Source organism: Epinephelus fuscoguttatus, linkage group LG21 (assembly GCF_011397635.1).
Source record: "Epinephelus fuscoguttatus linkage group LG21, E.fuscoguttatus.final_Chr_v1".
In the NCBI taxonomy this organism is placed as follows: Eukaryota; Metazoa; Chordata; class Actinopteri; order Perciformes; family Serranidae; genus Epinephelus; species Epinephelus fuscoguttatus.
In genome coordinates, this window is record NC_064772.1 from 29,939,724 (window position 1) to 30,079,389 (window position 139,666).

The 139,666-nt window shown below is 39.9% G+C and overlaps 6 protein-coding genes and 2 long non-coding RNA genes across 27 annotated transcripts; 3 read left to right on the forward strand and 5 right to left on the reverse strand.

Annotated features, from left to right (window-relative positions):
• Positions 1–4,950: 4,950 nt before the first annotated feature.
• Positions 4,951–10,804, reverse strand: pigm (phosphatidylinositol glycan anchor biosynthesis, class M). Its single transcript, XM_049565016.1, has 8 exons — positions 10,413–10,804; positions 8,531–8,704; positions 8,223–8,343; positions 7,890–8,133; positions 7,405–7,508; positions 6,988–7,142; positions 6,646–6,747; positions 4,951–5,191 (listed from the first exon to the last, which is right to left on the reverse strand). The coding sequence occupies exons 1-8, from the start codon at positions 10,581–10,583 to the stop codon at positions 5,024–5,026; spliced, it is 1,239 nt and encodes a 412-aa protein (XP_049420973.1). The 5' UTR covers positions 10,584–10,804; the 3' UTR covers positions 4,951–5,023.
• Positions 10,805–12,383: 1,579 nt separating this feature from the next.
• Positions 12,384–34,066, reverse strand: LOC125882048 (leukocyte elastase inhibitor-like). 4 transcript variants are annotated; one of them, XM_049565663.1, is made up of 10 exons: positions 33,921–34,066; positions 32,588–32,769; positions 28,845–28,952; positions 16,498–16,638; positions 16,097–16,214; positions 15,835–15,977; positions 14,097–14,174; positions 13,829–13,918; positions 13,545–13,725; positions 12,384–13,402 (listed from the first exon to the last, which is right to left on the reverse strand). In XM_049565663.1, exons 2-10 carry the CDS (start codon positions 32,762–32,764, stop codon positions 13,176–13,178), a joined length of 1,263 nt encoding a protein of 420 aa, XP_049421620.1. In that variant the 5' UTR covers positions 32,765–32,769; positions 33,921–34,066; the 3' UTR covers positions 12,384–13,175. The 4 variants fall into 4 exon arrangements, with proteins under 4 accessions (XP_049421620.1, XP_049421622.1, XP_049421619.1 ...); XM_049565662.1 differs by lacking the exons at positions 12,384–13,402; positions 13,545–13,725; positions 13,829–13,918; ... (2 more) ...; positions 16,097–16,214; positions 16,498–16,638 and adding exons at positions 22,240–23,261; positions 23,404–23,584; positions 23,678–23,767; ... (2 more) ...; positions 25,949–26,066; positions 26,338–26,478; XM_049565665.1 differs by lacking the exon at positions 28,845–28,952.
• LOC125882049 (uncharacterized) lies at positions 12,610–22,737 on the forward strand. The gene is made up of 2 exons (XR_007448295.1): positions 12,610–12,750; positions 22,606–22,737. It is a non-coding gene; the product is annotated as an uncharacterized LOC125882049 (long non-coding RNA).
• LOC125882050 (uncharacterized) lies at positions 29,652–32,581 on the reverse strand. The gene is made up of 2 exons (XR_007448296.1): positions 29,877–32,581; positions 29,652–29,782 (listed from the first exon to the last, which is right to left on the reverse strand). It is a non-coding gene; the product is annotated as an uncharacterized LOC125882050 (long non-coding RNA).
• A 1,775-nt stretch (positions 34,067–35,841) lies between the features above and the next one.
• On the reverse strand, positions 35,842–56,718 carry LOC125882051 (NACHT, LRR and PYD domains-containing protein 3-like). Of its 11 annotated transcripts, none has more exons than XM_049565668.1 (15): positions 56,599–56,718; positions 54,142–54,380; positions 52,061–53,966; positions 50,589–50,762; positions 48,677–48,850; positions 46,868–47,041; positions 43,184–43,357; positions 43,017–43,063; positions 42,466–42,581; positions 41,969–42,021; positions 40,706–40,923; positions 39,720–39,991; positions 39,349–39,462; positions 39,099–39,240; positions 35,842–36,797 (listed from the first exon to the last, which is right to left on the reverse strand). In XM_049565668.1, the coding sequence occupies exons 2-15, from the start codon at positions 54,365–54,367 to the stop codon at positions 36,481–36,483; spliced, it is 4,107 nt and encodes a 1,368-aa protein (XP_049421625.1). In that variant the 5' UTR covers positions 54,368–54,380; positions 56,599–56,718; the 3' UTR covers positions 35,842–36,480. The 11 variants fall into 11 exon arrangements, with proteins under 11 accessions (XP_049421625.1, XP_049421626.1, XP_049421624.1 ...); XM_049565669.1 differs by lacking the exon at positions 56,599–56,718 and adding an exon at positions 56,124–56,273; XM_049565667.1 differs by lacking the exon at positions 56,599–56,718 and having other exon boundaries at positions 42,466–42,578; positions 54,142–54,412.
• A 3,000-nt stretch (positions 56,719–59,718) lies between these two features.
• LOC125882053 (leukocyte elastase inhibitor-like) lies at positions 59,719–69,078 on the reverse strand. 2 transcript variants are annotated; one of them, XM_049565679.1, is made up of 10 exons: positions 68,956–69,078; positions 68,338–68,525; positions 65,678–65,764; positions 64,646–64,786; positions 63,121–63,238; positions 62,477–62,619; positions 61,235–61,312; positions 60,891–60,980; positions 60,629–60,809; positions 59,719–60,419 (listed from the first exon to the last, which is right to left on the reverse strand). In XM_049565679.1, exons 2-10 carry the CDS (start codon positions 68,518–68,520, stop codon positions 60,199–60,201), a joined length of 1,242 nt encoding a protein of 413 aa, XP_049421636.1. In that variant the 5' UTR covers positions 68,521–68,525; positions 68,956–69,078; the 3' UTR covers positions 59,719–60,198. The 2 variants fall into 2 exon arrangements, with proteins under 2 accessions (XP_049421636.1, XP_049421634.1); XM_049565677.1 differs by having other exon boundaries at positions 65,615–65,764.
• Positions 69,079–71,871: 2,793 nt separating this feature from the next.
• snx16 (sorting nexin 16) lies at positions 71,872–88,664 on the forward strand. Of its 5 annotated transcripts, none has more exons than XM_049565681.1 (9): positions 71,872–72,031; positions 73,428–73,936; positions 74,277–74,363; positions 78,837–78,985; positions 79,439–79,508; positions 81,065–81,201; positions 81,462–81,584; positions 84,491–84,531; positions 87,979–88,664. In XM_049565681.1, exons 2-8 carry the CDS (start codon positions 73,556–73,558, stop codon positions 84,507–84,509), a joined length of 966 nt encoding a protein of 321 aa, XP_049421638.1. In that variant the 5' UTR covers positions 71,872–72,031; positions 73,428–73,555; the 3' UTR covers positions 84,510–84,531; positions 87,979–88,664. The 5 variants fall into 5 exon arrangements, with proteins under 5 accessions (XP_049421638.1, XP_049421639.1, XP_049421640.1 ...); XM_049565682.1 differs by having other exon boundaries at positions 84,491–84,526; XM_049565683.1 differs by having other exon boundaries at positions 84,494–84,531.
• Positions 88,665–116,512: 27,848 nt separating this feature from the next.
• Positions 116,513–121,630, forward strand: LOC125881803 (agouti-related protein-like). 2 transcript variants are annotated; one of them, XM_049565156.1, is made up of 3 exons: positions 116,513–116,906; positions 119,602–119,681; positions 120,589–121,630. In XM_049565156.1, exons 1-3 carry the CDS (start codon positions 116,738–116,740, stop codon positions 120,778–120,780), a joined length of 441 nt encoding a protein of 146 aa, XP_049421113.1. In that variant the 5' UTR covers positions 116,513–116,737; the 3' UTR covers positions 120,781–121,630. The 2 variants fall into 2 exon arrangements, with proteins under 2 accessions (XP_049421113.1, XP_049421114.1); XM_049565157.1 differs by having other exon boundaries at positions 119,605–119,681.
• Positions 121,631–139,666: the final 18,036 nt, after the last annotated feature.

Genomic DNA, 139,666 nt, shown 5'->3' on the forward strand with positions numbered 1-139,666 from the left:
TTTTATCTTATTTATAAGGACAATGCACATTAATCAACATTTCCGTAAATGTGTCAGTGTTAGCTAACTGGCTAATTTTCAACTGCAGTCCTTTGGCATGGTGTTTGGAAACCAATGAAATGATGAAAAATCACAGAGCAATTCACATGACAAAGACAGCATTAACTACAGCAATTAGAAATTGTCATGATAGAACAGAAGCCATGCAAAGCAACAAGCAACAGCAGACCACCAGTAGAATACAACAACACAACAACAAACAGCATGTCAGCACAAACAGACATGCAAGCAACACGAAGCACCAACACACAGATTAGCATTACATTTAGACATGCAAAGCAGCAATAGAAAGTAAAAAAAGATAAAACACAATAGTCATTACATATGGTCAAATGCACGCACAAGCCATGCGACAGACAGTTAGCTATAGTGTTACTTAAATAGATATTTCATATATACCCATGCAGAGTTGGCTGCCTTGCAGAGGGCAAGGACATAAAGCAAGTTAGCAGCAGGTTAGTCAGAAATAAAAATAACAGTGTTACGGTAAACAGTGTACTGTGTTGATTAGAAGTGTTCACATGTCTGATTGTCCAAAGACCAGGTCTTGAGCCTTTGTTTGAAGGTGTGATAGCTTTTACAGTTTCCTGTCTCAGATGGGAGATCATTCCATAGTTTAGAGGCTCTGACAGAAAAGCACGACTGGCATGAATTATTACTAACTCAGTCAAGATTTTTTTTTTCGGAAGTTTTTTTTATTTTTTTTTAGGCATGAAAAGTTTTCAACTGAAGAAATATATGTATATCTTGTACATAGTCAAGTTTATTGTACAGATGATTGTGATTTCCTCCCAACATACAATCAATACTTGGAAAATATAACACCTGTATTGCTCCATGGATGTTACTTGATGTTACCAGATTTTATTTACCTGCCAGGGTCCCGTAATATAGAAGGATTAGCAAGATATTCTTCAGCTGTGCATCTTTTGCATCCCGTCGGCCATCTTGGTTTTGAGAGATTTGTGTTGTATTGAAAACACCTGGCCAGTGGGTGGCAGTGTATGGCATGATGCACTAGGGTCCACTGTAGTAACTTAAATGCACCTATAGCATCAAATTCCCGAGCACAAACAAGATACTACTGAGCATTAAGTGGAGGGATGTCAGGGTGAGGGAGCTGCCTTGGACAGGTGCCCTGGGACGTTGGAGGGTTCAGTGCCTCGTTCAGGGGCATCTCAGCAATGCCCAGGGGGTGAGCTGACACCTCTCCAGCAGCCAGTCCACACTCCATGCTTGGTCTGTACAGGGACTTGAGCCAGCGACCCTTTGATTCCCAACCCAAGTCCCTATGGACTGAGCTACTCCTGTTCCCAGAGGATGCATTACTATTAGTTGTTATTTTTTTATTATTATTATTATTTTTTTTTACTTTTTAGCAATTCACCATACAACACAGAACACAGAACACACAGCTTATCCATACAACTGACATCTTTTAATGTCTATATTCAACTAAATTAAATACATCTGCAGTGGTGATATTGCTTTTCAAAATACACCTACTCGATCGGCACATAACCTGTACTTTATCATTTGCAATCTACTAAAAAAAGCACAAGAAATATACATATATATGTATAACAAAATAGTTCCATTGGAAAAATATGTGTTCTGGGTCTGCCCCTGACCAGTGGGACGTGCCCGAAACACCCTGGGGCATCCTGATCAGATGTCCATACCACCTCAACTGACCACTTTCAATGCGAAGAAGCAGCGACTCTACTCCGAGCCCCCTCCAGATGTCTGAGCTCCTTATTTTATCTCTTAGGCTGAACCCAGCCACCCCACGGAGGAAACTCAGTTTGGCCACTTGTATCCGCGACCTCATTCTTTCGGTCACTACCCAGAGCTCATGACCATAGGTGAGGGTTGGGACGTAGATGGACCAGTAAATCAAATCATCCCTCTTCACCACGATGGTCTGCATCACTGTAAACGCTGCGCCAAACCAGCCATCCAGTCCTTGTATAACCTAGGTGAGTGGTGTCCACATAGTTGGCACAAAGTCAAGCATGCTCTCAGTGGCTGTTGGCCTCGGCCAGTGTTGTCCCTTGTCTCCGACCCTGTTTGTGATATTCATGGAAAGGATCTCAAGGTGCAGCCGGGGGGAGGAAGAGGTTCAGTTTGGTGACCTCAGAATTGCATCTCTGCTTTTTGCAGATGATGTGGTTCCGTTAGCTTCATCACACCGTGACCTCCAGCATGCACCGGGGCGGTTTGTAGCCAACTGTGAAGCGGGCAGGGTGAAAGTCAGCACCTCAAAGTTTGAGGCCATGGTTCTCTGTCGGAAACTGGTGGATTGCCCCCTCCAGGATGGGAATGAGTTACTGCCCCAAGCAACTGGGTTCTCGGGGTATCTCGGTGTCTTGATCATGAGTGAGGGTAGAATGGAGTGTGAGAATTTTAAGTTTGATCTTGCTAAATAGGTTGAGCTACAATTTAAGTACTGAATGCATACGGAGATATAGCCACCTCCTGGGGTACAAGTATCCCTGGTAGTGGATGAGTGCTCTAAAAAATAAGATGAAAGGAGGAAGCACTTGAAGAGGAAACAACATTCATATTTTCAGTCATGGAGATTTAAAAATAGACTGCTAAATGTGATGGTATTCAGTGGGATGCAGTGTTAAAATGAAATGGTCTATGTATGTGCCCAGGGGCGACTAGCCAGTTGAAAGGTTACTGAGTGCAACCTGGTGATTCATAAACTTGACATGCAGGCCGCAGCTGACCGTGAGTCATACACACATGCACGCACATACACAACACACAAGCAAGCAAGCCTTTTCTCTCACACAGTGCTCTACAGGAAAACCATTGATTCAACATTTTACTGTGTATCTTACATGCATCCGCAAATACGTGCTATTATTATTTTGCATTCCCGCAATCAATCCCATGGGGCAGGGCCAGCAAACATGATCTGAACCTACAGGACTAGTGAATGCTCTAATAATTTCCATGTGGGATTAGGGGGAGAGTACAGTGAGATTATGGAGCCACTGCCAGCACTGTCTGTTTTGGGCAGTGTTCATGCTCCAGTTGACTGATTAATCTGTGAGGGTTACACGGGGATAGATGCTCGAGCTGTCTCTTCTGCTGGCGAATGGTTCTACCTGCTGGTCACAACTGCTCACTGCAGCTGAGGAAGAGTCAGGTCTTTTTAAATCACATCTTAAGACATGACCTTTGATGCCATGTCTAAATTTAACATAGAAAAATAAAAGCGGCTGTTATTACAGCTTCACTCTGTATCTGTACTTACTTAATTTAGACGATAGACAGTATGCTGGTCTGTAATCTTAAGGATTGATCAAAGTCTAGTAAGTTCCACAATGTAACAAAATACAGTACATTATATTTAATAGAGTTGTTCTCCATTTGCAGGAATGCTTTTAGTTTTCATTTCATTGTTCTCATTATTGGACCAGAGTGATCAGTTTTAAAAATAAAAAACAGAAAACCGTTAAATCCAAACTCTAGCTGTTACCCACAACCATCCCTTTACCCAACTGCCAGCATTTTCTTTCCTTTACTCATCACTTGAATCTGAAATGTGTCTTTAATATGTGTCTGTGTGACACAGATGATGATAAAAACTGTAAAGGTCACAAACATAAAGTATTTTTTTCTGTTCAAATGTTTCTTTGTACAAACATTTGACATTATTGGTTCCATGTTTGACAAACTAACATTCAACATCTTGGATAAAAATGTTGAATTATCTTTCCTATCATAAATACAGCAACGTTTGCAAAGAGCATTTAGGTGTATCAGTTAGTGCTGAATTCAAATGATATTTCTTCACAATGATTCATGAACATAATGTAACTGATCTGCCACAGCAAACAGCACAATACTGTACTTTTCTCCAAACTGAGACAACATTCCCAGTGAATTTGACTATTGTACAGGCCAGGTTCTGTTCACCCCGGCCAGGTAACAAACATGATAGCCTGTCACAGGTTAGAGTGTGATGGTAAGAGGAGAAATGGCAGAGCATATATATATATATATATATATATATATATATATATATATATATATATATATATATATAGATCACAGAGGACATTTTTTTTGCATTTGGGAGCTGTTTAAATGTGTGATTTTTGGTAATTTTATTTTGTTGTATTATTAATATTGTAACAGAATCTGAATCTCTCTGAGTTACTGTTGTTATTTTGTTTCAGTGACATGTTCTTAAACTAATAAGAAAATATTTTGATTAAGTAATTAAGTATTTCACAAAAATATCCTGAAATATTGTAAAATTCTTTTAATGTCATATCGCCCACCCTAACATTTAGATTAGATTACTTCCTCCTTGGATTGTGTAATATGGAATCTGAATGGTGCATCCAAATCACTTCTTTAAAGGAGACAAGTGAGCATCAGCATGGATGTGAGTTGCTTAGACTATTTCTCTCCCACTGGCATGAGAAAATGCTTCCCATCCTCAAGCAGTGACAATGCCAGCCAGAAAACTCAAAAGGGTGTGTACATATTTTGGTCCAGAGCTGTTTAACATCATGAGTCTTTCACTGTGGAGGGGCTGTGGGTGATGTCTGATCTACAGCTGGTATTTTGCTTTTGAGAGGAAATGGCAAACATCCGCTTTTTTATGTGGCATGGCCACAGGTGGAATGGACTTCAAAGCTTCAACCTAGAGAAAGCAGTACAACAACAGATTTCTGCCCTGTGTGAGTCACTGTGGATTTAAGTGTATTTGAGTACAGTGGCAAACATTTAATTCATGGGTTTACCCCAGAATGACTGAAAATTGAACAGTGGAGTTCGTCACTCAGGAAATGCCACTGTATGAATCTGTTCTGTGTTAAAATTGTTTAGGTTATAAAGTAATTGATTACTCAAAGGGACTACGCATTAACAAAATACACACTTTATTTTTTAACATGCATCCATACAGTAGTCCATCTTCAGTTAAATTACTGGAATGTCATTCAACCTTCAGTCTCTGTGGAGTTTGCGTTGGTTTGTAATGGGCAACGATCTGAATCAAGATTGAAGAGTTGATTATCAAGAAGAGCAGGCCAGCAAGCCAGATCAACAGGAAGGTGTTGTAGCCTTCAAACTCCAGGAAGTAGGCTGGGCCCAACCAGATACCCTGAAAGTGGAGAGAAAATAGAATGTTTTCCTCATACCAAGGTGAATTTTATTTGCTTCATTTAAAACATGGCAAAAGAAGCCCAGTTAGGCCCTGATCACACAGAAAGCATTTTAGCAGCTGGAGGTGGCTTTTTGTAATTGTTTTTAATGAGAATGAAGCTTTTTGCTCGCTGTTGCTATGCGCCTTGAGTTTCTGCGCTCTAAGTGCCTGGCATTTTTGCCAGAGCATTCTGAACTCCTTGAGTTGAAAAAACTTCAACTCAGAGCTGAAAAGTGCCCCATATCATCACCGCTGTTTTCCCATTGTCCAACTGTATGATTTGAGAGGCAGGCCTTCTGTGGTGGTCATGACAACAAGTTTACAGTTGGTAAACTATGGAAGAGAAACTGGTGGGAGTGGTTGGGGGATACCCAGAGCTATACAGCCTGACAACAGACACCAGGTTGTCAAACTGCCTCTGAGTCATGCCTGGAAACGGCGAAGCTCCTGGGCTGACTGGTGGTACTCCCTGTGATCCACCTCCTTCTTTAGGGTCTCATATACCCACACTGATCTCCGTTTCCCTGTGCCTAAAAAACTATTTGCTGACAGCTTCTCACCCTCAACCAGAGCTAGCAAGTTTTTTTTACAAGTGGCATTCAATTAAAATTTGCAACCTGCAAAATGCTTTCTTTGTGATTGGGGCCTAAGTTTTCTGTAAAGGAGAACAACAGAATACTGAGTGATGCCAAAAAGCAACCGTGACTTTAAGTTATCAGTGCAGCTACCACTTAAAATGCACAATTTTAAAGCCAGTATAAATAATGCTACTTTATTATGATAGGAAGACCTTGTTAGAGGGATACTTCACCCACAAAATGTTTATTAGTGCATCAACCAGCAGGTTAAGCATGTTTTCACAGTGAGCGAAGAACCAAAAATGGAGAAAATTCTTGATGAATTTTAGTAAAAGGGGGCCATCTTCAACAGTAAACCTATATCAAAACATCTGTTTAGAAACTCTCACACAATTCGTGCAATATAATCCAAGTCTCATTTATGCAGTCGTATGCTCAGTACCTCCTAAACACATGCATTTCAGCTTAAATATTCCTATTTAAAAAACTTCTGCATAAACAGTATCAGGCACAGACAAGAAGTGTGCTTGGGCAAGCACTATCTGGGTGTGGAAGTGTTTCAAATAGTAATGTTTTAGCAAAAATACATGCGTTTAGGATGTACTGAGCATACGACTCAATGAATGAGACTTGGTTTATACTGCTCGGGTTGTGTAAGAGTTTGTTAACTGATGGTTGATATCGTTTTGCAGTTGTTAAACATCATGAAGAATTTAATGTAACATAGGCTGAGTTACTGATGAATGATCATTTTGTGGGTGAAGCATTCCTTTAACAAAGTGCAAATCTGATGTTGTATTTAACTGTAATCCAAAACACGATATATTGAATTACCTGTCCAGCAAACCAGAGGAGCAGCAGTCCCACTCCCTGTTTTAGTGACAGACTCAGGTGAGGAATCACCAGAGGGAGTAGACAAAGGTACCACAGGAAGTACTATAAAAGGATAACAAACAACATTGTTAAAGGCTCTGTGAATGGTGTAAGCTACGGCTAGATAATAAGATTATATACATGATATTTTACACTATAATAATATCTATATAGTATATAATAATCCTGTGCTTTAAAGATAGGCCTTATACTATCTTGTGTATAACTTTGTCTGACAATGACTGCAAGACAATTCATCATCTGATCTCTACTTAGCTACTTGCTTAGTGGTGGTTTATGTACCTGTGAAGTGCAGACTTTGTTGAAAGACACAAAGATGGCAGTGTGCAGGAAACAGCAGAAGGCCAGGTCAGAGTGAAAGGCCCATGATGCTACCAACAGCAGGACAAGCTGTGGCAGGAATGCCGCCAAGCCGAGCCACTGGCTCCACCTGCTGTCTGCATCAACAAAAGACAAAAGAATTTGACCAGGCTTAGAACGCTGCATCATCTCCTGTAAGTTTACATTCCTTATCAACACAGGGGCACCAGGAAAATACCTAATAAACAAACTTCAAACTTTATAACTGATTTAACAAACAAGGACTATCACTATTGACCATGCACCTCTGCACATGAGCTTGAACTTTATGCTGCTCTTTGTTCTGTCTGCAGCAAGGTACCACATTAGGAGGCTATAAATGTCTCTAGTAGTGAATACCTGATGTCAGATAGAGCATGTAGAAGTAGGGAGAGAAGTTGTGTCTGATGTCTCGTCTGGTCAGATGGTACAAGTAGGTCTCATGAAGGAACTCCCATCCATACCTGAAAATACAGGAGAGGAGTCACATGATTTGAGCATTTCCATACAAAGTTATTAAAGTATATATTTTTTATATATTACATCAGATAAGTGATGACTTTACAGTGAATTTCAATATATCTAGCCAGACTGACAAAGTACTTAAGTTTAGAACCAGATTAAAATGTTCCAAAAATGACGGTCAATCATTTTAATATGACATTTGGACATTTGTTTTTTTCCCAGCAATTTATATCAGTGATGAATATCCACAACTTGTGTTACCAGCTAAATAAAAAATAAGTTCCCTGAACTTTTCTACTTGCACAACAGAACCAAAATCACAGCCATAGTGAAGACATGTTACTGTGTGTGCTTGTGTGTCATTTCTTCGTTGATCTCACGTGTAATAGAAGAGCGCTGTGAGCATACAGAAAACTCCTCCGGCCACACTTGCAAAGAGGAACAGCTCACGGTTAAAGAAGCTTCTTATAAACCCAGTGAACCTCCTCCACCTCTTTTTGCCCTCCTCTGATGTGGTCTCTGAGGTGCGCAGGGTCAAAGCAATGGGCAGCGCATATGTAACAGGGTAGATCTTCATATGGACTGACAGACCGTAGAGTATGGCTGCCCACATCAGATGCCGGGCTAGAAGAAAAAAGATAAAAAATGCTACATTATTCACACACACACACACACACACACACACACACACACACACACACACACCCCCTTACCTTCCATACAGAGTATTGTCCCCAGCACCAGGGCTGCCAGGATTGACTCAGCATTCCCTCGGCTGGACACTCCCATGGGCAGCGGGTTGAGGAGCCACAGAGAACAAACACGACGTGCAGTCTGAACATAAATCCCCCACAAAAACACAACTTAATCTGCACTGTGCATTTTCAAGAAGCCACTAAACTGTTGTTTTACTGGACAAAATGAATGAGGTATTTACAATTGCAGTCAGCAATTTTAAATAAACTATCCAAAGATTTCTACTCAATGAGAAACAGATTGATAAAAAAGTTTGAAAACATACCTCAGGGCTCAGACCCCTCAGGCGGAGGATTCTGTAAATGAGCAGTCCTGACAGCACATCACACACTATGAAGAGGATCTTGCCAAATACCATGCTGAGGTAAATGTTAGGGGTGAGCAGCCAGGCGAGGAGAGGAGTGTAGCGGTAGGTTGATCGGTTGTATGGGGACTTCCCCTGTGGAGAAGTTTCCCACATTGAAATGATGTAGTAAAGAACACAAGTATTAGCAACATACTTAAAGTACAATAAATACTCATGTAGAGTGGCCCCAGCCAGTGGTAAATTATCCCTTTATTGGATCATTATTATTGGTGCATTGCCGTGCAATAAGCACTACTTTAATGTTGTAGCTGGTCGAGCTGGCGCTAATTTTAACTGCCGGTAATGTTAGTTAAGTAAAAGTTACGTAGTTTAAAGGGATAATGCGGAATTTATGAATTGGGGTTTTATGAGGTACTTGTCCATAGTCAGTGTGTTACATACAGTAGATGACAGTCGGCACACACCCAGTTTGGAGAAGCAGGCTAAAGTCTGACACAGAAGCTAAGAAATGTACTGCTCTGGATGGGGGTCAGCAACTAGAATGTATTTTAGCCATCTACAAAAAAGTCCCACCTAAAAAGAAAATCAGTTTAAGTGTATGCTATACTGAAAGTATTTCCACTGCTTTACCTTTTTTCGTCAGACAGCCTGTTCTGACGGGGAAGTGGTTAATTGCTTCAGTTCCTCATCTACGTTCTCGTCAAAGTTACCAGATTCCACTGACAAAAACAGCAATTTTAGCTTGCTGAACACAGGAGCTGCTGCTCTACCGCTGTTTCAATCAGTTATTTAGTATCTGGTGTGACTTAAGTGAATTCAAACTCACCCTTGTAACGCCAAAGTCACACAATGACACTAACAAAATAATTGCTGAAGGCAGTGAAAGACTGGTATCTCCTGTGTTTAACAATGTTAAATCACAGATAATGAGGAAAAAATAGGGACTGCTGCATCAGGTTAAGATTGTGTAGTTAGTTGTAAAAACATCAGGTGCTCTTCAATGATTGAGAGTCAGATATACTAAAATATACTTTTATACATAGGGGTGATCCTTTGTAAGCCCTATGAAGTTTTCCTGCCTTTTACTAGTTAGGTTTAACTTTATCCCTACTGTCAAATCCTTCTGTTAGTTATCATGGGTTTTACACATTATAAATGTTTCAATTTTATACACATTATGAGTTTGTTGTCTGTTCACACATATTGTTTTTTTGTCCTTGTCATACATATCTTATATTTTTAAGTTTCTGCCACTTTATGTGCAGGTTTGTTATGGTATATTAAAATTCTTATTTTATTTCACTGTTGTTTCCTTTGTAATAATTTGGAATTGAACCTCTTTTTCTGTTACTAAATGTGGTAGTTATTTATAGTTTACATTTTTGTCAATTTTCATTTTCAATTTCTGTCTATGTGGGTTTTTTTGTCTAGTAGGGCTTTACCAATATATCATGTGACCTGTGGCACAAGACCCTCACATGAGTTCTTAAATTGCACACCTGTTTCCAGTGCATTTTACACCCTGATGAAGAATTTTTAGTGGAAACGCGTTGGACTATTTTTAGGTGGCTGACACCCATTTTAGTCACTGACCCCTTCACAGCAGTGGACCGCTTTGCTTCCATGTCAGACTCTTGCCTGCTTCTCCAAACTGGGGTCATGCTGACTGATATCTACTCAAATACTGTCTTTGGATAAGTTCCTCATACAAGCCACCTCATAAGATTATAACTATCCCTTTAATATTAGCCAGTGTTACATCAGGACACATATTCAGGCATCAAACAACTTTTATCTGGCTGCTTTACTCCTGTCACAGAAGTTATGACACTGCTATTACCTCAGTTATGAATCTCGCAGCATCTGTGAAGACGTGGTAGTCGATGTCAGTGTACTTCACCACCATAGTCCTATCCTGGTAGTCTCCATAAGCGACCAAAGCCAGTCTTATAGCAAAGGAAGCCGAGAAAAGGACATGCTTTTCCGTGAGCTTCGTTATTAGCCTCTCCATCACAAACCAATGAGGTATAACCAGATTAGCAGGCAGCACTGGGAGCTAAGTTTGTTAGCGTTAGCTTGTTGTCTTTGTGCTGAAATGCGTAGTCAAAATGTCGATTTCTCTCATCTTAGCTCGATTTAAAAAGATTTATGGTAACACTGTCGGCATGTTTTCTTAATAAGGTATTCGTTTTTGAAACTTGACAACTAGGAAGTAATCCGGAAGTGCATTTCCTAACATTTTTTTCGTTCCGGACTTCCGGCACTAAAACATAGCGACGCATTAGCGCCACCTACTGTGCTGGAGCATGATGCGTTTACTGACATACAGTACATGTATCTATTGACAACAAATAACTCCCCTCCCTCTGTGTTATTTTTAACACACCATACAAATCTCACTGCTCTGTTATGCAACATTTATTTCTAATGATCTGTTATGTAGAATTTAAACCTGACTGGACTGTCCAAAACAGCTAGCTTACACGTTTCTTCCCCAGTTTCTACATGAAAAATATTCTGCACACAGATTCTTCACTGGTCAGACAAGTCACTTGCAGGCACATTTAATCACCTTAATAATAATAAAATATTTTTAAACCTTCATGCTTAAATAAACAGTGTAACAAACCACCGTTTTTAAAAGAATGTAGGCTACTTGTTTAGTTATTATTTTGTTATAACAACAATAGTTGTCTGACAATTATTGTCTTGAATGACTGCCTTTATTGTCATTACGTTTCTCATAAGAGAAAAACTCCTCAGTTCACTCAACACACACTCATATACCCACACATTAAAATAGGATAAGGCTAAAATAAGATAGATATAAGATAGATATGATAAATAAGGTGCTATAAAAACAACAACATTAAGTGCATATACAGTTATTGTACATCTGTCCATGGTAGTGCAATTTAAAATGGTTGTGGTGGTGGTGGGGGAGAGAGGGAGGGGGATTTGGGAGAGAGTGTTCAGTTTGTGCATGGCTGTGGGGTAAAAACTATTACTCAGTCTGGGGGTGCAGCATTTCAGGGCCCTATAGCATCTTCCGTATGGCAGCAGTGCGAACAGGTGGTAAAAAGCGTGAGTGCTGCTGCCATACGGAAGCAGCAGCAGCACTCACGCTTAGTGCGAACGGGTGGTAAAAAGCGTGAGTGCTGTCTTGAATAGTCCTGCAGGCCCTCACCCCAGGTGCTCCCTGTAGAGGTTGGGTGGAGAGGATTTGTAGCTACATCATCAACCAGTCTTCTGACGAGCATGGGGGTTTGAGGACAGGCTTTCCGACATGCCATCAAGTCACTGTCAGACGCTGCTGAGCAAAGCAGCAATTGGCTTTGGATGAAAAGGAAGGACCACAACTGGTCTGCAAAATAACCTACATGAGAGGTAAAAGCGGAGGGGGGCACACCTGGAATGCCAGGTGTTGCTGCTGAACACTCTTGAGATGTCGTGGGCCTACCAACAAAACACCAACTAAGGAGGGTGGCCACCTGAAGACCCTTGTGAAGTGATTACCCCTGTCCTACTCAAGACACAAGACACCAGGCAGTTGCTGAATACTCTTAGTGATTGTAACAAGTGCTATAAGCTCAACTTACTCTTCTCATATAGCATTGATCAAAGCATTACTGTACTGTAGTTCAGGTTAAACATTAATAGTGAGTAATATGTTAAAGACTTCTCATCTCAGACAGCCAGTGTAATATTAACGCTTTCACAGTGAATGATCAGACTTCAGGTTATCTATCCTATCACACGTGGCTGAACCAGATCTGAGTAAATGTCAATAAAACAAATAAGTGACAAATAATGTTTTTGAGCCACACACTTTTATTCCACATGTTAAAGCATAAAGATAAGAATAAAAATGATCTGGACTCAATGCCAGTTCCAACTTTCATGTAAGTTCTTGTTCTTTATAGTCTATACTTTAGTCTGCAGTCTATACAAATAACTGCACTTTGCTTGAAGACATCTATCTGACAATGCGATTTCATCACGTCATTCTCTTTGGTTAACTGAATCTATAAAATGCTAAAATTGCATGTTCTGTATATAAAGTGCAGAGAATCTTGCAACTGTCATATCTTCATATGGTATAAACGTTCATGTCTGCTGGCAGCTGAAAAAAGAGGCATGATAGAAATTGCGATTAAGGCAATTTTTTTTTTTAAAGGGTGTTAAGTTTAAGACAAGTTTAACATAATGGTAATGGCACAGATTAACTAGGGTGTGTGAGGGTGCAGCAAATAGGGCAATGCATGTATTACAGACATAAAGTGAACCAGATTCTAAGGATGAGATTGGGTGCAAAAGATAAACAGTGCAAGAATTTAATGATCAGGATAAACACAGAATCACTCAAGAAGTAAGAAGTGTGGCAGACAAGAAGCCACAGTTCAGAAAAAAACAACACCACAGCTATTAATCATTATACCGGTGTTGAAAATATAGGACGGGAACTCAGGATGTGATTAGCTACAGGAAACCCCAGAGTGGTGATTCTCAACATTCTTCCAGTATTATCTAAGAAAATGTTATACTATTGCATTAATGGATGTATTGTAAGCCCCCCTTCCAGTTGAGAAACACCTCTCTGTGCTCACTCAGGAGAGCAGTATTGACCAGCAAAGAGGACGCTCATAGAGGGGTTGTGTCGGATGAAGAAGAGGAAGGGGTGGTCTGCGATGAAGGTGGCTGGCCTAATGAGACAGCACTGATTGATGATAGCAGCAGTGGCAGCAGCTGCCTCAGTTCCCTCCTCGTTGACCTCCACAAAAGCCTTGTGGACGACTTTTGACAGCACCAGGTCATTGGCGGGAGACATGCCTGTCAAAGAACAAAGGAAATAAATTATTTAAAGAAAATACACAATGCCAACCCTGCCCTTCATGACACTTATGTTGAGCACATTGACAGGAACAAGTTCAGATTATGAATATATGCGATATGATCTAGGCACAAGTCCTACCAGAGAAATCACTCATTGCCATGTCAAAGGCATCCACCATGCCCATGCTGACCAGGACATTCTTCAGGTCATAATTCTCCTCCATCTTGAACCGGGGCAGCTCAACCATGACCTCATCTTCATCCATCATATCTGGACGAGACCACTTCACAAAGTTCTCATATGTCAGCTCCTTCTCCAGCTGGTGATGGACACAAAAAAGGTTTTTCTTTGTCTTGTGGGGTTCCTTATGTATGCATGTGTGTGTGTGTGTGTGTGTGTGTGTGTGTGTGTGTGTGTCCTACCTTCTCCAGACCTGTTGAACTGTCCTCCATCACATTGGGTAAAAAGATGAGCATGCTGAGCTCCTTTCCTTTGTAAGGCATCTCTAAGACCTGTACAACAGATGGTTTCAAACATCATATGAAAAATATATGTACTGCCTAACCTCATCAACAAAGGTTGTACATGATTGGTTTGATTGCTGCCTTATCAGTAAACATCTGGTTGAGGGACTGACAGATGTATTGACTGAAATGCTGTATTGATTGATTAAGTGAATTGCTTCATTACCTGGCAGTTGGCTTCAGGGATGTAGGTCAAAGGGAACTTGGATTTCTGGTGCATCATCTTCACTGGCTTGGTGTCATTCTGAAAACAGCAAACGGAAAAATATGTGAGCTTAAAGACCTGACATCTTGTACACATCACCTTATTACAGTGATGCAGATGTGTATGGCAGGGTGTGGTCAGTGCACAGTGGCATTAGCTGTCAGGTGTGGCCAGAGGTGCAACATACTTGAAACTTCTAACCAGAGGGGGCAGCAAAACACTGCTCTTCAGCCTGGTATTAAGTTAAACTGTGTCTCAAATCAGATACTCCTGTACTACTTACACTTGCTATTTTAAATGCTTGAGTGCATTTACACTGAGAAGTATGGCAAAATACAGTGCACTATGGGTACACAATGGCGCACTCATAACAGTCAAAAAGTTGAGTAGGGAACGTAATACTTCACACCCTCAATGGTGGTCATGTTGCCAACGTGGCAGAAGGGGCGGGACCATACACACATTTCAAACCTGTTTTCTTTCACCACCACTACACTGTTGTCAGGTGGAAGCCATTAGTTTTATTAGGTTAATTCTGTTGTAATTCTGTACTGCAAACAATAGCATAAATGTTGCCGTTAGCTTGCTAGCTTGCTAAGGGTGGCACATTTTATCATCGGGCATTGTTTTTACATGTTTTGGTGTAAGCTATACGATCTATGGCCATATGTTCTGTTTGGTGTTTCTGTATGTTTGGCTGCAATTCACTGAGTAGAAGAAGAATCATCACCCCCGGAAAGTGGCTATGTTTGATTTGAGGCAACACTACCCTATCAAAGTGCAAGTGTACAAGTGTACTATCTGCAAGTGAACAACAAAAGTATCCAATTAAAGACAATGTTAAGACCTTTGCACACCAAGCCCCCGTTTTTCCCCCATATGCATTCTTTTAATCTGTCTTTCAGAGAAAAAAAAGAAAAAGAAAACAAAAGTTACACACAGAAACCTTGCACACTGAGTCTGACGCATTTGATTGTTGTATTTTTTGCAAAAAATTGCAATACGAGACAAAATGGAAAAATACTTCTGCTGCCTTGCTTCTCTCCTCTGGAGGTATCTCCCACCTGTCGCCACTCTCACCCTGCTGCATTTGGCACCACAGCTACCTGAAAGGGCTGAGCTGTCCTCCCTCTCTGTCTCGCAACTGTCACTCATTGTTTGTGTGGAGTCCGCATCTTCCTCCTCATCACCATCATCAACCTGAATATCACTATCTGACTTGTTGAAAGCAGGCTATCGGAGTTATGAAATTATATTATGCACCCTGTCCTCCACTCGTGTTGCAGGTGTATGTGTCCCACAGGTCATGCCACATTTTCTCCAGTGCTTCTTGGTCAAACAACTCTCCAAAAAATGCGTCATTCCTTTTCACTGGAAAACACTCAGATGTTTAAAAGAGCCATTGGGAAACACTCTCTACTAGTCCTCACTAGTATGCAATACAGAAGTGTTCGACAAATGAACTTTTATTACGTAATCAGATTTCCTGCTCTTTGACCCTGGTTTTCACCATTTGATATGATCACATTTCCTGTCATGGCCCTGATGTCAAAATCTTTTCATTCACTCTTTTACCACACTTTCAGTGACAGTCAGTCAGAATTAGTGTACATGGCCTAAATGTACAGTTTAACAAAAGTCAGCTACAGTCAGAAAGTCTGGGTTTTTAACTCAGTGTTATTCATTTGAGCAGTGTTACCTTGTTGAGTCTAAACTGAGTGTCCCGTGTGAAGTCCACCTTAAACTGTTTGTTCCAGTGGCCTTTGAAGTAGATGGCATTGACCAGCACCAGCCTGGTCATGTTGTCCACCACACCCTTGGCCAGCACGTCCTTAATTTTACCTGTTAGACAAAATTGACCCATAAGTGAATTATCACACAACTGAAAGCATGTCTGAGAAATGGCAAGCTCAGTTGTCATATGTCCATGTTTGATGTGTGTATGTTTGTGTGTGATTTACCTTGTGTCTTCTCGAGCACCCAGCTGTTGATGTTCACCCTGGCTGCCTCTGGGCTGCTTATGAAGTCCACAGACTCCAGTTCTGCGCTGTAGTGCTTCCTGGTTTTTTCCAAGAAATCCTGGAACCATCAACATCACATTTACAGTTTGTGATCATCCAAACAACAAAATCTTTGCTGAACTTTAGTTTGCGGAATTAAAAGTCATTACAGCCACAAAAGTATTCTCACAGTCACGGCTTAACTTGCTTGTATGCTGGCCTGCTGTCCACCCCCTCATTCATCATTCCCTCTAACAAAACCTAAAAAGATTCTTATCTGTGCCTCCAGCCTAATAATATGTAAACAAAACTACACCTACCAACTAAGACATATATACACATTTACATGATGAAACACGCACCTCAACAAACTTGTAGGACTGCTCCCCGTACAGCCTGTTGGCAACACTGAGGGCATACGGAGCATCAGCCTTGTTGACTGCACTCAGCAGTTGGGCAAAGCCAGCATGGACATCATCCTGACAATCCTTGGTTTTCAGGCACTGTGGACAAAGTAGACAAGTGTTACAGAGATGCAGTGAGCATGTGACAGACCAATCTATTATAAAGTGTATATTAGACTGGTCATCTTGCCTATTAAGTGATGAGACTAGTCAAAATAATCAAGGTTGCCTTATAGATTGTTGGGTTTAGTGCTCCATGCTGCACAATTGTATACGTTATGTTAAACGACGATGGGTAACTGAGTACATACTGAGTAGATTTGGGTGTTAAGCTTTCTCTTGTAAAGCCATTCCTTTTTTTTTCATCAGGTATGTAACATTTGGATGTGCACATAGAATCAGCATAGAACAATGTATATCAGACATAGACTGTTCTATAATGTAATACTGTGAGGAAACGGATGGACTTTCTCATCACTTAATGGGTAAGGTGGTATATTAGATACATTTTTTGCAGTGAGCTCCATACAGTATATTGTATCTGAGAACACCCATATCATTGACATGTCAATGTTTCTGCACGACATCCCAAGCACAGAGCACAGAGCAGCAAGCAGTAGCTGCCTGAAATCTCTACAATCCTATACATTTCCTCCATCAAAATCGCATCACTTGAGGTTAGTGTGGCCTTATACTACACAAGAGTGGAATTTGCAGCTGAAAGCAAAATTTTTGGGAAATAAACTGGAATCAAGGACCCTGTGACAGCTACCACCAGGCCCAGCAGCAGCTAACACCAGGCCCTGTATTAGCAACCACCAGGCCCAGCAGCAGCTACCACAAGGCCCTGTAGCAGCTACCACTGAACTCAAAATGCCACCAAAGAAAGCTAATTCTGGAGTTGAGGAGGAGTTGGAGGAGATCAAGAAATCTCTCAATTTCATGTCGGGTGAGCTCAGCAAAGTGGCAAAACAACAAGGTATGCTACATGACTTAATGGGAGAGATAACAATTGAAAAACCTGGTAAAAGATAAAGATAAGAAAATAGCTTGGAACGGCGAATCGAGGACATTGAACAATACACAAGAATGGATGATTTAATCATAAGCGGACTGGAGACGTCACATCAAACCTATGCTAGAGCCAGGGCAGGTAGAAGTAAAGATGGTGAGGACGCCCCAGCAGAGGAGCTACAAACGCTTGAACAACAAGTCATGAAATTCCTCCTAACTAAAAACGTGAGTATTCAGAGTCATAACATCGCAACCTGTCACACGCTCCCCAGAAAAGACAGCAAAACAAAGCCGGCAATCATTGTTCGGTTTGTGAGCCGTAAGACCAAGATTGAGCTACTGAAACAGGCAAAGAAATTAAGGGGGACTGGTGTCTATTTAAATGAGCATTTAATATTCAATAGTAGAAGCCTTTATAAAAAATATAAAAATTTCTCTAAAATTGAAGAATACTTGGGTAAACTTAATAAGTTCAACATAATTGCAATTTCAGAAACATGGATTGATAATGAGAAAGTCAATGATATGGGACTAGAAGGATATGAATTATTACTATTACACTTTATTACTATTCTATACACAATAGATGATGTATTGGAATGTTTAACTATTGAAATTCATATTAAAAAAACTAATAATATAATCATAAGTTGTATTTATAGAACAGCAGGATCATGCCTTGACACATTCAATGAAAAACTAGCTGCCATATTTAGCAATACAAATGATAAAAAAGTGCAAATAATTTGTGATGATTTTAATATAGATTTTTTAGACCCAAATGGACACCAAAAAACAACAGAATTTATACATACAATGTATAGTCACTGCCTTTTTCCGGTAATTATATAATCAAGCAGAATAACAATAGACACAGCTACACTAATAGATAATATATTCACAAATAAAATTGACAATGAAATAGTAGGTGGACTTCTCATAAATGACATAAGTGATCATCTTCCTGTTTTTGCAATTTTTCAAAATTATTTTGGGTCAAAAACTAAACAAAAGACCTATAGATTTGAAATGATAAGACATAGAACATCAAGAGCCATCGCTGCCCTAAAGGTGGATATAGGGGAACAAAACTGGAACGAGGTTTATGTAAATGAAGATCCTAATAATGCATACAATGCATTTTTGTCAACTTTAATCTCATTATATGAGAAACATTGTCCTTTAATGGAAGTAACCAGGAAGCACCAGTGTTTAAATAAGCCATGGATCACAAACGGGATACAGGATGCATGTAAAAAGAAAAATATTTTATATAAGAGATTTACAAAACAGAGGACAAAAGAGGCTGAAGTAAAATATAAGTCATATAAAAATAAATTAGTAAATATTATAAGAACAAGTAAGAAAGATTATTATCATTATTATTATTGAAGTAAAACAGGAGCAATACACAAGAGATATGGAGAGTATTAAATAGTATAATTAAAAAAGGCTCTAAAAAAATTGATTATCCAGAATACTTTATAAAAGATGAAAATATTATCATTGATATAATTAAAGAAATAGCAAATGAATTCAATGCTTTCTTTGTACAGGTAGGTTATAACCTAGCAAAAGAAATTCCTGTGCCAAGAATTAACAATGAAATAGATAAACATATTATTAAAAACTCCTCTTCTATGTTTATTAATGCTGTAAATGATAGAGAAATACTTGATATTGTGAAAACACTTAAGAATAAAAAGTCCACTGATTGTTTTGATATTGACATGGTATTAGTAAAACATATTATAGAATATATAGTGCAACCATTTACATACATCTGTAACCTGTCCTTTCAAACTGGTACGTTTCCTTCAAAAATGAAAACAGCAAAAGTCATTCCTATCTATAAAAGCGGAGAAAAACACCAATTTACAAACTACAGACCAATATCCTTACTTCCACAATTCTCAAAAATTTTAGAAAAATTATTCATCCATAGACTTGATACATTTATTGAGAAACACAATGTTTTAAGTGACAGCCAATATGGCTTTACAGAAAAAAGGTCCACCTCTAAGGCAGTGATGGAACTTGTGGAAAGGATATCAACTGCAATAGATAACAAGGAATATACTGTTGGTGTTTTTATATGTGTGTTTATATGTATATGTTTGATACTACTGATCATGATATATTAATGAATAAATTAGAGAAATATGGTATAAGAGGGTTAGCATACACGTGGATGAAAAGTTACTTGGAGGACAGATATCAATATGTGCACTTAAACAATGTTAAATCAGATCAATTGAAGGTCACTTGTGGGGTCCCTCAAGGGTCTGTGTTAGGTCCTAAATTATTCATATTATATATCAATGATATTTGCAATGTTTTCAAACTGTTAAAATGTGTTTTATTTGCTGATGACACCACTCTCTATTGCTCTGGTAAAAATCTAGAACAGCTTCTGAGTACAGCTGAAAAGGAATTTAATGTACTGAAAAACTGGTTTGACATTAATAAGTTATCACTGAACCTAAACAAAACAAAGTTTATAAATTTTGGCACCAGACAAATTAAAAACCAGGTTAAAATCAAGGTAAATTGCAGTGAAATTGAAAGAGTGTATGAAAATAAATTTCTTGGTGTGATAATTGATGATAAACTTTGTTGGAAGCCACATATAAATAATGTGAAAACTAAAATGTCAAAAACCGTCGCTATACTTTATAAAACAAAGGATGTCCTTAACAAAAAGTCATTATACACGCTTTACTGTTCTCTGTTACTTCCATCTATGACTTACTGTGTGGAAATATGGGGTAACGCATACAAAACTAACACTCATCCTATTTTTAAGTTACAAAGAAGAGCTATACAAATTATAAATCGATCTAACTACATTGAAACAACTAACAAATTGTTTATTGATTTAAAAACCCTTAAATGTTATGATTTAGTTGAATTTAAAATGGCACAGATAATGTACAAAGTACATAATAATTTACTTTGCTGCAGTACTCAGAGGCTGTTTGAAATCAGAGAGTCGCTATAATCTCAGGGGAACAGGGTTTTTCAAAAAAAATCAAGATAAGAACATGTATAAAGCAGAGATGTGTTTCTGTCAGAGGTGTCAACTTGTGGAATAGCTGTGAAGATGAATTAAAAATGTGTAGTTCACTTTCCACATTTAAAAATATGTTTAAAACTAAAGTCCTAAAAAAATATAAAAAATCAGTTATGAAGAAGAGTATGAAAATACTGAAACTCTTGGTTGTATTTGCTTGGATTTTTGTTATGGAACTTATTTATTTCTGTTGGATGTTGAAAGCTTGTTTGTTCTGGAGCTTTATAGTCTAACTCAGATTATGAAGTTAAAGAGTTGCCTTGCTGAAGTTTTTTTTTTTTTTTTTTTTTTTTTAAAAAAAAGGGTAGGCATAATAAGCATGAGCTTCAGCCTACACATTTTTGACTAGCTTCATCCCGTTGTATTATGTTTGTGGTTGAGGTAAATCTTCTATGTATCTTGTGGAGGGTGTTTTTCTGAATGCTACTCGAAATAAACTAAACTAAACTAAACATGGACTAAAATATGGGGGAAAAAAAATACAATAAAAGCCTGACATGGAAAAGGTAAAGGGAACGCTTCAGTATTTTTCAACCTGAACCATATTTTCCCATGGTTTTCTGTCTTGAATGAACACCTTTATTGTCATTACATGTTCACATGCAACGAAATTTGCTGTCTCTCATAAGAGAAAAACTCCTCAATTCACTCAACACACACTAACATACCCACATATTAAAATAGGATACGGCTAAAATAAGAAAGATATGATAAATAAGGTGCTATAAAAACAACAACATTAAGTGCATATACAGTTATTGTACATCTGTCCATGGTAGTGCAATTTAAAATTGTTGTGGTGGTGGTGGGGGAGAGAGGGAGTGGGATTTGGGGGAGAGTGTTCAGTTTGTGCATGGCTGTGGGGTAAAAACTGTTACTCAGTCTGGTGGTGCGGCATTTCAGGGCCTTATAGCATCTTCCGTATGGCAGCAGTGTGAACAGGTGGTGAAAAGGGTGAGTGCTGTCTTGAACAGTCCTGCAGGCCCTCACCGCAGGTGCTCCCTGTAGAGGTTGAGAGGAGAGGATTTGTAGCTACATCATCAACCAGTCTTCTGACGAGTATGGGGGTTTGAGGACAGGCTTTCCGACATGCCATCAAGTCACTGTCAGACGCTGCTGAGCCAAGCAGCAATTGGCTTTGGATGAAAAGGAAGGACCACAACTGGTCTGCAAAATAACCTACATGAGAGGTAAAAGCGGAGGGGGCACACCTGGAATGCCAGGTGTTGCTGCTGAACACTCTTGAGATGTTGTGGGCCTACCAACAAAACACCAACTAAGGAGGGTGGCCACCTGAAGACCCTAGTGAAGTGATTACCCCTGTCCTACTCAAGACACAAGACACCAGGCAGTTGCTGAATACTCTTAGTGATTGTAACAAGTGCTATAAGCTCAACTTACTCTTCTCATATAGCATTGATCAAAGCATTACTGTACTGTAGTTCAGGTTAAACATTAATAGTGAGTAATATGTTAAAGACTTCTCATCTCAGACAGCCAGTATAGTATTAACGCTTTCACAGTGAATGATCAGACTTCAGGTTATCTATCCTATCACACGTGGCTGAACCAGATCTGAGTAAATGTCAATAAAACAAATAAGTGACAAATAATGTTTTTGAGCCACACACTTTTATTCCACATGTTAAAGCATAAAGATAAGAATAAAAATGATCTGGACTCAATGCCAGTTCCAACTTTCATGTAAGTTCTTGTTCTTTATAGTCTATACTTTAGTCTGCAGTCTATACAAATAACTGCACTTTGCTTGAAGACATCTATCTGACAATGCGATTTCATCACGTCATTCTCTTTGGTTAACTGAATCTATAAAATGCTAAAATTGCATGTTCTGTATATAAAGTGCAGAGAATCTTGCAACTGTCATATCTTCATATGGTATAAACGTTCATGTCTGCTGGCAGCTGAAAAAAGAGGCATGATAGAAATTGCGATTAAGGCAATTTTTTTTTTTAAAGGGTGTTAAGTTTAAGACAAGTTTAACATAATGGTAATGGCACAGATTAACTAGGGTGGGGTGTGAGGGTGCAGCAAATAGGGCAATGCATGTATTACAGACATAAAGTGAACCAGATTCTAAGGATGAGATTGGGTGCAAAAGATAAACAGTGCAAGAATTTAATGATCAGGATAAACACAGAATCACTCAAGAAGTAAGAAGTGTGGCAGACAAGAAGCCACAGTTCAGAAAAAAACAACACCACAGCTATTAATCATTATACCGGTGTTGAAAATATAGGACGGGAACTCAGGATGTGATTAGCTACAGGAAACCCCAGAGTGGTGATTCTCAACATTCTTCCAGTATTATCTAAGAAAATGTTATACTATTGCATTAATGGATGTATTGTAAGCCCCCCTTCCAGTTGAGAAACACCTCTCTGTGCTCACTCAGGAGAGCAGTATCGACCAGCAAAGAGGACGCTCATGGAGGGGTTGTGTCGGATGAAGAAGAGGAAGGGGTGGTCTGCGATGAAGGTGGCTGGCATTATGGCACAGCGCAGCATCATGATAGCAGCAGTGGCAGCAGCTGCCTCAGTTCCCTCCTCGTTGACCTCCACAAAAGCCTTGTGGACGACTTTTGACAGCACCAAGTCATTGGCGGGTGACATGCCTATCAAAGAACAAAGGAAATAGATTTTTTAAAGAAAATACATAATGCCAACCCTGCCCTTCATGACACTAATGTTGAGCACATTGACAGGAACAAGTTCAGATTATGAATATATGCGATATGATCCAGGCACAAGTCCTACCAGAGAAATCACTCATTGCCACGTCAAAGGCATCCACCATGCCCATGTTGACCAGGACATTCTTCAGGTCATAATTCTCCTCCATCTTGAACCGGGGCAGCTCAACCGTGACCTCAATTTCATCCATCATATCTGGACGAGACCACTTCACAAAGTTCTCATATGTCAGCTCCTTCTCCAGCTGGTGGTGGACACAAAAAAGGTTTTTCTTTGTCTTGTGGGGTTCCTTATGTATGCATATGCAAGTGTGTGTGTGTGTGTGTGTGTGTCCTACCTTCTCCAGACCTGTTGAACTGTCCTCCATCACATTGGGTAAAAAGATGAGCATGCTGAGCTCCTTTCCTTTGTAAGGCATCTCTAAGACCTGTACAACAGATGGTTTCAAACATTATATGAAAAATATATGTACTGCCTAACCTCATCAACAAAGGTTATACATGATTGGTTTAATTGCTGCCTTATCAGTAAACATCTGGTTGAGGGACTGACAGATGTATTAACTGAAATGCTGTATTGATTGATTAAGTGAATTGCTTCATTACCTGGCAGTTGGCTTCAGGGATGTAGGTCAAAGGGAACTTGGATTTCTGGCGCATCATCTTCACTGGCTTGGTGTCATTCTGAAAACAGCAAACGGAAAAATATTTGAGCTTAAAGACCTGACGTCTTGTAAACATCACCTTATTACAGTGATGCAGATGTGTATGGCAGGGTGTGGTCAGTGCACAGTAGCATTAGCTGTCAGGTGTGGCCAGAGGTGCAACATACTTGAAACTTCTAACCAGAGGGGGCAGCAAAACACTGCTCTTCAGCCTGGTATTAAGTTAAACTGTGTCTCAAATCAGATACTCCTGTACTACTTACACTTGCTATTTTAAATGCTTGAGTGCATTTACACTGAGAAGTATGGCAAAATACAGTGCACTATGGGTACACAATGGCGCACTCATAACAGTCAAAAAGTTGAGTAGGGAACGTTTAACACTTCACACCCTCAATGGTGGTCATGTTGCCAACGTGGCAGAAGGGGCGGGACCATACACACATTTCAAACCTGTTTTCTTTCACCACCACTACACTGTTGTCAGGTAGAAGCCATTAGTTTTATTAGGTTAATTCTGTTGTAATTCTGTACCGCGACCAATAGCATAAATGTTGCCGTTAGCTTGCTAGCTTGCTAAGGGTGGCACATTTTATCATCAGGCATTGTTTTTGCATGTTTTGGTGTAAACTATACGATCTATGGCCAAATGTTCTGTTTGGTGTTTCTGTATGTTTGGCTGCAATTCACTGAGTAGAAGAAGAATCATCACCTCTGGAAAGTGGCTATGTTTGATTTGAGGCAACACTACCCTATCAAAGTGCAAGTGTACAAGTGTACTATCTGCAAGTGAACAACAAAAGTATCCAATTAAAGACAATGTTAAGACCTTTGCACACCAAGCCCCCGTTTTTCCCCCATATGCATTCTTTTAATCTGTCTTTCAGAGAAAAAAAAGGAAAAGAAAACAAAAAGTTACACACAGAAACCTTGCACACTGAGTCTGATGCATTTGATTGTTCTATTTTTTGCAAAAATTTGCAATACGAGACAAAATGGAAAAATACTTTTGCTGCCTTGCTTCTCTCCACTGGAGGTATCTCCCACCTGTCGCCACTCTCACCCTGCTGCATTTGGCACCACGGCTACCTGAAAAGGCTGAGCTGTCCTCCCTCTCTGTCTTGACACTGTCACTCATTGTTTGTGTGGAGTCCGCATCTTCCTCCTCGTCACCATCATCAACCTGAATATCACTATCTGACCTGTTGAAAGCAGGCTATTGGAGTTACGAAATTATATTATGCACCCTGTCCCCCACTTGTGTTGCAGGTGTATGTGTCCCGCAGGTCACGCCACATTTTCTCCAGTGCTTCTTGGTCAAACAACTCTCCAAAAAATGTGTCATTCCTTTTCACTGGAAAACACTCAGATGTTTAAAAAAGCCATTGGGAAACACTCCCTACTAGTCCTAACTAGCATGGAATACAGAAGTGTTCGACAAATGAACTTTTATTACGTAATCAGATTTCCCGCTCTTTGACCCTGGTTTTCACCATTTGATATGATCACATTTCCTGTCATGGCCCTGATGTCAAAATCTTTTCATTCACTCTTTTACCACACTTTCAGTGACAGTCAGTCAGAATTAGTGTACATGGCCTAAATGTACAGTTTAACAAAAGTCAGCTACAGTCAGAAAGTCTGGGTTTTTAACTCAGTGTTATTCATTTGAGCAGTGTTACCTTGTTGAGTCTAAACTGAGCGTCCCGTGTGGAGTCCACCTTAAACTGTTTGTTCCAGTGGCCTTTGAAGTAGATGGCATTGACCAGCACCAGCCTGGTCATGTTGTCCACCACACCCTTGGCCAGCACGTCCTTAATTTTACCTGTTAGACAAAATTGACCCATAAGTGAAGTATCACACAAATGAAAGCATGTCTGAGAAATGGAAAGCTCAGTTGTCATATGTCCATGTTTGATGTGTGTATGGTAGTGTGTGATCTACCTTGTGTCTTCTCGAGCACCCAGCTGTTGATGTTCACCCTGGCTGCCTCTGGGCTGCTTATGAAGTCCACAGACTCCAGTTCTGCGCTGTAGTGCTTCCTGGTTTTTTCCAGGAAATCCTGGAACCATCAACATCACATTTACAGTTTGTGATCATCCAAATAACAAAATTTTTGCTGAACTTTAGTTTGTCATTACAGCCACAAAAGTATTCTCACAGTCACGGCTTAACTTGCTTGTATGCTGGCCTGCCGTCCACCCCCTCATTCATCATTCCCTCTAACAAAACCTAAAAAGATTCTTATCTGTGCCTCCAGCCTAATAATATGTAAACAAAACTACACCTACCCACAAAGACATATATACACATTTACATGATGAAATACGCACCTCAACAAACTTGTAGGACTGCTCCCCGTACAGCCTGTTGGCAACACTGAGGGCATACGGAGCATCAGCCTTGTTGACTGCACTCAGCAGTTGGGCAAAGCCAGCATGGACATCATCCTGACAATCCTTGGTTTTCAGGCACTGTGGACAAAGTAGACAAGTGTTACAGAGATGCAGTGAGCATGTGACAGACCAGTCTGTTATAAAGTGTATATTAGACTGGTCATCTTGCCTATTAAGTGATGAGACTAGTCAAAATAATCAAGGTTGCCTTATAGATTGTTGGGTTTAGTGCTCCATGCTGCACAATTGTATACATTATGTTAAACGACGATGGGTAACTGAGTACATACTAAGTAGATTTGGGTGTTAAGCTTTCTCTTGTAAAGCCATTCCTCTTTTTTTCATCAGGTATGTAACATTTGGATGTGCACATAGAATCAGCATAGAACAATGTATATCAGACATAGACTGTTCTATAATGTAATACTGGGAGGAAATGGATGGACTTTCTCATCACTTAATGGGTAAGGTGGTAAGGTGATAAAAATTTTTTGCAGTGTGCTCCATACAGTATATTGTATCTGAGAACACCCATATCATTGACATGTCAATGTTTCTGCACGACATCCCAACATGGACTAAAATATGGGGAAAAAATACAATAAAAGTCTGACATGGAAAAGGTAAAGGGATCACTTCAGTATTTTTCAACCTGAACCATATTTTCCCATGGTTTTTTGTCTAAGTTACTAATGGGAAACACATTGTTTTATAGCTGGTGCAGTATTGAGCAAGAGGGCTGCAGCCAGCGAAACAGGCTGCAATGTAAACACTTGGGGCGGGGACAACATAATGTAAAGGATCCATACAAAGAAAGACTTTTGTTTTGTTAAAGAGTAAGATCCTTTTTGTTTATCCAGAAACAGCCGCAGAAATCGCCATTGCCACACCCTCCAGACTCAGTCTAAACCAGTAGTTCCTAGCTGGTGGGTCATTCATTCTGAATGGACCAAAGGTGACTCCCAAATGTGTCACGATTGTTAAAAAAACAAACAAACAAACAAAAAAAAAACCCAACCCAAAGGAAAAAAAACCCACTTTATTTTTAAGTACAATGAATTTCCAGCACAGAGCTTTTATTTTAAAGTGCTGTTTTCTGCTGTAGAGTGAGTGACTAATGGACAGCTACTTGACAAAGACAGGAAACTAGCTTGACGACATGGCCAAACACAAGTATGATGCTGGATATATCAAAGTGTTTGGACCTTGAACTAATGATGAAGGAGAAATCTGGACCCCCTGGCTGGCTAATTTTATCATTGTAAAACTCTTCATTCAAAGTTAACAGTAAGAAAATAAAACTCACTAAAACCATCTTGCTAACCATGCTGGCTCGACACATGCGAAACTCACCGATTATTTAAATCCAGTCTGGAGGTTTTGGCAATAGCAATTTCAGGGCTGTTTATGGTTAAACAAAAAAGTTGTCTATCTCTGTGAAGATTCTTTCCATAATGTTGTCAGACACTTACAATAATCTGAGCCTGTCAGTGGTAAAAACAAGCACTTCTAGTGGACCTAGACTGACAGTGCACGAATGCCCCTAGTGGTTCCATTGCAGCCTGTTTTGCCGCTGCCGGCTGTAATCCTCTCGTTCAATACTGAACAGATTTCAAATGCAGTTGTTACAGTTAGTTACTTAGACGAAAAAGGCGGGACAATAAGGCTACGGTTGAAAATTGCCAAAGTTACCCTTCAACACTGCCTTTAAAGATCCCATAGAAAATGTCTGCCCAAGCTTTGACAAGCCTTTACAGAAACACTCATGTGAAGACACGCCATCCCGCCACCATGTTTTTATTTATATGCCACCATGTTTTTATTTATATTGTTAGCTTAAAAAACAAATACCAGTGTTTTTATTTAGCTGAATTCAGGATGGTATGTTTAGCTGGTGTGCGTCCATCAGCAAGACAGAAACTGTCATTTCAGTAGGAAGTCATGTTGACTAAATTTGGTGTTAACCACATAAGAGCATTATCAGAGTAAGACACTGGGATGAGAGATAAAAGAAAACAGCTCTATTTTCAAAATGCGTTTTGCTGTCATCATTTCTTTAAGCGAGGGTCCAGTCTAATCACACTCTGGTTTCCAGCAGCTGCTTATAAGAGATAAAAAGCACACCAGGAAAAAAAACATAAATAGAAAAGCCAGGACTACATTCCTGCGTATTATGTAATACTATGGGGCTTCTAGCTGTTGGACACACACACTTAACCTTCAGCAAACAGCATACCACGAGGGCCGCTCCTCTGCATTACTGTTTTTTTCTCCTCCCAATTCAGTTCAAGACATCAGCAAGCAAAGCAGAGTGAAAGCATGAAATTCTCTCTGGAGCCCCCATCTCTTTGTCTCCAAGGATCCCCTCACCAGATGACACCACACCGTTAGTAAAATCCCCCTCAGTTAGTTCATCATCCCTCTGCTGCTGACTTTGTTACCACCTTCAGCAGATGCAGTGGCACTTTGGTCTGGACCTGCTGCTGCTGCAGCATTTGCATCTGCTGTGCTCCTGCGTGCTGTGGCTTCTCTGCCTCAGTGAAGCAAAGGACCTAGGGGTGCAACCGGAACTGTAAAGTTAGATGCCATGTGTCTCTGGTTGCGTATAGGAAGTTATATTTTTCCAGCAGTGATCTGTGGGTTAAGTCATATCCCTCAGGCCTTGCACAGTACATTAGCCTTAAATTGGGAAGATGGATTAGAAATGAATCATTTCTGATCCATCGTTTGGATTTTAACGATTCCGATTCTCAATTTCGATTCCTGTTCTTAACGATTCTCGATTCCGATTCTTTGAGGTGCAGGTCAACAGGTCACAAATATTTCACAAGAGAATTTTTTCATCTGAAAAAGCCTTTGCACAGGCCATTTTTATTTATTCATATTGCCAGTTGACTTGATACAGTTTCATTTGGTTGCTGTACTGTAACTAGGGTATTCAATTACAAGGGAGGGTCCCTAACTGTAACTGTAAAACTGAAACTTGCTGAAATAACACTACAAGTTGGCAGCAGTCTAAAAAACAAAGAGCTGCAGCCCAGGTGGATGTATATGAAACAAAATAAAACAAACTCAAACCCTGGAGCAGTCGTGTGACAAATCAAAAACAGTTCTTGTTGAGGAAGATTATCATGTCTGCCTTCTCAGACATCTGAAAGGGGATGCAGCCTTTTCACCACATAGGCTGTTACTTTTCTGTGGCACTCTGCTATTTGCTCAGCTGACAGCTTCCCCCTTGCTGCCACAGTGAATGGGGTGTCACGTTGTTTCTTTGCTGGTTGAAGAAACGACTCTGCTGGCTGGGGTCGCTGGCTGGTTAACGTAGCAGCAGCAGCAGGCTCAGACTGGCTAACGTTAGCTTCACTCTGAGAACGTTCAACAACTATGAACAGATTTGACACAGTTTTAGCAATTGTAGTCTATAACTTTAGCTAGTCTGTTAACTTAAGAATAAGACAAACATAATTTTCATGTACCTGATTCCGTTTGCAACGAGGAGTTGCTGGCTGATGGTTGACTGTCCGAAGAAGTGGAGGAAGCGACGGGAGCAGGAGAGCAACTCAACGAGTTAAACACAGTACACTCGTTAATTATTATACCATGCATGTGAAGGTGTTTAGTCATGTTTGTTGTGCAACCTCCTTTGGCAGTAGTAAGTTTTTCACAGGTGTTGCACTGTCCCAATCCGTCCTTTTTCAAATTAAAATGAAGCCATACTTTTGAGCGGCGTTTTAAGTGAGTACAAAACACTTCGATGCCGTTATTAACCTCTCTCCCACAAAAAGAAATAAGGAGATGACAATTGTGGCTATCTATTTAATCAAAATACACATTGTTCACAGTGCAAAGACCATCTTCAAACCTGTGAATGTACATAACTTTCCTACACACATCTGTTGAGTTATCTTGACTGCAAGTGGTAGTAGAATGCATGAAAACTGGACCAAAGTGAACCAATCATTGACTGCTTAATCCACTTGTATATCATTACTACTGTTAAATACATTAGTTTAAAACTGATTTAAATGAACACATTTGGAACATGATGGGTGGTGTTGATGAAGGGGTACTTTGGTGCCACAGACAGGGCAGCGGGGCATAAACAGAAAGAAAAAGTAGAAACCACTCGTTTAGAACAATTCAACAAGACATCTCGGTTGTAGAGCTGAAGTTATGCTTCCAGAAATATTTTTAGATAACCATTTGTTAAAGTACGTTTTTATCATATTTAATAAAATTATGCTTACTATCATTATATCCAGGCAGTAGTAGTGGAGTGACTTCAGTTAAACAGTGCACTAAAATATGTTTCCGAAAACATCTGAAGTGAGAAATAGGCAATGCAGTAACAAAATCTTGATTCATATTTGACTAGCACTGCCTAGTTTGACAGTTTGACCGCAGTTCATGAGCAGTGATTGACATGATTGACAGCTGCGTCAGAGACTCCTCGGCTCTGATTGTTTGTTTTTGCTCAGCCGCAGAGCAGGAGAAGCAGGAGGAGGAGGAGGGGGAGGATTTTTTTTCACTTAACCGTCCCATGTACTGTCAAGACATAGTGATAGTTTCAGCAGATATGACAAAAAGCTATCTTTATAAAAGTTACCAAATGTAGCTTTAAGTATGACAGGTTTATTTAGCTTACCAATATGTTTTATTGATTCTCATGTTCTTGTTATGTGCAGCAATTATAGTAGGGCAACATGTTCAAGCCAACTGACTGAAAAAAGTTGCTAGTGTGGGTGTGGGTTAGGGTGTGTATTCCTCTCAACGGACTGCAGCATCTGTGGAGAAAATGTTGGCCAGCTGGCTAATATCCAAGTTACTACTTTACACAACAGGACTTTCTGGTAACTGGCTGCTAAAAAACCCAAGCAACCACATGTTGCAGTCACCTCTGCTCCCTTTCATGCATATGCAATCACACACCCACTCTCTCTCTCACTGACCTAGTCTTTCAGTGCAGACACAGTTTTATCACCTCAACTCATGACCCTCCCCTGCCTTCATTCTTGGTGCAGCTCCGATATGTTGTAATCACTTACTTATGTAACATTCTTCTGTAATTTCTGGAAGAAACATGGCGCATTTTGGGTGGAACTCTGCCCCTCCCACACACTCACCCTTCCACCAGCCCGGAGTAACCTGGGTGTGACTTTGCTTTAGAAATCCTTTAGAAAAATGTCACCAACTGTTCATGTTTTACGTCATGTTAACTTCCACCTAAACTTTCAAACTACCTTTACTCAATATCTCACTGTACTGGTTATTGCCAAGGCCCTTCTGCTGTTTCTATTGGTGCACAAACCGCCACTATGTGATGGGTTTTATTCTCCTCAAGATGTAAGAGTATAAATCAGTCATTATCCTACTGAACAAAGTATATTACTGTACATGCATGATTATCTCCATATCCCAAAACCACAGAACAGACACAGATTAAGCTCTGACAATTCTTTTTCCAGAGGAACCACAAATTTAGGAATTTATTCTACACTTGCTGTATCTGCATTGTGCACAGGAGCACAGTAAAACTGAAAGCTGTGATTGTAATTTTAATAATAGTCATTACTATTTATTGTCTAGTCTGGATTAACTGAGTTGCATTAAAGAGGACTGCAACTTGTCTTCTACGTGGCAGCAACTCAACTTTAAAAACTGCTCTTTTATGACACCCAGGCTGCAACATAAAGGGAACTGATAAGGTGTACAGACTACTTCACCTATATCTTTACAGCCCTTACACTTCCATATTATGTTTCACGTTTCTATAGTAACACAACAGAGCGCCACCCCCCCATAAAATCTAGTCAGAGCCTGAACAGAAGAGATATTTGTTATCTTTTGTAGCTGACGCTGAAAGAAAAAGCTGGTGATTCATGCTAAATGAGAGCATGCACGCCTACCACTGCCCTTTATTCCTATGAAATGTATCCCACTATCTTCAGTGTTGCTTGTAACTGTCTTAGAGAAGTGCTGGGTTAATGTTATGTGAGAAGACAGAGTTTGTGGTGGTGTTTTAATAGTTTGAAATCTGCATCACTTTGTCCAGCAGGTAGAAAAAGCAATAATAACATTGATTATAAGCCTCACGAAATCACACAGGATGAGGAGCACTACCCTGCAATGCCATTAATGCTAGTCTGTTCACAAACACATTTAGTGAATGCGTGTGTGTGTGATGTACCTCTGACATCTGTGCGGCTGTGTTGCCCCCAGACCCCAGCATCACCATAGCCAGGGCTGAGGAGATGCTGAAAGGGGAGAAGAAGATATTCTTGGTGTTGTCGTCATCGCCCAGCTTTTTGAGCAAAGCCAGGGAGAAGGTGGTGTTGGCTTTGGATAGGGGGGTTTCTGATGCCATTGTTTCTACAAAAACAGGAAGGCAGAGCATGAATCATTACATTGCAAACTTAAAATAATGCTTTCATATCTTTATCTGTATCTCACTCTCTTGTTGGACGATATATTAAGGCCATTTCCAAACCAGTAAGACTCAGTCTTTAGTTCAGCAAACATTTAACAGACTAGAAAGATTTAATTAAATTCGTTTTTTAACAGTTGGTTCAACTACCCTAACCTCTACCCACCTAAATATATTAGTTATATCAATGCAAAGCAGTGGTTGTTATCATTAGTAATCAGAGTTGGGAAGTAACTAATTACAGAATAATTGTAAGTGTAATCAGTGACAATTGCTAAGAAAAAAAATAGAGTTACTAATAAAAATATTGGTGATTACAAGGGGGGTACATCTGAGTATATTTTTTATGTAGAATGTCACATTAATCTTATCTTTTTTTCGCATAGCCTAACTTATTATGAAATCAGTGAAAGATATCAGCAAAAAATCCAATATGGTGCATGCCTAAAATTTAAAATTAAAAGCTTAACCAGTTACCCTCATATCCATTTACATTACCAATGTTTAGACTGATGGAATAAATGTCTTGGGAAGATATAGTAGTTGGCATTATGTTAGTTTAGGCTTTTTGGTTAGTCTTAGGAGTTCTGTAGGTTATAAAAGTTACTGTATATTACATGCACTTTCTTTTCTTAAGTCAAAAAACACATTTTAAAATACAATTTGCTTCATGTCTGGGCTCCTCTTCTCAAGCTTTCAATATCTTATTAGGGTGTTCCATTTCACATCTCCATTATTTCTCATGTGCAGACCAAATGTATTTACAAAATGTCACACATTCAAGACAATAATAAACTTCCAGATTTAGTAAAAAAAAAAAAAAAAAGCGGAAATGGTCAATATTAGTTTTAGTACAAGGAAACTAACTTTCATATGATGTTGCGTAATGTAGATATATTATATTATACTTACAATTACCTATACTAGTATTTAGATATACTCTGTCTTTGCCCCTCTAACACAAAGCCAGCTATCCCGCTTAACCTGTCAGGTAAAACAGATTGTAAGAATCTATGTGCCTACAGACTGAATCAACTTTATTCTGTAGCACCAACTGTCCACAAACCACATAATAAAACTCAGCCATGAGACTCACCCTCTGCTTACTGACAGACAACTTCCAGATGGTTCTCGAGTAGTCAGGAGTCTCTCCGTCACAGGAAGACTTCTGTTGGAAGCATCACTTTTATTATTTTGTTACAAGCTGGCACGCCCAGCTGTCAAAGGAGCTTCCGCATTCTCACGTCATTGTACGGAAGCCGAAGGGATCAAAATTATCTTTACTCGCTTTTGGAATGGGAAAGCAGACAGTTTTTGACCGTGTTGTGGAAGCACGTTGAGAAGTAAAACTGAATTGCTGAATATAATAATAATAATAATAATAATAATAATAATAATAATAATAATAACATATGGACAATGCTGTCGCCCTTCTGTGTTATGGTGGGCGTGTATATATTGTATTGAGAATAAATGGATCGCCAATTCCAAAGAAGTTCACTTGTTCGCCCCTCAGTGGCTTGTTTAGACATTTTGTGTTGTTAAAAAGTTACTACACTTGCAGAGAGAGCAGCACGATTGTAACCCAGTCTACTAATGTAAGTACTTTTCCATTTAATCTGTGTTGTTTTAAGTTTGTTTTACTGGTCAGCCATGTAATAACTTGTGAATTTAATTATGCATGATGCCATCACAAGTCAGAGCTATTCCTAAAGTTTCTTTGAGTGTGGTGACCCATTTATTTTCACGTGCTCACCCCACACAAGTAAAACATTGTCTGTCCATAATTAATCTCAGGTAGGTTTCCACCAAACAGTTTCAGAGCAGTTAAGTGTCCTGGTTTCCATTCATCAGTTTTACTTTCCACGCTATAGACTCCTCGTGCTGCCACACTTCAAGGCCCGTCACACACCTGCTAGTCATCACCTGTACCTGACCGCTATTACCTGCGTTTTCCTGCTCTAGGCGCCACCCCGTGTTCAAACAACAAGGCTGCATCTATTATAAAATTTTAAAACAAATACAAAAAATATTATTGTTGTATAAATTATTTTTTTTCAAGTTCATCAATACCTGGGCTAACATAATGAAAAAAAAAACCTAACTTATACAACTAACTAACTTTATTTGGGCTCCGTGAGGTTGAGTTCCCAAATAATTATATAATTTGGCCAGCTAGATCCTGGTAAATTATTGATATGCCCTCCTGTACACGTTATCTGCCCTTCAGTGGTCACAGTACGCAACTACACCGCTCAACCGCTACAGGTTTTATTTTGATAGTGTTGACCGGAAGTAGGGCTGTAGAATTGTGTCTAACTTGATAGTAGAGTGCTGTTGCAGTTACTCATTGTGACCACAAGAGGGCATAAACACTCATGATTTGCATGACAGGTCGTTAAACTAACAGCCAGTTTGCAAATCAGTGATTTTTAAAGTAATTTCTAACCACCATATTCCTCCATATTTATAACATAGAAAGAAAATGATTCTTACTGGTTTAATGAGTGACATGTGCAATTTGTTTAATTATTAGGTGAGAGAATTGCTATAGACAGTTCCACTGCAGTGTATGGAAGTTCCTTCTTAGATGCAGCTTAAGGTTGTAAGTCCCCTCTTGACAAAAAATAAATAAATAAATAAAATAAAATTAAAACACATTTGCAGTAGTATTATTGAAAAAGATCTCAAAAGTAAATTTTCTTTTCCATTCCACTGAGGTCCACACTTGGTCAGGTTCACACGACAGTCTCCTGTTGGTAATGTTGGAGTTACTGGAATTATAAATATAATATAAAATAGATATAGTGGAGTAAAATCCTTGGTGGTGCCTCTGAAATGATATATAGTAGTGATAAAGCTTTTATTCAAACAGCCAAGAGGGAAGGTGAGTGATTTGACGGGAGACAGCCATCATGGTCAGCCGTCCCACATGACTCACTTTAGAGAAAGATTTTCAGTGAAAAAAGGTCAAGCATAGAAATAAAATGCACAAAAACAATGCACATTGTGTTTTTCTTTTAATGTATGAAGTCACTGTCATTCAGAGGACACACATCTTTGTCAGTTCGTTACACTCAACTCCATGAAACAATCAACTGTCCAATCACAACTTGGGAGCTGAACCATTGGTGGAGCATTACCTTAGCTATATAGCTAACATTAATGTCAAGATGTTGTTGTCATTAAAACAAAAGTGCTGGGAGCGCTTGTTTTTATGAAATGCTGCGATGAAGCACTACCCAGCACCAAGAAAAACACTCTGTAAATACAGGCCCTTAGATGAAAATTTAAGGGACACCTTTGCCCTAAGTAGTTTTATGGAACCAGGTTCAGGTTTGTGATCTTCACTCTGAAATCTTTCTCGATGTTTTTTGAAATGATTATTTTCACGACCACCTGATGCTCCAGCTGCAGCTTCTTTGTCCGTGAAGTTCTGCCTCCATCAAATGGCTAAACGAAAGAACAACACTTTGGCGTTTTGTCCTGTGTTCTTCTCCTGTTCTCCCTTTTAACTAAATCACTTTCAGAGTGAAAGTCCACTTATTAAAAACAGCTGTTAAAACATTTCATTCAAAGATGACAATACGTAATGTGTAAGATCCAGGTCTTATAGAGATTCATCATCACACACTCCTTAGTTTCTTGTTTTTGCTTCAGCTTAATTTCAGCAGTCTTGAAAGATGTGGATCCACCTCACAGAGAGCAGCGATCAGAACCGAACTGGCTTCAGTTCCCTTGTTCCGCACCGTGTCAATCACATGTCTTGCTTTGTCTGCTCTGATTTTTGTTCTGGCTGACTGCATTTCATCATCATTTATAACCTGACACTCGAGGAGTTTATCCAGAAGCCAGTTCAGATTAGGATCAGACACTCTGCTTACAAACTCTGCTCGAACTGAGAACAGCCTCTTCTCTGCTGGGACGTTGTCCTCTGCTGGGACACTCCTCTGTGAAATTTGTTCTCTTGAACCTGTAAGATACCCGCAGAAAGGCATTGATTTAATATATATTTTATGGAAAGTATCTATTTTATTTGACTGTGATTAATTTTCACATGAGCCTACTGTAATTGTGTATTTTGTGTTTGTATTTTATGCTTTGGCAATAATGTTTTTTTGAAAACTTTCATGTCAATAAAGCTTTTGAATTTGAATTTAATAACCAATAATCAATTTGAAACAGATCACTTAGAAATTACAAATGTATCTGAAACTGCAGGTCATGTTTTTGTCTGCTACAGCCACATATCTGGGCAGAGCAGCTACACATCACAGCCACAGACTCACAACAACTTCCACATTATCTTTTATATTAGTATGTGAATGGACCTGCGGTTGCTCTCTACTGAGATGTTTTTTTTCATGATCCTGGGTTTTGGTTTCATTTTCTGTTATCTTGAGGACTTTGTTTCTGAGTTTTTCTGTTTGTGTTCCTTGTTTCATGTTGTTCAGCTCATATTCAATCTGCTCCCTGTTTTATTTTGTGGATTCTCTCCGCATGTGTCATGTCTCGTTTTACTTCCTGTCTTTGTGTGTTTTCCCGCCTGTTTTCTGTCACACCTGTCTCGTTAAGTCTTCCCTGTTCCCAGAGTCTTCCCTTCACACCTGTTTTGTATTTAGTCTTGTCTGCTCCACCCTTGTTGTCAGCCAATCCCTGTTTCACTGTGTCTCGTCCTTGTGATTAGTCTTCTGTGTATATATACACCTGTGCCTCCCTTTGTCCTTTGTCAGTCTGTCTGCATATCCCTGCATCCATCCCCAGTCTCATTTCTGTTCCTGGCTGTTTTTTTAGTTTGGATTTTGTCTCTACTCTCAGGTGTTTTTGTTTTTTTTTAAGTTGCCTGCCTTTTGAAAACCGTGAACAGCTACGTTAAAGCTTGCTTTCTGTTAAACTGCAAACCTGCCTGTTGATCTGCATTTGGGTCCACCTCTCCTGAACTGAAACGTAACAGTATTCAGTGTTGGCGGAAGTCTTTAAGCAGGACAATGAATTCAATTATTTTTTCTCAGTCTATAGCCGCTAATGCTGTAAATCCATAAAGCTGAAAATTAAAAAATAAATAAATCCTGTCATCTTATAGTTAGAGTTGACTGATGTATGTAAACTTGCCACTGTAGGAACAGCGGGTACACAACCTTCAGAATGAGCCACAACTAAACTATACATGTATAGCACTTAAACAAATGGCTCTATACCCCTGTTTCACTGATTATTAACGTTGCTCACTTTACACTTTGCTAATCTTAAGTCACCTACATTTTAAGAATGGCATCATGTGGCATCATGTGGCATTAAGGGGCTGTCCACACCAACGCGGGTATTTATAAAACCGTGACTCTTTGCTCACGGTTTGGCCTTTCATCCACACGTAACTGCAGTTTTGGGCCCCTGTAACTGGAGTTAACCGGAGTCCAGGGTGAACTTTTTGGAAAAGTCCTGTGTCAGCAGTCATGTGTGGACAGGATAACAGTTATTTTGTCTCGTCTCCATTTTATGACGTCACAGTGTGCGCCGTAAACAGAAAACAGCTGTGTTATTAACCGATCCAGTGTGTGTGAGAGACGATTTGAGGATGGACCTAAACAAAATACTGCTGCTATTTAGCAGCATATCAGCACTTTGTGGCTGTATTATACAACTAACGCTACTCAACCACATCCAGCAACAGAGGCGCAAGAGTGTGCTATTACGGAGACTGCTCCTGCTGCATAATAGTACGTTTGTTGTTGTTTTTCCGGTAATGATGTTTTACTGCCAATGCCCTTACAGTTAAAAGTTATATCGCCACCTACTGCTTTGGCATGTGTTTTACATTGCTTGATAGTGGAATTTGCGGTGTCATGCGGACGGAGGTGTTTTTATTACACCGCTCGTATGGACGCAGATTTTTTAAAAACTGGAGGCCAAAAAAGTTCGGTTTTAAAAATACCCGTGCTCGTGTGGACTAGGCCTTAGTGTACAGACTTGATCTCAAGGTTTATAACCAAGAAGCAAGAACACACGTATTGGATCCAAAAAGAAATATTTCACGGGGCCTCCACAGATAGTTCTCTTTAGAAATACATACGAAGTCCTTCTTTTAACTATTTTCATTGGGAAATATGTCGTATTGTGTTCTTCTTGCATGTTTCAGTATAAAGTCTTCATCATGACCGATTGATCAGGGCTCATTTCCACTTCATACTAAAGTGATCTGTGTTAGCTTTACTTTTTTCTTTTCTCTTGTATTTGTATCAGATGGAATGGTGCAGCAGGTGGACGAAGACTTTACCAGTCAGATCAATGTCATGCTCCCAGACTTTTGTCTGTCTTTCGTCTTGGACTGTTAAAGTCACTTCTTGTGTGTTTGTAGGCAGGCGGATCTCAAATGTTGGGTGATAATTTGGTCCAAACTCCAGGTCAAACTCTGCTTTCTGAAAGCCAAAGTGTGAGTATCTCCACAGTATCCATAGTTTGAAAGTTTGCTAAATCGTACCAGCATGCTACGACACTAACAAAGACTTTAATTAAAAAATACTCACCTTAGGCTGTATTTTAATGGCCTGAGGACAGTGAGCAGTGTAACTTTGATTTTCGATTAGTTTACATGTGGAAGGAACCTCAATGTTCCTATAACGTTGCCTTTGTGCGCACACCTACAGAGACATCAGAACATTTTTACATTTGAATTAGTCATGTACCATTTTAATTGTCATATAATACAAAGGAAAGCAGCTTCTTCTGTCTGAGATGTTACAGCCAGAGAAAATTTGACATTTTTACTTTGAGTTTTAGTATAAAACTGTTTCAGGGTTCATATGAACATCTGACTCTTGTTTTTAGACAGAGTTGAAAAACTGTGAACATGTCCTTTAAAGAAAAATCAACTGACAGCTGTAATATGAAGCTTTACCTCTGTCAAAGGGATGTTTCTTGGCAGGAGAAGCACATTGAGTTTTTGCCTTTGTGTTTCTTGGATTGGTGGTCCGAGGAACAGCAGAACTTGGCCACTAACTAGTTTTACGTTGTTCAAAAACCTCTTAACGATATCCAAGACCAGGCCAAGGGCAGAGAGGTGAGGAACATTGACAACCACATGAGTGTCTGTAATCTCCAGCGGCTTAAGGATGCTCATTCCATCGTCAGCGATGTGGACAACAGACAACAGGCCATCAGGGAGTGGAGCTGTGAAAACACAGAGTTGTTAAACTTTTGTTTAGCTGATAGCAACCTCAGTACAATGTTAATCCTATTTTTTATGTATTTTGTAAGTCTAGTCATTGTGGAAGAAAGCTGTTGCCCAGGTTGAGCAATTTATCAAACACAACTGTCAGTGTTGGTGGAAGGGAGCCCGCAAAGGAGGCTAACAGAGGGGGCAAGAGAAAGATCAGCATTCCTTCATGTTCACTAAGCAGCTCCTTGGCCAGAAGAGGACTGGCCACCATCTATGATCACCTCAGGTGCACCTACAGCAACACCAGCAGAGACCAACCGCCAGGTCCATGTAATGTTCTGATGACACCACCAGAGCCAACAGTAAACTTCAATCTGAATGATCCCTGTCTGAGTAAAGTGGATGAAATGGTGAAGAGGGTGAGCTCTAACTCAGCACCAGGTCCAAGTGGAGTTGCCTACAAGGTCCATAAACTGCCTAAGGCTACTCCATTTTCTTTAGAGGGCCTGAAGGTGATCTGGAGGAAAGGGAGGATTGTCCAGGCATGAAGATATGACCATCACATGTTCAGCTCCACTGCTGTTCAGAGTGTCAGAACAGATGAATCATCAGGATGTTGTTTGTTCACACTGCAGCTGTAATGAACTCTGTAGCCTGTAGGAGGCCCTAACAGGACTTAAGAGATTCATCATTGCTGTAACAAAACTCTCAAATTCATCTTTTACCATCCATAATTTCACAGTGTGGAAGGTGGAGCTGACAGACAGCAGCATCTTGTGAACAGCTGATTTTGAACAGTGGCCCCGCAGCCATCTTGCCAGCTGACTGGAGGACAATCTCATCCCATTGAACAGTGTTGTACAGCAGCTCCGCCTCCTGAGCCATAACAAACACCAGTCCAGTCAAAGCACACTGGAACACACCTGGACCAGGACACTTGAACCTGTAGGACACAGAAGGAGGGATTACAACAAGTTTTCAGTCTGTTGGCCAGTGATGTGTTGAGTTGAGCTGTGCAGACGCTCTGTGTTTTTGTTCATATTGTACGTGGTGTTTAACATGATTTAATCTTCCTTTCTGTGAGGTCACAACCTGCGATCCATTTGATTGTCCTACAGACAGATCATTGATTCTTTAGGTGATTGATCAGGTGTCCTGACCACAACCTGAACCTGAACTAAACTGGGACCAAAGTTGGGGTTAGTGCACACAGCATCTGCCAGGCGACACAAACACAAAATCCATCCAGCTTTTGTCCTGATAAGAATTCATAAAAACTAGAAATGTGATTGTTGTGTTGCATAAAAAGTTGGGGACCAAACTGACTTTCATGCTCAACAGAGTGCAGCAGTGGCTGTGAGCATGAAGCGTACGAGTATTAAAAGTGGACACTGAAAGGAGTTGAACTTACAGTTGAAGTGTGTATGGAGGGGTTATACCTGGCCTAAATAAACAACACTACTGTAAAACTAAAACTAAACTAAAACTAGCAAACACACTCTAAAAACTAACTAAAAGGATATTAAGAGTCAAAACTGAAAAAAAAATTAAAATGAACTGAAAACAAAAATTAATAAAACTTAGCCTTTGAGCATAAAATAAGCTAAACTGTACTGAAAAGGTTGAAAAAGGCACTGAATGGAGGAGAAGTGGGGGTTAAAGTGTAAATGCTAAAAGAAAGTGAAGTGGCGGTTAAAATGTAAGTGCTGAAAGAAGATGGAGTGTAGATTAAATTGTAAATGCTGAAAGGAGGTGAAGTGGAGGTTAAAGTTTAAGTGCTGAAAGGAGATGAAGTGGAGGTTAAAGTATAAGTGCTGAAAGGAGGTGAAGTGGAGGTTAAAGTATAAGTGCTGAAAGGAGGTGAAGTGGAGGTTAAAGTATAAGTGCTGAAAGGAGGTGAAGTGTGGATTAAAGTGTAAGTGCTGAAGGAGCTGATGAAGCTGAAGGTTGAAGTTTTTGAAGTATTGTGCATATTCTTATTTGGTTACCTGTATGTCTTTCCAGACTCTGTCAGCAGTTCAGGTGTGAAACTTAACGTATCCTAGAGTTTAAAAAGGAACACACAGAGTTCATTTGAACACACTGAGACGGGAGAAGAAACTAGCCACCTAATTCTTCCAGCTATGTACAGGTGACAGGATCCTCACTGCTTCACTGTCTACTTTACGTTTACTCTTTACTATGTATTCATCAGTTCACTGCTCTGTGTCAAAATGACTCCATTATTGTTATTCAGTGAAATGATCCTGCACAAGTGAAGCCTGCAGGGCTCTGTTGGACAGCAGCTGGTGGTTTCATAGATAAGGAAATAGAATTTAGTTTGAAGGAGTTTCTGATGGAAGAGGAAGGAGCAGAGAGTGAGAAAAAGGTGAATGAAGAAGAGATGGAATAATAAACCCTGGAGGGGGTAAAACTAAGAAACCCCAGTCTAATCACTGACAAATTAATCAAAATGTTAAAGTGAGGTCAGATCCTCTTTACACACAAGCTGCTGCTTCAAACTCTCTGGATCATCAGGACACAGCTGATCCTCTTCATCTGCACTGTCCTCTCTTCTGTCCTCAGACACATAGAGTTTTGTCTTTGATGTGGACGGGTCTGCTGGGTGATTAGAACCATCAGATGGACAGAAGAAGACACACAGCACATGTCAAACTTACTTTTTAACATCCTGGTGACCAAACATTCATAAACCTGTAACAGCAACATGTCTTTGTCCCCATGTTTCCTGTTGTTATCTTCTGACAAAGCCTCCAAAACATTTAAAATGTAAAAAAAACCATAAATAATAAAATCATGTTTAAGTCAAGACAAAGTCTAAAGGGGGTTGATACCAAGTTAAGGCAAAGATTCAAGACAGTGGTGCAACAAGACATCATGTTTCCCAACATGCAAACCAGAACAGAAAAAAGACAAAGACCTGCTGTGGTTACTGGGATTAACCAGCACCATAAAGCACACAGCAGACAATCTTCCAGTTATCCTCCTGCTTTAACAACACTTTTTTTTAAGGTATTCCAGTGGGCTTTTACTCACCTCCGTCATGTCTGACTGGTGTAGCCCTGTATTCTCTGTCATCCACCCTGAAGGAATAAACACAAATACAGCAGTTATCTTATGAGCAGAGTTCAAATCTCTTCAAAATACCACCTGAGACAAACAAATACGCTAATCAGCACAGACTGACTGCAACATCTGCTGACCTCAGAGTCTTCAGTCTACAGTGTGGACTCTCCAGAAAACAACACAGCGGCTTCACTCCTGAATCCTGCAGGTTGTTTCCACACAGCTCCAGCTCTGTCAGATGGGAGGGGTTGGACATCAGAGCTGAGGCAAGTGAAACACAGCTGATGTCTGACAACCTGCAGCCCCTCAATCTGAATAAGGAATAAAAGATGTAACTTCAGAAGACTGCGTTCCTGCTTGAAATCAATCAGTGTTTAATGTTTTCAGAGCTGAAGAGGGTTTAGAATGTAGAAGTTTAGAAAATGGAAACTCAAAACAGCTGAACTCAACAGGATGCTGGTTAATTAGAGGATTTAACAAGAGGTCAGTCCTCACTTGATTCAGTGATACTTTTCATTTCTTACAAACAGAGGACAAACAGTTAAAGTTAATCAGACATATTCAACTTCCACTGTTACTAACTCAGGAGCAACCCAGGGTAGTGTGAGCTCCTTTCTACGCTTAATGCTTCAGACAGATGATTGTAAAACTTATAATCCAAATACATTTATTCTGAAGTTTTCAGATGATACTACACTGTTGTCTTTGTTGGGCATCGAATATGATCCTTGTATTCATCAGTACTGTACGGACAGACTCGTGTTGTGTGAGGAATTCACTTATTATTACTCCAAAGGAGACACAAGAGATCATTTTTGGTCTTCCAGTGAACTCATGTCCTCCAACAGTTACTGTCCACAACACACAGACTTAACAAGTTTCCTCCGATAAATATTTGGGCATCTATGAGGACGGTGCTCTGGCCTGGGGCCTGTTTCAGGTGGCAGTTTTAAAAACTCTTGAGTGTAACCTTGAACTCTGAGTTGATGAACCCTGAGATGGAAAACTCTGAGCTGATCGAGTCAGTTCAATTAACTCTGAGTATGTTCTCTCTGAGAAAAGTTTGTGTGCGGTGAATGAGAAAAGCCATCATCCATGGAGCTCCGATACTACAATTCACCATGGTAACAGGTCAATAAAAGGCAGAGCCTCCATTTATATCCAGTGGACGTAGAGATACTAATGCATAACTATGGAGACTGTGGACATTTATCTTTAAAAAAACAGAGCCTGAGTCAGAGCAGAGGAAAAGTGTCCCTAAGCTAACACAATAAAACTTTATTCATGTTGTCAGTAAATCATCATCAGGCCATAGTCTACATTTCAATTTAAATCTATTTGTTCAGCTTTAATCTGACAGGGACAAAACACAGTGGCAGCAACTGAAGATGAAAAATATAGTTGAAGATTTAAAAAAATATATTTATATCAAAGACAGGTTAAAAGGAGGTTTAAATATAGTAGATTTAAATTTTTTTTAATCTATTTGAATCTTTCAACAGCATTCAGTAGCTTTATTTCAGCTGCTTCAACAAATGTAGTAAAATTTAAACACAGTCACTGAAATTCAGACTGTACAAAGCCTCTATATTCATTCATTCGTTCATTCATTCATTCATTTTCTTTAACCGCTTATCCTGTTAGGGGTCATAGGGGGGCTGAAGCCTAGCTGACACTGGGTGAGAGGCAGGGTACACCCTGGACAGGTCGCCAGACAGGTCACAGGGCTGACACATAGAGACAGACAACCATTCACGCTCACATTCACACCTATGGACAAACAGATCCTATTTTAGTTTTTCAAAATCATAATACACAGTGTGATGCAGTATGGAATCAGTGCATGGAACAGCTGTCTCTCTGTTCAGCTGAAAGTTAGACCGGCTCGACTGCTGTGTGTCTGCTCAAAGATTGTGGGTCAAATGCTTGAATCAAGTTTCCAAACTGCGTATACTAAAAGAATGTTGTCTCTGGCTGGTAATAACTCTTCCGAACCTCACACGTTATTTGAAGAATATCAACTTTTGCAATCTAACCGAAGATTTAGAGTCCCACAGGCTCGATTGAACAGGTTGAGGAACTAATTTGTTCCTTAGTCTGTCAACCCATTAAATCACAGTATGGCTTCTAAGTAGCCTGGATCAAGCACTAAATGTCATAGGTTATGAGTAACATGTTGCTCTGTATCCACGTTTTGTAATGTCTGTTGTGATATCTAGCATTTGTTGTATAATTTTGTTGTTTGGTTAAATGTTGTTTTGTATTTATGTGAAACAATTGATGTCTGGAGATGCAGGACAAATTTCAGAATTTTATTCTGACAATAAAATTAAAGGTGCTATATGTAAGAAATCTAAAGCAAATAGTCATAAAATCCTCCTAATATGTCACAGAGACTAAGGAATAATGTTCATATCACATACTGATCTCACGGACAACAATAGTGCAGCCAGAATATTCGCATTTAAAAACATTTTTGCGGTCTGCAAATCATGTTTATGTTTTGAATTTGTGTTTTGGCCTGTTGCGCCACCCACCACCATCTACCAGTCACGCAGTCAGTAGAGTCTTAGCATCAGTTACAGTTACGACTGAGCTACAGCAGCATGGCAAGCAGCAGTAGCAGTGTCCCAGTACATAGCATGAGCATAGACTGTATAAGAGCATGAGCAGCCGGCTTCTGAGCTTCTCCTCAGCTGTATCCCGGCAGCAGCATTTGCAGCAGAGAAGCCGGACTTGCTCGAACGGTCCGCTGGAAAACCGAAGATCAAGGACGCGGCGACGTGGCCCTGCCACGGCAGCCGCCCGTGGGTAAACAAATCAGTCTCCAGCGTGCTGCTGTCCAGCAACCTCAAATCTGTAGGGGAGGGGGAGTGGACATGACTCGCGGCAATATTTTGAATTTGAGTGCAGTAACCATTTTGGCCACATTCTTACATACAGTGCCTTTAAATGAAATCAAATCAAATATTGGTCCTCACAGAGACTAAACTCCTAAACATGAGGACCAAATGGGAGCAAGAGCTGGTTCAGCATTATCCAGAGAATCTATTTGACACCACAAAGACTCCATAGGATCAATGAATCCATTTCACGTGTTTGCCCTCCATGTAAAACAGAGACAGGTTATTCACATCTTCTGGATATGTCATAAATCAAGACTTTATTGGGGATCAATATAAGGAATTCTTAAAGAGATTATTGGCTTTGAGATCTCCTGTTCACCTAAACTAGCCTGACTAGGCAACATATCTGATATACCTCTCTCCAAAAGAAACAAGCTTCAGTTTATCAAACTGACCATGATGGCTGCTAATAAATGTTTTCATGTGGCTCAAAGAAATGTCCTCATACATGACATCAGAAAAAATGATGTTCAGTCTCAAAAGAAAACCCATCTCTCTGATAAATGCTGCTCTGGTTTTAGGAGCTACATGGGACATATTTCTCAGTCTGTTGTGGGTTGATGAAGAGATATATTTGATTTATGCATATGTGCATCTGTAAAGACATCTGGAGTTGAATCTCTGTGTACTGTGGGTCTGGTGGGATTATTATTTATTCTTTTTTATTGTTTCATCTTTGATATTCCAATTCTGTTTTTCTCCTGTAAACTGTTGTGTTTGAGGAAAATGCAATAAAAAAAAGTTAATCATTAAATACATGTCTTTTGTGACTGCAGGCTAAATTTATACATGAAAAGGGGAAACTGAACAAAAGTTAATTCATAACTTTATAGATGTAAGTTATGTTTGTACATAAATTAAGTTCAATTGTTAAACATTTAAGATCTACAACAATAACAAAGTCTGTGAACTGACCTCAGAGTCTTCAGTCTACAGTGTGGACTCTCCAGAAAACAACACAGCGGTTTCACTCCTGAATCCTGCAGGTTGTTGTTACTCAAGTTCAGCTCTGTCAGATGGAAGGGTTTGGACTTCAGAGCTGAGGCCAGAGAAACACAGCTGATCTCTGACAACCTGCAGCCCCACAATCTGAATAAAGAATAAGACAATGTTCCTGCTTGAAATCAATCAGTGTTTAAAAATGTTTTCAGAGCTGAAGAGGATTTAGAATGTAGAAGTTTAGAAAATGGAAACTCAAAACAGCTGAACTCAACAGGATGGTTAAAAACTGTGAAATACAAAAAGTGAAAAAAGAGCTCTCAATATAATGACAAAATGCTGCTACTTCAGTAAAGACGGAGTGACTTTGGTGTGAATTATTTGGTGTAGGATTTAATTTGTGATGGTAAGGTTTTAAATCTGCTGCATTGACATGAATGAGAGGTGTTCATTAAATGTAATACATTTACAATAATTACACACAGAAAGAAGTGATTTCATTGAATGAAATGTGGGATTTTGACAGGTTAAAAAGAATCAAAGTCATTTAAGGCCAGTTTAATCTGATATACGAAAGACATGTAGGTTGTCTTCATTAACATCCTGATGTTTCAGTTAGAGGTGGGTCTTCAGTTAGCTCACTTACTGTACAGCTCCACAAAACATAACTATCCTCACATGGACACCAATTATGGGAACCAAACATCTAGAATCACTTCAAATCTGACTTTCATCATTTCACTACATTCGTAGTCAAGTCAATTTTATTGATACAGCCCAATATGACAGATGACAGGTTGACGTCAGGAGGCTTTACGATCTGTACAGAGTCAGACCCCCTCTGTCCTCAGAGCCTCCATTCGGAGAAGTAAAGTTACATGTTGCTCATGTCGTTTGTTGTACAGGTTGTAAAAACCTCTGAGACTCTCATGTGATTTAGGACTATAGAAATAAAACTGAGCTGATTTGAAATGTCAAAATAAGCTTCACTGTGGTCTTTGTCCTCACTAATGTCTCATCAGTAGCCTTGTACGTGTGAACACAGACAACAACCGAAATAAATGTTCTCAAGACTCTAATGAACGTCCTCTGTTGAATCTCTGAAAGGACAGTTCAGACATTTGGTCTGACACTGACATCATCATACTGTACCTATATCGTCATTCATAAGGCCATGCTGACTCAGTTACAGATATTTAACATCCTGTGTTGAGTTCACAGTGAGTGACAATGACAGCAGATCACAGGAAAGGTTGGCTTTAAAAGTTCATCATCCCAACTCTGAGCTGGAGAAGATTTTCTGCTATTGTGCACCGTACCACTGCAATAAACTGACCAACTCATTCAAGTCTAAAGTTCTACCTGTTAGAGTTAGAATAATGTGACTGTATGTGTGTGTGTGTGTGTGTGTGTGTGTGTGTGTGTGAGAGAGAGAGAGAGAGAGAGAGAGAGAGAGAGAGAGAGATCTTTGCCTGTTATTTGTTTTCATGTCTCTCTTGTTAATAAGACTTCATGAAAAAATAAATTTGAACTAACTCAAAAACTTAAACCGTGAACACTGGAAGTCTAAACTGTAAATGTGACACACAAATGTTATTTTCAAATGTTCAAATCCAGTTTTCAGTTTTAAAATTTGAGTTGACATTTCAAAAACTTTCTTTGAACCATTTAAATCTCAGTTTTAATGTCATCAGTTGTGATTTGACTTCATAAATATCAGCCTTAGGTGTGTGTCACTCTCACATCATTTTAATCTCAGCACAGAAGTTAAAAATGGTATCTGACCTCAGAGTCTTCAGTCTACAGTGTGGACTCTCCAGGAAATCACACAGCAGCTTCACTCCTGAATCCTGCAGGTCGTTTTCACTCAGGTCCAGCTCTGTCAGATGGGAGGGGTTGGACTTCAGAGCTGAGGCCAGATAAACACAGCTGATCTCTGACAACCTGCAGCCCCTCAATCTGAATAAAGAATAAATGATGAGGATTAATTCCATTATTAATACAATCAGATGTGTTCAGGTTTCAAATGTGTAGCTCCACATTACTATATCTTAATCAATGAGCTTTTCCCTAAAAAGAGTAGAGTGAATTTGTCATTCTGTTATTGTGGATCATCATGATGTCAGCCTTCTACAGACATCATTCAAATGTCACCACAACATTCATACACCTATTCAAGTCAACACTTAATTACTCCATAAGTTCAGATGAAACTTGAAGCTTCAGCAGTCTGAGTCAGACACATTAAGTGGGTGTCCATCAAAGTTACAGAGCATTTAGGACCAAAATCCCTCTTTGAGATACTATTCTTCCACTGCAGCTCAACAGAATATTTCTCTGGTCTCTTTGTGTTTCTGACATTTTCTCCTCTGATTAAGAAACTCTCAAGCCTCTAAAAGTCCTCTTCACTGCTCCTAACAGATTTTCCGCTTAGGATCTCTCTTTAGGTCTAAGATGCTCTGTGAATAACTTTTATTTTTACAAGGACCTAGTCTTGCTAAGGGGAATTTCTAAGAAAATGTCACAGTTCTAAGAATTTTCTTAGAATTTTGTCACTAGGAGCAACTCTTAGCACTAGGAAGCTTTGTGAATACGGCCCCTGTCCTTTAAGACAAAGATGTTTCTGAAGCAGAATATCTACAGTATTTGCTCTTTGTTTCAGTCTATCGGTCTGTGACTTCAAATAATCAGACAATGCTGACATGAAAACAGAGCAACAGTTAGATCTGCTGGGAAATAACTCAGAACCTTCAAAATCTCATTTGGTGATGTCATTCATAATTATCACTTCAGTGACTTTAAGTTGGTGCAGAACTTGTTTGTTGAAGAGTGCTGCACCTTTTGACCTGTTCAGATGAGCAGCAGAACCAGAAGAACTGAGAGTTTGATGTGTATTTTAATCTTCATCCAGCTTCTAAAACTACTGAACTTTATGATCAAAAGCTCTCTGCAGAAACTCCATGTTTCACTTCTAAAAGATAACAGTTAGATGATTGTTAAATAGAGTTTGATTTGTTGGAGAACAGAAATGTTTTAAAACTATACAGTCTGTTGTTACACTATGACTGCTCTCACCTGACATTTTTTTGAAGTCATTACAACAGAGAGTCATTTTTCTTCTGCAGCTTCTTTCTAAAATCCTAAAACAGACCATGGATGGTTCTTTGTTGGGATATTTGGGACTGTGTTAGGCTGCTGTTTATTACTCTTAGCTCTGGTTTAATGCACACCACACCACAGCAGCTGTAGCAGTCATATCAGCTTCTGATATCATCAACATCATCACACTTCATAACTTCTCACTTCTTTTCTTTCTCTAACCTGTCGCTCTCTCTCTCTCTCTCTGTTTACACAGAAACTCAAACTGTCTGCAGCCTGTTTTTATCTGCTATTATCAGATCTTCATCAACCTCATTCATATCCCTCACACACTCTACAGCCTCATCAGTACTAACATCATCTTCACTGGCTGATGGACCACAAGCTGAAAAAAACTGTTCTGTCAAATTTTTCATCTCTCTAAATACCAAATATTCAGACATTTGGAAAACTGAACATTTCTGAAAAAAAAACTGTAAAGTCTTCAGATTTGTGTTCAGGCAAAATCCTCAAAATATATGAACCAAAAATAACTTCAGTCAAAGATTTGTATTGAATATATACAAAGAACAGCATAAGCTACAGTCTGTGAACTGACCTCAGAGTCTCCAGTCTACAGTGTGGACTCTCCAGTCCAACCGAAAGCAGCTTCACTCCTGAATCATACAGCTTGTTGAAGCTCAGGTCCAGCTCTGTCAGATGGGAGGGGTCGGACTTTAGAGCCGAGGCCACGACTTCACAGTGAGTCTCTCTGAGTCCACAGTTAAAAAGTCTGTCATGACACATTTATTACAAAATATGTTATCATGACAGAGGACACTTTATGTTGACTTCATGTATTTGATGATGACAGTTTGACAGATTCTGTTTTGATGAATATTTTCTCTTCACATCAGTGGTTCAGCTGATCTTATTTCACTTTGTTTGACAGGAAACAATAATTCTCATCACTCTGTTAAACCTGCAGACTTTAATCTGTGTTTTGCTGTAATCTTGCAGATGAAGGGAGAGATAATAGAGTTACATCGAGGCTTCCATAATGTCTGTCAGTGTGATCTGAGCCCATGCCTGTCTCCACAAAGTTAGCATGATGCCATTTTGATTAGAAAACCATTTTTTAAACTTAGTGAACAATTACAGTTGGAAAGATGATCTCTCTTTGTTAGCCACCTGCTGCTGGCTAATGTGAATGTTAAACTTTAGATAGATGTTGTTGCGTAACTGACATTACTAATCAGTTTTCTGATCTGATGACTTTCAACACGTGCCAAATCACTCACATAACAACATTCAACATTATCACATAACTGTCACTTGTGGCCACAGTGGCTGATTCACTTACATATCTATTGAATTAATAATAATAATAATAATAATAATAATAATAATAATGATGATGATGATGAAAATAACATGTATACAACACTTTTCAAAAACAAGTTAAAGTGCTTTAAAGACAGAAAATATAATATACAGTATACAGAGCAGATACAAAAAAGAATACAGTGCAAAACAGAAACATATTTAAAATACTTAAATAATAAAAAGAACACAAAGAATTAAAACTAATTAAAAGACAATTAATGAGGATTAGTCTGATGTTATTTAAACAATGCAAAGTCAAACCATGAATCTGAGCTGCATTTCTGTGGTGTGATATCCCCTAACATCCTCCATGTTCACTGTGGCTCCAAAACCATCACGAAAGTCATTAAATGCACATAAGTAATTCTCTAGATCTTCAGAAATCTCCTCTGGAAAATGATACAGATCTTAATAATCAGGTATCACCTGTATGTGTGATGATATCAGACACCTTGAACACAACCTCCAAAGACCATCATTAGTTTTATCAGGTTTGCATGTTGCCTCCATCACCCAAAGGAAGAGAAATAAGATAGATTGACAAATGGAGCAGCTATTAGAAATAATGGAATAACTGTGTTCATTACTGTAACTTGAAGCTTGAAACACAACCAACTGAAAGATCAACATTTGTTCAGGAACACCTGTGAAGAACTGAACTTCTAGTCTACACTGATTGATGATGTTAATCACATCTGGACTCACCGAGCCTTTCTGCAGTTCCTCACAGCTGGAATTAGTCTGCGTTGTCCCTCCAGTGATGTCTTGTACTTATTCAGGTCCAACTCATCCAGAACCTCCTCTGACATCTGCATCATGTAGGCCAGAGCTGAGCAGTGGATCTCTGAGAGTTCCTTCTCTGATCTGTTCTCTGACTTTAGGAACTCTTGGATCTCCTGATGAACTGAGTGGTCATTCATCTCCGTCAGACAGTGGAAGATGTTGATGCTTCTGTCAGGAGAGAGCTCGTCAGTGCTCATCATCTTCAGGTTGTTGATGGCTCTCTGGATGATTTCTGTACTGTTGTCTGTCCCACCCAGCAGACCTCCTAACAGTCTGTGATTGGACTCCACAGAGAGGCCATGAAGGAAGCGAACAAACAGGTCCAGGTGACCATTTTCACTCCTCAGGGATTTCTCCATGGTTCTCCTCAGGAAGACATCCAGAGATCGGTAGAGGTCATCATCATCATCATCATCATCATCATCATCATCATCATCACCACCATCACATTCATCCTCCACAGATGGGTAATGGTCGTCATCATCATCATCATCATCATCATCATCATCATCATCATCATACAAGAAGTTCTTCAGTACCTTTGTGTTCCTGTTGGTGAAACAGTGGAACAGGTAGACTGCAGCCAGAAACTCCTGAACACTCAGATGAACGAAGCAGTAGACTGTTTTCTGGAAGATCACAGACTCTCTTTTGAAGATCTCTGTACAAACTCCTGAGTACACCGAGGCCTCTGTGACATCAAGACCACACCGCTCCAGGTCTTCTTGGTAGAACGTGATGCTTCCTTTCTCCAGATGTTCAAATGCCAGCCTCCCCAGCTTCAGAAGAACGTCCCTGTCTGCCTCCGTCAGCTCCTGTGGACTCGTCTCATGTCCCTCATCATACTTGTGCTTCTTCCTCTTTGTCTGAACCAGCAGGAAGTGTGAGTACAGGTCAGTCAGGGTCTTGGGCAGCTCTCCTCTCTGCTCTGTAGTCAACATGTGATCCAGAACTGTAGCAGTGATCCAGCAGAAGACTGGGATTAGACACATGATGTGGAGGCTCCTGGATGTCTTGACGTGTGAGATGATTTTGCTGGACCGCTCTTCATCACTGACTCTCCTCCTGAAGTACTCCTCCTTCTGGGCGTCAGTGAAGCCTTGTACTTCTGTTACCCTGTCAACACATACAGGAGGGATCTGATTAGCTGCTGCAGGCCGGGTAGTTATCCAGACCAGAGCCGAGGGAAGCAGCTTCCCCTCGATGAGGTTTGTCAACAGCACGTTGACTGATGACTTCTGTGTGACATCAGTCACAACCTCATTGTTGTGGAAATCCAGAGACAGTCTGCTTTCATCCAGGCCGTCAAAGATGAACAGAACTTCACAAACAGCGAGCTCCTCTGCTGTGACCTTCTCTAATGTTGGATGGAAAACACGGAGCAGAGTGAGAAGACTGAACTGCTCATCTTTGATCAAATTTAGCTCCCTGAATGAAAGCAGAATCACCAGACTGACATCTTGGTTTTCCAAACCCTTGGCCCAGTCCAGAGTGAACTTGAGCACTGAAAAGGTTTTTCCAATGCCAGCAACACCGTGTGTCAGAACCACTCTGATGTGTCCCCGTTGGTCAGGTAAGGCTTTAAAGATGTCTTGACACTTGATTGGAATGCCATGAAGGGTGTTCATCTTGGAAGCTGTCTCCAGCTGCCTCATTTCATGTTGGGTATTAACCTCTTCACTCTGTCCCTCTGTGATGTAGAGCTCAGTGTAGATCTTGTTGGGGAGGGTTCCACTTCCTGTTTCATCACTTCCTTCAGTCACACGTTCACATCTCCTCTTCAGACTGATCTTATGTTCATCTAAAACCTCCTGCAGACCAACGTCCACTGGAAGACAACAAGGCCTCATTGTAAATAGTCTTAGTTATATATCATTAAAAAGGAATGAAAAAGGACGCTAAGATTTTTTTAAAAATGTAACGAATGTCACAACCAGAACGTCACCAGAAGAATCTTGTTGGGTTTTTTTTTCAGACATGAAGACATCAGAAGACAGTCTTACTTTGTATAGCGCTGGTCTGACTGGCTGTCTGCAGCCCAGCTCTTGTTCTGGATCTTTTTCCACACTGGGGACAGGAGGAGTCTCCTACTGAAACAGACTGGTCCCAGTATGAGGCGATGCACTGTCTGCAGAACCAGTGTCCACAGCTAGTAGAGACTGGATCCTTCAGGGCATCCTTACACAAATCACAAGAGGACAGCTGCTCCTCCATACAAACATCACTCATCCTCTTCCTCTCTCTGTGGAGATGAACACATTTTTTGTTATACATTTCATCAGTGATGACCAACCCACAGCTCATAAACTGAATACACCTCTGTCCCTAGATATATATGTAACACTTTTATTCAATCCTGATGTTTTTATTTACCTTTTAATCAAATTTGATTTACAATGTAAATCATTGTCCAAATATGACAGACAGTCACTTGAATGGAACAAAATCATACCTCACAGAGGTCAAATGACAATCCCCTGCCTTGAGAAAACTAATGTTTGTTATAGTGTTGTCTGCAAAGCTCTCAGCTTTCTGCAGAGTCAGAAAACTGTTTATGTTCGCCACTGTGAGCCGTTTCTTATGGCACAGACACACCAAGCTAACATCAAAGAATGATCAGCAATGAAAGCCAAATATTGTATCCTTTCACATAGCCATGTCTCGGCCAAAAAGTTGCACATGAGCACACAGCAAAGATTACAGCCAACGGCCAACCAGCATGTTCGTTAAGCATCTGCGTGAGAGGAAACTCCACACCAACAGACAGCGGTCCTCTGTATTTATCATTCAAGAAGGGATACAGGAAGAGCATCTTAATGCTAGTTAGCCAGTTAGCACATTAACAACACAATCCAGTGCTGAAAGAACAAAGCATATTTGCCGTGTGTGCTGGTGAACAATAACACAAACCATCAGGAAACGTATCTGTTAAAGAGCTCAGTGGATGAAGAAAAGTAATTTGACCCCTATAACAAGTTTGCTATGATGACACTCCCTCTGGATTTTAGTTGTTTAGATTCGAGCTGGATCTTCAGGTAAAGATCAACATTTTACTCTGATCTGATACAAAGATTCTTTAAGTCTAAGCTAAATCAAACTTTTATTATTCATCCTTTGTAGGGGTGTAAAGGTACGTGTATTCATCCCGAACTGTTTGGCACAGGAAGTTTGTTTTGGTGTACCCTTTGACTGAAACAAAATACTGTCAAAATAGTCCATAGGAAGCACTTTACAGCTCAGTGATAACGTGGTAAGAGCTGGGTATTAGTTTGATAATAAAGAGGTAATAACCAAGTTAATACAATGAAATTAATGCTGTGACGTTTGTGGTAGTTTCTGGGTAATGATCTCAGGCTTTTCCCATTTCCCAATTTGTACCTCCTTGCCTCTTCTCCTCTTGACTTAGTCCCACCCATGGGAAATGGGAGCAAAGGAGTTGGGGAAGAGACATGAGGAGTCAGGGCAACAGGCATTTAACAAAATGAGATGTCCTTGATTTGGAGCAGTCACTTTACAGTAATCCAACGTCAGTTAAATCTGTCAGGGGTACAGCTGCATCAGCTGTCTGTTGGTTTGTTACAGCCTCCCACTGTAATTATGATCTCTGAGCAGATTTACTTTAATTCAATTCACAACGTGGCATAATGTGACAACAATGTACAGATGTCATGCGCTTTTTCATTTAACACACACACACACACACACACACACACACACACACACACACACACTGCAGCTGCATGCATATACAAAATATTGCCATAATCAAAGACTGCATATAGTAGACTGAATAACTGTCCTTCTCTTTTACATTCTCTTGCTCTGAGGTGACAATGCTATCCACTGTACCACCGTGCCGCCAAAAACATATATATATATATATATATATATATATATATATATACATATATATAAAAGCAAAATGTATATTAAAAAAACATGGCACTGTCAGAGTAAACTGAAAACGAGTCAGTAGTTCTCTTACTTTGTGTCTGAGGGTCCAGGTTAATTACTGAAGTTTATAGGAGGATCTCATTTGCACCGGCCACTCTTCACAGACAGGCAGCCAGGTACTAGAGACTTTGCTCTGTCCCCCTCTTCCTCCAAATCACTCACCTTCTGATCTGAAGTCAGCCTGAGCGGTAAACCAGTAACACTGACTGTGAGCTCAGGACACAAGAATCAAGACAAACAAGTTTGTTCAAGAGGCACAGGAAGCAACACACATACACACAAACACACACATACACATATACACAGTGAACAGTCTAATAAAACCATGCAGCACTCCACCTCCTCAGTGTCGTTCAAGTCGGAGCTTGTTGACGTGGTTGCACGGGGTTTAATGTGTATTATTCAGGTACTTCATTCTAACATTCCTGTCCTCTACAGTCCACAGGGACAAAACTGACTCAGAGACTTTGACAGTAACATCATATAAATGTTGGATTAACACTCACCCTGCCTCAGCCTTCAGGTTTCCTCCTTCTGCTCTGTCAATTCAAAATGGAGTCTGAACTGTCAAAACACTTCAGTGTTCCTCCCTGTTCTCAAATACCTGGATCACCCGTACAGTGTTGCGCCTCCCCTCTCCATTTACAGGAAATTAGCTGAATTCACTGGAGGTGAAAAGGGTAGAGGAGGGCGCCACGCCTCTGCCTTTAATGATGGCTGACAGCAACAGAGGAGAGAGCAGATTTAAAATTTTGCAGAAGCATACTTGGCTGATAGAGATCATGGTGAAGTTTGATCGGAAGACTAGAAGAGTGAAAGCCCATAGACAGCTGACTGGAGGAAGCAGTGGGAGTGGGATGGAGAGAACTGCAAACTGATGAATCATAAAGAAAGTTTTCCTGATTGAACTTACCCTAAGGTTACCACTAATACCAGTAATTAACTACTCCTTCACTCAGGGGATATTATCAGACACACAGAAAGAGAGCATCATCATATTGCTTTTAAACAAGATTCAAAGGTGCATTACAAAGATCTTGTATACATGAAACACTGGAGACCACTGACCTTGCTCTGCTGTGATACCAGTATCCTCTCTAAATGTACTGCATTGAGACTAAAAAGAATCATATGTGATATAATAAATTATGCTCAGACAGGTTTCATAAAGTGGCACTTTATTGGTAATGATATACGGCATCTACTTGATAAAGTAGAGTACTATAATTCTTGCCATTAAATTAGAAATAATTAATGTGTAACAGGTTTAAAACCAAATGGCAGAGAGACAAATTATATGCAGATAATGCAACCTTTTTCCTGCAGCCAGAAAAATCTTCACTAGATACCTTAATACTTGATTTAAATCTCTTTTCTACACTATCTGAATTAAAGCTGAACTTTGATAAATTCACTATTTTAAAATTAGGATCATTGAGAGGCAAAGATTTCAACCTATGTTGCCAAGCTCCAGTAAGGGGAATAATGGCTTGGTAGATGTTTTGGGAATTCATAAAAAGTCTTACAACCTTGGAGAGGGAAAATTCTATCCTTACAAGGATGGTTTACATTGATAAATACTCTTGTAATTCCTCAGTCTATTTATCTCTTCATGGCACTTCCCTTCCCTGAGGCATCCGTTTTAAATGTTTTGAACAAAAGACATTGAAAATTAAAAGGCAGTACACATGTAATTCATATGAAAATGGTGGATTAAATCTAAAAAAAAATGAAGCAATGAATGTGTCATCAAAACCATCCATCTTTTTCATGACGTAGGCCTCCCCCGTCTTGGATCGAGTCAGATTCATTTCATCAGTTTTACACATCAGGTCTGAACGAGACCACACCACAAATTTCTCAGAGGTCGGCTGCATCTCCAGCTAGTGTGAATACAGTATTAATTATTCGTCTTTCTGTTTATAATGGTGCTTAGTTTACTGTATGTGCATAGAACAGGACAGAGCGGTGCTCCAGCATCGTAAAATGATGTGAGCGTGAGTACCATAATTGCCCATTATTGAAAGTTTTGTGGAAAAGAAACAAAGTCGGCCCAGGCTTGTTGGATTTGTTGTTGCAGCTCATCTCTCCTGTTTTTTTTATCTATTTTTTTTTTTTATGAGGGCCTCAGGGCATGGTGGCAGAGAGACAAGTTGGCGTGTTCCTGCCACAAGGACAGCGTTTCCCAGCACCGATGAATCTGCTCCCCCAAATTAAGACATTTGAAATTACATATCATTTTAGGCCATTTTAAAGGACTGTTTTAAACTTGCTCTTTTTAGGACATTTTAATTTCTTGTAAGTCTCAATTGTTTTTAGCCTGGGTTTTATTGTCATTTATCAGTACATTTTTGTACATATTTAAAATCATCATCATTCCTCCTTTGGTTATCCAGTTTGCTCTCCACCTGATCCAAAGAATGTGGATAAAGCATGGATTATTAGTCTGTCTGTTTATAATGGTGCATTTGTTCACTGTATGTGCATATGTGTCCTAACTTCTCCAAGCCTGTTGTGTCGTCCTCTATGTCAATGGGGAGGAAGATGAGCATGCTGAGCTCTTCTCCTTTATAGCGCATCTCTAGGATCTGTCCAAACACATTGAGGTTTTCATTTCATTTTAAAATAATCTGATTTCTTCATCCTGAGAAACACGTTGGTATTTGGAGAAAAAAAGCCCCAGCCTCTATTAGAGGTCAAACCCTTTCAGTGCTAGAAAAAGTATTCAAATCCATAGCTTAAGTAAAAGTAGAAATACAATTCTGTAAAAGTTAAATGCATACACGAACAGAGGTATTTACAACAAAATGAGTACGAAAAAGTAACTGGCAACTATGGCTACAACTATAGGACCTTACTTGGCGTTGTCACATGCCAGAAGTAATGTTTTTATTGTTTATTATATTATACTTTAATATATTATCATTATATTTACTTATATTGTATATTATATTTATATTTCATGCATGTTGTGCTTTTCATATTTTTTGCAGTGGTTATCTTCTATTTCGTTGTTTTACATATTGTTTTAAATCATTTTATTCCAGTGTTCAGTTTTATTTGCAAGCTTTTATTGTGAAATTGCATCTGCTACCTTTTAATGTGTTTTTACTCCAGGCCAGCAGAAGTGACCTGATTCGCGTAAATACCTGCATCTGTGAACTTTTACCTTTACTTTTACCTAGTGCAAATGGTGCGCTAGGGAGGAGAAGACAAAACAGTTGCTATACAGAGGTGCCAGGGAAGCCATGTTGGGAGAAGCAAAAGAAGAGCTGTGTAAAGCAGCGAGGCTAACAAGGGGGCGAGGAGGAGCCGCCAACCTGGGGCAGGACAGAGCGGTGCTCCAGCATCGTAAAATGACGTGAGCGTGAGTACCATAACTGCCCATTATTGAAAGTTCTGTAGAAAAGAAACGGCCCAGGCTTGTTGGATTTGTTATTACAGCTCATCTCTCCTGTTTTTTTATCTTTTTTTATGAGGGCCTCAGGGCATGGTGGCAGAGAGAGTCGGCGTGGTCCTGCCACATGGACAGTGTTCCCCAGCACCGATGAATCTGCTCCCCCAAATCAAGACATTTGAAATTACATATCATTTTAGGCCATTTTAAAGGACTGTTTTAAACTTGCTCTTTTTAGGACATTTTAATTTCTTGTAAGTCTCAATTGTTTTTAGCCTGGGTTTTATTGTCATTTATCAGTACATTTTTGTGCACATTGGTTATCCAGTTTGCTCTCCACCTGATCCAAAGAATCCTTTTTATTCAAAATACACTGATCCCTTCACCCCCCTTACAGATGCATATTGACTACAAAGAGGCACAAAACAACCACAAAGAGATAAAAATGACTAAAGATGCACAGAGTGATCATAAAGGGAGAGAAAATAACCAAAAAGAGATGTAAAACATCTGCAAAGAGACACAAACAAATGCAAAATGACCAAAAAGAGACACAAAACAACCAAAAAGAGACAGAGTGGCCAAAAAATGTCTCTTTAAATATGTGTCTCTTGATTTTATGAAGGAGGGATGGAGGCCCCTTACATGTCTGTGCCCCGGGTGCCTTTGTCTCATAATCCATCCATGTCTGCAGCACACACAGCAGTGCTTACTCCGGAGAGCAGTATCGGCCAGCAAAGAGAATGCTGTTGGTCGAGTTATGTCGGATGAAGAAGAGGAAGGGGTGGTCTGCGACGAACGTGGGTGGAAGAGAGCGAACTGATACAGAGGCAGCAGTGGCAGCAGCAGCCTCAGTTCCCTCCTCATTGACATCCACGAAACTCTTGTGAACGACTTTTGACAGTACCAGGTTGGTGGCTGTGGAAAGGCCTGTTAGCAGAGCAGAGAGAGTCCATTGCTTTATCATGCACACTAAATGAGAGATGCAAGCTACCTTGTGTTTTGCATTACTGGCTCTTGTTTTTCATTGTGCTTGTTTAATTTTCAAGTGTTGGGTGTGGGTTTTCTATGATGTTTGGATTTCTTTTTTTGGTCACTTATGTTGTGCTCCTAAAATAGGAATGCAGTTTGTGTCTCACCACAAAAGTCACTCTTTCCGACATCAAATGCGTCCACCATGCCCATGCTGACCAGGACATTTTTCATGTCGTAGGTCTCCTCCAGCTTGAATCGAGGCAGACCCACTTTAACATCAGTTTTACGCATCAGGTCTGAACGAGTCCACTCCACAAATTTCTCATAGGTCAGTTGCGCCTCCAGCTAGTGTGAATACAGTATGGATTATTAGTCTGTCTGTTTAAAATGGTGCATTTGTTCACTGTATATGCATATGTGTCCAACCTTCTCCAAGCCTGTTGTGTCGTCCTCTATGTCATTGGGCAGGAAGATGAACATGCTGAGCTCTTCTCCTTTATAGCGCATCTCTAGGATCTGTCCAAACACATTGAGGTTTTCATTTCATTTTAAAATAATCTGATTTCTTCATCCTGAGAAACAGGTTGGTATTTGGAGAAAAAAAGCCTCTGTCTCTATTAGTTACGTATGGAAATTATGGTAAAAACCATAAGTCTGATGGTTTCAGTCATTGTCAAAATGAAACCAATTGTTCTTTGTATCATGGTTAATCTGTCCACTGTATTTAATAGAATGGGCAAAACCATACTGATGTAAAACATGGACTTTACCTTGAAACTGAGATCAGGAACCATGGTGAAAAGGAATTCACTTTTCTGGCTCATCATCTTCACTGGCTTAGTGTCACTCTAAAGACAGAGGCAAGCAGAACAAGCATTCTTTTTTAAAGTGAGTTATCATCACATCATGCATCAAAATAATGATCTGTATATCATAGTTCTGACCTGAATTTATGAGCATATCTCTGGTTTTCTATCACTAGACAGACTCAAAACATTTCATAGTGGATGCCTGATGTCTTTGCATTTTTCAGTCTGGTAAAACTTTTCACAAGACATGCTAATACCATGTTTTCCATCAAAATCAGTGTTTTTTTTTTTAAATCCCAGAAAACCAGCTAAAAATAGGCGATAGACTATGTTAGATTTAGGAAAGAAACATGGTGAGGATGCGCGTTAAGATGATTCAAACTTCATATAGTTACAAACCGCAGTCTCCTGGGGAAAGTTGTTTTATCTGACACATCCACCTCCCCAAACTGCCTCCCGCTTTATTCTTTGCTCCCTACAGCAGATTGGTCACATGATTGCAGCCTTCCCCAGCATGTTGGTTATACACAAATTACTGGATCATGATTACGAGGGGATATGTGCGATATTCAGTGCATTCCTTTTCATAGGAAAATGTATGCATGGTGCTTGAGAACAGCCTGAGCTGATAAATACCCATCACTTCTGCGGAGTCATTTGTCGTGGGAGTGAAAGCCGATTGTAATCGTTCCCATTAAATACAAAAGCCAGATGTTAGAGGGTGTTAGTGGGTTTTGGAAAGGGGCTTAAGTCGTTTTCTCAGATGAAAACTCCTGAAATGCTCTGGCATCAAGAGTGTAATCGCAGCGGGGATGGGGTGTCATATCAACACAGCTACAGGATGTAATTCTAGGATATCCCTGAAATTCTATGACCAACGAGAACGTTGGCATTGTTCCCAAACTATTTCTTATTTGGGGAAGAACTTGGATAAAATCTTTTCTAGTCTGCTGCAGTTTGCACACCAGTGGTTTCACTGAGCTACGGCAGATCAAACCACAAATTTTTTAAAACTTAAAGACAAATCACTTTCAAGCTGAAAATTCCCATCCAGAAAAATAAACACAGCTCTGTAACGGTCTATGTTCAGAGTGCCCTGCACATGCCAGCTACAGCATTACAGAGCTCAGGTTAACTGTGCGCAGAGTGCTGCTTTTGTTCCTCAGTGTTTCTCCACCTTGAGCTGTTTTTGTGCAGGGTTACCTTGTTAATTCTAAACTGAGCATCAACAGTCTCATCCTTGTTGAACTTTTGGTTCCAGAAGCCTTTGAAGTAGATGGCATTGACCAGTACCAGCTTGGTCTTGTCGTCCAACACGCCCTCTACCAGCAAGTCCTTGATTTTACCTTGTGAAGAGTAATGAGCAAAGACATCATCACTGAAGGTACTATGCAGGATTGTCAGTGATTTTTTATAAACATGCTAGCCAGCCAACCCTACCACCAACCCCAGATTCACTCCTGTTTGGCCTTTTGCCTTGCTATATTTGTGTTTTTTTGGCACTGTGTCTCTTGGATGCCTGCTGCTTATAGTGTCACCTGGTGGCTACCTTTTTATAAAGCCATGACCTCACCCTAACGCTGTGCGGCTACACACCCAAAAACATCCTGAACACAGAAAATAGAAAGGAAATACAGGCAGAGGGCAGAGAGGGATTATTTCATTATGAGTCTATAAATTGATTTTTATGGAAAATCTTGCAAAGTACATCTTTAAGAAGGAGACACAGGCAGCTCTAGTAATGTTTTCGTCCAAAGTTCGGTCAAGTTTGAGGTGGAAAAGGCTTGGGTGGGGGCCAACGATTTAGTTCTCAGTCTATGTGGTAAGTGTGTCAATATGAGATCTACCTTTTGTCTGCTCCTCAACCCACTCATTGATGTGGACCCTGGCTGCCTCATACTCTTTTATAAAGTCCACAGGCTCCAGCTCGGCTTGGTAGTGTTTTTGGGTTTCTGCTAAGAACTCCTGGAATCATAAAAAGCACAGTGAAATACTCACATTAATCCATTAACAAACACGAGCGATGTCAAGAAATAGACGACTATTTTATTGGCATGAATTTCAGTTGAATGTTGACAGTTTTTAGTTCTTTGAACACAGGATGGATATGTTAATCCCAGAGAACAGGGCTGGTCAATCAATCATTAGTCGCATTCAGTTCCTTCAACTTTTGCATTTTAATTTTACGGTTTAATGGTTTCTGGTTGTTGAATGATCACATAATCATAGAGTTAGCTGGTTGAGCAACACAAGTGCCACTTTCTTACTGCAATTGTATGGCAGGAGTTTACACAAGTAAAAGGTATACTGTGCAAACTTTAAGGCTGAATTGAAACTCTAAAGTATGAAAAATCCAACAGATTCACCACCATAACCAGAAATGAAATCGTATGAACAGTTTAAAAAAAACTCAGTCAAGTAATATGTTATGTAGATACAGATGGTTTACCTATCATTTATCAAATCTATACGCTTTATATTGTATACAAGTAAGTATCTCTCTTCTTATAGCCTACTTTGATGGTCAGCTGCCGAGCTGTTGGTAAGCGTCTGTTACCCGGGCAGTGGTAGATTTGGGCAGAGCCTGTCGCTGAATGAAGTCACTCTGACTTCAGCTCAGTGCGCAGGAAAAGAAATGAAGTGAGAAAAGTAAAAAGCTAAAGTCAACCAACATGCTCTATGAGGTACAATTATTTTTTTAAGCTATTGAACTCTTTGGCAGAAATGGTTTATAATTGTTTGTGTTAATGAGCCAACAGACTAACTAGCCTCTCAAACCCATCCTATCAGTTTTCCAGTCACCCTTTTTGTTATGACGAACAGACTATCACTGCCTGCTGCTATGGAGAGTTATTTCCTCTCACGCAGGCTCACAGTGTTCGTGCTAGTTGGCCGCTGACTGTAGTCTTTGCAGTGTATTCAGTAAAACTCTGGCCGAGGCACAGGCAACATGATGCGACGCAACAGTTAGCCTTATTGCCACAAGATCTTTGATGTTGGTTTGGTATGTCAGTTCACTTCAACGGAACTTTATTTATCCCAAAGGAAATTCTTGTGCCGGAAAATGCTTCAAATTATAGGAACACTAAGTACAATAACAACAATTTAACATTCACAACCTGTACCAACCAGAACAGCCAGTGGGTTCCTAGGGACAGGGTCACTTACTGGACCCAGTTTTAAAAAACAATAGAGTATTAAATATCTGGCAAAATATTCAAATATATATATATATATATATATATATATATATATATATATATAAGAAGTGTTACTACAGTACTAAGATACTAGAAACTCTTGTCTGGGCCTTAAAACTAAAACAGCTTTGCTTCATTGGTGTCTGAGCACAACAGGCTCACATACACATACCTCTTTAAACTCAAAGGTCTTCTCCCCATACAGCCTGTTAGCAGTGCTGAGAGCATAGGCGTCATCTGGCTTGTTGACGGCAGTCAGCAGCTTGGCAAAACTGCTGTGGACATTTTCTTCATCATCCTGGGGTTTCAGGTGCTGCAAACAGCCAGAGAAAATCTGAGTGTTACAAAGACACACTGAGCCAGAGAAAAGACAACATTAATATGGGTCATTGGGATTGTGTGACTGTTAAATGATGAGAATAGACACCATAATCATTGTTAATGCTGGTGCTCCATGCTACAGCGTTGCATACACTGCACTCAGAGGCAACCATTACGGAGAGAGAAAATTAAACTTTTTGCACTTTTATTACAGTATCAGTCTTTTCTTTTTCAATAATGCTACAATAGTGGCCATTGTGTATGTGCTAAATGCTGCCCAGTGATAGTGACATAAAATGGATGATTTTGGAGACATTGTTCTCATCATTTACTGTAGATAGAATGACTTTCTGCAAAACCTCCCATGACTTAATTTTTCTTTATGAGACTTTCGGCACCTTTTGAAAAGAAAGCGAAAGAAGGCAAAACCAGACCAAACTTTAACAAGCTTTAACAGCTATAACATTCATATAAAATAACCTGTGGGGAGTTTTTTTTTAAGAATTCACTCATTTACCCACTATTTTGTTGTTTTACTTTATCACGGACCAAAGAAAAGTTAGGGTGGAGTGCTTTTGTTACCGTGCCAAAACACTGAATTTCCCATCTGCTGCATAAATCGGATTGTTTTGTTGTTTTAAGCTTCACATTACACTTCATATTCCTAAATCAAAGCTGCAGCAAGGTATCAGAATTAGCAAGCGAAGCAGTGGGAAATGAAGTGTAAAATACTCTTGAACCAAAATCTCAGACTTCCTCACCAGGTGACATCACCAAGTTTAATCATTAATCATTCCCTTTATTTTGGGTTTCGTATCACCTTGCGCAGATAGTTTGGCAGTTTGCTGCACTGCTTCAACTGCATCGTCATCTGCATCCGCACCTGCATCTGCGACTGTATCGCAGACCGCCCATCTGTTGGCTGTGCCTCCTCCGACGCCGGTTGCTGTTCCTCAGTGAAGCAGAGGACCTGGGAATGTAAATGATAGTTTCTCTTATTAAGATAACTTTGTGTGTGTGTGTGTGTGTGTGTGTGTGCAACTGCACTCTCTGGTGACTGACTTGTGTAATAAACCTCTCCACGCCCTCTTGTTGAATCGCAGGCACACACCAAGGCATATATGTGCAGACACGTTGTCTTCACCACAACTAACGCTTCTCAGGCAGGCTAATGCCCTCTTGTTGACTGTAAATAGTCAACCGTTAACATTTACCACAATGTATCACCACTATTAACAATAAACTGTGAGGCTGTCCCTTGCTTTAGCTCTGTTTGTATTCATGGCCTCATTCATCAGCTTCACATCTGACTGAATAATTGCTGCATCGGTATCCAATGTGTGCAGCCATTGGGTACAAAGCCAAAGAAGGCACAATTCATTCAAACGAGGCTATCCGGTTTAAAGTTTATCCGATAAAATCAAATAATTATGAAATAAATCAAATGATGAAGCAACCATCTCTGCAACTCCCATTCCTATTTCCCTTTATTATCTCCCAGGTGCAAGGGTGTGTAGTACAGAATGATCATGGCTTGTTTGCATAAACTCAAATTTCTTTTGTAATTTGCAAAGTACGCTGCTTTAACAGCACAGTTTTGTTCTGGGGTCACTCAAATCTGGACAGTGGCTGCAAGTGGTCAAACTTTTTGAGTGCTGAAAGAAGTTTTCACATCCTTTACTTCAGTAAAAGTGCAATACAATTCTGTAAAAGGTAAATGAACAGAAGTATTAAAAACAAATGAGAGTAAGAAAAAGTAACTAGCAACTAGAGGGTAACTTTGGGGGCGGCTTGGGAACTGGAGGGTCGTCAGTTCAAGTCCCTGTATGAACCAAGTATCGCAGTGGGATTGGTAGCTGGAGAGGTGCCAGTTCATCTCCAGGGCACCACTGGCACGCCATTGAGCAAGGCAATGAACCCCCAGCTGCTCGGGTATCACTCCAAGGCAGCCCCCTCACTCCAAAATCTTTCTATCTAATGCATGTATAGGTTCTGTTTGTGCATGTGTGCGTATTTTGGGTCTGTGTGAATAAGACAACAGAGTGAAAAAAAAGGTAATATCCCCTCGGGAATTAATTAAGTATATCTTCATCTTCTTCTTCTTCTTCTTCTTCTCCTTAAAGCTACAACAAAATGCAGTGACAAGTATGATATTAGCCTCTCAAATGGAGTAGATGAAGTGGAGTAAAGGTTTGAAGTCGGAGAAAATGGAAGTACTCATGTAAAGTACAAGCACCTTAAAATTTTACTTCAGTACAGTAAATGTGCTAAGTTACATTCCACCAACAAAATTCACTCAAGAAAGGATCATATCACTCACATTTTGGCTTTCATGCTTTCTTTGCTGATCATTTTTGTGATCTACAAATCAGGAATTGAACCATTCCTCCTCCGATTTTCCGAAGCAGAATGGAACAGATCCCTGTCATTTCTGCTGACGCAGGAAGATAGAATGAGTAATCAAAGCAAGTGCAGGCACTTTCACTTGCCACACCCAACCAACGCTGCCAGATAGTTACATGTAGGTAAGAGCTTTCCCAGTGGAAATTTGGATCAGAGCCCTCCTGTCATCTCTAACACCAGTGTGTGTCAGTGCTTTTAAAATTACTTCGAAGATGCCTTTTCAGTCAACTGATCACCACCTGGTGGTGAGTTGGATCAGATAGTGGGGGAGGCTGACAGACCTGGTAAGCCCAAACATGAAATGAGGGTGAATTAGGAATGTCTGGCTGAGGACCCTGGCTGTGAGGTCTTCAACTCCTTCCTCTAGAGGCATTTTCTGTACATCACAGGGGATGCTGGGGGACATGGAGTCCAAGTGGGCCATGTTTAAAGCCTCCATTGTGGAGGCTGCTGCCAAAAGTTGTGGTCGGAAGACTATCAGTGCTTCTTGTGGCGGCAACCTAAGAACCTGCTGGTAGACACTGGCAGTGAAGGAAGCCCTTTAGGTCTGGTTGACCCAGGGGTCGCCTGAAGCAGCAGACGGGTATTGTTTGCCCATAAGGGCTGCAGCTGAGGTGGTTGCCAAAGCAAAAACCCAGGTGTGGGAGGAATTTGGGGAGGCTATAGAGAAGGACTTTTGCTTGGCCTCATGAAAGTTCTGAGAAACAGTTAGACGCCTCAGGAGGGAAAGCAGGGCTGCTCTCAGGCTGTGTTCAGCAGGGGAGGACAACTGCTGACACGGACTGGGGTTATTATCAAATGGTAGAAAGAGCATGTAGAGGAACCTGAACCAGACCACAACATCTTCTGTGGAGGGGGCAGAGTCTGGAGACTTGGGGGAATATCCCTGGCAGGGCACCAGATGTGGGTGAGCTTCACCCTGAGATGCTAAAGGCTATGAACATTACGAGGCTGTTTTGGCTGACACGCCTCCAACACCTTGATGAACCAGATCAACCATCTTTCAAAGACATTTGATGTCATGCTTGTATAAACACTCCCAAATGGGCGTGATACCATGAGAACTGTTACTTTGTTCACTTCCACAGTGTGTGTGTGTGTGTGTGTGTGTGTGTGTGTGTGTGTGTGTGTGTACTGTACCTTGGACATCTGTGTGGCCGTGTTGCCCCCGGCCCCCATCATCACCATAGCCAGGGCTGAAGAGATGCTGAACGGGGAGAAGAAGATATTCCCGGTCTTGTCTTCATTGCTCAGCTTTTTGAATAAAGCCAGAAGGAAGGTGGTGTTGGCCTTGGTTATCTTGGATGGGGCTGTTGTCTCCATTTTGTCTGAAACAGAGCAGAGCATTATTCATCACACTATAAACTGTAGCATATATTTTACCTGAAAAGTTAAATAAGACAAGATATGTTTCTCTGACTGAGTGAAACATAATTAGCTTTTAAAAAGTTTAAATAGGTAGGCATCAATCTCTTAATAACATATAATATGAATTTAAGCAGCTTTTGCAAACCTTAAACTGTTTCGTACTTATGTTTAATACAACTTGGCAGTGTCCCTTCCAACAATGCTATCACCTCCCAGACATGGCAAGACAAATCCCCTTACCTTAGCCACCACTGTTGTCTTTGGAAACCACATGAAAAAGACATTAATCAGAAGGACAGTGGCTGCATAAAGCCTGGTTCACCCCTGTTTTATTTTGCCATCACTCCTATCATCAAAAACAAATGACAAGAAGGCGCATTCTGTACTTACTGACAGTGACTCTTCTTCGAGGGAGCAAGTGATCTGGAATGATTCAGTTACAGGAGGATATGTTCTTTTTGAGACATCTCTGTTATTTTACATTGACACACCCAAGTGCAAGTCAGGCTGCAGCTTGAGACAGTGTCTGGAAATCACACCCATCAGTGAAAGTCATACCCACCCATATTTTGCTTTGTCTTGTGCAATGGGTGTGCTTTGTAAGAGTCTGCTAACACAAACACCCAACATAATGAATGGATTTATGTATGTATGTATGGATGGATGCATGGATGGATGGATGGATGCATGGATGCTGACGTGAAGACAAGGTGTAGTCTACAGTTGGTTAGTTGATAGATTGCAATAGTTTATATAATAATAATAATAATAATAATAATGCATTTTATTTCTAGGTGTCTTTCAAAAGCACTCAAGGACACCTTACAAGACACTTACAAAAAACAAGCAGCAATGTATCCATTGATCATAAAGTCAAACTAATCAGTAATATACAATTAACTAACCCTAACTGTATACAAGTTACCCAAATGCCTGTCTAAACAGGTGTGTCTTTAGCTGGCTTTTAAAAGAAACCACAGATCCAGCAGGCCGTGTGGGAACAGGCAGAGCATTCCATCATTTAGGTGCTACGGCCGCAAAAGCTCCATCACTATGGATCTTAAAGCAATTGTGAGGGACAGATACAAATTTTTGCATAATTGAACGAAGACAGGGCAGCACGGTCTGCAGTGGTTAGCATTGTCTCCTCACAGCAAGAGGGTGGGGGGCTCAAACCTGAGAGAGCGCTTCTACGCAGATTTTGCAAGTTCTCATTAATTGGTGACTCAATTGACTGTAGGTGTGAGTATGAGCTTGAGTGGTCTGTCTCTACGTGTCAGCCCTGTGATAGTCTGGCGACCTGTCCAGGATGTACCCTGCCTCTCGCCCAGTGTCAGCTGGGATAGGCTCCCTCCAGGTATAGGGATGAGTTTTACTTTGAACACAGATGTAGTTCTGAGGCTGCAATCTGATTTGCCCAATTTGCCACAGGCCCCAGTGCAACTGTTCGGCCTGCACTATCTATATTTATGCCCCTTGTTAATGATACGATTACCATTGAGATTCACTGCTTCCTCTACTGCCAATATACAGTAGATTCTAATTTTAGTCATTTATACTTTCAGTTCCTTTTAATGAAATCTATTATCTATAGTGAGTTGAGAAAATGTGTTTTGTTTTAAGGGGAAAGTAGGATGAATTGTGGGTGATGAACATCTGGGACTTGTTGCATTATTGGATGAAGCTGGACTTTTACAGCTGAAGATCATCAGTGACAGACATCATTCATTCATTCAGGTAAAACTGACTTTTTTAAATCACTGTCAGCAGGGTATAAATAATAATAATAATAACAATAATAATAATAATAATAATAATAAGCTTTATTACAGACTCAAAGGTCCAGATAAGAACAAAAGACAATACATACAAAATATATAAAATACAAAAGTCACAATACAAGAAACTTACACAACAATGCAACATATAAAAATCACTCAAACAAGTAAAAACAATGCCCTCAGAGGAGACAAATATACCAGTGCTTCCATATCTTGGACTAATAGCGCGTAGTGCTAAAATTGGTACTAGTCAGTGCCATTCATTCATTCATTCATCTTCTAACTGCTTCATCCTCTTGAGGGTCGCGGGGGGGCTGGAGCCTATCCCAGCTGACATCGGGCGAGAGGCAGGGTACACCCTGGACAGGTCGCCAGACTATCGCAGGGCTGACACATAGAGACAAACAACCATTCACGCTCACATTCACACCTACGGACAATTTAGAGTCATCAGTTAACTTAGTCCCCAATCTGCATGTCTTTGGACTGTGGGAGGAAGCCGGAGTGCCCGGAGAGAACCCACGCTGACACGGGGAGAACATGCAAACTCCGCAGAGAAGGGCTCCCACACCCGGGATCGAACCGGCAACCCTGCTGTGAGGCGACAGTGCTAACCACCAGACCACCGTGCCGCCCTCCGACATATAAATTTATACATAAAATTTCTCAAGGTGGCTTACAGCGTATTAACTCCTGCAGCCACAAACATTTTGCTGGCGCTACACCAATGAGGTCTTTTCAGCAGAATTCTTATAGCATCATCATATGCTACCTGAAGTTTATGCAGGCTTGCTTTAGTGTAATTAGACCACAAGTAGGCAGTATAGAGAGGAGTGCAGTGTGCTCTGAACAAAGCCACCTTCACTCTTTCTGCACAAGCACCAAACTTGCGAAGCAAACTATTTGCCACACTCATTAAACTTCATGTCATGGACAACACCATATTCAGAGAAGACATTAAGAAGCTGCTGGAGACCAGCACTGCAGGGACTAAAGACCACAAGGTCATCCGCATACATAATATGGTTCACCAAAGTATTGCCTATCATACACCCAGTGTTACAGGTTTTCAGGCTGTTAGACAGATCATCAACATACAAATTAAAAATAATTGGTGGGAGGATTCCACCTTGTCTGACCCCAAAAGGAGCAGAGACACAATGACCCCATTTAACCTGCTTTGACTGGTTGGCATACCAGTAAGACAGAATTCTCACAATACATTTGGGTACCCCTCTGCGACTCATTTTGACAAATAACTTAAAATGATTGACCTGGTCAAAAGCTTTTGAAGCATCAATAAAACACATCAAAACTGAGAAATTCTTATCTATGTATTGACCATTGACTTTAAGGAAAGTATAAAGAGTGAGGGTGATGTAGAACTAACACTGCATGTGATGCTCCAACCAACCATGGAAAGCAGTGACAACCACCACCAGTCCTGTTCTTCCTAAAGTGACATTTGCTATTTATCTGCTGAATTATTGCTGTTCAATATCATCCACATACAGCGCCCTCAGCTGGCTACCTGAGAGCACTGCAGCCGTTGTAGTCTGTCAGTCGCGCTAACATGAACCGGACCTGGGAGGAGATAATGCAGTGGATTAACGGCAACAGGACAATCGGACTTTATGAGAATAATCACATTATTTCATGAAGGAGACGGGTACTGGCCTCCTGCGGTAAGTTAAGCGAAAGTCGTCGTCATCTTGCGTCACCCTAGCTTTGCCCACACGGGCTGCCCGTCCTAGCTCACGAGCTAACGTGAAGGTAATGTGATAGCCTTATGATGTGGAGCACACGCCAAACGCCATCCGGAAATGTGTGGATTTAGCGTTTCCTTATGTATCATTGGCAAAATACGCAAAAGAAAACAAAAGTAGACGTCAGAGAAATTATTAGGAGTTGCTACTCAATTCGGCTTCAATCTCATATTACATACCGCTCTCATTTTGACATAATGTCAGTTAGTCTACTTTGTTTGCAGTGGTGCAACTGTAGGTAGCATAGCTAACGTTAGCTATAGCAGCAGCTGTTGCAGTGACTGGAATGTTTAATTTAAAGCGGTTTGCCTTGTGGTTGCTTCATTTACAGTATTTCCTATGTTACCTAAGTTAACTGTAAATTAAAGCCATTGTAGCCAGCAGTTGTGCCTGAACCGAGAAGCAGTGCAACGATCTACTAACTAACGTTAAATCGCCATATTCTGATGAGGGAGCTCGTACTGCTCAATAAAAGCACGTCATCCATCGAAATTAGGTTAGGTCGCTTGCTAACTTCACATACCAAACGATGGCAACATCATTAGCTGCTTGACTGTAAAAAAACAAAACAAAACACGTGATTTATTAGTAACGTTTTATTAAAGCAGGATATAAGGCAGCCAGTGTTTTGATGTCATGTTGGTCCAGCTCCCAGCTCTTTCGTCATGTTTTTTAAGCGCACCAAAATAGCTTTACGAGTCAGCCAAGAGTGAGTGAGCAGCAAGAGCAATAAATAATCATCACAGTCATTTTATCTCCTCATGTATACTTGTTTATCCTTACTGTTTCCCTGTGTTGTTTCCATGTGTTTCTGTCTTTAGCCATCTGGCCTTGATATGACATTGACTTTAATATTTTGACAATGAAGTGTGTATTACGAGCCTGTAATTGGGATTTTCATTTGTTGTCATACAGAGGCACAGGGCTGACTTCTCTAAGATCCACTGATGCTGACTTAATGTGAGCGAGGCTCCTATTTTAACAGGCGGATAAAACCAAAGCAATTGAAAAGCTGATCTTACACACTGATTATCTACAAATGCTCACAGGCATTTTCCATCATGATTTTTACACATAATGTACAAATCCATAAATTATGAACGACATGTGGCTCTTGTCAATAATTCATCTGCCCTCACAGTCTGGTACCCTTACTTCAGGATAATGTTTGCTGACAGATTCTGCTGCATTGGTGTACGTTTAAAAGAAATCTGAGGATCCTGATTGTTCAGCCTGTATTTAGGGAAGCTTACAGTCATTTTTGATTATGATGAATGCAATGAACATACCTAATTATTCTTTATTTATTCGACAGAGTCTTGGTCAGCCCCTCAGGGTGAGCATTACGGCTTCATTTCATCATCACAGCGTCGCTGAAGCAAGGTGGTGTCACTGTGAAGGACCTTAGTGTGGTGGTGGGGCAGGAGCACGCAGCTCAGGAAGATGGCATCACCATTTGTGCCTGTTCCCGTGCCCTTGGACAGAGCAGGGGGTAGCAGCAAGCTGAGACGGCCACAGCGAGCTTCATCACTAGGAAGCGTCTCCACCTCCTCAGCTGGGGAGGACCATGGAAGAGGATGTGGAGGATTAGGCTCCCAGCGCCAATCTCGCTGCGTGGACAGAGGCAGCCGGAGCAGGACACCACCACCCCTCCAGAGCCCTGTGGTACGGGCCAGGGTGAACGGGACTCTGGACACCTCTGTGGAGTACTCCAGCTGTCCCCGCTCCATATCGGATCCTGCTGGGAGCCAGCAAGGAGAGGAGAGGCCTATTACCCCGACTGTGCTCGGGTATGAGGTCATGGAGGAGAGGGCTAAGTTCACGGTATGAAACCAGGAAATCAGCATATCATGAAAACCTTTTTGAACTTGTGTGTCTGTGGCAGCTAAGTATTTTTATTAAAGTTATAAAATTATGTTATTTACCCCAAATTGACATGTAGGTTGGCAGCATGTCAACCTGTTTATCAGTTTGCCTAGTTACAGTAAAGAACAACACTTTACCAAAGGGGATAGACATGCTCACTGAGAAGAAGCGCACTGTGTAATGCATACTAGACTTAAAGTCTACTGCTAACATGTACTCAGTATACAGAGTTTTATTACCATATGTTTGCAGTTGTAAACGAGATTTTAGATTGTGTGTTGCCTTATCCCTGCTGCAGGTATTTAAAGTCCTGGTCAAGAAGACTCCAGATGAGAGCTGGGTTGTTTTTAGAAGGTACACAGACTTCTCCAGACTCAATGACAAGGTGGGTTTGGGTATGTAATGTACATAAGTTTGCTTATGCATGTTTGTGTGAAAAGTATGGACTGTCCCAAATCTCAGGCTTATCTGAAGATTTTTTTTTTTTTTTTTTTTTTTACTTTTTTTGTGATCATCTGTTTGCAGACACTGTTTTTGACCATCCTGCTTTCAGCATGCGTTCTTTTGTTTTTGAGTATACAGTGGAAGTGATTAGAGCTACACAAAGAAACCCTCTGTTCCCAAATATCCAACAGGCCTGAGCCAACTAGGGGAACAGGTCTCTCGTGGTTTCGGGAAGGACAGTATGGTCACAGATTACAAAAGGAAAAAAAAAGTTTAAACCGTGTAATGACAATCTATGGGGAAAAAGAACACTTGAAAGCTGTAACAAACAAGCGAAAGTTATCTTTGTAGGCCTGCAAAATATTGATAAAACCTATTACTGAAATGCACCATATACTAATTCAGACATAGTAACCCCAGGCAAGCAAAATGGAAAGACAGGAGACGGTAACACCCTACATTCAGCCGTTTATACAGTCTATGCATTCAATAAGGAGGGAGAGGACAGAGAGGGGTGTGTGGACATCGTTTCCTCCATTCCTGTGGCTTTTCCACAGAGGCCACTGTAATGTTCACACTGTGCGTGATGGTCTTCTGCCGTGCATGTACTGTTACTGCAGAGGTCATGCATTTAACTGTCTGGAAATGTTTAAGCAGTTACAGTTATTTTCACTTGTAGCCGAATCTAAACAACAGCATAGATATCAGGCATAGTAAACACATGATCAGGTTTCCAATATGCAGCGCTGCCTCCACACGGTGTGGCTGGCACCAAACATAGCTTGTGTAGTATTTTGGACCTTATCCAGCATTGCTTTACAAAGCATTTGTGCTCATGGCTTGGGCCACCATGTCGAGTATGTGTGCTTACAACTGACCTCCTGATGAGAAAACTGACATCAGTTTTCTCAAACTGCCAAAGCTGACTACATGCAGCCAAACATTGCTTTGTCTTAATTTGCATACATCTGTTTTGAGGATTATCAAATCACAAAACAATGTTTACATCAGATGTAAAGGCAGAGATGGAGGTAGCGATGGAGGTAGCCATGATTGACTTTGAAGGCTCCAGTGGAGGCAGTCAGTAGGATAATGGACGTAAGAGTTACGTCAGGACATTTAAGCAACAAAAGCATCTGGCAGTATTTAGTAATTCCTCTTTAAAAGCAAACAACAATGACTTCAATGTAAAGCACTACCTACAGTACAAAGCAAATGATCAACTTTAGTACTTATTAAAGAGCACAAGCAAATTTTAGAAACAGGCTAGAGGTGATACAAGGGTTATCAGTAGAGGAAACGTATGTTATTTTTCCCAGCTCCCATGACTGTGGGAACAGTTTATGAGGAGAGAACGCCAAACCGATTTACTTTAAGGGGTTCCAGAGATGTTACTCCTTCTGTGCTATACACTGAAACACAGAGTTCTGTACATCTTATTTGCTGTTGAGTATTGTCACACTAAGTGTCAGCTGGAGCTCAGGTAAAGGGTTAAGAACCAGCAAAACAGCTGGCAAGCTGATTTTAAGATTATTTTTATATATATCTCTGCGTCAGTCCAGCTTTACTTGACAGCAGAATGGCACCAGCCCAGTGCGACAAGTCTACATTAATTTTGCACAGGGTGTCTGCAGGTTCTTACAAGTCTTAAAACATTGTAAATTCTATTTGATAAATATTAGGCCTTAAAAGTCTTTAAATAGTCTCAATTTAGGTCTTAATTGCCATAAACATTTTATCTAACATCATTTATCTTATAATTTCTTTTTGTAGTTTTTTTTTTTTTAACTTCATACCTTCACTTGCCTGTTGGCAAAATGTAGACAAATCTAACTCATTCATTCATTCATTCATTCATCTTCTAACCGCTTCATCCTCTTGAGGGTCGCGGGGGGGCTGGAGCCTATCCCAGCTGACATCGGGGAAGAGGCAGGGTACACCCTGGACAGGTCGCCAGACTATCGCAGGGCTGACACATAGAGACAAACAACCATTCACGCTCACATTCACACCTACGGTGAGTCATCAATTAACCTAGTCGCCAATCTGCATGTCTTTGGACTGTGGGAGGAAGCCGGAGTGCCCGGAGAGAACCCATGCTGACATGGGGAGAACATGGAAACTCCGCAGAGAAGGGCTCCCACACCCAGGATCGAACCCTCTTGCTGTGAGGTGACAGTGCTAACCACCATACCACCGTGCCGCCCTAACTCACTTTAATAACTGTATTCCTATGTAAAACACACAGGATTACATATATACTGATTACCTTTAGACTTACCTACAATGCTTGAAAAATAAAAAGAGGATTTGTCCAAAAGTCAGCCTTAAATTTGGTTAAAGATTATCTTTAAAAAGCATTCAAATTAAGTGTCTGATACCTGTATTTTATATTTTATCTGTTGTATTTTAATCACTCTATTTTAACGTGTACATTATTTTTTGTCTTAGATTCTAATTTTTTTTACATGCGTGACTTTTATATTTGTAGTGTTTTTGTATGAGTATTTTTGGAGGGAGCCTTACAAGTAGCCAAACTGAGCTAATGTGTCATCTGAAATAAATGATCATATTTTTTATTTAAAAAAAAAAGAAAAAAAGATGAATTAAATTGTGATCTTTAAAATTAAAGCTCATGTCAAATGTGAAAATGTGATTATATGTGACACCCTTACAATGACTACGTTTCATGTGCACAAAATAATTTGTTTTTATGCCCCTATTCTGAAAAAGACAATGGGCCCTCATTCATTAACCTTTTTTAATTATTGTCTGTTTTTAGGGAACACAGAGTTTACGCACACTCAGGAGCAATACATTTTGTGCTGACATGTTTATGCAGCATAGTTGGTTATTAGGTTTTCTTCAATTCTACAATTGTATAATATTATAGGATTTATATTACAATAATATTTTATAGTTTTTAATATTTTTTGGTAATTATTTCGATTATTTTAAGAAACAATGGCACTTTTAGAATAAATGCTGCACTAACACTTCAGTTCACATCAGTTATGTTAATAGGAACAATGCCATCTGATAATTAGTAATTAATCACACCAGAACATATCATAGGCTGTTCGGGCAAGCAGGATAAAAATTGACAAAGTAGCGCTTGAAATAAATTAATAATAATTGACTAAAATATTGCATGAAATTTTCCACCTTCACCTTCTCTGCCCCCTCATTGTCTCCCTCTGAACACACACATACACACTTTGAAGCATGCCGTGGCACTCGTCTCTGTCCTGGGCCCTGACAGTTGTGCTACTGTAACACACACAGTTTGCAGTTTGCCGGTCGGGTGGTTGATTACCACAGATTTTTAACATCCTGTGCATCTTAAAAAAAAAAAAGTACATACAGTCTTACTTTGTTATCCACTCCTGATGCCATTAAATATGACAGCTGGTTTGGTGTTCACGTTCTGCACACTAGTCCCCCAATTCATAACAGATTTTTTTATTATTTTTATGTATTTATTTTTTTAATGTTTGGAGTCCAGTGCGTTACCGTCTTCAGACCTGCGTGTGGTTGGGCACTCTTGACTTAATTCTCTCTCTTTTCTTTGACTTTTTCGGTTTCTGTGAGTGCACACAGTCATGCAGTGTCATGCCCTTTTATGAGGATATGTGGGGCGTTTGACTGTGTTAATTAGGATCAACTGGCATGTGCTGTCAGTTTACAAGACAAAGGGATTCATCATTACAAGAACACACATACAAACTATTCTGGGGTTTAAGAACGAGTCATGAATCTATCATAAACATGTTTTAGGATCTCTCTTTAAAACAAAAATAAGAAAAAACTTGGGTCGGTGTTGCAATATTTACGCATATCCAAAAACCCTGTTGATATCTAAGTCTTTCATGGTGTTTAAAAGTAGGTGTGTTTCTTCTTACGACCAGAAATGTGGGCTTTTCTTTTGGGCATGCATTTCTACACCACCCTTGCAAACTGTTGGCGAGCTGCTTTGTGCTTTAAGCACTGTATACATGTCCAAAGATTACCCCTAAAACCTGAATAATACTGGCATTTTCCATGTCTTAATCAGAAAATGTTTTATTCAGAAAAGGCCTGACTTGGAATATCCAAACGGAAAATGCTGTTTACATCACCCAAATCAATTTCAGAATATCGTCATATTCGGAATAATAGTAGTCAGTGTGGTTGTTTTAGTAAGGGTTATAGATTGTAAGACAGCTGACTTGCTTAACAGCTTATTTGATCTGGGCGTGTAATGCAGAAACATAGTGTGAGTGCTTCAGGGAGCAGCAGTGTGTACTCTGTCTTGTTCTTTGTCACTTTTGTCACTACGCTTTGTCTTTAAAACTGCATAGTGTTCTTTCACTGTAACTGTATGACAGATATCATGTGATACTCAGTCTGTACTGTGTGTGTGTGTGTGTTCTAGCTGAAGGAGATGTTCCCAGGCTTCCGGCTCTCGCTGCCTCCCAAGCGGTGGTTCAAAGACAACTATGACAGTGACTTCCTGGAAGACAGACAGTTGGGACTGCAGGCCTTTATGCAAAACTTGGTTGCACACAAGGACATTGCCAACTGGTACGTGACTTAATCGTGCAACTTTTTTATATTTAAATGGAACCGTTTAGCCTTTTTGTGCAAACTATGCTTTGGAAAGCACCCACCTGATAACTGATAATTCCTACTTTATATTAATTATATATTATATATAATTAATATATATATTATAAGTATTATTTATTAGAACTCCTTCTGACTCCCCTCTTTACTACTTCATCAACACACACACCAACAAACACAGAATACCACTCAACAACATCAACATACATTATACCAATATACCTGTGTTTTGTGTTGTTATTATACATCTGTCTTGTCTCCCATATAGTGCTGTCCCTGTCATATCGTTCACTTGTTTTGTGCCTGCATCACCTGATCACCTGAAAAAAGTATTTTTTATTAGCCTGTTCAAAAACAACAACCATACAAACACGCACAAATTCATGTCCCACTCTTTATTCTCCTTTACAGCCTGGCAGTGAGAGAGTTTCTGTGTCTGGATGACCCACCTGGGCCTTTTGATAGTCTGGAGGAGAGCAGAGTAAGTATGCATATACGTGTGAAATATGCATGCTCATGTACATGCATGTGTTTTTGTGCTGCTCACCTTTAAACAGGATCTTGTCATTTTAGTAAGACCGGGTATTGAATAATTGGCTCATTTGAGATGAGCCAGGTCAGCAGAGATCAGTCTCTACAGGTGGAATAGGCAGCTGAAAAAGATGGTGACCTTGAGTGGTGGGGATAACATTACAGGACTGGTAAAAAGCTGACTAGCAACAGCAGAGAGAGCAAACTCTCCACATTGAAATTAGCCTGGATTTAGGTCTAGTCGCAACATCGAACACAACAGCACTGCTGTGTGGCATAAAATGTATTAAAAACAGAGAATGAAATCGTATATTACAAATATTTGTGTGACAGTAATTGTAAACAAAATGTAATGTACTAACTTTAGCAACTAAATCCATGATCGTGACAGCCCTACTTAAGACCACATTACACACTGACGCTTTTACAAAGTGTTTATATTCAAAATTAAGTATGGTATGAAGTATCATTTTCAAGTCACTGCCAAACCTCAGGTACCATAGGGTACTTAAGCATTTAAAATGACCCCCCGGGTTTTAAGTTTTACAGGGCCATAAAATAGCTGGATGGCATTTGGTGATGCAAGGATGTACTCACTCCCATTACAGGAGGCAATAAACATGTCTCGCTTGACCCCTACAGCTGTGCTTGTAAAATAGCCTTCTTAATTTGACCTGGACATGTTTTCAGACTGACATTTGGAAGCTGTAAATATAATACAGTTAATTATAGATTAAAGACATGGACCGAGATTAACACAGTGGGTCTGTAGGTTTATTTGTTGAAGTTTCCTGCATGTGGAAATGTTTTCACTAGGGATGCAACGATTTTGAAATCCTGGGCTGAAACTGATATTTGAAATAACGATTTGGCCGATAGCCGACACCAATGTCTTTTATTGTTGTTTATTTTGTTTTTGTTGTTATTTATTTTCCCTTTTGTGCCAGATAAAAAAAGGAATCTTAATTATGAAAAAAATGGAACTGTTTTAAAGTTATGGAGTAATATTTATTTTATGTTGCCCTGAAAACAACTAATTTCTCCTTCAAACAAATTTATTTATTTTGAGTTTCTCGCCAAAAACGACATTTTACAAGATTTACATTTAACACATCATGAGAACGTTATAAGCGCAAAATTGTGACAAAGCAGAAAAACATCGGCTACTGCCATCAGTGAATGTGATCTTATTTGCTGATAGAACGATGGCAGTCAACAAGGCAAATATCAGTCCTCTTTGATGCCAGTAAAGGTCCCCCCCCAACTGGCCCACCTGTGTGATTTCACCTGGACATGTTTTCAGACCCTTAAAAACTATTTAATTACAGATTAAAGACACTTACTGAGATAAACACAGCCTGCTTTGGGTTTATTTGTTCCAACATCTGGAAATGTTATCCTTGTCTCATTCTCTGATGTCTGAGGGTTTGTCCCCGCACACAACTTTGTTTTTACCGTTGGCAAATGTTTTTAGTTCTTATTTTCTCTGTCGCTGCCGCCCTCCAGGCATTCTGTGAGACTCTGGAGGAGAGCAACTATCGTCTCCAGAAGGAGCTGCTAGAGAAGCAGAAGGAGATTGCCTCTCTGAAGAGGAGACTGGAGGAGAGGGAGCAAGCCATCCTGCTACTGGAGAAACATATCAAGTCAGTAGACATGCACTGACACACACACACACGCACACACTCATAAATGCAAGATATCAGAAGGAGGGCTAGACACGTGTAACAAATTACAAAGTACAACATACATTTATATGTAAGTCACATCTGGTTCACACCATGTGCTGGATCTCAGGCAGAAGACTGTAGTAATTAAGATCCACAAACAAGTTCTACAATAGCAAGAAATCTTGTGAGTAAATGACAACCACCTGGCTGTGTGTGTCCTTGTCTGTCTGTCCCAGTGGCGAGTGTCTGAGCCCAGAGTCTCTGTGCGGTCTGTCAGCTCAGGGCAGTGAGAGCAGTGCAGATGCAGATGTGGAGTCGTCTGCTGCAGAGGCTGATCAAGATGTGCCTGACGACACTGGGTAAAAAACACACAGTAGTGAATATGATGCACCAGCAGATGCCACAAATGCAGAGACCAAACACAGTTCACACAACTACGTGTTCTATCAAATAAGGGGGGCTCAAATTAGCACCTGCCAGGTGGGGGTAAAATTTGGCAGTGGCATACAACACAGTAATTCTTACTAGACACTTTGGCAGGTGTTATAGATACAGTCTGTGCACACAGGCAAGAGCAGAATCACGATATGTAGGTTGATGCAGGTAATGCGAAACCAAAGTTCACAAGCGTGAGTTCCAACTCAGACACATGTAGCTGTCCACAGTTAGCACCATGTGCTGAGGCCACCACAACAAATAAATGGACGTGTGAGTGCGTTACTCTGTGGCGAGCTCAAATGAAACAGTGGAGCTTAAGGACCTGCCTGTGGGCTGTCAGTCAGTTTCAACAGCAACAGAGAGAGAGCTGTGTACAAGATGAGCCCAGTATGTCTGCGGTGCTCCGCAGTTGTAGGGTATGGAAACACATTCGTCATGCCGATCCTCAATAGACACCATCATCCAGATGGACACCATGCCAAAAAAAACTCGAATATGAACTTCTAATCTCCACTGCTTTCAAGCAGCCTTTTGAGACAAAAGCAGAACAGGATAAAACAATTACTGAAGACCTCAGTCCCCACCAAGATGATTTTTTCTGTCTTTGACACTCGCTCTACTGTCTTTTCAAAACAAATGGAAACACACAACCTTACCACAGCACAATATTTAATGACTATGGTGTTACATTTTATATAGTCTTGATTTGGGTGTTTACTCTGATCATTTCAATTTAGAAGGGTTGCATATCTTTTCCTTCAAGTAAATTGTAGCACACCATTGTCAACTTTAATAAAAAAAAAAAAAAAAAACTTATTCCCCAGCAGCAATTTGTTGGTAGTAAAAATGCTGATTGGCTGGTAACTGCAAAACCACTAGCTACAGTAACTGGTGAGCAAAAAAAGTTAATGTCGAGCCCTGCAAACAAGCAATGATTAAGTATTAACATTCTCAAGTAATATTAACTTCCCACTCTATTTTAAACAGAGCCAATTATATAAAGTGATATTTTCCCATTCATGTTTACGCCGCCACCAAAAGTAAATGTTCTAAAGCTTTTAAGAGGTGACTCTGGGGGATAAGGTCAAGGCTAAGTGGTGAATGTGGAATGCCATATCAATTACCCGAAGGGCATCCATGCATTATGACCTTTGCTTATACTAATACAGCTATTTCAAAGGCCTGGTCATGGCTCACATTTCACTTGTACTCTGCATGCAAAATAAAACCCCACTATTCCGTAAGATGTTTCCGAACGAAGCCTTTCAGGGAATTACAGGGATTAAGCCCCATTAGCTGCTGGAAGTACTTAATGTGAAACAGATGGAGGAGGTGTTGAGTTTGCATCAACAGGACATTAACATGGAAAACAAAAGCAGATGGAAAAACCTGGAAGCTTCTTGATAAATATGATCACATGTATGAATGTAAACAAGCCTGGATCTTTCTTCAGTTGTAAATTAGACCATGGCTAATCAACTATCTGTGGTTGTGAACTTGAGCAATGTGGGCTTTTCATGTCTCAGTCTCAACCACCTAATCAAATTAAATAGGAGGAAGTAGGCACAGTGGTAAGGCATTTAAACCCTGTACTCTGTTTCTGTCTGTGATTGGGAAAGGTATTCTAATCCATTCACCAAAAATGCAAAATAATAAGTTAAAGTCCCTCTTTAAAAAATCTGACATGCTATACGTGCATGGACAAACATGCAAATGCAAGTTAGTTATACCTGGTTACATTCAGTGCCACTGGTCCTGTTATGAGTCATGGCCTCTGCTGGTGTAATTGTTGATCTCCCAACTGTGTATCACAAACTGATGTCTGTCTAATCTGACATTACTCCCGTTGAGACTTCAGATTTAACCCTCATGCTATCGGCTGCAAGTTCCACCTCTCATCTTAAAAATATAACACTAAACTAATCACATTTCTTTACATTCATCAGTCCTCACCAGCTGTCAGCCTCTGTTTTTGCACCACATTGATTTATTAGTACTGATCAGAAAATAATCCTAATTTATACAGACAGTACAGCAACATCATAAAAGTAATGTTATCACGTGGAATCAGGGAGATGGTAGATGACAAACTGTATATCATTTTAGTGACAAGAGCTGGACGGTAAAATTAGGTGAGGCTGGCAGTGAATATCAGCAGTGGTAACCGCAGACAGCACTGTTGTTTAAAGTTAAAATATTTTAACTTTTTGTCGCTCTCCATGACGGGGCTTGCATCCTGATATGATGTAGCTCCTTGAACCCTTTGAAACCTGGAGCGACATCACTTTTCTTGTGCTGCTTTCAGATGCCTTTTACAAATATTTAAACTGCTGAATGTTGGAGGAATTTGGTTTTCTTTTTAAAACATGGAAAAAAAGGCAATGAGCAACTTGGTAGGGAATGTCCCACAATTTGCAAAAAAAAAAAAAACGCTTGGGATAAAACTGTTACATTTTAAAATTTTGTTACATAATTATTATAATTTTAAGCACTATTTTTAGGTCATTTTCTTGTTTTTTTGTTGTTGTTGTTTTTTAACTTATAAAGTTAAATATTCTTGTTTTTTATTTTCTCTCTCTGCAAGTTTCTTGCAAATTTTGTGGGTCATCTCATTGCTCATTACCTTCTTCCCATGTTTTTAAAAGAAATTACCTAAGGTATCAAAGGGTTGAAACAAGGTGTTGTCTAGAAGTTTCAGGAATTTGAAAGTGAAGAGGTGATTGCCATCATTATTATTACTATTATTTTGTTCACAGTCACATCTGTTTGCTTTTTAAAAGTGTTTTCCCTTCTCCTCTTGTGTTTGTTTTGCCCTCACATTTCACAGCAGTGCTGCTCCAATCTGAAAAGAGCCCCATAACATGTGAGGTACTTCATATACCAGCTCAGCAGGCTAACACTGTGGCATACTGTCTTTTTATATTGCTCCTCTCAGTAACATGCATCCCACTCTTAACTACTGTACTGTAATGGAGGTGTCCTGTTTTGCTGTATCAGGATGTTGAAGCACAACTTCCTATTATTTTCAAGTCTTCTCTTAATACAATGCTCAGGTGCTGTATGTGCAGTTAATTTGTGCTTTAATTGTTCCTCCTTTCATACTGGCTGTACATATGACAAGTGAGTATTGTATTTAGATTTACTTGAAAACTATGGGAGCCCATAGGGGACTTCGATATAATGATTATCTAAACTTTAACATGAAAATGTAATTCCACAATAACTGTATACATTATCCACATAGATATGTCTTATATGAGTAACACCACCATGACATGGCTTTCCAGCCCATGAAACTCTTCCAGCTGACTCTAACAAGCACAAGCTGAACCAGTATTCGCTCTGGTCTCGCTCCTCCTTTTGTCGCTAAGCACTTGGGAATTATAACAGAGTGAAGCTGGGTGCTTGCAGTCAAACGCAGCCATTTTTCCGTTCTTTCCACAATAACCGGCAACCACTAAGACTGATCACTGACGACACCAGCCTTGTTCAAGTTGGTAACCAAATGTCAGGCACCTGACACAGAGACCAACATTTTTTAAAGTGGTTAATTCACTATCATTATACGCCTGTCAGCCAAAACATTTAAACCACTGACAGGTGAAGTAAATAACTTTGATTACTTTGTTCCAATGCATTGTTTTGCTGGGAAACCTTTCGTTCTGGGATTCATGTGGATACCACCTGGATGTCCCGTCCACTCAAACACCATTGCAGACCAAGTACCCCCCCTCATGGCAACGGTACTCCCCAATGGCAGTGGCCCCCCAGCTGAAAAAAGCAGCATGCGACACTACAAAAACTGTTTAGAAATGGCCTGTGGAGCACTACTACTACTACTTAAGAGAGTTTCTGTTTGTCACAAAACTGTTTGCTTGATGGAGGTCTAGTTATTGAAACACTGTAATGAATTTATTTCTTTTGCAAGTTGGACAGTGTGAGGGAGTTTGTTTGCAAATTGTGTCTTACTCGTCCCTCTGTTATGCACATGTTTTGAAACAGATTTGCAAGGTATTCTTTTGTTCTGATCAATAGGACCTTTAACAATTGAATATTGTCCAGTGTACAGCGGGATATAATTTTGAAAATTAAATTAATTTTAATATCGTCATAAAACAACCATATAAGTGTGTGAAAAAGGAAGTAGGATTAAAGCATTTCCATTTAAATTTTTACTCAACTCTTACATATGTGGAAATTTATATTACTATTGTTGAATTACATTTTCATTTTTAAGTTTACATCATCATTTTATTGAGGAGTCCAATGGGCTTTTACAAAACCCCAAAACTGTCTTTAATGTGCTTGCAGTCAGGATGTTTATCAAAGTTGGGGTCAGTTCATTTTCAGTGCACGTGATCAGGGGAAGATCTTATCTTCTCCTACACAAAGTCCCATCTCTTTAAACTATGGTGGCCTAATGGACACAAACCTTGAAAGAAGTGTCCAGATGAAAAAGGAGGTTGCGCATCAACAGTGATGATACTCGGAGTGAACTTGAAAGAAGTGTGTTTTAACACCAAAGGCTTGAGATTCTTATTTATATGGACAGTGTTGAGCATAAAATTATTTTTAAAGGTTCCATATGTAACTTTACATGTTTTAATTGCTTCGTATTGCCAATGGGTGAACGGATTGTACCATAACTTCAGCTAGCTAACTGTAACCTAAGCTAAGGTTAGCCAGCTAGCTGTAACACAGCTATGCAGCATGGACCTGCTGCTGGTTGCTTCATAGTGTCAGCTGATGAAGGATTTTGCAACAAAATGGTATCTCAGCAGCACGCTAGTTAGTGTCATGGAGCCAATAGTCCAAATGAAATACAGAAACATTACAGATAGCAACATTATTCTAAATATGATTGTTATTTATTTTTCAGCATTCTATTAATACGATGCTGGTCAGTCATGTTCAGTCTCGTGTATGTCACGTCATTGTTTTGGCCAATGCCCAGGTGGTCGCTCGCACCTACAGAGTGCAAGTATGACCAACAGCTTTTATTGATACCTGGGTTTATTGAAGGTTACATATGGAACCCATAGACTGTATATAAAGATGGACAATGTGTCTCCACTTACTCTGACTGTACAAAAGATGAAGCAAAAACATCCTGGATACGGCCGCTGCCATCTTGCACTGGTGATGCCATTTGGAGCCAGAGTTTTTTGCAGTTGCAGTCTCTGCAATATTGAGTTCCCGCCTATACACCTGTTAGACCATTCATGAGTGGCGCCATTGATCACGAGCACACTGATGAGCACACACAGCTTGAATCATGATGTCAAAATACCTTTTTATAGCATCAGATAATTAATCAAAATCAAACGTATCCAGAAATGACGTGCACTTTGTTTTTTAGTTTGGCCATGTCCCCTCCACTAATATAGAGGGGGCCAGGTTTTCGACCTATACTGTAGCCAGCCACCAGGGGGCGATTGAGATGTTGTGGCTTCACTTTTGAGGAGCTGTCATGTCTTCTATCATTAACATAGAGTCTATGATTGAACCCAAGTAAAGTATGGAGTATTGATTTACATTTTGTCCTGAAAATGACCTGTCCCCAACTCATGGTGTGTATTTACTGTACTGCAGTGTTCTGTGCTCTGTAAACCTTTTGGCTGTGTCACACTGCTCCCCTGCATTGTATGTGATTAACACATGCTGTTAGCACCTCTCTGTCACATGGTGATATGGGCTCACTATGTGGGTTTGTAGGTTGTTGGATTTCAGGTCTTCCTCCTCCCTCTCCTCATCTGGTATTTTGACGCACAGGGAAAATCCCTTTATTAAATCAGCCTGTGTGAAACAGATTTAATAGATACCATCTGTTTGAAAACTTGTCTGACATAATATTCTAAACCACTAAATCTCAAAACAGAATGCTGTGAAGTAATTGATTCAACAAATGGCTATTTGAATCATCTGATGTTTCATGATGGTTTCTTGTCTTCTGGCTTGTCCTTATAAAAACTAGATTTAGAACCAAGATTCTGTCACAAATCATGTGGATTTCCTTTTACTGTATCCACTTTTCCGTTATCTGTCATGCACTGTGAGATGGGAGAGAGCCAGGGGTAAAACCTGTCTTCCTGCTGTGTTTTCAGTGGACCTGTACCTGTAACTTGCCGGTGTTGTGGCATTAATAACATGCAGTATCTCTCCTCCCGTAAGGATGGCTGACAAGTTGAGCTATACTAGCATCTGTCCTGTACTGTACATTTCCTCTTGGATCCTCTCTGTCTGGCTGGCTTGATGTTTTCTGAGGCGTACAGCTCTCACATTGCATTTAATCTGCTGTGACCTCCCTCTCTCCAGTGGCAGGTGTGAAGTCCAACCGGTGCGATCCTCCGCCTGTTGGTGTGGGCCCTCACTCAGCACCTCGCCTCCGGTCATCCAGGTCACTCAGCTTTACCACCAGAAGCTGGAACAATAACAATGAGCACTGGACCTCCTCTTCTCCATTTTCCCTTTGTCCTTCATCTCCTCCTCCCCTACCAGACCACTTCACCCTCCCGTTGTGTTTGAGTGCTATTCCATACCCTGTGTTTGCTTTTTCTGCCTTGTTCCTAATCATTCCCTGCTCCCACCACAACTCCCATTTCACCTTTCCACCTTCCATATTGTAGCCGCTGTTTCACCTTCCAGTCTTGGAGTTGGATTGGAAGCAGCCTTTATCTCAAGATCTGTATATAAGTTAAAAGGGAACAGTTTTTCCTGCAGCAGCCTGTTTCACTTATATTCCCCCTTTACAATGGCTCATGGGATATTTTATCCAGCCCGTACAAAAGACTTCATTCTGAAGACCTTGTGCAACTAAGGATTATTTCTGGCATTATGTGGCTCCACTCCTTTAAACCTCAGAGTTTAAGTTGTCTTAAACTGTGTGGGGATTTCTCAGCTCTGCTCGTTCACTTTTGACCCTCGCACCGCGGCCGCCAGATTGATCCTTTGGACACAAAGCCAAAGTTTGGCAACTTGACCAAAAAAAAAAAAAAAGATAACTTGAAGACATTCACAACTGTGACAATCTACAGAAAACTCAAACCATCGTCTCATCAGTTTCTGCAGACGTGCATCACCTTATGATTTGCTACTTGTGACACCAGGCCCTCTTCTGAAACCAGAGAAACAACACCCCCATGTGGATACTGAAATAAGGGAAAGAACCTGGATAAATTAAATGTCTCAGATTTCACATTGGTAATTAGGTGGGTGTCACAGAGGACTGATAACTTCGTGTTTGCAGGCACTTCCATGTCATTGCTTAGTACTGCCATTGACTCTCATTGAGGCTACAGGCAGACCTTGAGAAACTTCATTGTATTTGCACTTTCGGTTTGCATCTAAAAGTCTAGATTCCCTCACGTTCTAGTGCCATGTGTGATTTCTGTTTAAGTCCCTGGAGAGACCTTAATATCTGTAATGTACTCCACTGAGAGAGAGACGAGGAAATGTGGCCTAACTTGAGGAATGTAATGTACACTATCACGTCATTCCCCTGTCACGTGTCAGTTTGCTTTTACACATTTACTATGCCAATGTAAGTCCATAAATATTTACAACGTTTAACCTCTATTGGCACGTTGCCTGTTAATGTAAGAGTGTTGACTGGGCCTGGACTACTGGTCTACAGAGATGGTGTGATGTAGGTATAATTAAAAGATCATTTCACCCATTTGATAGAACATCATATTTTTCTACTCACCCCTAGTGGTGTGTGGCAACGCAGATACTTTTGGTTTTACCTGCTGAGGACTTGAAGATATCAACCCATGTGATTTATCCCTTTATCTTGATACAATATAAGTAAATGGGATTTTGTTTTTGGTGCGACACGACAGTTGTCAGTGGAACCCCCATCTACAGAAAAATAATCCCCCTCGACAGGGCCATCTGGAGGTAACGTCCCTTGACCTCCATCACACTGGGACAGGAAGCAGACACTTCACAGCCAGACATCTAAAAAAAATCTCTGCACATAAAACCAAAACTATCCGCGAAAGTAGGAGAGGATGTTTTTTGTACTTAAGATCAACTGACCTTTTAAGGAACTTAGTTATTTATTTTAAGATGAACCTCAGCTTCAGTCGAGTAATGCAGAAAGAAGCCCCCCGCTATATCACCGTGGTGCTAATTAACCTGAAGTAAATCCAAAGGTTATGATATGAGAGATTAACGAATCACAGTTCTAAAAGTTTAATTTTAACAACACAGCCTTGTTTTCAAGATATGAATGCCATTGAAAATAAGAAGCAGAACCGTCATACTGGTATTTCAGGATTAACTGGGTGACAAAGGTGACTGAAACACTCACCAAACTGTTACCAGGCCTACATCATCCACTAAAGCCATATTTTTAAACGTCAATAAAACTACAGAGGCAGAGGTTTTACGTGTGTGCTGACCAGCTGTTGTTTTCTCGCTGTGATGATGAGTTAATGAAGTGTAAAGTAACAACAGCTAATGTTGAATCATCTCAAACTAGGCCTGAAAAAGGGTCACGCGATGCACTTTATGGATGAATGGCAACCCATAATGTTTGCTAGGATTTGGTTTTTACTGCTTTGTTTGAGACAGAAACGTGCCTTTTGAACCACTAAATCTGTCTTGATTCCCAGCTGGATCTAATGTGTCAATATGGGATTAATATATATGGAGTTTTGTCAATGTTTTTTTTCCTGTATATTCACTTCACATAATTCTAAGTGCCTTGAACATCTTTCACCTAACTTTGCTTTTGATGTGTTTAAATAGCTTTATAGATTTGTGTAGAACATGAAACAATTCCACTTTGTTCCTGTGATGGAAATTATGTTTTAAATGACACTCGTATATGTATGTCGTTGCTTGGAATAGACTGAACCGACGTGGTTTTGTATAATGATATGAATAATATGAAGTTCACATATACACCTGTAGTTGCACTATGAAAGACTTGTATGAATAACACTTGGTATCTCTATTAATGAGTTGGATTTAAAGGGATAATTCACTGAGAAATCTGGTCTGAAATGAATACTGTAGATACTGTAACACATGCTATAGCAGAGATGTTTAACAGAAAGAAATTTTTAATTCACACCCAATTAAACATGGAATGATCTATTGAATACACGTGTATGTTTGCTCACATTTAAAGTCTTTGTTTTAATGGAAACAGATGGTATGAGTAGTTTGTGCTCGGGTGTATTAAACTGTCAGGTCTGATAAGTGCTGAGATGATGTAAGTTTACAGTTACAGTATGGCCCACTCTAAAAGTGTGATGGTTTTAAAATGTAATAAATTCTTATCACACAAAAATCCTCTTTACCACCATAGTATCTTTTCAGCTGTAACCCTGATAATACAACTTAAATAGAAGAGCAGTTTCCTTAGAGAGGGAACTCAGTGCATACAGTTTGAGCAGTAAAATCTTATAGTACCCTGGGGTAACCCCATCTTACAAGCACAGCCTAATGTTTCAGGGATTTGATTTTACAAGGTGTCTAGCTTTTCACACATTTTTCCATTTAGATGTTCTGGTCTTGTTGCCTCTCAGCAATGTGATGGATGATCGGGAAAGCAGAGACCGTATATATCTTGTCGCTAATAAAGATTTAATACTTTTGGCCTGTTTTGTTGCTCTCAATGAAATTTAGTTGAGTGTTAGGTAATGGGTCAAGGAAAAATGATCAGCTTTAAGTGCAGATGCATAGCACCACTATACTGACATTTTTATGGCACTCTCATTTTGTTGGATAACTTAAAACTTATGGTGTAATTGCAAAAGTCTTATTTTTTTGGATTCTTTGTTTCAAAAAGAGATGGTATTGTCCACGGTAATCCTTCCTTAACAGTTCTTATTTATCGTTCTTATGTTCTTAGGCTTGAATATTTGGCAAATCTCTTTCATTCATTCTGCACATTCAACATCTGGGAAAGCACAGGAAAAAGTTACACGCTCAGTGTGGAAAGATGTGCTTGACTTCACAATACCTAAGGATGTTAATCCATTTGTGGGGGGTTTTAAATGCCATGCTTTTCTTATATATATTTCTTTTGTCATTTTGCCTTTATAGGACAGGACAGATCAAGAATTAAAGGAGGAGAGAGGGAGGACAACATGAAGCTGTAGGTTGGAAAGGACAAAGCCTATGTACATGGGGCATCTGCTCTACTAGGTGAGCTTTAGGACGCTGCATACCATGTTGTTTTTTAACAGCATTGGATGCGAAATTGTAGCCGTGGTCCTTTTTGACAGACTACTTATAACTCTTAAAAAACATGATGCAATTAAGACCACAGGTGCACGTATCTGCTTTGAGCGATGCTGCGAATGTAATGGTGTTCTGCTTATATGTGGTACTACAGCAACATGATAGATATATTGAGAGATTGCCTCACTTGAATTTTGGCCTAATTTATCCTTTAACATCAATTTAAAACATTTAGATTGCGCAGCATTGTGTGCCCTCATAGTGCTTTCTAGTTATTCCAGCTGTTTAGGAGATGAGCTGCTGCAGCCATTTTTATGTGTACCATTGCCATTGCAAAGAACTGTGACTGTTGCAGCCATTGATGTATAAAGAGAACCGAATACAGTTTAAATTCTAGACGGGCCCTGTTCATTCCTATGAGTTAAAAATGATCATTTCATGGGGGTTGTGACACACAAAAAAATATATCCACTGGTTTACACACGTCTCTTAAATGTCTATAAGTCTTTTGGGCCCAGTGGTGTCAAGTGATGGATGTGATTACGTTTGGCCACTACGAAAATTGGCTTCAAAGCTTGGCTCACTTCTTGGGGGCCTTACACCACATGGTAGATTCACGCATTCACACACACTTTCACACACTGTGATGGCCAAGGCTACCATATAAGTTGCCACCTGCTAACCATTCACACATTCTCACAAACTGATGGAACAGCCATCGGGAGCAATTTGGAGTTCAGCATCTATACTTACTTTGACATGCATACAGGAGGAGCCGGGGATCAAACCGCCGATTTTTTGAGTAGTGGACGACCCTCGTAGCCACAACCACCCCTGAGAGAGACGTCTTTTATCTCTAGAGCATTAACCCTATGGGCCCTAGACATTTTTGGGGTATTTTTACTGCCTTTACTTTTAAGCTCATATCACAGTTATTATAAAGGCAACATACACATGCTATATCTTGTTGTTTTTTTGTTTTTTGTTTTTTTTTTTCAGGACAATGTGGGCTAACCAGATTTGCCATCATTCCATGTCCTTCTATGTGCCTGTATTTTATATTAATTTTTATATCAATGAAAAAAAACAAATCCGTGTGACTATATTCTTACATTTTTACATGTATCTCACCATAGAAAGTTGGAAGTTGACATATTCTGCCATATATGAAGAGGGGAGACTCTCTGGAATCTGGCAATTTAAGAACCATGATGGTGGGACATTCTGTCACTTCACAGTTGTCCAAAACATGTGGTCTCCGTACTGCTCTCATTCTTTTTCAGCGTAGCCTATTCACCTTTCCAATTCTGATTTACAACTGCTTATGTAGTCACTTCCGAGATATCTGGCACAGACGGCAGTCCACTTTTAAGTTGAGTAACAATCCAGAGGACATGATAGACCAGCTACTTTCACATTATGTATGGACAATTTGCAGGTATGCTATCAAATAGAAAAGAGAAACAAACACTCTTACCTTTCCATTACCTTCATAAATGTATTAATACCATAGCTTATCATTTTTAACATTTTTCGTGTAAGTAACGTTGAAGCTTTTGATGTGTAGGGGATTTAGTTTGGATTGGACATTTATAGATGTGTGAGGAACAATGTGACATTTCCCTCAGCTTTTACAGTGGTAGTCACCTCTGACCTTTCCTCATGTTTACCATGCTTGTATCTGACAATCTTCCTGACAGTATGACCTAGCAGTAACTTTTAGGCATTTTTAACATTGTTGAATCATATTAAAGTCAGACATGAAGTGTTGAAAAAAAGATCTGTAAGCACACTCAACATCTGTGTAATTGATACTTTAATGAGAACTAACCTTTCCAGTGGGATCCCTGCTTCATGACTTGTGCACTTCAAGTTTTTTTTAACTGTTTTCAGACCAGAGGAACTTTTCATAGTTCTAAGAACCCCCATTTAAGGACTTTTTAAAGCTCTTGTTTCGGAGTCCCAGCACAAGAGTTATCTTGAGTGAAATAAGTGTTAGGTGACTGGTTGAACACATGGGCCACTGCCGCACTGGCATCTGCATTTTAATAACCTGTTAGCTGTGTAAACAAACACAAACCACAGCTTAAACACAGGGACTGTTTACAGCAGAATTATGAGTGCGTAGTTTGGGGTAATCTGTATCTTTTCCTGTTGTTTTTGTTTTTTACTAATCACATGCTTGATGTAGTTCGCAGGGGAGCTCCTCAGTGAGAAGTTCCTGTCAGAGAGTCCCCTGAACTGTTTGGTCTGAAAACACAAGCATATTTTTGTGGCTGGGCGGCTTTGCTGCCACATACAGGTCCAGTCCTTTGCCAGACTCACTCAACTGACAGTGTTAGCCAATAGTCCTGAGGGTGGGGCTGCAGCAACTGTCTAAAGTGTAAAACTTTGAAAATTCATAACAAATTAACCAAAATGTAGGCTCAGCTGCTTCTAGCTAACAAAACTTTACAGGTGTGTAGTTAAGATCACAATGAAGGCCAAGTTTGAAGATAGGTTGGGTTCGAGCAAGGGTGACGTAAGGAAAGAGCCATTGCTCCATCCATTTCACAGGTGTGCACAGGTGTGTGGGAATCAATCAGCTGTGGGTGTGTTTCTCAATAACTGAAAACAACCTGTGCACCATGTGTCACATACCTCACAAATGGAACAAGAAAAACATAGGAAAAACCTCCTTACTCAATAAAATCTATTTACAAGGTTATCTACAGATATTGAAGAAATACTAAGCAGAAGAGAAGTGTACTGGATATTTAATCTGTAAACTCTATCTCCCAAAGGATTAAATGATGAGATACCACAGCATGTCATGCTATAATGGATTCGTAGATCTCAAAGGACCAATTCATAATACACGACATAGAGTATACAGTGTTGAACATTTTGAATGATTTATGAAAGCTGCAAGAACGATGTGTTCATTCATTAGATCAGCATTCTTTGTAAATAATCTTGTAAATAGTCTTTATTGTGTGAGGAATCTGAGGGTTCTCCTATGTTTGGTTCTTTTTTTTGTGGGGTATGTGACACATGGCGCACAGGTTGTTATCAATTATTGAGAAACACACCCACAGCTGATTAATTCCCTCGCACCTGTGCACACCTGTGCAATGGGTGGAGCAGTTTCTATTTAAGCTCAGTTTTGTAAATGTAATGGCGTTGAACACTCTTGAAAAATGTCCAGAGGCATTTTCTCCTAAGCCAGTTCAATCAGGAGAGACTTGTTTTTATGGTAAAAGAATATTTATTAACATATGAACATATGGATGAAAATGTGGAAAGTCTTTGGCCATTAGACCATGTAGAGATGGTATGATATAAGGAGGGTGATAAATCCATGAATAGGGAACCTTATTGCTCATGGATACTTTTTTCTTCTGACAGGGTGTGATGTGATCCTCTGAAGTCAACCTGCTCCGGAGTATCAGCTGTTCAGCATAAGTTGCCATGGTGTTTTATCCTGGTAAAAACAAAACCAGCTTCGTAGTACTGGAAACTCAGAGATACCCTAAAGTTACCTCACTAACTCCAAATCCTGTTTCGTAGTACAGGCCTCAGGCAGACAGAAATGCAATAAATTGTGAAGCTCAGCAAGAGTAGTGTGCAGGATTTTCTGTTCAAAGATTTATAATTATCTCAAAAGAAGAATAAGTTTTGATGATCATTACTATAGCAAAAGCTTTACCACTTACCACTTCTCACAGTTTTACCCCAGAGCTACAACCTTCCCTTTTGACCTTTGAAGAAGTTGCAAGTCCAATTCAGCTTTGCGTAATCACTACTGACAGAACGCTGATGTTCGACCAGGTTGATCATAAGACTCGCCTTTGGCGTGGGATTATGTGAAAAAGTCACAAGAGATATGTTATACTGACAGAACATAGATGTTTGACAGGGCTTAGCCTCTGGCATGGAATCTTGTCTAAAAATGTGAAAAAGCTAATTGGCGCTGGCTGAGATCCTGATCGTCAGCAGGGATTTCTGACGCTTGTCTCACAGAGCGAGACAAATGCATCAGCAAGATAACTTTGGATTTTTGGTCTTATGACAGTGGTGTCTATCTCTGTGATAATTCAGGATGCACAGCTCAGGGGCAGGTTTTGTTCAGGGAATTAGATCCAAATACATTTAAAACAACTCTTTAAAACAGTCATCAGAAATCCAGTAGTATTCATCTACTCTCCTTTCCTCCACTTTTCTTCCATGACCACACGTCATAAGTGTTAGGGTGTAAAATGCACCAAGTTTTGCTCCCCTCACTGTAGCTATGCCAGTCAAGCTGTATTCATTCTCACAGGGCACACACTGATATGTATTTTACAATAACAACAGTGGCTGATTAACTACTCATAATTCTTGTTGACAAAATCAGGCCTCACCTGTCTAGCTTTTAATCATCAGTTTTACAGGATGAAATAATAGTAGCTGGCAGATTTTATCACCTGTAATACAGGCAATACTTAGTGGACTAACTGGTGCCATCTCAAGGTATCCAATTTAATTTTTTAATTTATATTTATATTTATTTATTTTACATATACTACCATTCATGCACCTTTTACGCGTCATGCCATAACATTTTCATCAATAAGAGAAATACATCAACACGAAAAAGTAGGACTACGGTCAATAAAGGGAGAAAAACCCTATTTATCTCTTACTGTTTCTAAATGAAGCATTTGACGCAGTTCAGCTACGTATTTGTTGAATCTGATGCACTTCTTACGATTTCTGTGTTATCCACACAGTTAAATGCACTTATTGTACGTCGCTCTGGATAGAAGCATCAGTTACAGAAATATAATGTAATGCCACACAATGTGACAAGCTTTGCAAAAAGAACAGACATACACACACCTGCTGTTCCCACATTCTCTACTCAAAAGATGGACATAATGTGCTGAGCAGGACGGTGATTTACTGAGAGTCTGACAGATAGAGTCTGCAGCTGTGGTCACATTCTGCACGGCAATTAATCACATTCCTCGATACGTACAAGGCAAACAAGCAGCACTCTAATAATGCACTAAAAAAATAAAATGCACTCTAAAAGTGCAACCAAGAAACACTCAAACATGCATTCATTTTTTTTTTCAAACAATTTGAATTTTGTTAGAAAAATCACCCTTATTCACATTATATGCCGACAATAATCTGTTTTATATGATTTGTAATTTAGTGTAAAGTTCCTCTTCTTAAGTTTGAAGTTCCTCAGGGTTTGTAGATGATCAATGATAGACTCTTTGGAGTTGGAGTAACGCTCGAACATGCTTATGTTTGTAGTAAAAGTTAGAGCACAGTAACATACTATTTAATCCATTCATCACACGTTTGCTCTTGTGGCTCTGTGTTTTGAATCTCCTTAAATGCAACCTATCGCTCTTACTGCAGCCCTGCACACTCCGCGTTGGTATTTTATTGAAATCCAAAGCTTTGCAAGCCTCTTGTGCCTGGTTAAAATAGAGCATAGTAAAGCTTTAATATCCCTGAGGGCCAGTTTGACTTGCAGAAGTCAATAGTGTTACAGTCGATGAAAAAATATGGTTTTGTTTAACCCATTTGCCCTATTAAAAATTTCGCTGTCTGGTGTTTACTGTGGTTGTAACATGTTAATGTGTTGTGAGTCTAAATGCCTCTCTTTTGTTTTGGTGTTATGTTCTCTGCTGAAACCCCCCCTCAGGATAATGAATCACACATAATTTCTTAAGGATGGCAAACCAGAAAATTGATCCCTGGGGCAGAACAGCATGTTGACCTTACTGACCACAGACCTTTAAGTAATTTCAGTTTTACAGGCTGTCTGTTAACAACAATGGGATACAAAGGGTTGTACTATGTGTGTGGCATGCAAATGTTTAGGCACCCCTGGTCGACATTTTGTTTACTGTGAGTCGTAGAAAATGAACTGATCTCCAAAAGGCATGAAGTTATAGATGACACATTTCTTTAATATTTTAAGCAAGATTACATTTTAATTTCAATCTTTTACAGTTCCAAAATAATGAAAAAAGGAAATGGGCCTGAAGCAAAAGTTTGGGCACCCTGCATGGTCAGTACTTAGTAGCGCCCCCTTTGGCAAGTGTCACAGCTTCTAAACACTTTTTGTATCCAGCTCAGAGTCTTTCAATTCTTGTTTGGAGGATTTTCACCCATTCTTCCTGCAAAAGGCTTCTAGCTCTGTGAGATTCTTGAGGGCTGTCTTCATGCACTGCTCTTTTGAGGTCTATCCACAGAATGATGTTTTGGTCAGGGGACTGTGAGGGCTGAGGCAAAACCTTCAGCTTGCTCCTTATGAGGTTGTCCATTGTGGATTTGGAGGTGTGTTTAGAATCGTCCTGTTGTAGAAGCCATCCTCTCTTCATCCTCAGCTTTTTTACAGATGCTGTGATGATTGCGTCCAGAATTTGCTGGAATTTAACTTAATTCATTCTTCCCTCTACCTGTGAAATGTTCCCTGTGCCACTGGCTGCAACACAAGCCCAAAGCATGATCCATCCACCCCCGTCTTTAACAGCTGGACGGGTGTTCCTTTTTTCTCCAAACATACCTTTGTTCACTGTGTCCAGAAAGTTCTATTTTAACTTCATCAGTCCACAGGACTTGTTTCCAAAAAGCATCAGGCTTGTTTCGATGTTCCTTTGCAAACTTCGGACGCTGAATTTTGTGGGGAGGACACAGGAAATGTTTTCTTCATGAAGGTCATATTTGTACAGGCGTCATAGCACAGTAGAACAGTGCACCACCAGTCCAGGGTCTGATAAATCTTTCTGCAGGTCTTTTGATGTCAAACAATGGTTTTGATTTGCCTTTATAACAATCCTACAAGCAGCTCTTCTTGGAAAGTTTTCTTGGTCTTCCAGACCTCAACTTGACCTCCTATTAACTGCCATTTCTTAATTACATTACAAACTGAGGAAACAGCTCCCTGAAAACACTTTGCTATCTTCTTATAGTCTTTTCCTGCTTTGTGGATGTCATGATCCTGGGTTTTTGTTTATATTCCATTATGTTGTGGACTTTGTTTTGGACTTTTCTGTTTGCATCATTCAATCATGTTTAATCTGCCTCCTGTTTTGTATTGTAGACTTTCTCCTTATGTGTCGTGTCTGGTTTTACTTCCTGTCTTTGTGTCTTTTCCCGCCAGTTTTCTGTCACACCTGTCTCCTTAGTTCCTCCCTGTTCCCAGAGTCTTCCCTTCACACCTGTTCTGTATTAGTCTTGTCTGCGCCACCCTTGTTGTTAGCCAATCTCCATTTCCCCCCTTTTGCTCACGTGTCTTGTTCTTGTGATTAGTTGTCTGTGTATATATATACCTGTGTGTTTCCCTTTGTTCTTTGTTAGTTTGTCCTGCATTCATACTTACTGTATATTCTTGGTGTCATTCCCTTCTTTTCCTGCCTGGTGTTGTGTGTGGTTTTTTTTTTACATGAGTGCATGATATTTTCCAGCTGGTTTTCAGTTTAGTTTTGGTTCCACTGACTTTTCTGGATGTTTTTTTATCAGCTGCATTAAAGTTTTGCTTTTTGAAAACATCAAGCTACCTGTAACTCTGCATTTGGGTCCTCCCTGAACTGATTTATCACAGTGGGCATCAGTTAAGTTTTCAGATTGCTAGGCAGCTGTTTAGAGGAGCCCATGGCTGCTGATTTTTTTGGACAAGGTTTCAGGAGTCACAATACTTATAAAGCTTTGAAATTTATTATGGTTATTCACTTTAAGATTGTATAAAACAAAAATATTACACTAGTCTTGCTTAAAATGTTAAAAGGCATTTGTCACCTATAACTCAGCGCCTTTTCAGAGATCAGTTTATCTTCTAAACAATTCACAGTAAACAAAATTTTGACCAGGGGCTCCCAAAGATTTGCATGCCACTGTATATCATGCTTTTCAAGTGTGACATCAAACAGGAAGGCTCATCTGAAGGGAAGGTCATCGACAGGTTACAGACCAAAATACATCGAGTCAACTGACACAACAAATGTATCACGTGTCTTGTAGAAAAGGGCCAATCTTTAAGACTTAAGCTGTCTGTAGAGCCAATGACTTAACAAGATGGTGAATGCGAGCAAACTCCCCTTCCACAGCAGCAGTAACATCAACTAGCTGTGCAGTTCAGTGGATTTTTTAAGCCCATAGTGCAATCCTTGTTTGGTAAAGTTACATCATTACGTTTACATTAGAGGGTGCAATTTCTTCTACACTGCTTCATAACCGTAGTTAACTTATTTTACCCGATATTAGATGGTATCATTGGGAAATAAATCATCATGATTGTAGAGTCACTCAGCAGCTGTTACATCATGAGGCATTTGAGCTTCAAACAAGATCGACAGAGCAGTGCAGTAATGGCTGTACCCCCCAGCGAGGTCACAGAGGTCTTGTCGTCAAAACAAAAACTTCACTCAACAGACCCTTTTAAGAAACTGGAAAAGCAGCTGAAGTTATACAGAGTGTGATACATGCCATTAGAGAATTAGGCAGCTTGTAGTTCATTGCCATTCATCCACAGACATCATCTGACAGCTCCTGTGTGGTCATGCTACATTTAACCGTAGCCATCTATCATAATGCTGGCTGCTAGTTGAACTTTCACTCCTTTATTTTTTTGTCAGGATTATTTCTTTTTTTTCTAAGTGTTATTGTAATATTGTTTTTGACCACAAGAAGCTAAAGTGCACCATGACCCCATGTTCTGAACAGGCATAGAAAAGCATTCACAAACAAAAAACACGACAACTATGTTACATAAATTAACACACAATATATGCACCTTGTATTCTCAGTGCATGGAGAAATTAAAATTTGCATAGAGGAAAAAGTAAAGGCTTTTAGTCCTAATACAGTTTTATAAAACTGGGTTCAGGAACAAAGACCCCGCATCGAACACATCCCATTTCTGCCCAAAAGTATTTAAGCACACCTGATACATTTTCTCTCTCTTTTACTCATCTCTCAGGTTCCACCCGCCCAATCCCTTCTCGCCTCTTACATCTTTTTCTCTGCTCCTTTCTGCGTACATGAACCAGTGAGGGCTCTATCCGAAGTCAAGTTCACAAAGAGACAGCTCCCCCACTCAGTCTCAGCTCCTAGAATCCGTTCTGCGTTCCTGCCTTCGAGCAACACATCCATCATCGCACTCGCCCATGACCCAGAGACCCAGCCTTCACCCCTCAATCTTTCATCTCTTCATCCCTCAACCCTCTTTATCTCATTGGTGTGGTCTTTGTTCGTGAATCTCGAAAATGGGACAGTGGTGCACTTTGGCCTGTTGGGGCGAGGTGAACATTACAACAACAAATACTGATCTTGAGAGGAGATAAGCGACAAAAAAAAAATCACCTGTCAAAACTTCATTTTCCAGATGAAAAAAAGTAACTTGGAAAATTGATACTGGACAATCTTTTTTTCACCTGTTCTGAAGTCATAAACACAGGAGAGAAAACAATTCAGATCAAAATTTTCTCACTTGCTTTTCACAGCTTACATATATTTATTTATTCATTATCCATAAGCACTGTTGGCGGTCACAGAGAGGGCTGGAGCCTATCCCAGCTGACACTGGGCAAGAGGTGGGCTACACCCTGGACAGAGTGCCAGACTATCACAGGGCTGACACATAGAGACAGACAACCATTCATGCTCACATTCACACCTACGGACAATTTGTAGTCGCCAATTCACCAACAAAGACCACACCATTAAGATAATTTGAATGGTTTATTGGATATGATAGATCATGGATTCGGAGGATAGTGTGAGGGGGTGAGGATCAAGGATATTAAAGAATGAAAGGCTGATGATGGAGGGATAAAGGGATGAGGGTCGAGGGATGGATGGATGAAAGGTTAAGGATGACAGAATGAGAGGGTAAAAGGGATTGGTTTGAGGCGTGGTCACTGTTCCCATACCTGGTTATAAAACTACATTTAACCTACGTTTAACCTGCCCGCGTGTCTTTGGACTGTTGGAGGAAGCCGGAGAACCTGGAGAAAACCCACACTGACACAGGGAGAACATGCAGACTCCACACAGAAGGGCCCCAAACAGCTGTTGGGTCTGGTCTGAACCCAGTATCTTCTTGCTGTGAGGCAACAGCATTACTTGCCGCCTCTGTATATTTAGATGCGGGATTTTTTTTCAGGGATGGGACATGCCAGTGAACCCCACTGACAAGCTCAGTTTTTGGACCTCTATATTTCTAAAAGGCAGCATAAGGCCATGAGTACACCTCAGATTTGATGGCCTATCTCAAATGATTCAGAAGAGCCAGCAGCTGAGTTCCTCCAAGAATCAGCTGGAAAATACCTGTAACTTACCCCGATGCAAAGTGCGCTGCTACATATGTATAAAGTTTGGTTTCACAGTGTATTTGTAAGGTTATTTGCGCCTATTTTGTTGTCTACTGTGAAATTTATTTTTACTGCACTGGCAGGTGTCAGTGGCAGGCAAGCGGCACTCATTCGGCACCTATCATGTTGCTGCTGAGTTAAGTGACATCATAGTGACAATCTGGTGGCAGTTAAGAAACGCCTCCCTCGATTACTGTAAACTAGGACAGGGACAAATTTCCTGGGAAAACCCAAAGGAGAGGAGTTTTCATGGTTTGTTGCCACTGGTCTGCCATCACAGTGCCAGTGCCGCAAGAGGATCTTAGTCTTGCAGACCAAAAGTGACAATGTGAAGTGCAACACTGGGGACCCCAAGAAAAAAATACTGTCTCGGGGGCAGCAGGCCAAGCAAAGCACCCCAGACGTCCCTCTACCCAGCATCGCTTTGCAGCTCATTCTGGGGGGCCCCAAGGCGTTCCCAGGCCAGATGAGATATGTAATCTGTGATCTCATTCTTTAAGTCACTACCCAAAGCTCAAAACAGTAGATGACGGTTGGGACATAGATGGACAAGTAAATCAAAAGCTTCGCCTTCCAGCTCAGCTCCCTCTTCACCATGACAGGTGGTGCTTCATTCTACCCTCACTCGTGAACATGCTTGAGGCAATAACTGTCTCCCAACCCAGAGGGGGCAATCCACTGAATACCTTAATGACACGGCGTGTTTGGACTTTGAGCACCTTGCCCGGTATGAGGACTTGGGCCCCCCCAGAGCCAAACCTCGGGGGACATGCATCTGCTGCATGAGTAACACGGCAAGTGCTGATCCTTGGTACCCCAGACTGGAAAAAAAAACAACCATCATAGCAAAATACTAACTTTTGTTACAAGTAGAGACCTTGATCTCAGTATGACCCCCTATCAAAAGGGTTGAATAAATGTAATTAAATTTTTTTTATTCAGTATGTATAAAATGTAAAATGAAAGTTGTTCACACAGAACTATGGACAGAAAACTCTACAGGCAGTTATAACACATGATTTGGCTCATTCTACGCTCAGGGCAAACCCGCATGTGACAGGAAGGGCAAACATTTGCCACCCTCCTGTCTCTGTTTTGGGAGGAAAGGCAACAACTTTTTCAAGTAGATTTTCCAGCTGAGCATTGGATGTCCACAGCAGCAGGTGGAGTCTTTCTAGGATTGATATGTTGAATTTGATGTTCATAAAATACTTTATTATGAAATGATGTAATGCATTTCTGACTTTGAACATCATCTTACTGTAACAGGGGGACACTAGGACCCAGGCAAAATTTGGCCAGTTAAGGTGAGAGCACCTGAGCTATCAAGAGGCTCATGGAACACAGGTGTGTGAGCCTCATTCTTGATCTGTGATCAGTCCTGTGCACATGCTCGCCTGGTGAGCTGAACAAACTTTGTGTTTTAAATAGAATTTATTGTTAAGGTAGTGTATGGGTGCAAACACACCCTGAGGTATTGGTTTTTTTAAGTGTTAATATTGAAGTTATAGGATTTTTAATTGCAAAAATGACAATTACAAAATATGGATCTGCCAACAATTTATTTTTTCTTTTTGAAAAGGGGAAGTGGCAGAGGAAAGGCATGAGTGTCATAATGTCAAACAAATGTTTGCCTGTGGTTGGACAAAGATTAACACGTGTTGTGTTCAATTCACAGGCAAAGTGCTGATTTTAAGGTTTGCTATGTCACTGGTTGAAGTTTGAGTGTTTTTCTGTTGGAATGAGGTTTATTTTGTGTGTAGTTTTGCTGATCTACATATAGTAGACTTCCAGTGCACCCGCCTATAGATGGGTGCACCACAACGCCTGCAGCGAGAGGCTCTAACTTTTCATTGCTTTATAATAATGTTGTTGGGGACCCTGACATGCATATTGACCCACACTGACTGTTTGCTTTGTTACTGAAGTTCACCTGTAGTTATATGAAAGTGAACTTAAGTGTTGCATTACCTTTGGGAACAACAGTATTCAGGGTCGTCTGCTGGTACCCCAGTTGGTAGACTAAGGGTTCATTTTGAATGTAAGAACACTTATAAAGCATTTCTCAGAAGAGCAGCATGTACTATGGAAGGCCTTGCTTGCTCACTGCTTGTTGGTGGACTACTGCGCTCAAAACTGCTATTGTTTTAAATGTACCCTGATGAGAAGAGGGAATGCATTTCTTACCATATTTCAATGCAAAAACAGTAACCTAGGCTGATGCTGAAAGGAAGTTGACATGAAAAAGTTAACTGGCCTGTTATGTCATGCAAAGTTGGATGTTTTACCCCCGTCCCACATCAAAACTCATCCTGCTGCTGCTGGTAAGGAGCTTAAGGAGTGATGACCCCAACCACTGCGGTGGGTAATATAAAAAATTGCATACTCATAAAATACACTAACTTCACTGCTACTGAATCTCACTATGAATTAAACTGAAAAGTTTGCAGCTTTAGATTTGTGCCACTAGACGTGCATTTCTCTCAAGTCCCTCCATCTGACAGAATAAAGGCTGGGAGTATTAATAATAGTGTCTTGTCAGAATCGTCCAATGTCAGTAATGAACAAAACAGGCAGATGATGCAGATATCTTCCCTCCTGACTGTTTTTCTTGGAGAGAAGCCTTTTACGTTTATGTAGGGTTTTGTGTGACTGTAGGGGGCTGTAAATAATTTCTTGTGTTTCTCTTTAGTGTGCTCCTTTGACGCCAGAGGAAAACACTGTTTTGGCAGAGACATGCAACAGAATCACACGAGATCTTTATAATGATGGATTGAATCCTTCTCTGCTGACAGTTCAATCCAATTTCCCCAAAAAGATTACAGTTTGCAAACACCACAAATGAGAGTTCCTTTAACATGTCCAAATGTATGTACATCATGCAGTCAAAAAAGAGGACTAGATAAGGTTTGTTAATCGTTCTGGGGAATGGTCGTTGGGTAAGTGGACCGACCAGCAGTCGAGGAAAATTTATGCAGTTAATAATTGTCAGTGTGTCTGTTTTCTGCCAGAAAAGGTCAAAAGAAAAATACACAAACAGGAATGAACCTGGTGAACTGAGTCATAGCTACACTACACGAGTACAGCCAGTGTTGCTGTAGCCACATTTTGGGAAATGAACTCAGAGAAACTTTACAGACTGAATCTGATGCATTTTATTGTTTAACTCGCTGCAATATGAAACACGTCCCCCCTTGCTTCTCTCCACTGGAGTTAACTCCCTTACTGTCACCCAACCTGGTCTCACTCCAATGTTGTCGAAATCCAGCACGTCGAAAGCTGTTCTTTCATGTCGGCATGATACGTGACCAGTCGCCATTATTGTTTAAAGGCGCCCGTCTGCTTCAGGGGGAAAGGCAAGACAACAAAAGTTAAGGCGACGTAACTCCGAATAGGGCAGGTGGGAAGGGTGCTGGATGGGTCCAGCAACCGCCGCCCTTCGACAAGGAGGCGAGTGTTCAGTTCCTGTAAGACTGTGAAGCCAAACCTTGTTCTTTTTTTTTGGCCTAAACCCAACCATGTGCTTTTGTAGCCTAAACCCAACCGTCTGTGTTGGCAAAACGTAACCACGTGCATTTGTTGTTGAAGGAAAAAAACATCAATTCATGGTGTTTTACCGCTGTAGTGTGTTTATTTTGAAAAAGACTGTAAACTGTACATTTCTTGTAAGAATGGAAGTGTATTTTGAAAACAGACAATGCATGTAACAGGCAGAACTTGACACAACGTCCCAGTATGTCAATAACCAGAGCACCCAGGGTACCTTGCACATTGTATCTGGACATGGTCCATGACAAAATGTCAGTATGTGAGCCGTCCTCCCTCTCTGTCCCTACACTTTCCGGCTTTGTGCAGTCCACATCTTCCTCCTCGTCATCATCCACCTGAATATTACTATCTGACCTGCTGAAAGTCTGAAAGTAGACTGTCTGAGTGATGAAATAACACTTTTGCAACCCATAACTCTCTCTTGTTGTGGATGCATCCGGGTGCCACATTTTCTTCACTGTATGATAAAAGTAAACTTGAGAATTGGGCAGTGAATACAGATGAAATGTGGAATATGTGTATTGAAAACATTCACAGTTATTCAATAAATGCAAGGCATACTTTGATATTCAAAGCTGAGAATTGATTGCATGTTTTTTCCCACTAGATTACAAAAATATTCAAAGATACTTACCCACCATGTGTGTAATATTCAAAAGATCAAGGAGCTCTGTCTTGGCAATTTCTACAATTTTATAAGGTGCAAACTATTTGCAGTCATGTATTTGATCTTTTTGTGGCCGGACCGTGGCAGGGCCCAGCTTTGATTTAGAGTTTTTAGAGGAAATTATTACTTTTCCATCAAACCAACCAAAAGCCCACAGACAGTAAAATGGGATAGAGTACTCACCTATGCTGTTGTGCTCCACACACCATATGCACACGCACACACATAGCACAATAAGAAAAATGTGATTTGTGAAGGAGGTGCAAAAATTACCACAGCACACAGGTGTGAGGTGTGATGGGGAGAAACTCTATCACCAAAACCCTCCACTGTCGACGGTCACAGGCCAACAATCCTGTAACATCCGAATAGAGACAAAGAACAAGTTAAATTCACAATATTGGCTCCTTCTTCACCACGACGGTCTGGCAAACCGCCCGCATCACTGCAGACACCGTGCCAAACTGTGATCCATCTCATGCTCCATTCTACCCTCACTCATGAACGAGACGTAAAGATGCATGAACTCCTTCGCTCCCCAACCCAGAGGGAGCAATCCACTGTTTTTCGGCAGAAAACCATGGCCTCAGATTCGAAGGTGCTGACTCTCATCTCAGCTGTTTCATACTCAGCTGCAAACTGCTCCAGTGCATGCTGGAGGTCATGGTGTGATGTAGACTCACAAGTCAGTCGTTAGATGCTTTGCTTAACTAAAGACTGATGACTTTCTCCCTGATTTTGTGTTTAGATGGGCGGATACAATTTCAGAGTTTAAAAAAACTCCCTACGTTGCAGAACCAATAGTAAATCTGCAGGGCGGTCCTTCAGTGGCTCGCTGAACTCTTGTGCTTGTAAACAGAGTCCCACTAGAAACACGTGTAGCGGTACAAAATGTCTCAGCTGTGCTCGCAGAAAACGCCGTCAAAGTTAGTGGGTGTTTGTCGCGTTTGCGGCGACACATTCTCGCCAACTAAAAGAAACTAACATAATCTTTTACAAGGCCATGACTCATCCGTCCAGCCGGATTATAGAGAGAATCGCCTTGTTGTTTACAAATACTTCCGGGTAGAAAACCAGCAGAGCTTTTAGCTATATATATAGCCTATATATCACATTTTTCCACATCACTGTATCACCATTTGGACTAATCCGATGTTTGTAAAGTCTATAAACACAATGACTGAACAAACATTACTATTTCTGTGTGCACGTTTAGCTGGGCTAACCGTTAGCTGTTAGCCCTGTTAGCCGTTAGCAGTGTCTGTAATAGGTAATAACTCATTAAACGGTCCATGAAAAAAATATCTTTTCCAGCGGATATCTTAGTTACAACATGATTGAGCTAGCAAAGCAGTTTTGTGTTGCTATGTGTGGTATTTATTCAGTTTTGGGAAATCACGATGTCTAGAAAGCATCAGCTGACAGGGACAGCTAACAGCATCAGCAAAGCTAACATCAGGACGTCATCTGTTAAAGCCTCCCACTGTCGGATACGACATGAAACTATTCCAGTTAGCTCAATAATGTTGTAACTAAGACATCCGCTGGAAAAAATATTTTCTTCACGGATGAGCACACGTTTGATAAAACGGAGTTAAATATCTCAGCATCCATTTTCAAGCTCTCTGTGTGTTTGTTTCCTTGCGGACAAGAAAAGGAGGAGCGCACATTTCCGAGAAGGCGTGTCCTTTTCAAAAATGCAAGAGGCGTTGCTTTGTTGCCGGCCGTTTTCACTGGTGTGTTAAACACACTTTAGAAAGGAGTGTCCCCAGACTATCAGAAGGCGGAGATCTCTGATTTCTGAAAATTAGGAAATACATCTACAAAAAATAAGATTCATTATGTTCAAACAGAGAGGGACTGTGTCACTGTGTCACATGCCAATACCTTGTAACTTACAAGATAAATTATGTGAAACTTTAATTCTTTTGTGTTACTGCCAGTGTTTTTGTTTTGATGTTTTTGTGTCTTTCATTGTTGCTTTTTCCTGTGCATTTGTTGCTGATGTGCTTGCTTTTCTATATTTCTATACTGTTCTTCAAAATCAATAAACAGAGGCAGAGAAAGACAAATGGCTCAAAAGTCAAGTAATGGTTTTTTTTTGGTTTCTGCTGAAAGCTACGACACAAAAAATGTAATTGAATTAGGGATATAAAAGCAAGAGTGGTGCTGTTTTTGATTTTTTTTGCTGAGTTGCAATGTTGCACCACCTTAAAATATTATGTAACAGTCATGTCCTGTTTGATTGACAACCCTTGGCTGAAGATCACATTCATCTCCTCAGCCAAGGAGGTTATGTTTTCGGTTTTCTTTGTCTGTGTGTCAGCAGGATTACAGAGAAACTGCTGGCCGAAATAGAACTTGGTGAAGGGATGCAGCATGAGCCAAGGAAGAAGCCATTTTAGTCTGGAACAGATCCAACGCACAAGGTGGACACACAATATAATTTTCACCTTTATTAACATTGCAAGATAGTGCCCATCTAGTTTCCTATAAGATTCAAGACAAATTCTGATAATTTCTTTGTCACTTTTAGACCATGACCTGTTAGAGAAAGTTTGTTGCATGACCTTTCTCATAGTGCACACACCCTTTTCAAACGTCCTGTCTCATCAAACCAGGTTTAATTGACAACATTAAAAATGTCTGTATTGAATAAAAATTACATTGCTGTACTTTTCTGTTTGAGGAAATGCCAGGATTTTTTAAATTCCTGAAGTCATCAGGGTGATGACAAATATGTGGCATAAAGGTAGTCTGGTATGTTGAGATGGATCAAATAAGAAAGTCAAAGACGTCGGTGTGGTTGTGAAGAACATATGGAAACCAGATGCTGCTCTCTCCCTTTCACGCATGAGTTACAACCACCTCGCTCCAGATTTTGTGTTTTGTGAAGTGTTTTTATTCCTCTTTATGCATGAAAAGTAGAAAAGTGGCTTTTAATATGTCCATCTGGCGGGACAGCCTGTGTTTGAGTTTTCAACCCGAAGAAATATGTATCAAACAAACCAATGAATAAATTTATATTCAATCTGAAAACTATAAAAATCTTACTGTATAATGACGAAAACTCAGTCTGTGTGTGTGTGTGTGTGTGTCTGTTCCACGTTTTTCTCCTCACTGACTTGGTCAATCCATGTGAAATTTGGCACAGTGGTAGAGGGTCATGGGCGGATGCGAATGAAGCCATATTACATCAATTGGCCAAAGGGGGGCGCTATAGCAACCGATTGAAATTGCTGACTTTGAATGGGCATATCTCATGCCCCGTATGTCGTAGAGACATGAAACTTTGCACAGAGATGCCTCTCCTCATGAGGAACACATTTGCCTCAAGAACCCATAACTTCCGGTTATATAGATTTTCTGCCATTTTGAATTTTTTGAAAAACACTTCAAATCAATCTCTTCCTAGGAAGTTTGAGCGATCTGCATGAAACTGGGTGAACATAATCTAGGGACCATTATCTAAAGTTGCGGATGCTGTGGCTCATCACATAAAGGTGTATAACATCTCCAGGGTTTCACACATCACCACGCAACTTTGTAGGCATATGACCACACATAATCTGAGGGGACCCCTCCATTATTGACCCCATCAAACAAAATGGGGGCGCTAGAGAGCTCATTTCTTATCTAGGCCTAACCGCCATATGGATTTTTACTAAACTTGGTAGATATGTAGAACAGAACAAATTTAACTCTAATTGGCAACTGGGTGGCGCTATAACAACTGAAAAATGCTTAAAAATGGCTAAAATGCGACAGATCGCTGTGGCTCCCCCTGTGGCTGAATGTTGAGGTTTTTTTTCAAATTTTTGGTATGACTAAGTCATGGTATGGTATGTTGTACATAATCATGGAAACTGTCAGTGTGTCATTCTGTCAGTCAGTCATTCTGTCTGTCCCACATTTTTCTACTCACTGACGTGGTCAATCTACTGTATTTTCAATAAAGCAATCGTACTATCAAATTCACAAAAACTCTGTCTGAATACATTGCTCTTCTTAATGGGTTCAGTTGACTATTTAATTCTTAAACTTTTAAACACACCATGTGAAACGGTACATGGGCAACTGTGCACTCAGTGGGTATGGACTAGTAAACTTTATTTTGAATTCTGTTACACTAGTGGAGGAGTGGGGGGCACTACCTGGAGGACTAGGGGGCTCTGCACCATGTGTGGAGTCCACCCCGGTCTATCTGGGTTGGGGTGGTCTCTGTGGCGGCACTCCCTGTGGCTGTTGGCTGTGGCATCTCTCGGTGCGGATGGCTCCCCATAGGTGGTTTTTCCTCACCTGGTGCCTCAGTGCCCTGCCGTGTTACTATTGGCCTACTGAAACCTGATTTGTTTGACACACGTGCAAAGACAAATGGGGATACTGACCTTGGATGGTTAGGGTCAGGACAGCCCGTTGGTCGCAGGCCATAAACAGGTCAGGTTTCTGGTATGGATCAGGTGATGACAAGTCTCCTACCATAGAAGGATTGTCATGATATTCCTGAGCTGCACAGAGTTTCTGGCATTTCATTGGCCATTTTGGTTTTTCGAAATATGGGTTGCACTTAGAACGGCTGGCCAGTGGGTTGTGTTGTATGGCATAGCACACACACACACACACACACACACACACACACACACACACACACACACAAACACACACAATAGAGTGGTCAGACAACAGTAGAGAGGCTGCAGTGCAGGCCAAGGGAATATAACTTGATGACAACTGTGCTTGTTACTGTAAGTAAGTGCAATAACCAGTACTTAATCAATACACACGTTCAGCATGTAGAAAGCCATATTACAATCTGCTCTGTCCGCATGCTCTTATTTGCTGCCATTATGGTTTACAATCAGTTTACACAAGCACATCGTGCTTGTGGGGCTTACAACAAATTGTTAAACACAAACTAAAATGAAAGAAAATGACCTGCAGACAAAATGTACCTGAGGCAGTCGACCTGCAGACAGTGAGTCTCCTCAGTAGACAGGAGACAGAGAGCAGGATGAATGATTGATACTGATGTCTGTTCTTCATGCTTAGATAATGTCACTCAGTGTTGTGATGTCAGGAGGAATATTTATTTTATTGACACGTTAGACTTGTTTCCAGTGAGATATTACTGAGTTTATACAGTGAGTTTGTTGTTGTCGTAAACATGACTGTTGCTTTCATGGATTGACTAAAACTATCCCGTGTAAGTGACCTACAAGGGAAACGTCAGGAAGTCAGGAGGTGAGGTGTGTGCATGTGTGTGTGGAGGAGAGGGAGTTACTGTTAATACCACTTGTTACGTTTCTGTGCATTGATAGCTCTCTTTAATTGTGTTTCTGCATTGTATGAAGCTCCTCGGTCAGATATATGACTGAAAATGTATTTTTTTATTTTAATGTGAAACACTATGATGATAAACATTGATATTTTTACTACATTTATTTGCTTTTGTCGAAATTTTGTCCTTACCAAAAGCTAAAAAATCGTTTTCAGTAGGTTGCTCGTTACTGAAAATGTCAGGCCCGTCGACATTTTCTGGTTTTAAAATTAGGCCCAATTACATTTATAATTGATTAGCCCAGCAATACTTGAAAAAGAAAACTGTCTACTGTGGTGATCACTGTGCGTGAAACGGGTAGTGTCTCTAATCACAAATAGTAAACTTTATTCCTATACCACTGAGTGTTTCACATGAAAACAGACATAATGGACATAAAACAGCCAAACAAGGTACTTCAATATGAAGGGACATTTAAAAACAGTTTAAAACATGAAAAGTGGTGGTGATTTGACATCCTATTAATCTCATATAGTATTTCTTCTTGTGTCTGTCTACTTAATACATTGGGACCCAGGATTTCCGAATTAGCTGACCAATTCTTCACAGAGTTGACATAACCGCCAACTGTTTGCTTAATAAGTGTCCCCTATTCAAATATCTGCTGGGGACTAGGAACACATCAATCACCAGACCCCCTCTCTTTCTCTCAGTGAAATTTCAGTTAAGACAACAGCACTGTGAGAGTAATGGTCTTGAACTTCATTAGTGCTTTCAACACCATCCAACCCCGTCTTCTGAGAGAAAAGCTTCTGGTGATGCAATGACACCCTGCAGCCCGGTCTACCAGAAATGACATTTGTATACAAAATATTTGAAACTGTAAATGTGTTTTGAAGGGAATGTAACGCTGAGTAAACTATGTTTTCTATTAACATAATGAGGAAATATTGCTAATTAATACCTGGCAAAAAAATGTTGATACTATCAGCAAAACCATGTACTTCAGTTGTTTTATGGTAAAATAGGCAATCAAACAATACAGTATCCACTAGTAGTGACTACAACATTCTAACTTTTATTACCTTTTTTATTAATATGTATCTAAAGCCACAATCTTTCCTTAACCTTAATCAAATTCCTACCCAAAGACAGGTGTCTTTGTTATTACATTTCTTATTAAAGTGTAACCAAAATCACCATCTTTCCCTAACCTTAACCAAAGTGCATCTGTTGCCTAAACCTAAGACAGGAGTCTGGACGCCAGCCTGAAGATCTAGTGTCAAGGTCCTGCACTTTTTACGTCTAAGCCCAACAACCTCCCTCTGCAGCTGATGCAGTACATTAAAGTTATGTTTCATTACCTGAAAGAAACAGCTCTGCGTATAATCCAGGCAGCAAAATGTTGCCACAATAACGTAATCAAGAAAGCAGTTTAACATACAAACATTATTTCTAGAACACAAGGTTGTGCCCTGACACTGCATCCTGCATTACAGACTTCCCCACTGGTGCCATCCATATTCACATTCTACACCCCAAACTCAGGTTCCTGCCACCTACAGAACTTTTCAGACGATTCCCCCATTGTTGGTTGCATCAATAAACATGAGGAAGAGGAGTGCAGAGGACTGAGAGGCCCTGTTTACTCTCGGTGTCATCTTGCTTCTCGGGTGATCCAACCTCAAATAGAGAGCTCTCAGTCTGTCTGTTCACACCTGGCGTTAGAATGTGTCTCCACATGCATCTCGTGTGACCACTTGCGATCAGATCTCACTTCCCCCTTCTTTATACAAATAAACACATACATCAAAAACCAAATGTGTTGTTGTTTTTAACTTTAGTAAAATACAGACAGTTCCTTGGCATGTTCAAGGCAGACCAAATCACCCATGTTGGACTTAGCTGCCAGGACCCTATTGTTTTGCTGCATGTTCTTCTTCTTCTTCTTCCGAGGAAATCATACTTCCCATGCGCAAAAAATCACCAAACTTTGCACAAAGGTCCAGTCCCATGCCAGATTGCCTCAGCTGCAAAAACAGGACAGTAGTCCTGATGGTGGCGCTACAGCAAGCCTCTAAAGTTCAAAATTTTGAAAATTCACAACAAATCAACCATATGTGCTACAGATTTGCAATTTTCACCAAAATGTAGCCCCAATACTGAAGAAACTTTTGTACATTTAAATTATTATTGTACTATTGCAAATTATAAAGTCCATCACTCTGTTTTTTTCAAAAACTGTAAAACTTATTAAACCTATCTCCTCCCACAATTTTTGCTCAATTGACACCAAACTTCCTACAGAGCATCTTCAGACTGTCCTACACAAACGATCCACACAGATTTTTGATTTATCAAAAATTGAACCTACAGTGCATCCAAATGTTTGACTATAAATGGTATTGTAAACATATACTTGCAAATTCTTGCTAAATACATTTTCAATGTTCATTAAAAAATAACAAAATTTTGGAGTCATGGTAGATGATGTTTGGAAAATATCAGAATTTTATATCAAAAACTGAATTTTTTACACCATTTTGAATTTTGCTCTCATCGAACAATTGGGGTCAATGCAAAATGGCATTTTTAAACATCAGTTTTTCACTTATGGAGCCAATAAATCATTGTTAAAAACAAATTACCAACATCTCCATGCTGTCTAGATGCAATTTGTGTATTTTCATATTTTTGTCGTAATAACTGAATTTTTGACAGCCGTTTGAAATCTGCCTTTACACACTAACAGCTGCTGTCTTGCACACAGGTGACTGGCTTAGTCAATTTGTGAAGCTACATGTGACATTTCTGTTTGCCAATTAGCTCAGTGAGATAGAGGATGGTTCTTGGTGTTGAAGATTGTGAGTTCAAGCCTCAGCTCGTGCAATACTTCCAAATGAGAAATCTACCTAAACATTTCATAAAGGTCCAGTCCCATGCCACATGTCCTCAACTGGAAACACAAGACAATAGTCCTGATGGTGGCGCTACAGCAAGCCTCTAAATTTCAAAACTTTGAAAATTCATAACAAATCAACCATATGTGCTACAGCTTTAGAACTTTCACTTTGAAATTTGCTTTTTCATGGCATGGATGGCTACTGTCTGGCACCCTGATGTTTGGCTTAGTCAATTTGTGAAGCCACACATGAACTGTCACTTGCCAATTAGCTCAGTGAGATAGAAGAAGGTCGGACATTCTAATGTGAAAGTCCTATGTTCAGGCATCATGCTATGTGGATTAGAGACAACCAAGGTTAAAATAATTATGATCCAGGCAGTTTCGCGGAGAGACAAATACTCTTTAGCAACACTTTTCCCTGTTATCCCTCGTCTCTTTTCCCTGTTTATTTGGCTTAGCTATCAGTCAATATGCAGAGTCTATCCAATAGCTACTTTTACATTTTAAAAAATGTTTTCATCTTTGTCACCATGGATAATGTTTAGCTTTAAGTTAGATCAGGCCAGTTTGTTCATAATTGCTAGCAATTAATGTTATTCTTACTTTCTTGTTCTTGAGTTTTTTCTTTCCTTTGTATATTATGAGTCTGATCACTTCAGCAACTCATGCACAATTTGAAGGGCATGCCATAATTGTATGATGTAACTTCTATGTTGTGATATGCTTTGTCTTAGTGTGTGTGTTGCTCAGAATTGCCTAATTTTGCCTAAAATTGCCAGACCCCGACTATTGCTGCACAGCAGCTATAATTAAATATATTTTTGGGGCTTTTTGCCTTCATTTGATAGGACCGTTATGGTGTAAAGAAGGGGGGACTGACAAGCAGTAAAGGGCCATGGGTTGGAATCAAACCCGCACCGCTACAGCAGGAACACAGCCTTTGTACATAGGATGCCTGCTCTACCAGGTGAGCTAGTGGGCGACCCACTACTGAAATATTTTTGATAGAAAATACGAAACCATTTCTATCAAAGTCCAGTAAATACAAATTACAACATACTTTTTCCTATTTCAAATTCATATTTCAAATAAATTTATCAGAATTATTGCTGATGTACTTTAAACTTCATATTCCAAAGTATACAATCAGTGCATAAATCAATAATTAATTAAATTAATTACTAATTTCTTTGGCACTGGGTGACCAGTTACAATTACAATGTAGGCTTCTTTCTTTTGGAAACGCAGGGAGTACGTGAGACAGCCCTGAAGCATAGCAGTATATATGTTTTGATAAAGAACTGGCTAAGAATCATTCCCACCGTCAATTACATAAGAGCTCACGTTAAAGCCAAGCAGCTGCCCTTGAAATCTGATGACCTTTATCAGCATGGGAAGTGGATATTATTACATATGAAATACGTTAAGCACAAGAGAGCTCGATGGTGCTCTGTACTTTGGCCAAGTGTTTAGGGAAAAATGCAGAAAATATAGGCAGGGCATCCTGAATACAGTTAGAAAAAAATGATATAACAATAATGTCACCTGGACTGTGTTTGAGTCCAGAGCAGGACCAAATTATGAGAAAGACAAATTCAAGCTTTTCTCACTAAAACAGCTTTGAAACATATTTTATGATATGCATGGAGCCCCTTTAATCTTATCACTGAAACTTTCCGGTTGGAAAGTACGCTTACGTAAGTCACTCAAATTATTCAGGGTCCTGAATGCAGCATGGATACAAATGTAGCTACAGGAATGAATAACGCCTGTTGTTTTACAATATAATGTCTGTAACAAGTGCTGTTGCGGATCTGTGGATATCCTGCTTGTCTTAAAGCCACAGCAAGTATCTCCCTGGAGCTATAATAAAATGTTGGAGACCTGTCGGCGTCCACTAGTGTAAAACTTTAACTGAAACCATGCAGGTCACTGTTGTTTGTTGCTGAGAGGCGTGAGGAGAGGGGGCGGGTACTGTGCGTGTGTAAACCTGCCTCTCTAATAAGTTTTAGCAGGAGCAGAGTGAGAGGAGACAAAGAACAAGACGTCCAGATAACGACTTGGATATACATACAGTCTGCAGCTGCTGGCAACAGGCGAGGATTTCCTTATCGGTCAGCATCATGGCATCAGACGAGAGGCGGCTCGTTACAGTCAGGATGAAGCTGGTTATCATGTGCCTGTGCATGCTGCATTTGTCTCTGACCAGTGCTGGACTCTTCATCCGCAACGATCTGCAAACTGCCCACACCAATGTGTCAGTCAGCAGGGGAAAAGCCTCTCAGAGTACAGGTGAGTGCACGGGCTGATAACACAGGTAATAAAAGCAGAGATCAATAAATTCAATAATGAAGACTTACCTGTTTATAACTGTATAAATGATTGGCGGTTTAAAAAAATAAAATAAAGGTCACTATGAACAAGCCACCTGCAATATTTATCCTCATGAAAATATCATAGAAAAAACATATAAATGTCATAAATTCAGACATTAAGTATTTGTAAAGGAAAAAGGGGACTTAAAGTACTACACAACATAAATGGTTAAACTTACAACTATTTAACTATGAAGTTTATTTTATATTGTGACCATGTAAATGTTTATTTAGCATAATTAATATTCCTAAAATGCCCATTTCCAGTAGAGCTTTAAAGGTGCTACAATCCCTCATCACAGGACTAAAGGATCTAAAAGTGATGGATTTCAATCTGATTATGAATGTACTTTTAAATGTACCATGTCATCAGAACTTAAATTGATTTGATCCTCTTTTCTTGCCAAAACCTAACCCTAAAATCCTGTATATAATGTTAATAAAGCTCTCAGTATGGTATGGCTGGGGTGGGGTTGCAGGGCAGTGGTTATAGGCTCAGCTTTAGGATCTCTTTGTATGATAACTGCACAAGTCTGATGATAAATAAAGTGATTGGATGCAACATGTTTTGTTGATACCATTAAATTGTCACCCAGTTAATTCTATATTTTATATGAATGTGTCCTGAGCCATGAAGCCATTAAAATATATGATGTATACATTTCAAAGTGCCCATATAAGGCTGCTGAATAACATACATGTCCACCTCATGTGGCACCATGCCGGCTGTAAGGTGATCTGGTGTTAGTCTCTGCCAAGTCATAAATTAATATCGAAAACTGGAGGACGTAGGTATCACTTAAGCTTACACACATGCCTCTCACTGCTGTACAAACTTGTACTGACTACATTACTGTACACACTTAATGCAATAGATGTTTCAACTTTATTCTACACTGCATTTCCATGCGCTTTACCGCTACAGGGACCTGCCCTTGTTCTTATCTGTCTGTTTCTGTGTAAGTACACTGAGAGCTGTGGGAAAAGAGTCTAACTCCTTGTATGGATACACATACTTGGCAAATGAAGCTGATTCTACAGATCAACTCCTCTATACACAAGTTGTACAATAAGACACGTGAGTTTGGATCGAAAGCAAGTTTGAAGTTACAGTATTCAAGGGACTTTTCCTAACAAGACAGAGTTATACACATCCAGATTTACGACGGCATAAATTTAGCAGACTTATAACTCTTAGTGGGGAGTGTGCGCTTACAGGATTACAGTCAGAGTACTCACAGTAGCACCAAATCAAGGGTGTACATGGAAACCCATGTTTGGCACAACTTGGACTGGAGTATGCAGTGTGTCAACCTGGGGAAACACCATTTTTCCAAAGCAAAACCCCTCATTAATGTATAATACTACTTAAATCGGACATCCAGAGCTAGCTGAACAAAATTTAAATCTGGTGTACGTGTCCTTATGTGAAGGTTAAATTGTTTTGCTGGTGCTAATCCATCATCATCAGTGTGACTGTGCAGTAAATTAGATTTAACAGTGAAGCCTGAAAACAGGCAGCAAGGCCTCTGGGAATTGCTGTCAGCTGTCTAGAATTGAGAAGATCTTTAAGTGTTTGGGTTTATCTCTCAAAACGAAGTCCCATATGTTGTTACAGCACAGCCTGTGTCTGACAGGGTCATTTATGTCATTGATAAAATATACTGAAGGTGGAAATTCAGTTTACTCTGTATTTAAAATCCAGTGAATTCATATTCTTTCATAATCGTGTTATGAAAATGAAGTTGTTATTGCATTCCTTTAGTAAAATGTCAAATATCTTATTATTTACTATGCACTATATGCACAGTGCAGTAGTCTGTATAAGTGCACAGAGATTCATTGGAAGCTGAGATGCAGCTGGTAGCAGGAATCAGACTCCAGACTCCCCATGGATTTTCATCAAGGCCCTCTGGTGGACAGAGAAGGAAGTGACAGGGAGCAGGAGAGGCCCATCTTTAATCAATTTCTGTGTTTTGTCTTGTGATTACAAAAGAATTGTATTATGATCTTGACCTAACTGACTTTGTTTGCTCGTCATCAGGAGATATTTACAGTGCTCTAGAGCAAGGGTGTCAAACATATGGCCCAGGGGGCCAGAACTGGCCCGCCAAAGGGTCCAATGTGGCCCTGTAGATGACTTTGCACACCTAATGTTGATGCACGCGTGAAGGCTGAGATGTTTCAGGAGCAGTGAGCAGATACGCCCATAAGAGACTGCCTTCTGTATCAGACATCCATCTGAAAACGATATGGTTTGAACCCTGCTGCTGACACTGACAAAACTTAAGATTGTAAGGCAGGGGATTACTTAACCTGCTGTTGTATTATTTAATTATAATTATTGATGAAATAATGTGAACATCACTCTAATTTTGCTGCTGGTAAAGGATGGGCTAATTTGTTTACTGTATATATGTCTGTGTAGCCTGTGAATTTCACCAAGGAAACACTTAAAATTTTATCTTCATCCATATGGCATCATAATGTATTTGTTGATTATAACTGTATTAATAATCAAACTAATAATAATGTTGTAAGATAAATATAGTGGAGTAAAAAGTGCTGTTCTGCAGAATTATTTCCTAAACACAGTCTTGATGTTGTCTCAGCAGGATCTTCGAACCAAGGCAGACAGAGACCACTGTTTGCGAGGAGAGGACAGTACGAACGACAAAGGATTTATGTGCAGGTAAGATCTGGGTGGCTGATATTCCAGTCACATTAAGCATCGGTCCCTAGTTAACGGGAAGCGTTTGTGCCTTGCAATACATTAATTATCTTTAAGGGTCTAAAATCTTGTTTTTTCTTAGTTCTACACACTGAATTTTGTTTTTTATCAATTGAAAAAAAAAGTCCAAAGGTTCAGCTGCATTTTGCAGAAACACACACATCTGATCATGAATGGATTCTGAGATGACTGACCATTATGCCACCTCACCGTTGTGTATAAAAGGTATAATCAGGGAATGGGGGGGGCACAGTTGTCTCACCTTTGAGCCAGCATCGGAGGTAGTAACAACGCCAAAACAATGTCTGTATAAACAGGACAGCTAGCAAGACGAATTCAATCAACATATTGTGTATGTGACCGGCTGCAGGAGATTTAAAAAGAAAGGAATAAATAAATAAAATAAAGGAAGAACAGCAGTCGACAATGTTCGCAAAGTGGGAAAACAGTGAGGTCCAGGAGCTCCTTACCTTGCAAGCAGAGGATGAGATAATGCCATTGTTACTGTTTAGAGCTGTTATATGTCACACTAGAGAGGTCGACACCGTTGTGTTACATGCCACACCCATCATGCCGGCTATGTAAAGTCACACACTGAAGTGGAATAATGTCGCCTGTGTAAAGATGCAAAGGCAGCATAAAGACTGGACTTTGTAGCGGCCCTATAACGCAATCTCCATGTAAAAAGGGCTTCTTTGTGTCTCTTTGTAGTCCTTTTATATGTTTCTTTAATGTCATTTTAAGTCTCTTCCTGGTCAGGATTTGTTGAGTGACTTTTTGGGATAAGGTGATAAAGGCAATGTTACACTATCACTTGAACCAAATTTACCCACTGTGTTTCTCTCTCTCTTCTCTCTTTACCTTCCAGAAGCCCAAAGCAGTCCCTGTTCTTCCAAAGGATGTTCCCCCTCCTTCTAAAGTAGCACTCAAACCTGTGAAGCCCAAGTGCTCTCAGCTTACACAAAGCTGTATGCCTCAGTCTGGCTGCTGTGACCCATGTGCCAAATGCCACTGCCGCTTCTTCAATGCAATCTGCTACTGCCGGAGGACAAAGTCGTAATACGAGGAGAGAGCATAAAGGACACAAAATACACCAGAAACGAGACACAAAAATAAGCTCAAACACACACTGCAGGCCAATGAACAGAGATGCCGTCACCCATGCTGCCACATCACCTCAACACACAGACTGATGCATCATATGAATGGGACAATAGACATCATCTCACAAAGTTAGCCTCTTAAGACAATAAAGGCACATTTGAAGAAGTTAAAAAAACTTTAATACCTCTTGTGAAAGGCAGCTGCTTGGAAAAACTATTATATCACCATATACTTAAGCTTAAATTCTTCTTTAATACTTTTATTGTCATGGGAATTCCTTTGAACAATACTTGTTGTATGTTATCAGTATTATCATTATTGTTGTTATTATTTTTGATGTTGCAGACGTGGTATTTCACCACTGTTACAGTGTTTCAGCACTGGTGTCTACATATATTTTCTGTATGTGTTTTGTTTTATTGATATTATTATGACTCTACATGTGTCAATTACATAACTGAACTTTATCTGATTAAAGAAGTTTATTATCAGCTCGAAGTCACAGATATTTGACAGCAATCAGGTATTAAATCAATTAATTTAACTGTGCTTTCTTGTGTTACTGCTCTCCTGCAAAATGAATTCATACCACATGGTCTCTTCAATCGACTGTCTCTAGCTGCAGTCTTTAAAGTGTCATCTTTGGGTATATTAATGTGTGTTTGAAACACAAGTGCTAAATGAGCACAAGTACAAGCCCCAAAGTAAGGTGAAACAGAAGACTACAAACATGACAGTGAGGTAACGGTAAAGCACAACTGGATTGTTTGGATAATAGCATTCATGGCATTCATCATTGATAATACACAGACAGATTTCTGTTTTAAAAAAGCTGATTTTTGTACCTCAAAATAAATGTTGCCAATTATTCAGAACCACATTGTTGCATTGGTCTTACTTGGTCAAACTATGTGACGTGATTTTTTGTAAACAATCTTTATGACTGTTAGCCATCGAAGCATTTCTTTGGTCAGTGACAGACCAGTGTATTGTGTAATACTGAAAACATTATTAATAAATTGTTTTACATTTATTATGTTACATTTATTTTGTGAAATTGCTTATTTGCCTGCTTGCCAAATGTTAGAAAAGAAGAAAGATACTAGGGGAGAACTATTTGGATGATTGTGTTATGTTGGTAACTTTCAATTCAATTCAATTTTGTTTATAAAGCCCAATATCACAAGTCACAATTTGCCTCACAGGGTTTTACAGCATGTGACATCTCTCTGTCCTGGGACCCTCACAGCAGAAAGAAAAAAACTCCCCAAGAAACCCTTTAATGACAAACTCTTCCAGGATGGACAGACGTGCAATAGGTGTCATCTGTAAAGAACAGATCAACATGATAAATGATCCATAAATTACACATTGAGAGAGACTGCGGCTGGGTATCATCTCAGTGTGAAAAGATAGCTTTTTTGGCAGTGACTGACGCCGAGAATCGCTGCCCAAGCACCAGATTTCAACGACTTCTGAGTGAGACGAGGTTGTCAAATGTTACGTCTGCCCCCAAGTGCAGGGGCGATTGTAACAACACATGTTATACCTAAATACTAAGGACCACAATAAAATCCCAACCATTTTAAACCCACTGAACAGCTAAAGTCAGTTTAACTGAAACGGTATAATTAATCACACTATTATACAAACATATAGACATAACTTTTACACGTATGAGACATCAGTTTGTCCACTGGCAGGCAGAGAGTCTGTACAGCAAATATGTAGCTAATGCCAGCTGGACACAGCTGACCTGTCTTTAACACAAATAAGGATCTGCTTGATCCTTATTTACCACAAATCAATCGACAAATTAATGCTCCTGTAGAGGCTAATTGGGATGTGTTAAAGAAATGTCATTTAATTCAAGGAGCCCATTATCACAAATCACAATTTGCCTTAAGTGACTTTACAATCTGTAAAGCGTACGGCACCCTCTTGCCTAAGATCCTTAATTCAGATGAGGAAAAATTAAATGGAGAGAAAATGGAAGAAACGTGAGGAAGAGCACTCAAAGGGATCCCCAGATGTTGTGTGCACCAACCAACACAATAAAATTACAGCATAAACATCCAAATGACAAAATATATACAGATTGTAAACACAAGCAGAAACTGGATCCAGGAGGATGTCATTGTCCTGATCTGCCCTGATCTCTTCTTGATGCACTGTTTTCCTCTCGGTTTAATTCCATTTGTCATTAATGCTAAGTGTTCCCTGTTGTTACTCACATCTCCTGTTTCACAGTGCTTCCTGTGCTTGTTTTTTTCCCACCAGTTTTCATTGTCGGCCCTGCCCTGATTGGTTTCAACTGCCTTTCTCTAGTCCTGCAGTCAACCCACCTGTTCTCACTTTCCCAATTATTGTTGCCTACTAATACCTGCTTAGTTCCTTTGTTCTTTGTTGTTTCCTCTTGTGGTTTCCCTGTGTTCTTGTTTTTTCCTGCTACCTGGTATCCATCTCATCTGCCTATAAGCCTGATATCTTTAATTAAAGTACTGTTTCTGCATCAATCTTCCTGCTGTTCTGCATATGGGCCCTTCCTGCCTGTGCTGCTTCAGTTAACTGTGACAGTCAAGCAGCAAGATGTCTGAGAGAGAGCAACACAATGTATAAAAATAGAGATGAATGGGATCCTAACACTACGAAGCCATGTGAGCAGTGATCTGGGAAAGTTTTATTTGCAGCATTTTTATGACCTTCATGACAGAACACTGTGTCCTAAAGGGCAAATTGGCTTTTTACCACATCATTGCAATATTGACTAGAACTCAACTTCTTCAGAACTGAAGACGCTTTTTGGATAAGAGGTGAAACATCTTCAAGAAACTTAAGGGTTCCCATGACCTGGATGACTAAACATCTTCACCAAAACTGCAATACTGACTACATTTACACTCTACACCAGGGGTGTCCAGCCCTGCGTTCCAAATCGCATACCTCTACTATATACTTTTAGTATGTACTGCAGCTGCCCTTAAAAAGTATGTAGTGTAGTATGCAGTATGCATGCAGTATGCATACTATTGGGACACACTACATCCGCCATCACATCGCTCCCTGAACTCCGACCCTCTTGCTCACTTCTGCCGCCGTCCATAGCGCCACATTTGAATATTTTGTGTTGTTGTACTTCGGCTATGCAACAAATCTCCTCTCATCCAGCTCGCCAGAGTCGTGCATACCGTCGGAGGTGCCAGAGAGCTCTGTTGCTGTTATGTCATAAGGTATGTTGTTGTTTCTAATAAACTGACGTGTTCACGTAAACAGTCCCAAGCCTATTATTAGTGACCTGTCTACTGAACTAGTCACCAGTAGGCATATTAACCCCCTTCACCCACAGCTCTCTGTTGCTGGCAGATATTTGTTGTTAAATATATTTACAGCTATGCAGCTGCTGGCACTATATTCTGTCTGCACGTGAAGCAGCCTTATATTCACATTACTTTTATTTGTAGTGTAACATACTTGCACATTCTTACTACATTACTTAATATGTATTTGACTTTTAGTATTTATATATTTACTAGTCTATACTGCTCATACCTGGCCCATAGTGTATTCATATTTAGTCATATTCATTCATTATTTATACCACACTTACACCACTGCCTATACTGATAGAATCTTCTATATTGTAGTCATAGTTGAACCCTAACATTGATTATACTATAATCACAATAAAGTTGAATGTTGTAACCGTGTTCTTGCAAAACTGTATGATATGTGACAGTATATAATCAGATCATTGCAGTCCTAATATGTAGTGTCTTAGAATCTCAAATTAAATAAATCATGTATGAAAGGAAGTGTGGGCATTGGTTGTACACGCAGCTCAGTCAGTGTGACGTGACTTCCGCTGCGCAAAGGATTGTGGGTCAGAATGGCCAAAGAAGCATGCTGACATGCATACTGTGAAATATGACCGGATGTAGTAGAACATCCTGGTACTTTTGGCATACTGCATCTGACATACTATGTATTGGGACACAGTAATTATTTTTCTGGCATGCTAAATAGTATGGTAGTATGGGTATTGGAACGCAGGGAAAGTCATTTTACTTCCTGGGCCTCATACAGCCCAATTTGATCTCTAGTGGGCCAGGCCAGTAAAACCATTGCAAAATAACCTATAAATAACAACCCCTTCAAATGTTTCCCTTTTTTAGTGTGAAGAAGTACAAGAAGACCCTGAAAACATTCATCCATCTATAAAACAAACGATCAAGAGCCCGTGATATACTGAGAAGCAGGCTTTGTTCACCCTATCCCTGCATCCATCCCCCCTTTCACAGTGTCACTTGCTGCTGCTCCTGCTCCACTGTCTCCTGAAAATAGCCCAAATATGTACAAATTCAAAAGTATGTCTCAGTTTTTCCACATTCAGTCAGTCTACTACTCACTTTTACATGTGACTTATTTTCATAATTTTCCACTCCCACAAAAGTGGAAGCTGTTGAGGAGGCAAGTTAAGTCAACTCCCTACCTTACAAACCATTTACAAATCTGGGGCCATATTCACAATCATTCTGAGAACACTCTCAGAGAGCTCCTGTCTTAGCCTAAAAACTTTTCATACAGTAAGGAGTCCTAGCTTAGGAGTGATTTAGGAAAGTTATCATAGCAGCTCTGGGCAGGGAAGAGGTAGAAACTTCTACCTGAGGTGTGGTTGACTCCCTAGGTATGATGCATTATTTTAACAGATGTGATTGGTTGTCAGAGGCATGCCCTTTTGTGAGCCTGCATGGTGTGGACACCCAGTGGAAATTAAATTAACTGCTGACTGTGAAAGTGGTGCATTGTTGGGTTTTTCCAGTTTTCCAAATATCTTAGTGCTGTGATCACTTTATTTCTGGTGTTATATCATCAGATAGGAAATGTGTGTGTATCCCTAATAACATCAGCCACAAATATTATCCCTGCTCGATCTAAAAGGTAGTATTTTATTTCTCACTGTCATCCAGCCTTTGGAGAATATTTCTTTGTGTTTCCACCATTTTCTCCTCTGCTTCAGAAACTCTTAAGCCCCTGAGAAGATAAAAGAGAATAACTTTTAACTTTCTAGGGACCTAGTCTAAACTTTTTTGAGAAAATTTTCACAATTCTAAGAGTTTTCTTTTTTCTCTTTGTACTAGAAAGCTTTGAGAATACGGCCCCTGAAGTTATGTCAGTACTGTAGCAGCAGGGTTCGACCCATATTGTTTTAAGATAGAAGTCTGATACAGATTATTTTGTACTGAAGCTGCTGGTTTACAAAATTTTGCACAATGTTCAATACCTTTAAATAGGACCATAGAAGTACTTATTGTTATTTCAGAGAGCTGTGTTCTGGTCAGGGTGGAAAAGTCTCTGAGGCAGCATTTTACATGAAGTATCTACTCACTGTTTAAATTGCTCCTGACTCTGGCACCTCGTAGACCCCGATCACGCAGAAAGCATTTTACGGGTCCCATCGAGGCCCTGCATGCAGAACTTTGTGTGTTCATATTAAACATGCAAAAAAAAAAGAAAACACTAGCCAGTGCATGCAGGGCAGAATGAGGTTGCTACCCATTGATTATTACCATTAAAAACAATTAAATTTTGGTTTTGTCTCAAACTGAGCCCCCAGGACACACTGAGATTTCAGGCACTACAAACTCAGGAACTGAACCCTCCATACAGACACTTCTGTCAGCTGATCCTGAAACTCACTAATCAACTAACCCCCATTACCGTTCAACCTCAGACCAGCACTCCATTCCAACTACTAAATAGAGTAAACTAAATTATTTCATTAACAAAACACCTATCTGGAACACTGAACAAATTAAAGCTCAAAACAAACTTCATTCCCATCTGGCCCTAAACCACGAGTATACACTGGCACAGTATCTCTTTACTGTCAGAGATACAAAGCAGAGACAGATCCTGACCAGATACAGACTCAGTTTAGCCACAGAGAAAGGTCTTGGTGACAGATGAGGTAGAGACAGAGATGCACTTCCTCTTAAAATGTGACAAATATATTAATATCAGAGTGGAATACTTAAAGAAATGGGTTATTCAGAAACTTCACAGAGCTGTTTTTTGTACGTAATGGCCTGATGTTAATAACACTACCTAAAATATAATTTTTAAATTCCCAATTAGATGTCTGAAAAACAATGACCTCACAAATAAATACACCCTTGAAAACACAAATCAATAATTTCTCTGAAGTTGCTAAAATCATAAATGTTTGTGATATACATTACATACCACCCTGTTGTTTTAGGAGCAAACATATTTGCTGTCATGGTGACAGCTGCTCCATCCTCCTCCCCTCTGTTCTCTGTCTGTAATTAACTTTGATTTAAAAGTGAGATTGTTGAAATTCTCCATTGTTTTACTGCATAGTTACCATCAAAGGGGCTGTTTTTTCTTTCATTTTAGTCAGGGCACAACAGCATTAAAACAGATTTATAACAGTTAAGATGACAGGAGATGCTTGTTCTGTGTGTTAGTGTATCATTGTGTCTGCTGGACAGTGTCACAGTACAAACTGTAACTGGAAAACAGGACAACTAGACAGTCGGAGAGGTCTACACCTTTTTGGTCATGAAACACTTGTTCTTCAGCAGGCGCGCAGGAGATTGGAACGCAGATGGCATGAACAAAACTGGAAGCTTACAATCTCTCGTGGCAAAAATTCATTTTAATGGGTCTGCTGCCAAGCTGCATGTTTCTTGCACTTAAAAGGTCAAAGGTCAAATTTATTTATATAGCACATTTAAAACAACCGAGGTTTGCCAAAGTGCTGTACAATCTAGAAAGCACTAAAGTATTAAAATACAACTATAGAAATAGAAAAATACAGTATTAGAGCACACAAGAGTAACAATAGAAAACAAAATAAAGTGCACAATAGGCACAAAATTCAATAAAAACAGTCCATACATCGGCAATGTTCGGCTCAACATGCGTCAAATGCTAACGAGAAAAGATGGGTCTTCAGCAACGACTTAAATATGTCAAGATTCTGGGCAGATCTAATATACAGTGGTAAGCTGTTCCACAATTTTGGGGCAGCCACCGCGAAGGCTCGGTCGCCTTTAGTTTTGAGCCTAGATATCGGGACATCTAGAAGCAACTCATTTGATGACCTCAGAGCTCTAGCTGGTGTGTGAACATGGATGAGTTCAACTAAGTACTGGGGGGCCAGACCATTCAATATCTTAAAAACAAACATCAAAATCTTAAAATCAATCCTGCAGTGGACAGGAAGCCAATGCAAAGAGGCCAGAACCGGTGTGATATGGTCACATTTTTTCGTGCTGGTCAAAAGGCGAGCAGCAGCATTTTGCACTAGCTGCAGACGCCGCAAAGAACGTTTATCTAAGCCCACATACAGAGAGTTGCGGTAATCGAGCCTAGACGTAATGAAGGCATGGATAACTCTCTCCAAGTCTTTGGGTAAGAGATAGGGCTTTACTTTGGCGAGCAGGCGAAGCTGAAAGAAAGCACCTTTGACCACAGAACCAATTTGCCTATCAAACTTAAAAGCACTATCAAAAGTGACACCAAGGCTTAAAGGAATACTTCACCCACAAAATGACCATTTGTAAATCTATTAGTCATGCCGTGTTATCTTGAATTTATGGGGGGAACTTTGTTTTTTTTGCATGCCTCTGCGGAGAATGTCAAACATATTGATTTATTTATAGACTGGGAATCACGTTTAACAGCTGCAAAACTATATAAAAAGATCCTTTTACAAACTGTCACATAATATGTGCCGCATAATCCAAGTCTCACTTATTCAGTCATATGCTCACTACTTCCTCTGGCTTTGAGGAGAGCAAAGATATATTTAACTTTGGGTTTAGTTTTTAGTTAAAATGCATGTGTTTGGGAAGCACTGAGCATATGAGTAGACATGTGAGACTTGGACTGTACTGCATGAGTTGTGTAAGTTTGTTTAGTTTTGTTTTTATATAGTTTTATTGCTGTTAAACATGGTCCCCAATAAATCAATATTTTTGCCATTATCCTTGGAGGCAAAACAAAGAGTTTTCTTCCCAAATCCAACATTACATGGCATGACTAATCAATCAGGCTGTTCTTGTGCACAGTTTGTGCATTTTAAAGTAATGAAGTTAACTTAGGTTTGGAAGCAGGGCTACGCCTCAACCACACCTCTAATTACCTGCCAAGTCTACTTATACCTGATCAACCCATCCTGCTCTGTTTGTCTCAGATTTCTTGACCCACCCTCTCTTTCCCTCCCCTTCATCCATCATCCTCCCTACCTCATACCTACCAACATTCCTTCATCTTGTCTTCCCTTCTCCCCTCATCTTTTCTTATTCAGTCTGGTGCATACCGCTGTCATGTCTTATTCTAGGTACAGTCTGGGGGCCTGTAATTTGCTCTGATGGATAAATGCCTGAGATGGACCCCCACACTGAGTTGCCCTCTTCCCGATCTCCAGTAAATCCTCCCAGATCAACCTATCAGAAGACATCCCTCTTCCACCCCACTTACATCCACTCACAAGTCCTCAACAACTAACACCTCCTGAATGACAATTAAACATTTAAATGACAAATTGTTGTGGTGTGGTCCTTGCCAATGAAATGCACCAAAATTTGTACCTATATGTAAATGCTTCTATCAATGTCTATGTCCAATGTGCTGATAGGGGTAAAGAAGGAAGATGTCCTGTGGCAGGTTGTGGCAGCAAACATAACACAACACTTTCCACAGGAGACCGGTGTTCTGAACTGTGTGACCTTTGACTCATTTTAAGGTATGTTCTCACCTTGTTTCTCTTCCTAAACCAAACCACAATATCTTTACCTGCCTAAACCTAACCTCCATACCTTTATGATAATTACCTAACTTTACGTTAAAGATATAGAGTCATTCGTGGGCTGCTAATTCGCAGGATGTCATATGAACTGTTGTGCTTGCATTTTTTGGGTGTATTCCTTTAATCAGTATCAGTGCATATAAACTTAGATCTCTCTTTGACACTGTAGCCAAACTTACCCAAAAACAGCCAACCCTTTAGCTGCAGTGCAATATATCAGTTGGTCTCTGTCCTTTTTAAGTTTGAGTCTTCTTTTGAAACATTGGGTGCATTCTGAATCACATACTTTTTCTTTTTACTTTTAGTAGATACTGCAGCAACCTTTAAAAAGTACACACTGATGCATACAGTATGCACACAATCAGGATATACTACTGTCTCATAAGTTATGCCATATAACTTTGACCCTTTTGCTCTTATATCCGTTACCTTGGAGACAAAACAAAGCCCATTTCCTGAGCTTCCTCTGCTGTTGTTACTTTGCAAGTAACAACAGCAGAGGAAGTAAGTATGTAGTTTAACTTTAGAGTTATGATTGCCTAGATTCTAACATATTATATTTGAGGCAGTGAAATTAGGCTGCACATGCATTTCTCTTTTATTGTAATTTTTGTAAGTCATGTCCTTTTGTTGTTGGTCATCACTTAATTGAATGTGCTGTCATCCATCACTACGACTTCTGACAGCTGTCAAATAGCTGTCAATCAGCTGTCATCTGTTTGCAGTTCAGTCGACATGACGTATCATTCGCTGTGCAGAGGATAGTGGGCCAGAATAGCCTGAAAAGCATGGCGGCTTGCATGGGACATACTAAACCTTTTTCTAGCACACTTTATAGTATGGTAGTATCAGTACTGAAACTCACAGATTATCTAAGCCAATACAAAGTTCTAAACCTACCACCCACCTCTTCCAACCCCTTCCAGCTAAACTTTAGATCTCGGGCCATTACTGGGCCCTCCAGAGCTTAAATTTGTCAACTTGTTTCTTACGGATTGCCTTCCTCGAGAAGATTCAGCCTCTCTTCTCTCTGTCTGCTTGTTTTACTCTCCTATCTGTCTGAATGATGTACTTTAGTTTTGCGTCTTGTGTGCCAGTGTAATCTGTCCTCTTTCCACCCTTGAGGCAAATTTATTATTATGGGGCTTTATAGATAAAATGTATCCTGGAACACATTAATTGTAAGCAAAACAAGAAGATTTTACAGCCAGGGAGATTTGAACACTTTACCAGTCTGTACTGTTATTTCATGTTCATGTTGTTATATACCTGCTGCAAATCTTTTTTATTTTCGTGGAAATCTGCTCTGTTGAATTATGAGTTAAAGATCCAGTGTGCTGGATTTAGTGGCATCGAGCAGTGAGGTTGCAGAACTGAAACTGAAAAGATATAAAACTCCCCAGTGCCAAGAGTGTAGGAGAATTCCAGTGGCTGATGGAAAACGTGAATGGCCTCATCTCAAACCAGTATTTGATTTATCTTTTCTGGACAACCGTAGAAACAACATGGCTATAAAGATAGAGATTACTCATGTCACAAACAATATGATAATGGTGTTTCATATGCTGGGAAAGATGAAGTTCCTGCGATGACAGTCATATCAGCTGTAACTTGAGACTGAGATATCATAAATCTAACAAAGGTTTAGACTAATTTAATTATTCTTAAAATATTGCTCTAGATTAAAAAGAAAATAAAGGTATATAGATTGTTCATTGGTAGGTCAGGTCTAGGTCTTTCTTGGGAGATTGCCTTAAGGGCTTTCTACCAGTGAACCTTTACTTGGTATGATTTAGGAGAAAGATCGTGGTTTGGGTTATATAAATAGCATAAGCCCTAAAGGCAAACTTCTCCCATGTGCATGGAGGTCATGGTCAAAGGGTCAAACTCAAAACCCCTCCTCTATGGAAATCCACAAAGAACTGCAGTTTTTAAAGTTAAGGGTTTTACGCTTTTCTGGTTGCTTTCAGCAGTTGAGAAGCAAGACAGGCGGACTTTACTGGGTCTCGGGTAGCTGCAGCATTTATTCATAGACAAGCTGAAATCTACACTGTATAAGTGCGACCACTTGACAACTTCCTTGTCGACACACTCACAATGCACAGCACCCCACCCCATTGAGGTCATGGCACTGCAAAATAAAAGCACTGTGCCAGAAATTCAGTGTACCTAAAAATTAAGTGTGTGTTTTTACAAACATGACACGTTTTCAGGTCACTTGCGATCCATTCAGAATTTACCCACAATCCACTTTTGGACCATGACCCACCAGTTCTAGAACCACTGATGTAGACTGCGAGGGGGTCATCCCTATGTTTCCCGGGTTCTATGTTCCCCGCTCAACCAAAAAGGGTTCTATGTTTCCCACTGGGCTGAGTGGGGAACATAGAACCCGGGAAACATAGAACCTTTTTTGTGTAAGTGGTACTGGTCTGCATTTGATCAAGGTGAAAATCCTACCCTGAAAATGAATTAAACATGTAAAAAATGTATGTATTCAAAGTCAGCACCCAGGGTGAAATGTACTTGAAGGAGCACAAACCTGCTCAGTCTGCAATGATGTGTGCTTCTGGATGGTTTCTCCCCTCAAATCAAGGGGGGGAAACTCCATTTAGAGCTGACTGCCAAACAAGAGAAATATGGCTCCAGTTTTTGTGAAGCAAAGGGAGTCGGCAAACATCCTCCCTTATTCCCCCAGTTTCCTATCCAGCAAGAGTATGAATTCTTGTCTCCCGTTTGAAGCATATCCCACGCAATATCACACAGGCTTGCCTATAAATATACACAGCAGTAAAAAAGTTTGAATTTGTCAGCCACAGAAGCTTGATTCAGTACAGTGACATGTGTTGATACTCAGGGGTGGATTATGAAACAATGGGCTCTTGGGCACCAACATGCAAAAGGCCCCAGTACCTCTCCAATCCCTTCTGATTCCAACTCATCAAATGGACCTAAATGTCAACATATGACATGCTAGTAGGTAGCTTCTTGTGTCAGTTTTGGATGTTCACGGACGGTGACTCAATTGACACTTAGTACTCATTATATGCATTCAGTCTTTTCAAAATAAACTTACAACATAAGTTTATTCCCTTGAATGTAGGCACCAGAAGTCCCCAGTTAGATTCACGCAACAAAAGCATGTGGTTAGATTTAGGCAACAAAAGTCTGTGGTTTGGTTTACACACCAAAAGCAAATGGCACACAGGTTGACCTCTCCTATGCAGGAGCCAGACACACAGATTTTGAGGTTTTTGCCTCATTTTTTGTTGTTGTTGTTGTTGTTTTGTTTCTCTTCGAAGTCATTTTGTGTCTTTTTGGGTTATTTTGTGCCTCTTTGCAGTTCCTTTGCATCTCTTTGTCATTTTGAGTCTCTTCCTTGTCAGTATGTGTTACAGTGATGAAGTGAAGGTCGGGGGGCCCCTGGCACTTTGGGCCACTATGCCCGTGACTGGTAGGTCCATTCAGTAATCCGTCCATGTTGATATTGAAACTGAAAATAATTTCTTCCACAGCTGTTGCTGCACAAATGATCAGTCCACCGGGGGTCAAGTCAGATCATGAAATGTAAATTCTTCTTTGTGCAAACTTTCAAAAAATCAAACAGCACTAAAGATAAAAAACATTCAGTGTAATATTTATGTCTGAGATTTGGCTCAACACTGAGAAGTGTGTGGATTTTGAGTTGAATGAATACGACGGGACTTACATAAATAGAAAGAACAAAAAATAAGGGGGTTTGTGGATAAGCTTCAATTGTATGGTAGTGGAATGTATGACAGCAACTGTTAATGATGTGCTGGAATGTATCACCACATAAAGTTGCAGGGGAAAGAAAACTAATTGTTAGCTATATGAAACACCTGGAACTATCACAGAAATATTTAAGAATGGTATGGTAACAAACCTAAGTGCTACAGGCAACTGGACTTGCTTGAACTCAAGATATATCACATAACATTATCATGACATAGAACTAGAAGACTGAGAAACTTCACCAACATATGGAAAGAATGTTTGCCAAGAAAAATCAAAGGGTTTTTTTTATTTGTGATTTTACTGACCTGTAAAATCCAAGCAAGCACAAAACAAGCGAGGACTTTTATCAAAACAATGTATGACATGAGATTTTATATGGCCATTAGTTGTTGAAAAACATCACACTGTGCCTCTCTAATACATAATAAGTACTAACACAAAACTGGAAAACAATTATGAAGAAGAAGAGGCTGACAGAGCAGAATTATAAACTTTTCAATAGAACAATACAACAGAAAATAAAATTATACAGATAATGTGTGGATCACAGAGGGACTACAGAATGCCTGTAAAAAGAAAATGTACTCTATATAGAGAATTCATAAGGTATTTAACTCCTAGTGCAGAAAAAAAAGAAAATATAGAAATAAGTTAACAAATGATATGAGTATATGTAAGAGGGTCTACTATGTTAAAATATTTCAGGATAAGAAAAACAGCAGTAAAGGCACCTGAAGTGTGTTAATCATTAAACAGCATTGTTAGAAAGAGATCTAGAAAGTTACCGTCAGTTTTTTTTTTATTGGTAATAATAAGAGATAATAATAAGGCCATAATAATAAGGTTTAGGGGGTACTTTTAAGTAACTTTGTAACTTGTCCTTCCAAACTGATACATTTTTAAGCAAAATGAAAATCACAAAAGTTATAAAGACAAAATAAAGACACTGATGATGAGGCCACAGTTGGTGGGGTTTCCGAGGCCCCTAAAGGTCAAAATGTGGTCATGTTTTCCTATTCCGAGTCAAAATCCTGGCAGCAGAGTTTTGGGTGAGCTGGAGGCAGGAGTGAGAATTTATTTAATTGATTCCAGATTCCAAACTGGTGGGGCATGATCCAAAAGTTGGTTGCCGGTCCATTCTGAATGGACCGCAAGTGACTCGCAAGCGTGTCAGGTTTGTAAATAACACATTTAATTTGGGTTACTAACAGACAGCTATGTGATAGAGACAGCGAAGTAGCTCAACAACATGGTCAAATACAAGTATGATGCTATTAAACTGTGTGGACCTTGAACTAATGACTAAGGAGAGATCTTGACCCTGTGGCTGGACCAGTTAGGAACCACTGTTCTAGAGAGCAGTTACAGTAGTCTAACTGACTTGTTATAAAGGCCTGGACAATGGTCTCTAGAATCTATTGAACAAATTTAGGTTTGTCTAAGGTGAAGTTTTGTTTAAAACTGAGGTTTTTGTTTAAAGATCTGCAATCTGCAATAACAGGACAGTGAACCAAGGCTATTTGATATTTGGGTGTCTTCACTATCTTGACTAGCAGTATGATATCACTTTCTTATCTGCATTTAGCTGCAGGAAATTATGTTATATCTACCTGTGGATGTCATGAAAACAGTTTAGAATATGCAGGATATACTTTTATAAATTAATCCCTGAGGGGAAATTTCATTTTTGTCACTCTGTTGTCATACACACAGGCCCAAAATACACACACATGCATAAAGAGGACCTATACATGCATTAAATGGAGAGATGTCAGAGGGAAGGAGCTGCCTTGGACAGGCACCCCGAGCAGTCAGGGGTTTGGTGCCTTGCTCAAAGGCACCTCAGCAGTGCCCAGGAGGCAAACCAGCTCTCCAGCTACCAGTCTACACTCCGTATTTGGTCTGGACAGGGACTTGAATTGTCAACCCTCTGATTCCCAACCCAACTCTGTATGCTAAGCTACTGCCACTGGTTGATAGTGTTCTGATATGTTTTCAGGATCACAGCTAAGACAGATCTGAGTATCGCGTGAGTAAAAGTGAAAACTGATATAATGTCTTTTTTATGTATATGAGAAGATAACTGGATCCAGCATGGAACCTTGGGGAACTCCACACTGAACACATGCTGCAGCTGTGTTGATGTGGAACCAAATACAGCCAGATGTTGTTTGTTTATCATATACTCACTGCAGGCAACTTTCCCTTTCGGATCAGGGAGTTTAAATAGGCACTTCTCTTAACATCTACAATCTTTTCATATAGGGGGAAAAATACATGAACAAACATGTGCAGTTGATGTGTGCAGACAGATTCAGCCAGAATTCAGGTACAATAAATGTCAAGGACTGGAGAAGCAATATGAGGCAATTATTCCCAACGTGTTTATGTAACCGACCAAGCTTGCAATTTTTTCAGTGAAATATATCATGAAATCTAAATACCTCCACAAAGCTATCCAAAGACAACTGCAATATCATTGAAAGTACTTGTGATTTTGATCACTCTGTCAAATCCTGGTTTTGAATAGCACCAATCACATGCCTTTATAGCTTTGTTTAGTAGAGGTTGTATCCCTTTCAAAGTCTGCAGACTATCCAGTAAGTCATGTTGGTCAGTATAAATTCCAGTGGTCTTTACTTTGTCAAGATAGCCATTTGTATGTCATAAAGTACACCAGCACTTTACCACCACTTGACCCCTCAATTGCTGGCACATTTAGCCAGACCTTTTTTCTCCTCTGCCACTGCCCAGCTGATCATCTATCTTTTGCTGATCAGCTGAATCGTTCCAGGAACATCTGTTACACTACTTTAGACTCAATGGTTCCAAGTAAATTTCACGCTCACTTACGTAACACAAGCTCTCCCTGGCTGAGCAAACATACTTGTAAGCTTAGGAGAGCTCAGAAAAATTGAGCACAAGTGGAAATCCATTAAATTACAGGTGGCTGCTTGAGGGATTTTAATGCTGCAGTTAAAGATGCAAGAGTGGAATAATTCTCCGCTCTGATCCCAAGCAATTACCAGAATTCTAGGATCATGTTAAGGACTACTGACTATTGTTTATCGACTTACATGCTTCTCCTGAACTGTTTAACCAGTTTTAACCCATTTAATGCTAAATAACAGTCAACCTTTCATGGGAGCTTAAAGGTAAGTAGAACCCAACATAAATCCATCTATTTCTCTTCTCTATACTGCACTCCACCTGCCACTTAGACATTTTCAACACATTCTCATGCCGACCTTGTCACATATGGACATTTGGCCATGGACCTTCCACGTCCAAATACAACGTGAAAGGTACCCTGGGTGTGTTGGTTGTTGACAATCTGAGACAACATGACAAGTTAAGATACATGCATTGTCTTCTTTAAAGATACACTTCTGTTTTCACAGGAAATTTACTGTTTATATACAGTCTCTTTCAATGTAAATGCACTACGTCAATACAACAACGCAAACTGAGGGTTTTTTTCCTCCAATGGCAACAACAATACATGGTTAGGTGAGGAAAAAACATAACAGGGTTTGACTTTAGAATCTCACGGGATGTGAGCACCGCTCTCCTGGGTGAAAGTCAGCTGCCAAGCGCCACTTAACAGCGACCGGCTGGGTATCGTGCTGATGTTAAAGGACAGCTTTTTTCGTCAGTGTCTACTGTTGCAAGTCATTGCCCCAAGCACTGGATTTTGACAACTTCAGAGTGAGACCGGGTTGACATTTTATCAACTTTAGTTTTTAAGGGGACTCAGACCTCCTCGGTCCACTGGTTTCCAATTTATAGCCCTCTGCCAGAAATCTTTGTGTAATATTCGACTCTGACCTTAACCTCTATGTACACTAAGGTGGTCCGGTCCTGTTTTATATATGTTACTCAATGTGTCATTCCCTTACCTGATATCAGACAGAATAGTTAACTCTTATATGTACCGTATATGACACCTTACTCTAAACTAGAAAAAGAAATCGTCTTTTTCTCCCTGTGTACTGCTTTCTTTTTTCTTTTTCCTTTCTTCTTGTACTTATTAAATGAAAAACTGATGCTGAAGACTGGCATTGTGTACACTATAAATGATTTTCATAGGAGAGGGGGATTCAATTTTCCCCAACCAGTCACTAGAGACCAACGTACACTGATGCAAAGCCAAGCCAATGTAATTGTTTTGCCAGGGTTTACAGAATGGAGGTGTTCCCTAATCTACTACAACTTTATTGCCCTCCTGGAATATATGACATCAAAATGGGGTCTCATCGCCAAAGACTTTTCACATCTCTCATACTAACATGCACATGTAAATAAATATTATTTTCCCTCAGAACAAATCTCTCCTGACTGAAATATTCATTGGCTCTGACTCACCACTTGACGACATCTTGTCAACACCTTGAAAATGGTGTTAATCACAGGCAGGACGCTGACTGGCTTTTGCTAGCCACCTCATGAAGCTCATTGCATCATTTTTTTCTTTTAACCAAGAAAACGTTGTTTCATGTAGCGATGCCAGATTAATCAGTCAACTCAGTAGAGTGGGCAGAATCAGAGGTCTGGACCCAAGCAAGTCATTCTCTGACTTGGAGAAGGTTGTTCACAAGTTTATCTCATCACATTGAAACTGTTGTAACTCCCTGCATACATGTATCAAAAGTCTCTCCATTGCCTCCACTTATGACCAAATGCGCTGAGTGAGAACCTCAAGTAAAACTTATTTGCTGTTTGAGCCCCCAAACTTTGGAACGCCCAGCCTGAGGAGATCAAGTATGCACAATTGGTGCCCCACTCCTAAAAACACACTTGTATAAACCTGCTTTTCTTTCTTGATTCTGATGTTTTTGTATTTGTTAAGTTTGGTTTTTATATATTTTTTCACTTTTTGTCTGTTTGTTATATTCGATTTGTTGTTTTTAAATTCATAGTTGTAATTGCCCCAGTAATAATTGCTTACCTGATACATTGTCTCTTTTCCTATATCTTTTTATTGCTTTGCTCAGTTTTATGTATGTGCTTGATTAAAATTTTTATTATTATTGTTATTTATATCAGCGTCAGTAAGTTTCTTTTGCTACTTGGTGATGGTAATAGGGTTGATATTGTTTAGGTGACGTCAGTGCATACTTTCTATAATAGGCTGCAGCAACACAATATATTGCTCTCTGACTAAAACTGAGCATTAAAGCTGTCACAAATATTTACTGCATGGTTATTGTGTTGTATACCATTAGATTAAGCAGATGGTCGTGTCTTTATGTACACCATATATTGACTGCAGATGATTTTTATGTTCATGTTTTGTGTTGTATACCATTAGATTAAACAGATGGTCGTGTCTTTATGTACATCCCATTGGCTACAGATGATTTTTATGTTCAAGGATTAAAACACACTATTGTAAGAGCCTGGTCTGGTGAAACCTCTCTAAATGGCCTATTCATTTGATTAATGGATGTACCCTTTTTATGTCGCTATAACCTTGGCAGGATCTTTTTTACTAAAATAAGTTATGTTTATACATTTTGAGCGCTTGCTCATAAATTCTTGATTCATTATTTCTGAAGCATGCTGGTTGTAAATATAAGTTGCTGTCTTTTTTCACATTTAAAAAGGCCATGTTGTTAAAAGTACAGTATACAGCACTCATTAAATGATATTGCTCTGCAAGGTTTACGACCACCTTATATTATGACTGGAATATTTTTATCTACTGCGATAAAGGCAGTGTTGTTTTATCATGACATGCTTGTTAAGAGAAGTTTACTGAGACTCTACCTTGCATTTATTGTCAACAAGAAATCACTCATTTCATTGAAAAGCACTCGTCTAATGTGGTTTAATATATGTTAGGAACCTGACTGTAGGTAGATTTAAAGGGTAACTTTGGTATTTTTCAACATGGACCCCACTTTATCATGTTTTTGTGTCCAAGTGACTAATGGGAACAACAGTTTTTGAAATTGGTCCAGTATTGAGTGAGACGGCTACAGCTGGCAGCAGTGAAACAGACCGCAATGTAACTACTTGGGGCAACTGTGCATTATCAATGTACATCCACCAAAAGTTCTTGTTTTTGCCACTGACCAACAGATTCTCACTCCAACCTTGTCACATATTGATGTTTGGTCATGGACTTTCCATGTCCACATACGACCTGCAAGGTACCCTGGGTTCCTTTTTTTGAAATACACTTTGTTTTTTTACAGTAAATTTACCGTTTACATACAGTTTCTTTCAAAATAAACACACAATG

Coding starts and splice junctions, on each gene's coding strand:
- pigm (XM_049565016.1), bottom strand. CDS start 10,583: ATGGAGAGGCTAATAACGAAGCTCACGGAAAAGCATGTCCTTTTCTCG. Junction 8,344..8,530: donor TGAGGGGTCTGAGCCCTGAG/GTATGTTTTCAA, acceptor ATTTATGTTCAG/ACTGCACGTCGTGTTTGTTC. Junction 8,134..8,222: donor GACAATACTCTGTATGGAAG/GTAAGGGGGTGT, acceptor TTTTTCTTCTAG/CCCGGCATCTGATGTGGGCA.
- LOC125882048 (XM_049565663.1), bottom strand. CDS start 32,764: ATGGCATCAGAAACCCCCCTATCCAAAGCCAACACCACCTTCTCCCTG. Junction 16,215..16,497: donor AGTCCTACAAGTTTGTTGAG/GTGCGTGTTTCA, acceptor TGATGGTTCCAG/GATTTCTTGGAAAAAACCAG. Junction 13,726..13,828: donor GTTCAACAGGTCTGGAGAAG/GTAGGACACACA, acceptor GTCCATCACCAG/CTGGAGAAGGAGCTGACATA.
- snx16 (XM_049565680.1), top strand. CDS start 73,556: ATGGCATCACCATTTGTGCCTGTTCCCGTGCCCTTGGACAGAGCAGGG. Junction 78,986..79,438: donor CACAAGGACATTGCCAACTG/GTACGTGACTTA, acceptor TCTCCTTTACAG/CCTGGCAGTGAGAGAGTTTC. Junction 81,585..87,978: donor GATGTGCCTGACGACACTGG/GTAAAAAACACA, acceptor CCCTCTCTCCAG/TGGCAGGTGTGAAGTCCAAC.
- LOC125881803 (XM_049565156.1), top strand. CDS start 116,738: ATGGCATCAGACGAGAGGCGGCTCGTTACAGTCAGGATGAAGCTGGTT. Junction 116,907..119,601: donor AAAAGCCTCTCAGAGTACAG/GTGAGTGCACGG, acceptor ATGTTGTCTCAG/CAGGATCTTCGAACCAAGGC. Junction 119,682..120,588: donor GACAAAGGATTTATGTGCAG/GTAAGATCTGGG, acceptor TTTACCTTCCAG/AAGCCCAAAGCAGTCCCTGT.
- LOC125882053 (XM_049565677.1), bottom strand. CDS start 68,520: ATGGAGACAACAGCCCCATCCAAGATAACCAAGGCCAACACCACCTTC. Junction 65,765..68,337: donor CGGCCACACAGATGTCCAAG/GTACAGTACACA, acceptor TTACATTCCCAG/GTCCTCTGCTTCACTGAGGA. Junction 64,787..65,614: donor TGCCAAACTATCTGCGCAAG/GTGATACGAAAC, acceptor GGCTGTTTGCAG/CACCTGAAACCCCAGGATGA.
- LOC125882051 (XM_049565666.1), bottom strand. CDS start 54,412: ATGTATAACAAAAAATGTGTTCATCTCCACAGAGAGAGGAAGAGGATG. Junction 40,924..41,968: donor GAGTCTGGAAAGACATACAG/GTAACCAAATAA, acceptor TGTGTCCTACAG/GTTCAAGTGTCCTGGTCCAG. Junction 39,992..40,705: donor ACACTGTGAAATTATGGATG/GTAAAAGATGAA, acceptor GTGTTTTCACAG/CTCCACTCCCTGATGGCCTG.